Here is a 142,718-nt window from a genome sequence, read left to right on the forward strand (position 1 = left end):
CGTTGAGTTTGGTCTCGTCTGTCCACAGCGTTGAGTTTGGTCTCGTCTGTCCACAGCGAGTTTGGTCTCGTCTGTCCACAGCGAGTTTGGTCTCGTCTGTCCACAGCGAGTTTGGTCTCGTCTGTCCACAGCGAGTTTGGTCTCGCCTGTCCACAGCGAGTTTGGTCTCGTCTGTCCACAGCGAGTTTGGTCTCGCCTGTCCACAGCGTTGAGTTTGGTCTCGTCTGTCCACAGCGTTGAGTTTGGTCTCGTCTGTCCACAGCGTTGAGTTTGGTCTCGTCTGTCTACAGCGTTGAGTTTGGTCTCATCTGTCCACAGCGTTGAGTTTGGTCTCGTCTGTCCACAGCGTTGAGTTTTTTGTCTCGTCTGTTTGGTCTCGTCCGTCCACAGCGTTGAGTTCTGTCTCGTCTGCCTCTCCACAGGGCTCCGGAGATCATCCTGGGGTTGGCCTTTTGCGAAGCCATAGACATGTGGTCCCTGGGCTGCGTCATCGCCGAGCTGTTCCTGGGATGGCCGCTCTACCCCGGCGCGCTGGAGTACGATCAGGTAACGGGTCTGCTTCGCCTGGGGCTCCGATACCTGCGGCCTGCCGATGGGGCGCTCCTCCACGGCCTTCCTGCGACTGCACACTCGCCGCCGGGTTACCCTCGACAGCTGCTCGGCCGTGCGATTAGTTCTGCCTGCCCGCTGCCGATGTGTCCACGAGACTGTCTGTCCGTCTTGCGTTGCGTTCACCCCCTCACACAGCAGAACCTGACCCTGTTCAGTTTAAGCCGGTGAACTGTCATACCCCACGCTGTCGTACCCACCACGCCGTCACAGTCCCCATGATGCACTCTGATTTGGAATCTGCCCCCCCCGTCCCTCCGCTCACAGAACGTGCCGGCTTCCCCTCCTTTCCCTGAGGCGTCCTTTATTTTTGAAGGGAGATGGCAGTCCATCTACACCCCTCCCTCCCTCCCTTCGTTTCTCTTCTTTTTTTAGGCAGTTTTAGGGTGTGTGCCCCCCATCCTGCCAGGCCCACGCTTTGGTGGTGGGGGCCTTGATGAGATTACAGCTGCGGTTACTGGAGGCAGGGAGGGAGGTCCTGGGGGCGGGGGAAGCTGGATGAAAGGGTGTGTGGGGGGTGGTGGAGGGGCATGCGGTGTTGGGTTACACCCCCAGTGCTGCAGTCGCAGGACCATGCTGCAGATTGAGCAATTTCGGGCTGATCTAAAGCTACGCACTCTTGGGGACTGGTGCTCGCTCCTGCCCCCAGCCCTACACCACAACCCTGTATCAGTTTCACAAGCGCTGCCGTCGGTTCAAAAGTAGTCTTTCATATTTATGTTTAGTTTTTTTTTTTTTTTTAACAGCTCGCATGACTCCCCAAGCTCCGGATCATGTTTTTGCCCCGGGGAAAGAGAGAGAACCCATTTACAGACGCTTAATACGGGCCGAGGCCCATCTCGAGGGCAGGGGAGGATGGGCCGTGGCACTAGGAGACAGTAGTCTGGTGGTGTGGGAGGGCACTCGGTGTGCTGACGCAGGGGGACCCGCACGCTGATTAGCTCTGTGCGCAGTATGAGATTAGCCCAGGTTCGGCCCTGCAGGAGCTGCATGCCTGTCTGGCCCGAGCATTAGCATTAGCATTAGCTGTGCTCTCTGCATTAGCATTAGCTGTGTGCTTGCATTAGCATTAGCCGTGCTCTCTGCATTAGCATTAGCTTTGCTGTGTGCATTAGCATTAGCTCTGCACTCTGCATTAGCATTTGCTGTGCTCTCTGCATTAGCATTAGTTGAGTGCTCTGCGTTAGTATTAGCTGTGCTATGTGCATTAACATTATCGGTGCTGTATCCATTAGTATTAGCTGTGCTGTATCCATTAGCATTAGCAGTGCTGTATGCGTTAGGTGTGCACTCTGAATTAGCATTAGCTGCGCTGTATGCATTAGCATTAGCTGTGCTGTATGCATTAGCTGTGTGCTCTGAATTAGCATTAGCTGTGCTGTATGCATTAGCTGTGCTGTCTGAATTAGCATTAACTGTGCGGTATGCTTTAGCTGTGCACACTGCATTAGCATTAGCTGTGTGCCCTGCATTAGCATTAGCTGTGCACACTGCATTAGCATTAGCTCTGCACTCTGAATTAGCATTAGCTGTGCTGTGTGCATTAGCATTAGCTCTGCACTCTGCATTAGCATTAGCTGTGCTCTCTGCATTAGCATTAGCTGTGCACTCTGCATTAGCATTAGCTGTGTGCTTGCATTAGCCATGCGCTCTGCATTAGCATTAGCTGTGCTCTCTGCATTAGCATTAGCTGTGTGCTTGCATTAGCATTAGCTGTGCTCTCTGCATTAGCATTAGCTCTGCACTCTGTATTAGCATTAGCTGTACTCTGTGCATTAGCATTAGCTGTGTGCTTGCAATAGCATTAGCTGTGCTCTCTGCATTAGCATTAGCTGTGCACTTGCATTAGCATTTGCCGTGCGCTCTGCATTAGCTGTGCTGTGTGCATTAGCATTAGCTGTGCACTCTGCATTAGCATTAGCTGTGTGCTTGCATTAGCATTTGCTGTGCTCTCTGCATTAGCATTAGTCATGCGCTCTCTGCATTAGCATTAGTCATGCGCTCTGCATTAGCATTAGCTGTGCTGTGTGCTTTAGCATTAGCTCTGCACTCTGCATTAGCATTAGCTGTGTGCTTGCATTAGCATTAGCTGTGCTCTCTGCATTAGCATTAGCAGTGCTCTCTGAAAAGGCTGTGTTGGCAAACGAGTGCCCCGTTTGAAAGGTGAAATGCAGTGAGTTATTACGACTGTTCCTCAGCTCTGTCCATTTGAACATTTCAGCAGAGCTTTAGAGGAGGCCTCAGGAGAGCGGGGCGTGGCGTGGCGTGTCACCCCGGGGCCGAGTGGAGTCCTCGAGCCAGGCGGGGTGACCAGCACTTTGCTGACCGCTCCGGCCCTGGGCCCTGTTCCGCGTCCCGCAGCACAGTGTGTTTATAACTCCCACACTGGGAGCACCCGAAGATCTCGCTACGCAGCCACAGCACCTCAGCAGGGCCGCTTTACCCGCCTAGAACCCCTGGAGCTCGGGACGGCACGTTCCTTTGAGTTCTTCCCCCCCTTGTACCTCTCATTGGTCGACGATCCCCCCCATCCCCCACCCGCATGTTGGATCTTGCGTCAGCCCTGTCGCTTCGAGGCGTTTGGCTCCGGGATCGTTCGAGGGCGGGGTTATCACGTCGCCCCGAGCGACCGGCGGTCGGCGGTTACTGACGGCGCGCTCTCGCGCGCGTACGCTAACTCGGTCGTCGCCCTTCGCTTTCGTCATTTCACGATTGCTTCGCAATAGTTTTTTTAAAATATTTTGTCTGTGTGTATATGAATGTATATGCGTTACGCATTAAAGTTATCACTGAGGTGATGGGGTGGATGAATGAAGTAGTGAACCGATAAAGAACCGATAAAAAAAATAAGAGAGAGAGAGAGAGGGCGAGTTAAGCTCGTGGCCCGGCCCGCTCGGACTCCCTCGTGAGCTCTGTCACCCGGGGGCGGGACCCGCGGGGAACGCACCGCGTGAGCGGCGAAGAACGTCAGTCGCACGCCGAAGCTGGCCCGTCACCGGCGGTCAGAAATGACTCAGGTTAAAAAAAACCCCGTCCGTCACATTACCTCACATTACATTACATTTATCTGGCAGACGCTGTTATCCAAAGCGACATACAGTAAGTGCGTACATTACATTACATTACAGACATTTAGCAGACGCCCTTATCCAGAGCGACTTACAACAAGTGCATCAGTTCAAGGTGCAGAGGTGCAGAAAAAAACACACTAGAGTGAAGTAAAGATCGTAGTGCCAGAAGTGACCACATAGATCAGGACTCCGACCCTGCATACCGTCCAACTGGAATGTTTACCCAAGAAGAGCCTTTCCCGTTTGCTGCTCGGAGCTCCTGTTTATTTCCACCGCGGTATCTCTGAGATTGCCCCCCTCTCCCCCCGTCCGCTCACGCATTCCTACGCAGGCATTTTTATTCCCGGAGTTTTCTTTGCCGTAAAGTCCGGGAAGCTGGAGGCTGGGGGGTCGGCCTCCGCTTAGTCATCCCAAAACTCGTCGCTTTCGACGGCAGGCGGTGCCAAAAAAAAAAAAACCGCTCCCGTGGCTCGCTCTCCTCCGGCTGAGCGACCGTGACCGCCGTCCCCCGCGGTCGCCGTGACCGCGACCGTAGCCGCGGCGGCTGCTGTGGCGTAAAGGGTGACGACGCCCGCCTGTGCGTCTCGCGGCGCGTGCGTGGAGGTCCGCGCGCCTGGGGTGCGAAGCAGGGGGGAGGAGATGCTTAGACGGACGCGCACCGCGGTCACCGGATCGACCAGCAGGGGTCAGTAGAGAGAGGTGAGAGCGGAATCTGGGCTGACTGAAAGCTCCCTGACTCCGGGTGCTGCTGCCGGCGGTTGTCTGCCTCCCCGCGGGGCGAACCGGACGCGCTTGCTCTTGGTGTGGTCGGGGTTCGATCCCAGGCTGTGGGCCCTGTGCATGCACCAGAACGGTGCCTTAAAAGGATGAGCCGCCCCAGCAGCCCTGGATTTTGTGTTATTTTTAACTGAATGTATGTGCTGTAGCTGTCTGCGTTTTGAAGTGTGTGTAGATTTGAATTGTCAGGATGGAGGGGATGCCTGTTGATGTTCGAGGTGCCTGTTATACCGTACATACAAGCAGTAGAACTGTTTCGGTATTGGATATCTCTTGCATTGAGTGCAGCGGTCAAGGGGTGTCTGTTATTCAGTATTCACTGGTCAGTAGTGTCTGTGCTGTACTGTATTCAGGGGTCATTTGTTCTGTGTGGTACAGTGTCCAAGGGTCAGTAGTGCCTGTGTGGTACAGTGTTCAGGGGTCAGTAGTGCCTGTGTGGTACAGTGTTCAGGGGTCAGTAGTGCCTGTGTGGTACGGTGTTCAGGGGTCAGTAGTGCCTGTGTGGTACGGTGTTCAGGGTTCAGTAGTGCCTGTGTGGTACGGTGTTCAGGGGTCAGTAGTGCCTGTGTGGTACAGTGTTCAGGGGTCAGTAGTGCCTGTGTGGTACGGTGTTCAGGGGTCAGTAGTGCCTGTGTGGTAGTGTTCAGGGGTCAGTAGTGCCTGTGTGGTACGGTGTTCAGGGGTCAGTAGTGCCTGTGTGGTAGTGTTCAGGGGTCAGTAGTGCCTGTGTGGTACAGTGTTCAGGGGTCAGTAGTGCCTGTGTGGTACAGTGTTCAGGGGTCAGTAGTGCCTGTGTGGTACAGTGTTCAGGGGTCAGTAGTGCCTGTGTGGTAGTGTTCAGGGGTCAGTAGTGCCTGTGTGGTACAGTGTTCAGGGGTCAGTAGTGCCTGTGTGGTACAGTGTTCAGGGGTCAGTAGTGCCTGTGTGGTACGGTGTAGGGTTCAGTAGGCACTGTGTGGTGCTGTGTTCAGGGGTCAGTAGTGCCTGTGTGGTACAGTGTTCAGGGGTCAGTAGTGCCTGTGTGGTACAGTGTTCAGGGGTCAGTAGTGCCTGTGTGGTAGTGTTCAGGGGTCAGTAGTGCCTGTGTGGTACGTTGTTCAGTAGCACCTGTGTGGTGCCTGTGTTCAGGGGTCAGTAGTGCCTGTGTGGTACGGTATTCAGAGGTCAGTAGTGCCTGTGTGCTACAGTGTTCAGGGGTCAGTAGTGCCTTTGTGGTACGGTGTTCAGGGGTCAGTAGTGCCTGTGTGGTACAGTGTTCAGGGGTCAGTAGTGCCTTTGTGGTACGGTGTTCAGGGGTCAGTAGTGCCTGTGTGGTACAGTGTTCAGGGGTCAGTAGTGCCTTTGTGGTACGGTGTTCAGGGGTCAGTAGTGCCTGTGTGGTACAGTGTTCAGGGGTCAGTAGTGCTTGTGTGGTACGGTGTTCAGGGGTCAGTAGTGCCTGTGTGGTACGGTGTTCAAGGGTCAGTAGTGCCTGTGTGGTACAGTGTTCAGGGGGTCAGTAGTGCCTGTGTGGTGCAGTGTTCAGGGGTCAGTAGTGCCTGTGTGGTACGGTGTTCAGGGGTCAGTAGTGCCTGTGTGGTAGTTTTCAGGGGGTCAGTAGTGCCTGTGTGGTGCAGTGTTCAGGGGTCAGTAGTGCCTGTGTGGTAGTTTTCAGGGGGTCAGTAGTGCCTGTGTGGTATAGTGTTCAGGGGTCAGTAGTGCCTGTGTGGTACAGTGTTCAGGGGGTCAGTAGTGCCTGTGTGGTACGGTGTTCAGGGGGTCAGTAGTGCCTGTGTGGTAGTTTTCAGGGGGTCAGTAGTGCCTGTGTGGTACGGTGTTCAGGGGTCAGTAGTGCCTGTGTGGTAGTTTTCAGGGGGTCAGTAGTGCCTGTGTGGTATAGTGTTCAGGGGTCAGTAGTGCCTGTGTGGTACAGTGTTCAGGGGTCAGTAGTGCCTGTGTGGTACAGTGTTCAGGGGTCAGTAGTGCCTGTGTGTGTGTGTTTGTGTGTGACTGTCGGTCTGTGCAACCTTGTTTGTACGTGTGTCCGTGTCCCTCTTTGTGTGTACGTTCCCTGTTTCTGTGTATAGCCTTGATTGTGTGTGTGTGTGTGTGTGGGTGTGTGGGTGGGTGAGTGAGAGTGTGTGGGGGTGTGTGTGTGTGTGTGTGTGGGTGGGTGAGTGAGTGAGAGTGTGTGGGTGTGTGTATGTGTGCGCGCATGTTGGTATATAGCAACAGGATAAGAAAAGCATCCCTGGTAAATCTCTTTGTCCTTGCCCTGGTTTTTGGATTGAAGTGGTGGGATAGACCCCCCGACCCCCCATCCCCCCGCCGCGTCCCCTGGAGATGGTTTAGATTCCGAAACGCGGAGCTCACCGCCCCAGCCCCAGAATGGCGGGATGGCGCTAATGGGAGCTCCGCTCGACACCCCCGCGTCACCGACGTCACTCCGGGGCCGCTCCGACCGAGCGCGCCCCAAATAAAACCCGGCGCCCGCGAATCTCAGGCCGCCCGCCGCGGCGCGCCCGCCGCTTAGCCTGGCGAGCGCTAACGGGACAGCGCGAAAAAGAGGGGGGGGGCGGATCTGAGGCGGGGCGGCCTGCGATTCGGAGGTTCGCCACCGCGCCGAGTTCCCATCCAGTGCGTGGCGAGAGCGTGTGAATATGACCTCAGCAGAGGAGTGGCGCTTACTCTGTGTGTGTGCGTGTATGCGTGTGTGTGTGTGTGTGTGGGGCGTGTGTGTGTGTGTGTGTGTGTGTGGGGCGTGTGTGTGTGTGTGTGTGCGTGTGTGTGTGTGTGTGTGGGGTGTGCGTGTGTGTGTGTGTGTGGGGCATGTGTGGACCTCAAACTAACTGGTGCAGTAAAAATGTCAGTACACTGGGGAAAGCTGAGATCCGTGAACTTCACCCTGGGTAAAATGGCCTTAATTATAATGGTGCTCTCTCACTCCTTTTCTCTCCCTGTCTTTCTCTCTCTCCCCCCCATCTCTCTCTCACTCTCCCTCTCTCTCCCCTCTCTCTCCATCTCTCTCTCACTCTCTCCTCCCTCTCCTTCCATCGCTTTCTCTCTCTCTCTCCCCCATCTCTCTCTCTCTCCCCCTCTCTCTCTCTCTCTCTCTTCCTCTCCCTCTGACAGATTCGCTACATTTCTCAGACCCAGGGGCTGCCGGGCGAGCAGCTCCTGAACGTGGGGACGAAGACGTCCCGCTTCTTCTGCAGGGAGTCGGACTCCCCGTACGCGGCCTGGAGGCTCAAGGTGGGCCCCCCCCCCCCTTTCCCCATGAGCCGTCCTTCCCCCACACCCCCATGCCCCCCCCCCCCCCCCCCCCGAGAAAGAAATTAAAACCCCCTGTTCTAAACCCACTGTCCTGTTTCGTAACATTTACAGTTCAGTCATTTGTTTGACAAATGTGCAGCGCTAGAGCTGGGAAGATGGGACACTGTTAGGGCGTTTTGCATGTGGGGTGGGGCGGGCGAACGTACCGGTGGCAGTGTAGTATAACGGGTGAGGAACTGGTCTTGTAACCTGAAGGTCACAGGTTCGATTCCGGGGTTGGGCACTGCCGTTGTACCCTTGAGCGAGGTACTTAACCTGCATCGCTTCAGTATGTATCCAGCTGTATAAATGGATGCAGTGCAAATGCTGTGTGTAATGTTGTGTAAGTCGCTCTGGATAAGAGTGTCTGCTAAATGCCTGTAATGTCGTGTGGACTCCTGAGGGGTGTGAATGTCCGGGTTCGAAGGTGGTCGAAACGGGGCCCGTCGCGGGACGTGCTGGCTACGAGAGGGGGTTGGTGGCCCCTTGTCGCGTGCGTGCTGACTCCGCCCCCCCCCCCCCCTTCCTGTTTCCGCAGACGACGGAGGAGCACGAGGCGGAGACGGGGATGAAGTCGAAAGAAGCCAGGAAGTACATCTTCAGCTGTTTGGACGACGTAGCGCACGTGAGTGCCCGAGGGTCGCGGAAGGACCCCAGATTCTCCCCGGGTGTCCCCCGTCTGTGCCTGCGCGGTGTTCAATCCAGCTAACGCAGGAATTCCACTGTTTTTAAAGCATAGTCCATAACGTATTTGCTTCTGCGTACAACATATAAAGCCAAACGGTTTGTCTACGGAAAGAAATTTTAGGCAGGATTTGCCTTCGATTGGGTCATGCCTTCGAGCTAAACTTGACTGATGCTCAGCGTACCCGGTTTAGGACGAACCTTCGAGCTGATGACCGAAACCTAACAGACCGAAACCTAGCAGTGAAACCCGGTCTGCCTGCTGACGTGCAAGCTAGCCTCCATGGACAGCGCTGTCGTGGAACGTTAACGGTGCCAAGCTGCCCCCCCACCCCACCCCCGGTCACGTTTCTGGCGTCTGGTTTCTCCCCGACTCTCTCGGCGCAGGTGAACTTGGTGATGAATCTGGAAGGAAGTGACTTGTTGGCGGAGAAGGCGGACCGCAGGGAGTTTGTGTCTCTGCTGAAGACCATGTTGCTGATCGATGCCGAGAAGAGGATCGCCCCGGCTGAGGCTCTGAACCACCCCTTCCTTACCATGCAGCACCTGCTGGACTTCCCCCACAGCAACCAGTATGTACCCCCCTCCTCTCATAGCAACCAGTATGTACCCCCCTCCTCCCACAGCAACCAGTATGTACCCCCCTCCTCCCACAGCAACCAGTATGTACCCCCCTCCTCCTCACCAGCAACCAGTATGCCCTAGCCAGTAGCCCCCTCCTCCCACAGCAACCAGTATGTACCCCCTCCTCCCATAGCAACCAGTATGTACCCCCTCCTCCTCCCACAGCAACCAGTATGTACCCCCTCCTCCCATAGCAACCAGTATGTACCCCCCTCCTCCCACAGCAACCAGTATGTACCGCCCCTCCCCCACAGCAACCAGTATGTACCCCCCTCCCCCACAGAAAGACAGTATGTACCCCCCCTCCCGACAACAGTAGACCCCCCCACAGAAACCAGTATGTACCCCCTCCCCACAGTAACCAGTATGTACCGCCCTCCCCACAGCAAACCCGTAGTATGTACCCCCTACCCCATAGCGACCAGTATGTATGTACCCCCTCCCCCACAGCAACCAGTATGTACCGCCCTCCCCACAGCAACCAGTATGTACCCTCTCCCCCACAGCAACCAGTAGGTACCCCCTCCTCCCACAGCAGCTAGTACATTCTCCCGCCCCACCCCGCATGCAGCGCGCATTCCCTGCGACGCAGCACTGCAACCCTGCAGTGGGCTCCCGCCACTTTTCCCACCCTTCTTCCCAGCCCGTGGGAACCGTCGTCCCACGCATTCAAATGTGGGGACCGTTAGAGACGTTCACACGCTGATCCCCTGTCAGACGAACGTAGCCGAGCTCAAAGCCATAGCCGGGGCGCGCGTGGGTATGAAGCGCATAAATCAGCCTGTCCCCAGCGCTGGCTGAGCTGCGTTTCGGCCCTGCCTCTGAACATGTGTCGCGCGAGGGTGTATTTAACCCAGCAGGGCGCCACCTGCTGGAGGCTGAAAGCTGTCGGGAAAGTTAAGCGGCGGTCGCTTTCTTGGCCGCGGTGAGAAACGCGGGGCAGCTCAGCGCGGCGGCGATGCCTGTGACGAGTCGGCCTCGTGAGAACGAAACAGAAGATTGACGCCAACCTCCTTTCTCTCTTCCTCACCCTTTCCTCTGTTTGTGTTTGTTGCCCCCCTTCCCTTTTCCGCTCACAGTGTCAAATCATGTTTCCACATCATGGACGTGTGCAGATCGCACTCCAGCACCTACGACACCATGAACCGCAATAAGACCCCCTTCATGAGACCGGTCACCTCAACCAACGCTGCAAACCTGACCGTGGCTTTCAATAAGATGGGCCCCGTGCACACTCAGGTAAGCGCTGTTCGCTCGCGCTGTTTGGTTCCAACCGTTTTGTTACCCTTCTCCGTTCCGTTCGGCTTTTTCGTTACGTTGTTCTGTTTCGTTCTACTGTTCTGCTATGGTGTTTTGTTATGCTGTTCTGTTCCTTTCGGCTGTTCCGTTACGTTGTTCTGTTGAGCTGTTCTGTTCCGTTCGGCTGTTCCGTTACATTATTTTGTTGAGCTGTTCTGTTCCGTTCGGCTGTTCCGTTACGTTGTTTTGTTAAGCTGTTCTGTTCCTTTCGGCTGTTCCGTTACACTGTTTTGTTGAGCTGTTCTGTTCCGTTCGGCTGTTCCGTTACACTATTTTGTTGAGCTGTTCCGTTCCTTTCGGCTGTTCCGTTAAGCTGTTCTGTTCCGTTCGGCTGTTCCGTTACATTATTTTGTTGAGCTGTTCTGTTCCGTTCGGCTGGTCCGTTACACTATTTTGTTGAGCTGTTCTGTTCCGTTCGGCTGTTCCGTTGAGCTGTTCTGTTCCGTTCGGCTGTTTCGTTACATTATTTTGTTGAGCTGTTTGGTTTCGTTCGGCTGTTCCGTTGAGCTGTTCTGCACCGTTCGGCTGTTCCGTTACACTGTTCCGTTAAGCTGTTCCGTTTCATTATGCTGTTCCGTTGAAAATGATGGCAGTCTAAATTACCAGAGGCCATTATGCTGAGTGGACGATGGAAAGGAGGTCTGCTGCGTGCCTCATATAGAGGGTACAGGGGAAACACACTCATTTTATCAACACCCTCTGTAACCTGGCGAGTAATCACAGAAGATGGCCGCAGTGCAGACACCGCTTGTCTGTATGTGCAGGAAGCAGGAAGCGCGTGTACGAAGCAGGAAGCGCGCGTATGAAAAGATGAAGCGGCTCACGGACCGGGCCGGCGTGGCATTTGGGCCGAGGTTCTGAAGTCCTGGTGCCGCCTTACCGCTTGGCCAGACGGTGCTTCGACCAAGGGCACCGCTAGACCTGAAGACAGATCCACACCTTCCTGAAAATCCAGTTGAAGTCTGTGTCCAGTATAACAGTGACAGCATCTTTATTACACGCCTGTCTTAACTACTGCTTGTATTTTTTTCCATAGACTGCGTTGTTGCCGTTCTCGTTGTTTAGTGTTAATCAGTTTAACCTTCAGGGTCCAAGTTGAACTATGCGGTTGTTCCCTGCACTTGGACCGGTACTTCTCTCTAGGGGTTTCGTCATACTTGTTCCTGGTTATGGTTATACACTTTGTTGTACGTCGCTCTGGATAAGAGCGTCTGCCAAATGCCTGTAATGTAATGTAATGGTTGACCGTCGCTATTTTGATACTGTTATGTTGTTATATCATACTGTTATATTCGCTACTGGTTGATACTGGTCGCTATTTGGGGGGTGGCTGACGTAACTACATTCTGTAATCACCGCCTAAATTTGCCACACGTGCTTGATACGTTTTTAGACGTGATGCAGAGAGTTTTGACCGGGGCATCGAAAAATATTTTCGGTAAGCGTGGTCTGGCGACGCCCGTGGCTCTGACGGCGGACCCGTTTGCCCGCCGGTGACTCGCACGCCTTCGCTAGGTACCGACGCGGCCCGGCTCCCGCCCCGCGTTTCTAACGCACGCCGCGGTCACGTGACCGCGTCGCGAAAGCCGTCGAGCGGGCGAGCAGCGCTAGGACGCGCCGGCTCGGTGCCGCCCCTCCCCCATAGCAACCACAGACTCATTACTTCCCTCCACAGACTCATTAATTCACAGTATTTTTCGACTTGGCGATCAGACGGAATCTTAGTCTGATCGGTAATTTACGCGCTTTCGGGTTCTCGCGTCGATTCTGGAATTTTTTGCGAGCCGAGCTTTTAACACCGTTTTCCGGTGCCCTAAAAAGGGCGTCTAATGGTTCGGTCGTCGGCGTTACTGTTTATTGTTTCTGTCGTTTTTCGAATCGCGGCGAAGCTCTTTCATTCGCACGTGCTGTTTGAACTGAGCACCCCTGCCGTGCGTGGTTTACATAATTACCTGGTCTGAATGACTTTTTTCACAGCGTTTTCAAAGGCAGAGCGGATTTCCTTTAGTCAACTCTGCTTGTGTCATTTCATAATGGGGAACCTACAGGCAGCCGAAAGCCAATGGCTGCTGTTCGATGATTAGATTAGCCTGTATTGGGACAAGCGAACCCTGACACCCCCCCATCGCACGTGCCTTTCAGTTTGCTGATAATGTATCCCCCCGCGCCTCCCCAGAGTCTGCACTGTGTTTACAATGTCGCCACCTGCAGGGGGTTCGGGGTAGAGCAGCTGTTTTTTTTTTTGTTTGTTTGTTTTCTTTTTTTTTTTGGTCAGGATACTTTAAGGCTTTCCTTCCTGTTTCCCAGTGTGTTATGACACAAACGCCTCGCCGTTTCTGTTCGGCTTTCTCAGACGCGCTCTCTCTCCGTCTCCATCGACAGGCTTTAGCCCCACCCCCTCCCTCCGTGATGCATCCTGGGATGCCGCTGCAGACAGGAAGTGCTCAGTTCGGGTGCAACGATTCCTTTCAGCAAGCGCTAATCCTCTGTCCCCCTCCCCTCCAAGGTACGGCCTCTCTGTTTTTAACCATCAGGGTAACAATAGTAATAATAATGGATTGCATTCATGTGCTGCTTTTTATGATCTCAAAGCACTTTCCGCACCGCTAACGTGTTAGCTCTCGCCTGGCCGTGCAAGGCGGCCATTTTGTGCCAGAACTGCACCGCCCTTCGCGGAGCTCAGACAAGCAGACAGGAAAAGGTCCGGTCCGTGGTTCCGTTTGTGGCTCCGTTTTCCACGGCGCCTCCTTCTGTTCCCCCCGACAGGAATCCCGCCCAACCCGAACAAGCCCGCGGGCTACCCGGTCCGGATGGACAACACTGTGCCGCTGGTGACCCAGGCTCCCGCCATACAGCCCTTACAGATCCGGACAGGGGTCATTACACAGGTGGGGCGTCACTGGTTGCTGTGGGAGGAGGGGGGTACATACTGGTTGCTAGGAGGAGGGGTACATACTGTTGCTACGGAGGAGGGGTACATACTGGTTGCTGTGGGAGGAGACACACGGGCAGACCGTTAACCCTTTGAAGAGTAGGGTTTTTTTTTTAGTTTTTTTTTTTTTAGAATGTTTAAAAAAAATTCGAAAGTCAGTGTTCTAGAACTCCATTGCTTTCAATTACCAGTAGTGATTGTGACATCATCATTGGAATGTTTAGTTAAGGACATTCTAATCACATACAGTAATTATGGTCTTACCACAAGTACTGTATGTGATTAGAATGCCCTTAACCTTAAATGGTTAAACAGGTGACAGACAGACAGACAGAGAGAACCCCACAGCTCATTAAACAGGTTAGTCACAGGAGAAGCTATGAGGGATGTGAGGTATGAAATTGAGCATGAGAGGTCAGCAGACAGGTAATAATTGATGGAAACAAAAAACAAGGTAGAGGTTGGTCAGTGACCATAGAGATGCAAAGCAGGTTAGAGATGAACAGTGTCCTAGCAACCCAAACTGGCTTGAGATCAACATTGCCAATCGAGACATGTTTCTAACAGAGATGATAGAGATTTATACATACAGTCTCTTTGTCTCAAACGTTTTTGAATTCTAAGTTCCAAATTTCTTGTTTGAGGAAAGGATTTTAGACATGTTTGAGACAAATCATCATCATTGAGACTCCAGACGTGTTTGAGCCAGCCAGTAACCATAGAGACTTTAGACGTGTTTGAGCCAGCTAGTGACCATAGAGACTTTAGACGTCTTTGTGCCCGTGACCATAGAGACTTTAGACGTCTTTGAGCCAAAGAAGTGACCAGCTGTGATGTTGGCTTTTATCTGACCCAAGAGAGACTTTAGACAACTTTGAGCCCGTGACCATAGAGACTTTAGATGTGTTAGAGCCAAACAGTGACCATAGATGCTTTCGACATGTTTGAGGCAGTAACCATAGAGACTTCAGACGTGTTTGAGCCAAGCGGTGATCATGGAGACTTAATATGGATTCATAACGGAGGCTGTCAGAGATGGGCAGTGAGCCAGTGAGCACGTGCGCTAACCGCTAACCGCTAACGGACCCCCTCCCCCCGCCGCAGACGTGGTCCAATCGGGCGCAGCAGATCCTGGTCCCGACCTGGCAGCAGGTGCAGGCGGTGCCGCCCCCGGCGACCACGCTGGCCTCCGAAACTGTGGCGGGCCCACAGAGACTGGGGGACTGGGGGTGAGTGCCAACGCCGCCGTCCGCACTCACAGCGCGCCGTACACCCGCCCGCCCGCTCGGCCGCGTGAGCCCCGCCCCCCCGGTGACGTTGTGAGCTTCGCTGGGGTGTAGCGACTGCACGGTTCCTCTACCAATGGGAAGGCTTTGTCAGGCGCTAACCCAGTCTCAGCTGAATCATGCCTGTTTAATGGTGTTCATGTGTTTTTGCCCTCTCACTGTTTTTATTATTTGTCCCTTTAATATTTTATTGCTGTTTACTTGATTTTATACAAAGTATGCCCTTGTTCTTAATTGTAGTCTTTTGAATCCACTGTTAGGCACCGTGAGCCACTTGGTTCTTAGTATGAAATGTACTCTGTGAGGTTTATTATTATTATTATTATTATTATAAAAATTAAATTAATGCATGTGGACAACAAAACGTGCTACAAAATGAGGCATGTGTCTGTGTCACTCTTTCAGTAGCGAGTGCGTGCCAGTAAGCGACAGCAATGTGTGCGTTTTCAGGAAAGTGCGGCCCCACGGCAACCATTACGGCTCCATGATGCCCCAGCCTCTCCTGACCAACCAAATGGCCGTGTCCGCCCACCAGCCAATAAGCATAGGCATCGCACACATGGTGTGGCCCCAGTCTGCCGCGGCTAACAAGAGAAACAAGCCCTGTGCGAACAGGTGAGACACCGCCTCCGCCTGCCCGTGCAGGCCACACCCTGCCTCGGGGACTGAACGCCTGTCCCGTCCTCTTAGCCGTTAAAACTGGAGGGGGGCGGGGCTCCCGGGTGACTCATCCTGCTGGAGCTGTGACCGTGGGTTTGGCTCCGCCTTCGCTCAGGATTGGCCGGTTTCATACCGGCTGGCCTGACAGCATGGTATTGTGTTTTAGTGTTTCTTTCAGTTCTGTGTAATTTATGTGTGGGATTTCTTCCGAGGATTTCCTCGATAGAATTTCTCATTTCAAATTTGTAATAATTAGTTAAGTAATTTAGAAATCTGTAAATGCACTTTCGGTAATTTTATTTCATTTCTAAATGTCATTTTATGTAGTTAATGTAGTTATGTTTATTGAATTTTTTTGTTTGACGGCTACTTCACCTGAAGTTCCCCCTGGGAAAAATAAAGTTATTCTATTCTATTCTATTCTATTCTATTCTATTCTATTCTATTCTATTCTGTTCTGTTCTGTTCTGTTCTGTTTCATTCTGTGCTGTGCTGTTCTTTTCTATTCTAGTCTATTCTTTTCTGCTCTGCTCTCTTCTGTTATGTTCAATTCTGTTCTATTCTATTCTGTTCTGTTTCGTTCTGTGCTGTTCTGTTCTATTCTTTTCTGCTCTGCTCTGTTCTGCTGTGTTCTGTTTGATTCTGTTCTATTCTATTTTATTCTGTTCTAACCTGTTCTTTCGTTTCTGTCCTGCTCTATTCTTTTCTATATTATATTCTGTTCTATTTTATTTTATTCTATTATGTTCTATTCTATTTTATTCTATTCCGTCTTACCGTGCACAGCTGGACTGTTTTTCTCCTAACTACCGCAAATCAAGCTCGCGCTGCGGCACCCGTGGCGTGTTCGCTGGAGCCCGACTCTCGGCCTGCGGCGGCCTGCGCGGCGCCCTTCAGAGGGGGCAGCGGAGGCCGCGAGGGTTCGGGTTGGGGCCGCACCGTGAGCTCGGTTGGCCGCGGTTAGGAGACAAAGGGGGAAAGACCCCCCCCCCTTTTTGAAGATATTTTAAGAGCTCCAGACAGCGGCTGCAGCTTTGTAGATCAGGACTGACAAGGCTTTTATTTGGCCTGGCTGGGTTTGAATAAATTTGGGTTTCGCCGGGCGCTGGAAGCAGGCGCCCTGCCGTCGGTCGCGCCGATCGATCCGCTTTAACCGCCCGGAGACGACTCCCGACGCGTCCGTCGTCGGGGCGCGTCCCCTCGTCGCCGTGGACTCCGCTCGCTAAGCCGACGCCTCTTTCTCCGTGTTCTCCCGGCAGGAGCAACGGGTACGCGCACAACGCGAACAGCGCCCGGACCTCCGCGCGCCCGTCTCCGACGAGCCGCGGCGTCAGGAAGAGCTCCGAGGAGGAGGAGGAGGAGGAGGGGGAGGACTGCCCGGGGGCGGAGCCGGCGCCGGGCGTTGGGGCGGAGCCCGAGGCGTCCAGCTGCTGCCGGGCGGGGCGGGACCCCGACCAGCCGGCCCTCTCCCACAAGCAGCGGCGGCGGCGACGGCGGCGGGGGGGCAGGGGGGGTCGGCAGCAGCAGCAGCAGCAGCGGCCGGCGGGGCGGCAGGGGGGGGAGGCGGCGATGGCGGACTCGCCCAGCCCCATCGTGAGCGTCATCACCATCAGCAGCGACACGGACGAGGACGAGGCGGCCCAGAGGCACTCGCTGGGGGAGTGAGTATCAGAGTCGCGCGCAACACTCGCTTCCGTTGGCCAGGGCCCGCCCCGTCTCTGCTCCCATTGGCCAGGACCCACCCTGTCAGCGCTCCCATTGGCCAGGGCCCACCCTGTCAACGGTCCCATTGGCCAGGACCCACCCTGTCAACGGTCCCATTGGCCAGTTCCCACCCAGTCACCACTCCCATTGGCCAGTTCCCACCCAGTCACCACTCCCATTGGACAGAGCCCACCCAGCACCCGTTCCCATTGGCCAGGGCCCACCCAGTCACTGCTCCCATTGGCCAGTTCCCACCCAGTCACTACTCCCATTGGACAGAGCCCACCCATCACCCGTTCCCATTGGCCTGGGCCCACCCAGTCACCGCTCCCATTGGCCAGTTCCCACCCAGTCACCACTCCCATTGGACAGAGCCCACCCAGCACCCGTTCCCATTGGCCGGGGCCCACCCAGTCACCGCTCCCATTGACCAGGGCCAACCCAGTCACCGCTCCCACTGGCCAGGGCCTACCCTGTCAATGCTCCCATTGGCCAGGGCCCACCCTGTCAACGCTCCCATTGGCCAGGGCCCACCCTGTCAACGCTCCCATTGGCCGGAGCCCACCCAGCACCCACTCCCATTGGCCAGGGCCTGTCATGCCACCACCCCATAGAACGCAACCCCCCCCCCCCCCCGAGTCCTCTTAAATAAGCCTCTCATTGTGCCGGCCGGGGTTTGGAACGCACAAGGCCACAATGGCTGCCTTTCCTGTCATCTCCACCATGGCCCTGTTTACAGGAAGTTCTATTTGTGTTCGAGTATTTTAATCACCGGGGGCCACATCCTGATGGTGTTTGTGGTGTTTTCTCAGGATTCATAAGTGATTTATTGCATGCAGCTTTTTGTAACCGTGCGACATACCAGTGGGATTTGACCTTGTGCAGTTATAACGCAACTGAACAGGATTGGGTTTTACTGCAAATACAAAACCAGCTGAAGGGGGAGAGATGGTCTTGTTCAGTACAGTAAGGTAGTGTTGCTTATTGCATATTAAATGTTATAGTTCATAGTTATAGTTCTGCTCACTTTGTGTCTCTACATACCTATGACCTTTGACCTTTTGACCACATGTGCAGCCCCCTGAACCCATGCAGACACACTCATGTGCATACAAACATTTCACTATTTCAGATAAATTTTCCAGTCTTGATCTAGATGCCACTAGAGCAGTGGTAACCAACCCTGTTCCTGGAGATCTACCTTCCTGTAGGTTCTCATTTTAACCCCAGTTTGGCACACCTGATTCTGCTAATTAGCAGTTCATCCAGATCTCTAGCTGTTGAATGAGGTGTGGCTTTGTTAGGGTTGGAGTGAAAACCTACAGGACGATAGACCTCCAGAAACAGGGTTTGTTTCCACTGCACTAGATGGAGGTAACAGAAAATCAGTAACGATGGCGACTGCAAATGTTTGAATGGATAGAAGTCGCCTGAACACCCCGAAAGCAGGGGTGAGGATACTTGGTCGCCCGTGGCGCCCCGGTCGAGGGTTTCGGGACGGCGTTTGACCGCGCCCCCTCTCTCTCTCTCTCCGGCAGGTGCAAGAGCGGCCCGGACTGCGAGGCGTGCCGGGGGGCGCTGAACATGGGCCGCGTGTGCTCCCTCAGCAGCCCCGACAGCACCCTGAGCACCAGCTCCTCCACCTCCCCCCGCTCCAGCCCCTCCCCCTGCAAGCGGCCCAACAGGTGACCGACCCGCGCCTCATCACATCACATCACATTACAGGCATTTACCAGACGCCCTAAGCCAGAGTGACTTACATTGGATATATACCGGAGCGATGCAGGTTAAGTACCTCGCTCAAGGGTACAGCGGCAGTGTCCTGGAATCGAACCTGCGACCTTTAGGTAACAAGACCAACTCCTTAGCCATTATACTACACTGCCCCCTCCTTTACTCCAGCGAAGTTTCACTTCAAATCTTCCTCGGACAGTTCCAGTCTAGTTCCTAGTCAATTTTCACTCGGTCCTCCCAACGCTTTGGGCTTGGACAGCATCAGGGGCAAATACGTATTTGTTTTGGATTCAAATCCTTTTCTACCCTTTGCTGATCTTGTCTGTTGTATTGGAACCAATGAAATACTCTCAGAAAGTGCAAACCCCGCCCTTCTGGTCATATTGGCAGGCTCAGTTACGCCAGGAAAGATCAACAGAGCACAGAAAAGTATTTGAATCCGAAACAAGTGCGTAATTTGACCCAGATGTGGACAGCGTGATGAAATCGGTGTGAATCTCTGGCCTTTTTTCCGGAACCTTCCAGCATGACGGACGGCGAGCAGGAGAGCGGCTGCGACACGGTGGACGGCTCGCCGGCCTCGGACTCCTCCGGCCGAAGTGGCAGCCCCTTCGCGCAGAGGCGCTACATCGGCGGCGGCGGGGGCGGCGGCGGGGGGGCGAACCAGAACCGTAAGCCCCGGGACGGGGGCCGCGGGGGTGGGGCCCCGGAGAGGCGGCCCGCCAAGCCCGCCCCGCGCGCCGCGGCGGTCCCGCCCATGCGGACGCGGAACAACAACTCCGTCTCCGTCGGCGACGAACACATGACCAACGCAGGTGACTGACGCCCGGGGAGGTCTTAGAATCTAGACTGAAAACTGAACTGATTTGTTTAATATCTATAATGTAAATCCATAACACGTTGCATTGCATTACAGGCTTTTTAGCAGTCGCTCTTATCCAAAGCGACTTACACAACTCTTACACAGCATTGACTGGCTTTTTTATTGCTTTACGACACGCGTTTCAAACAAAGCAGTAATGGACATAGGTGTCTGAGCTCCTGTTCCCTGAGCTCCTGTTTGCTGAGCTCCTGTTCCCTGAGCTCCTGTTCCCTGAGCTCCTGTTCCCTGAGCTCCTGTTCCCTGTGCTCCTGTTCCCTGTGCTCCTGTTCTCTGAGCTCCTGTTCCCTGTGCTCCTGTTCCTGTGCTCCGTTCCCTGTGCTCCTGTTCCTGTGCTCTGTTCCTCTGTGCTCCTCTGTGTCTGCCTGGCTCCTGTTCCTGGCTCCTGTTCCCTGTGCTCCTGTTCCTGGCTCCTCCTGTGCTCCTGTTCTCTGAGCTCCTGTTCCCTGTGCTCCTGTTCGCTGAGCTCCTGTTCGCTGAGCTCCTGTTCTCTGAGCTCCTGTTCCCTGAGCTCCTGTTCCCTGTGCTGTCTAATGGTCTGAGTGGCGGGCGATACGTGGAGTGCTTTTTGACTGCAGACTCTGTAACGGATACGCCCTTGTATCTCCTTCCCCGTTCCGGCATCCACCCGCCCACAGTGCGCTGCTTCAGCCCCACGGCGGCTATTTTTTACGGAACCGCGGAACTCGCGCCTATAAACAAGTCCGCTTTCATTTGGCTTCAATCGCCGTGATATTCCTGTTTCTTTGTGCTGCCGGGCTGCTCATTTGTTGTCGGTCAGTGGAAGTCAGTCGATGCACTCTTGGCCGCTGGCGGTTTCCACCCATTGGCGGTAAGGCTGGGGGCCACGCCCCTAGCGGAGTGGCAGGTCGGGTCTGACCGCGCGGAGGGGGAACCTTCCGGATTTACTCCGTCCGTACGTGTGCACGGTTGACTTTAGAGCAGTGGGCTTTTATGTGAGCGTAGCTGAGCTCTAACTGTCCATCTCTCTCACTCCCCCTCTCTCTCTGTCTCCCTCCCCCTCCCTCTACTCCTCTCTCTTTCTGTCTCCCTCCCCTCCCTCTCTCTCTCTCTCTCTCTCTCTGTCTCCCTCCCCCTCCCCTCTCTCTCCCTCTCTCTCTGTCTCCCTCCCCCTCCCTCTCTCTCTCTCTCTCTCTCTGTCTCCCTCCCCCTCCCCTCTCTCTCCTCCCCCCTCTCTCTCTGTCTCCCTCCCCCTCCCCTCCCTCTCTCTCTCTCTCCTCTCTGTCTCCCTCTCCCCTCTCTCTCTCTCTCTCTCCCTCCTCCTCCCTCTCTCTCTCCCTCTCTCTCTCTCAGACGCGACGTGTCAGTCAAAGGGTCGTGGTGCGTCCGGCCGGCCCAACCGTAACTCCGCCCCCCTCCTCAACCGCCAGCAGAAGATGACGCCTGCATTCCAGCAGCAGCACCTGGGATTCGCACAGGTCGGTGGCCCCGCCCCTCCGCATCCTGCCCCACCCCTCCATGCCCCGCCCCCCACCCCATCCACACTGCAGCTCTGGTGCATTTGTATTTTAATTGTGCATGGTCCCTGCTAAACAAACAATGAACGTTCTGGTACATTCTTGTACCACTTTTCATCTAGTTGCGTTCTGTCCTCAGGACCCTGAAAAGTCTTTCACATTTGTCTGAATGTTGTCCAGTGTAACTGTGCACTCTGTAAATCAGGGGTCCTCAATCTTATCCAGAAAGGGCTGGCGTGGGCACAGGCATTCGTTCCAACCAATCAGTAGCACACCTGACTCGACTAATCAACCACTGGAGTCTTTGCTAAGGACCTTGGGAGAAGCGCAATGTGTTACTGCCTGGTTGTAAACTGGTGTGTGTGTGGGTGCGGTTTCTGTTGTCTTTGCGTGTGTTGACTCCGCCCCTTCTCGTTGGCCCCGCCCCAGGTCCAGCACTACGGGTCCTGCCACCAGGAGTGGAACGGAAACTACGGTCACCGGCGGCAACAGGCCTTCATCCCGCCCTCCGTCCACGGGCACCCCTTCCCCCTGCCCCACGGCAGCCCCAACCACACCGCGGCGCACCCCCACCCCGCCCTGCTCCCCTACCCGCCCTCCGGGCCCCTGGTGACGGCCGCGCCCGTGGCCCAGATCCTGGCCCCGCCCTGCAGCACGCGCCCGGTCCTGCAGCCGGCCTACGGCATCTCGCACCCGGGCGGCATCATGCGCCAGGTGGCCGTGGGCATCAGCCACCGGCTGCTGCCCTCCCCGACCGTCCAGAGCCAGTTCAAGCCCCTCTTCCCGCCCCACTCCTACATCGCCTCGCCCGCCTACCCCGGCTTCCCCCTCAGCTCCGCCAAACCCAACCAGTACGCCTACATCTGAGCGCCGGGAGGGGCGGGGCCTCAGTGGTAGCTCCGCCCCCTCCACCGGGCCCAACCGCTAAGAACAACGGCAACGAGAACAAGACGGCGGTTTTGCGCGTTGGAAGCCATGGCACAAGAGAAAAGGAGGGGAGGAAAAAAGAGACTATTTTTTTGAATCATGTAGACTTCGGGTGCAATTGAAACTTTGAGCTTTAAAGAGAAGAGAGAGAGAAAGTGGAGAATGAATTAAAGAAACTCACGTTTAATGTGTTTTGCACATTTGATATACCTTCTCATTGGATCTTCTATGGTTAACTCTTCAAAACAGGTTGAAAACCGGGGGCAGAATTCTGGTTTTGTCCCCCCCTTATTTTTCTATAATGCCTTTAACTTGTGCAAGACACATCTACATTTGTAAAGCCATCCCAGTATCTAGTCGTAGGGCAACAGATGCACCTGTGTCCCCAGTGTGGCGTGTACTCGTTTCAGCTGTTTGTTTTTTTTTTTCGGTGTCTTAGTTGTTTCGAGTGTCGAGTCACTTATCGGAAAAAGGTCGTTCTTCACGCTGCATGTCTTCTTGCATGGGCAAAGAAAAAAAAAAACATTTAACGGAGAGATGCGTAGACGTTGCTCTTTTATCGTTCGTGTCCCGAAACTTCGCTGCGTTGTATCTCGTTCCCCACACATAGTGCCTTAAATATTTGAGGTTGTTAATGTTACTACTTGTATGTTAATGTACCGGACTGCAGCACTTGAAATGAAAAAATCTGTCGATGCATTTTGTGTATGTGTATATATTCGCGCGTATATATGCATAGATGCGATGTATCGCGTAGAGCAATGCTTATTCTTGAGTTCAGCGTATGTTCGAGAGGTAGCAGATTTCGTGCTCCTTATTAAGGACAGCATGGTTTGCTGAAGCAAATGGTTGCTGTTTGTTTTCTTGTTTTTGTTTTTCCTCCGAATGAACTAGTGTACAAAGAGCAAGAGTTGAATATTGCTTAATATTTGATAATCAATTTCTATTTAGTATACTTTTATTACTAACAGTATTTATACTGTTTAATGAAACCGCAATACAATCGAAATAGTTGTCGTTTTTGTACTTTTAATTTCCAGTTTGATTTTTATTATTTTAATTTTCCTGAGATATTTAGAAATGTGGTTGGCATGGCTTTGACTAGATAAAGACAAAAATGCAAGTAGCTTTTTGATTCCTTATGGGTTCATATTAGCCTGAGCAGACCATGCAGTATTTGATATTTAAATATGAGTATATATATATATCATAGAGTTAGACTATTTAGTGCTGAAGCTTCACACGGTGTGAGTAATTTGTGTGCAATTTTCTCATTTTATGCATGTGACAGAATTTTACTCCCCTCCCCACCCCCACTCTTACGAAAACCTTTTGTTTTGAGGCTTGTTGGCGTCGACTGCTTACGTTACACATTCCGTCAGGGAGAAAAATACGTATGCTGTGTGCGTTTTTTTCTGTGTGTTTGCTAGTGTGTGTGTAAAGTTTTTTTTTTTTTTTGTTTGTCTACTTTCAAATGAAGTTGCTTTTGCAGCACCAAAGACTGTAATTCATTTCCTAAGCAAGGTAGCTACTCCTCTTGCATAGACCTCAAGTGTACTGTAGTCGTAGAAATGGGGAAAATTTAAATACAAAAAAAAAAAAAAAATGGTTGAGGCTATGTTTAGCTTGTGGGCGAGTAATAAGTTGTATCATTTATCTTGAATGTATCATAGATAAGCTGCTATATTCTGATTGCCACTTCAAATTGCTGTGAAATTAGGTGATTAACTTAGTTCATACTTGGCCTTCTTATTTTGGTATAGGTCTGATTGCCTGAAATAGAAGTGGGTTTTATTGGTTTTAATCATTTGCTTTCATGTTTGGAGTGTCATTGTAACTACTGTATTGCAGAATGATGTAAGTTAGTTGCATTTATCATGTTTTGGGGGTGTGTGTTTTTTTTCTTGCATCAGTATTTTATCTTCATTAACCTTTGGCTCATCGCTGCATAGCCTATACATGGATGTATTGATGTAACTTGAGTTAAGTATGTTTCATATGACATGTTAAGCTGTAGCTTGCAGGATTGATTTAACTTTTTCAGTATGACAGTTATATATTAACGGTGTTCCAAGGCGACGTTATACGCTGACTGTTCGCGGGAGGAAATAATGTGCTTTTTCCCTCTTGGAAATGAAATTGCAGTGTTCAGTGGAGAAGGTCGGTGGACGACATGAATTTTGTGCTTGCATTTTGTTTTAGATCATTTTACAAATAATGTAAACCCTTCATAAATGAAGTAGCCTAGAATGTTTGTATTATCCCAGTTGTTTTCTGCTGATCCCTTTCGAGCGGGAGTCGATGTTAAAGACGGGGAAAGCGAACTCTTATGTTTTGTTTCCCTGACCCTTTCATATCAGAGTGGGCGTTTTCATTGTGATTACCTAACCGTTCCAGCTCTTTGCGGACGACAGTGTACGCAGCACTGTTTGTGCCTTGTTTTGAGTAGCTTCACCCGAAAAAAGGCGTACACGTGTTGTTAAACGTCATTCCGGTGATTGACGTACGATACTTTTAACAGCCTGTTGTCAAATCAGCTTAGGAGCGTTCGTATTGGCTAGCGGTTGCTAAGGATTTATAGATGCAATATCAGGCCCTGACGCCTGTTAACAAAGCCGCTGCGTCAGAGCACGCTTTGGTCGGCATAACATTTACTCTTTCTCATCCGAATTGCACACACGGTATTTTAGTTCATCACATGGCGTCGTTCCGTTGCCAGAATATTATTGGTCATAGCTGTCGCATAGACTAGTTCTCTAAACCTGAGCACATGTCACTGTTCATATGAACGCTCTTAATGCAGCGAGTCGCCCTGTAGTCAAACAAATCAAAATCTTGGACACTAATGCAATTGTTTTCTGCTAAGTCACCATTGTCAGAGAGATGTGTGCACAGTGCTTAACACGGCCAAGTGGGGTGTTTTGAAAGCTTTACTTTGAACACTGAATGTAGGCTACACAAGTGGAAGGAACTGGTTTACGGCATATAAATTCCCTCTCGCATTTTGATCACTATGGAAACCGATTTATTTATTTATTTTATTGCCTTTGTCGCATATTCTTGAATGCTCCGAGAATGCAAGATTCAGTCGATTCAGACGTTCTGGTGGTTTCTGTATCAAACAGGATATGCAGTTATATTCGTAGACAAGACCCCGTACGCACGGGAGGGCCACGGCTACATAAATAGTATCCTGGTCCACCCATTTACCTTAGCTGAACCACCACACCCAATTGTGAACGCCCACCTAGGTACCTGTGTCCTAGTGAGATCTATGCAGACCCAACTATATGAATAGTTCTGGCTAAACTGCTGATATATATATGGTCCAAAGTTGTTGCACATTCGAAGCGCTTAATTTACTGTTTGCTAAAAAAAATACCTTCATTTGTTTCTTCATCTGAAAATTGGATTGTAAGCATTTTCTGTCATTAATATGCATGAACTTGACAATTCACGTGCTTTGTTTTCGGAGGTATATGAAATGTATTTTGGTTCGTGGGTAACTGTATTTACAAGCAAATATGCCTGCACAAAATCACCATGTTAGCCAAAACGGAATGACTAGATGCAATGGAATGGATGCATTTCAGGTTACACGGGCAGTTTATTCAAGTCCGTTTGAAAACTGTCTGTAAAGATTTCGCAAATCCCTTAAATTTTTAAAGTTATTAAGTCAACCAAACACTGCAGTTTTTTATTTCCCATTATTAATATTAAGGTCGCAGACGTTATTTATCTGACTGGTGTTCTTTTCGAAATGCTTATGAAGTTAATTCAGGGTCTTTGGATTATCAAATGTGCTACTGTATTAGTCCTAAGTCCTTACTTTACTTCATATGGTTACTTTTTTTCCGTTTTCGCATTCTCGCCGTTTTTTAATTTTCAAATCGGCTGTGTTCGTAAAAGTTAATTCACGCTGCAAGTAATGGGATCTGTTTTAGATTACACGGCAAATAGACTTGATTGCTAAAAACTGTTACCGTTTTAATATCTGTAGATTTTGTGGCTTTTTTCTTTTAATTAATTTGCTTTTGATTTTATGCTACACTAGTTTGCCATGTAGCAATTGCACTGTGCAATATTTACAATATGAGGACTGGGAAATACATTTCTGGATGTAATGTCTCTTACCGTTTGCGATAGTATTTCTCTCTAGTTCTCAGTGATTTAAATGTGACCAAGACTCCTCTACTTTGTCACAAAAAGCGGGTTTTCTAGGTGATTATTTTGGTGAGTGTCAAAATACGAATTTATGGTGTATTATTGTCAACATTCACTTTGAATTAAAAATATCTATTGCTGCAGCAAACTAATTTTGACGGCCTTTTAATTTGGCTGTGAGTAACTACATGGACGTGAATGTGCACACTGATTTGTTTTATAATTTGAGATTATTTTGTTCATCTATACACCACGGGCTTGTTCTTGGATCTTTGAGTTTGAAATGCACACATTTGATTTTTTCCTGAAGGGCAGAGTGAGTACTTCGCAATATTGATGCAATACTACCACCCCGTGGATGCAACTGTTCAGGGATTCAATCATCAGTTAAGGAAAAAAGTTTGCTTCTTTGACTGGGAATTGATCTCCATTCACTGAGCCAGAGCCTCTCGCAGTTGCAACATTCTACCACCAGAGGGCGAGAATTCAGCATAAGCAGTGCCTGCGCAGTTGGTGTTTGCAATAGGCTTGATTAATCATCAACACCTTAAAGGCAAGGAGGGTTCTTGGACTTCATTCCAACGTTTGCTCTTAATTATTTAATTAGCCCAATCATTTATGTGACCTGACATTTTAACTGTGTTTATTGATTAGCTGATGAATGATAGTTGAAGACTGTTTTTGTGTGCTTATATGAAACATTTAACTGGGCTAATCTAGAAGTGAACTGGCTGTGGTGTATACAATTAGCTAAATGAGCCAGGAATATATAAATGCATTATAAAGTCAAGCATTATAAAATCAATCAATGAATTAAATTGTCCACAATGACAGTTTGCACATACCATTACGAACCAAGATTGAATGTTTACAGGCTTTTTTTAAATTTCAAGTGGCTATCTCAATGGCATTTTAACTATGTGAAAAATGCAATTTCCGTGGGTGCCAATTGAATTCAAATTTGCAGAATGCTGCTGACTTAGAAGCAAGACCAACTGACTGCAACTATAGTCATGTTAACTGCTTTTCCATAAAGCCACTGGCTTTTACATAACAGATTTAAATGTTTATTCATTTACATAACAAATTTTTTTTTTTTTTTTTTTTTAAACAAAGCTTTATTGAACAGGACAGTGTAGCATCGGGAGCCGAAATTCTTTTTGTTTTCACTACAAAATCAACAAGCAATCCAGATTCAAGAAATCAGGCGCGGTGAGTGTAATCAATGGCTTTAATTGAGCATTTATTGCTGCTTAATATCAAAAGCCAGCAGGCCTTGCAGCACTCCAGGACCAGGGATGGGGACCCCAACAGGGAAGCTTAAGCTTCAGATTGCACCCTGGGGTGTCAACCATGCACTCAGTAAGCACTTCAAAGCCAGTCCAACGAGGTGTACTGGGAATGTTAATATATTATCTTATATTATATTATCTAGACCAGTGGTCTCCAACCCTGGTCCTGGAGAGCTACAGACTCTGCTGGTTTTTGTTTTCACCTTAAAATCAGCACCCAATTGAGACCCAAGACACCAGGTGAGTTAACTGTGTAATCAACTGCTCTAATTGATTCATGAAGTGCAGAGTCACTATGAAAACCAGCAGACACTGTAGCTCTCCAGGACCAGGGTTGGAGACCACTGATCTAGACAGAAGGACCATCTATCATTCATAGACTTAATGATTAGAGACCAAAATGGAACCAAACTGCATGCTAAACTAACACGTTTAGATTTACCAGGATTTAACTTCCCCAGCATGTTCAATTTAGCTACTAATAAGTACCTTTTACGAGCAAAAAGTACAAATTAATCTGGCTAGCAATACATAGGTTCCTAAAAGGTACTGCAGTGGCAAACGTTTGTACCTTTTCAAACATTTTTTCCTACATTTTCCTTGAAAGTTTACAATCTATTTGAACCACTGATTATTGACTGAAGCAGTTCAAGATATGTACCTTACTTAAGAGTATAACGGTGGTGCACAACCTGAGAATCTACAATCTTGCGATTATATGCTCAAATATCTCTTGTGCTATACCGCCCGATTTAGTAAAGGGTGTCTGATCTTTTGGTGTTGCTAAATAAAACACGGTCTCCTATTTTGACAGTGATTTTCGTTAAACTGTGTCCTCACTAAATTGCGAACGGAACTTTTTGACAGAGATACTTGTCCACCAGGGGTCGTCGAATTCTACATTGGAAGCTGCGTCGAGTCGAGAGCTTGTTTCACTCATTTCGCAGTGAACCCGAGAGTTAGCTACGTGATTTATTTCCTAATGAAATGACGTCTCTTAATTTCAATAACACCCGAATCCCTCGGAAAGACGGAGAAGCCATCTACCACACTACCCATTTTGGTTAGCGGGCAGTTAAAAAGGAAATGAAATAACCAAGAGTCGGGCGTCATTTCCCAGAAACGGGCAGTCTTTGTGCCGCAGAAATGCAGCGATGAGCGTGCGGCGCGAACCCCGTCGCAGATGTGTCCCTTAAATGTTCAATACCGCCGTTTCTGAGATACATGCAGGACAGACTGGTGGAAGGCTTCGCTCTCGGTCCAGTCACGGATTGATCAAATGTCTTTTTCACGAACGAGACTGCAGTATATCTTTTGGATACGCAAATGGCTTCTAGTTTGAGGGGTGCGCATAACAATCTCTATATTTTGGACAACAGCGAAGGGGACGGTGCTCGCGCGCTTGGCTCGCCGGAATGGATAGGTGTGGGTATCACAGGATGTTATCGGAAAAACTGGAAAACACCTGGCTTGGATGGATTCTTCACTAAGTGTCTAATATCGCTAGGAATGCTGTTCTTTCTTCTCCAGCCAGCGCTCGCGACCGAGGGTAAGAACAAAAGCGGTAGGGTATATTGCAGCTAATTTATTTGCTGAGAACGTATGACCGTTTTCATAACACCAAAAGTAATTTCTTGTTTATGCCGAAGCTGTTTAGGTAAAACATTAGGCTACACCAGTGTGTTTTAGATGCCTACTTCCCGCTGCCTCACATTGTCCCCATTCTCCAGATGTGCGTAAATATCTAGCCTATCCAGGTTCCCCTTAAAGGAACTGAAAATCGATTGGTATACAGATGAACACACATATGCGCTGCAGATGGCGCGTGTGTATACATATGATAAACCAACACAGTGTTTCAGTAAGTTTTATGGGAATGATATCTAGCTTGTAGTGCTAAAATGGCTCTAGCAAACATACACCGGCGGACGTCGGACAGAAGAAAACGCTTGTGAATGCAATTGAATATCTCCAACAGAAGTTAACCGTACTGGCAGGTTTTCTTGTAAAGGTCCCTTTGTTCCAAACTGGGCCCTGAGATGTTGACACGTTAAATTCGCCTTATATTGCTTTTACTCGGTCTGGGTTTACCGCATAATGCTGACAATTAAACGCGTCCTATTGGCATTTTCACCAGAATTTAAAGAACAAACGAGTAACCTGTGACATTGACCGGCCTCGACCTAAATCGGTGTTAAAGTCTATTTCTCGTGCACAGGATCGCGGTGACTTAGGTCGCGTGGGAGTTGGGAGGGTAAAGGAATAATTGAGATTCAGGACTGAGAAATGTTTGTTCCACCGGAGGCTGCTAAACGCAGAATAACCATCAGATATTGAGGTTCAGTCGGTGGCTCCGAGGAGGTGCTGAAATTACGCGTTTTAATACATCAACAAAGTTAAAAAGACACTGCTCATGGGAGAGGCTATGATATGAGATTATTCCTCCGTTAAACAAGAGCGATGCTAACAGGTGTTGAATGGAAGTCTAGCTAATGAAAACACTTCAGCGTTGAGATTATGCAACCTAATGAATACTAAACGAAGATATGTAGCGGTTGGAAATAATTTCCTTAATAATGGGGGAAATGTATTTTATCAGGCCAATAGAGACGCAGCATATGCAGGATTAATAATGCTAGCCTGTAGCACATTACACACTCCATACATACAGGCTATGGGGAACTCTTGTTGTCATGGTTGCAGCTGAAGTATTAGGCTACTCGGTTGAATCACATAGGCTAGTGTTTCTACTTCCTCATTAATTGTATGACAATGACTAGTGAACCTGCAGAGGCTATTTAATGTACTTAGTATTTATTGCAACCAAAATCCTAATGCGTTTGTTTATGCTACCTGGTGCGGGTTCATTTATAGATTGTTTCTGGAACTGTTTGGGGAAAGGTGCTTATTAAACGGGCGATGTCAGGGGTGGGGTCCGCAGGGATAAAAACAGCCCCGTGCATGTTTTAAACGTAGAGAGGCTATTGGAAGGCCACAGTGCAATAAGGTCATGAATGATACCGTGGCACGGTCTCTATGAGTTTCATAAAACCGGGGAAATGTTTAGTGATAATTACCGCGCAATCTCTTCCCCCGCACACTTTTTTTTGTTAGATATTACCATTTTTGTCCTCAAAAGACACTGCGGAGTTTGCCCGTGGTTTTAACTATGATGTTAGCCCAGTACAGACAATATACTCCTAGCGACAGACTTTGCTTGAAGGTGCATTTTCCCGTCTGGATCTCGATGTCCTCGTTAAAGGAAAGGGAACGGTACGTTCGCATTTAAATTGAGTCGGTTTGCAGATCTCTTATCCAGAGCGATGTCCAAAGCTTCCAGGTATCTATAAACCTGGGATATTTATTGTAGCACTTCAGATTAAATACCTTGCTTAAGGCTATGATATTGCCCCACTGAGAATAAACGCCACAACAATATTATGCAAAACCAACCTGTTCTCGGTTCATGACAGGGAACGCCAGGTTAATCTTTATCACATCCGGTCTTATATGCTCGTGGCTCGTGACGACTGGCCTTTCTGTTACCTACCAATTAATTTACCAAAGACGCCCCCCCCAACACCATCCCCCACCGCTCTCCTCTTCTCTTTCACAATTTCTTCAGCTGTAATTCGTGGAGACTGCGCTTCCTGTCCAGCCCTGCTCTGAGCGTCTCCTCCCCAGATCTCGGTGGGCAGACGCGGCTCTGACACGACAACAACGATACCCTCTCTGTGACTTCCTCCAGTCCCTGGAGCCCACGGGGCCCTGTTGCTATGGGAACACGCTGCACTTAAATATGTGTGTTTTTTCGGCAGAGAAAATGACTAGGAGCCGACGGCGTTTTGTTGTGCGGGAACGTAGCGAAAAATAAAACGGCCTACCAGCGGTTTGAACCATCATGGTTTTCCACACAATATTTCTTCAGCCACGTCTGAGCACGTCGCCTGTTCGTTCGCAGTGTTGAGAACTGAGATACATTAGCTCTACATCTGAAGGCTAGAATTCAAAGTTATTTTTTTGTAATTCCAGTCTGTGCTGCCATTACCTCACACCATGTATCTCAGCTTACGCTATTTTATTCTTATTCATGCCGGGAAAGACACTTCCTGGTCCCCATTCCCTGGTGCAATTAGTCATTTTATTCGTGGCTGCTCACCAGAGTGTAACTAAAATTCTGGATAATGTTTTGTCCTTGGATGATTGATGCTATAGTCCTCAGATGTCTGGTGTGAAGAGGCTGTTAATTTGGAACATTTGGTAATTATGATTATGCATTGCGATTTAGCCTACTGCTGGTACGCCAGATAGAAACCTGCAGTATAGTGTAGATGTTGGTGGGGATGAGTCCCCAGCAATAATTTCCTTGAATCTGAAATGTTTGCTCAGTTGTTTTATCTGCACCACAAAGGGTTAAATGTGTTTCCACACCCCCCCATTGCCCCACCCACCATTGTCTATACTTGTCTATACAAAAAATAAATAATTAAGCAAATTTGATTGGTTTAGGCTTGGCACTGGCTCCTTTCGAACGTGTATTCAAAGAATACAACAGTGTGATTTCTGCAATGTGTGTGTATGTGAATGAATAGGCTGAGAGGTATGGAGGCAGCAGAAATCCCCTGAACCACACAGCACATCCCCAGTGTAGAGAATGTGATTTGCCTGAATCCCTGCATGTGCGATTACAGCCTCCCAGGACCAAACTACACACACACAAACGGATTATGTTCATTTCATCTGGACACCAGTCCAGTGGAGCACAGCTGAAATGAATGGGGGTGGAGGAAACTGCACAGGCCAGGGTGAGCTGACAGAGCTAACACAATGGGTGTGGGTGTGTGTGTGTGTGTTCATATGCTTATGCCTGGGGGAGTGGAGGTATTGGTAGCTTGTAGAACAAAGGTTAAATGTCACCCCACTGATGTTAAAATCAAAAGTACTCCCTTGGTGCATACACATGTAACTGGAAAAACGCTCACCATCTGTCAGGAGCCATGATATGCTGCTTGGTCTTAATTGCCGCTGTTTGTTGCAGCGACTTTCTGTGTCTTTCCTGCAATTTCAGTGTGGTAAGTGAGAGTTTCAGTGTGGTAAGTGCAATTTTCAGTCTGGTAAGTGTGATTTCCAGTGTGGTAAGTGATTTTTCAGTGTGGTAAGTGTGATTTTCAGTGCGGCAAGTGTGATTTTCAGTGCGGCAAGTGTGATTTTTCAGTGTGGTAAGTGTGATTTTCAGTGTGGTAAGTGATTTTCAGTGTGGTAAATGTGATTTTTCTGTCTTAAGTGTGATTCTCAGTGCGGTAAGCACAGTTTTCAGTGTGTTAATATTACACCATGGAAGAGCTGTACTAAGCGAGGAGCTACACCATAGCCCCTGGGTCCAAATGATGCCTCTGTATCAGTCCTGTCTGGAGTTCCTCTCCGAAGATGAATTATGCATTCAGAACATTCGGTTGGCGGGAGCCAGCGAACTCGCGCAGTTCCTCGCTCCAATCAGAGATCTTTCCCTTTCCGCCTGAGCGATTAAGCACTTGGTAGGGCTGACTGAACGGGCCTCCGCGTGTCCGTCCTAGCAGAGCCACTCAACACCGCGTGTCTGTCCTAGCAGAGCCACTCAACACCGCGTGTCTGTCCTAGCAGAGCCACTCAACACCGCGTGTCTGTCCTAGCAGAGCCACTCAACACCGCGTGTCTGTCCTAGCAGAGCCACTCAACACCGCGTGTCTGTCCTAGCAGAGCCACTCAACTCCGCGTGTCTGTCCTAGCAGAGCCACTCAACACCGCGTGTCCGTCCTAGCAGAGCCACTCAACACCGCGTGTCTGTCCTAGCAGAGCCACTCAACTCCGCGTGTCTGTCCTAGCAGAGCCACTCAACACCGCGTGTCTGTCCTAGCAGAGCCACTCAACACCGCGTGTCTGTCCTAGCAGAGCCACTCAACACCGCGTGTCTGTCCTAGCAGAGCCACTCAACACCGCGTGTCTGTCCTAGCAGAGCCACTCAACACCGCGTGTCCGTCCTAGCAGAGCCACTCAACACCGCGTGTCGTCCTAGCAGAGCCACTCAACACCGCGTGTCCGTCCTAGCAGAGCCACTCAACACCGCGTGTCTGTCCTAGCAGAGCCACTCAACACCGCGTGTCCGTCCTAGCAGAGCCACTCAACACCGCGTGTCTGTCCTAGCAGAGCCACTCAACACCGCGTGTCCGTCCTAGCAGAGCCACTCAACACCGCGTGTCTGTCCTAGCAGAGCCACTCAACACCGCGTGTCCGTCCTAGCAGAGCCACTCAACACCGCGTGTCCGTCCTAGCAGAGCCACTCAACACCGCGTGTCCGTCCTAGCAGAGCCACTCAACACCGCGTGTCTGTCCTAGCAGAGCCACTCAACACCGCGTGTCCGTCCTAGCAGAGCCACTCAACACCGCGTGTCCGTCCTAGCAGAGCCACTCAACACCGCGTGTCCGTCCTAGCAGAGCCACTCAACACCGCGTGTCCGTCCTAGCAGAGCCACTCAACTCCGCGTGTCCGTCCTAGCAGAGCCACTCAACACCGCGTGTCCGTCCTAGCAGAGCCACTCAACACCGCGTGTCTGTCCTAGCAGAGCCACTCAACACCGCGTGTCCGTCCTAGCAGAGCCACTCAACACCGCGTGGAGCTCTCAGAATATATACAATGTGCATTTCCATTTAGGCACATTACGGAAAGAAAACAGAAAAGATCGTGACTTCACAGAAGATAACCTCAGCTGCGCTGTTGGTTCGAGATCGTCGGACCTGCCACGTTTTATCCTTTTTCGTGAAGTACCCTGTGACGCTGTAATGCTGAAACAGTGAATTGCAATAGATCAGTATATGCGTTGTTGATATTCCGTTTAAGATTCTTGCTGTTCCCAGGGGCGGTGGAGTCGGGTCAGCCTTCCCATCAGTCCATCCCCCCACCCCCCCACAGAGCGGTGGTCTTCCTCCTTCTGCCTCGATCGCGGTCACGCGTCTTACGTCCGACCGAGGCGAGCCGGCTTCCTAATTAGCTTCACGAAACCATCTGTCCTGATTATGGCGGCACGTATAGGCCCGATACAGAATGCTGGCGGTTCGTTGGGCGAGAGGGCGCACAATCTGTGAGACGCGAGCGGGGCGGGGGGGGGCGATCCCAGTTCCCAGCAGCCCACGCGTCACGGTTGCCGGCGATGGACGCGTAGCGTTAGGCGTTAAGTGTTAATTAAAATCCAGTTCATGGGAGTCCATTAGTGCCAGTCGTGCTCTACCGGAGTGAAATGGTGGAGTACCAACCAGTATAGATCTAACATTGAGAAGTTTATGGTCTCGTGACTACAGGGATCCCAGGAGACGTAGTACATGCATGTATGGAGAGACTGTGTCCTTGATTCGAACATCATTTGTCCTTTATTTTCGCTCACAATGAACACCAGTCTTGAGTGTTTTGTTCTCGCCAACACAGTTCAGCAAGCTTGCCAATGTGTGCTACTGAAGATTAGCTGTCACTACTGCTGGGGTTTATTTTAAATCAGACTTGAGTGTTTTGAGGAAACTTCATTGTGATGAATAAGGAATAATAATTCAGCGTAAGTCGACTGAGGTAAACTCACGCGCTCTTTTTGTGGAAAACAAATCTCTGCTTCAGCCGAAATGGCAAAATGATTGACATTCTTCGGTTGTGCCTGGAATAACCGTTACACGGTTGTGTCAGTTAGTGGCTTGAGATTAACGTTGGAAACTAGGCCCAGTAACGTATCCTCTACAGGGATTACATTCGCTCCTGTTCCTTGCTGTAATTGTAAATTGTAAATGAAGATTTTGATTTTTTTGAAGAGTTGCCGAGGAAGCCTGCGGTCCTGTGACGATCCCCAGTGCATTCTGGGATAGACAAGCGTTAAGGCAATGATGAAGGCGAGACCCGTAGGCTTCCTTGTCTGCTGGTGCAGATGGTCTGTGGACCTTCCTCCCACACCCCTACAATTATTAGCATGCAAATGAGATGAAGTGTCACATGACAACATTCTTTTACATTGGTGGATGAACCGTTATAATGATTGGCTCTCTGACTCCATACTGCTAGTGTGCTGGTATATGTCTCCGGTACATACTGCTATTGTGCAGGTATCTGTCTGTGGTACATACTGCTAGTGTGCAGGTATATGTCTGTGGTACATACTGCTAGTGTGCAGCTATATGTCTCTGGTACATACTGTTAGTCGCAGGTATATGTCTCTGGTACATACTGTTAGTCGCAGGTATATGTCTGTGGTACATACTGCTATTGCGCAGGTATATGTCTGTGGTACATACTGCTAGTGTGCAGGTATATGTCTCCGGTACATACTGCTAGTGTGCAGGTATATGTCTGTGGTACATACTCCTAGTGTGCAGGTATATGTCTGTGGTACATATTCCTAGTGTGCAGGTATCTGTCTCTGACTCCATACTCCATACTAGTGTGCAATAATGGTAGTTCTAGTCGATCAATAATTTATTTCTCATACCTTTTTAATGTGAAACTGCTACACAGCGCTCTCATCTTGTGTGTTACTCTCGTGTCCCGACGTCACCTTTCTTTACAAAAAAAAAGAGGGAGATTAAAACGGGAAAACACAATTAGCACTCTTCCTCGAATCTCTTCCTCACCCCATCTCCGGCTGAGGGGTTGGCTGGCAAGTCGTCGGCCCGCTATTTCGCGGTGGAATTTTTTTGGTCCCGACGGCAGCGCTTCCGCTAAAAAGCGACTCCGGCGCCGTTTGTCACTTTTTGCGAAACCCGTTAAAAAATTTTTTTTTAAAAAAACGGCGGGTCGGCTCACGCGCCGAACGCCTTCTCGCAGGCCCTCCCCCTTTTAAGATTCGCCGCGGCGGGCAGAGTCGGTGCGAACCGTTTTCCCGAAAAGTGCGTTTGCCCGACGTCGAGGTCGGGGGGTCGGGCGGGGCAGCGTCGAACCCGGGCCCGCTCGCCAACACGACCGCCAACCCAAAGCAAATGGCATCACACCATTTTTTTTTTTTTTTTTTTTTTTTTACTGCAGGTGTGACTGCAGCTGCACAGAACACTAATCTAACAAAGCCCCCCCCCCCGCTTCAGTAACCCCCCCCCCTCCCATTACAGCTTAGTGCCAGGAGTTGGGTGGCGGTTACGCGCAGTGGTTTTGGCTCATCGGATTGTGTTAATCGCATAATAAACCCTCAGACCGAAGGCCCGGCTCGTCTGGGGCGATTAAGCCCAACTCGATTGGACGATAAACCAAATTCATTTCCTGATTGGCTCTCGTTAAGGACCGAAGTGGTGCCTGAGATTGCACCGGTTTTCGGGGGATCCTTTCGCGGCGAGCGCGAGTCCATTTTGACATTTCGCGTTACCCGGAACACCTCGCGCGGCTTGCCTCCCTCACGTTTTTTCTGAAAAAAGGAGGTGGTGATATGTTCTGCGCTGCTCAAGGCTCCGGTGGAAGTGCCTCCTCCTTGTTGTGTTGAACTTGCAACCTCCGGGTCACAATCCCGTTTCCCTAATGGCGGTTCCGCGCCGTCACCCGGTCTCGAAACGGAAGACGTCAGTCGCTTCGGTCGGTCATGGCACTTCAGGTCACGATTCCCTCCCCCCCCCCCCCCGTCGGTCCTAAATCCCCATTTGTCGAGGGGATAGCGGGCGACACGTCCGCGGGGGGGGCGGAGTCCATCGCCAGCGATCGCCGTTCGTCCGATCCAATCGTTTTGGAACGCGGGACGGGCAGACGGGGGCCTGTCGTCCTGGCGCTTTTCGCGGTGAAACCGAGGGGCGGTGTCGGCGGTGAACGGGGGGAGGGGGGGAGGGCCGTGTCGCGAACGCGTTTCCCGAGCAGGGGACCGGAAGGGAGAGGGCGACGGCCAACGCCCGTCAGTTTCCGCGGTTGCGATCGATGGTCGCCGAGCGGCGCTGCCTCCACGCCGGCACGCTCCCCAGATCGCTCGCGAATTTACAGAACGAGGCTTTGCCGCCCCCCCCCCCCCAGGAAACGGGTGACGGAATGGAGAGAGATGGATTTCCGGCTCCGGGACGGGGGGGGGATGTGACTTTGAGTGATGGTGACATTTGCGCTTCTCGGAAAATTGCGGCGGGGTGGGGGGGAAAGGGAAGCGCCGATCGGCGGGGTTACGTGAGGAGCCCGCGGCGAATGTCGTCACCGCGCTGCTGGGGTCGATAAAGTTTTCGCGGCCCAATACCGCCGGAGCTCGGTCTGTTACACTGAGAGAGGTGACCGAGCCTTTCTCTGGGGGGGGGGCGACATAGCTCAGGAGGTAAGAGCAGTTGTCTGGCAGTCGGAGGGTTGCCGGTTCGATCCCCGCCCTGGGGCGTGTCGAAGTGTCCCTGAGCAAGACGCCTAACCCCTAACTGCTCTGGTGAATGAGAGGCATCAGTTGTAAAGCGCTTTTGGATAAAAGCGCTATATAAATGCAGTCCATTTACCATCTTTGTGATCACAGTCACATTTCGCACCCAACCTGTCTGAGATGGAATCAGGAGTGACTGATATCCAGAAGGCCTGCATTTGTGTCTCTGTTTTAGCTACACAGCGGACGTTTTTATCCAAAGAAACTCACTAAAAGGTACGTTTAACATGGTTTCAAAACCAACACAGGTGGGAAAATACAGGTTCGGAATGTAAGTCCTGCCCCGTATTTTGTCTACCAATCGCCTGGATTTGCTAAATTTGCACAATTCTTCAGCCCGGAGGCAGAACTAATTAGTGAAATTGGCTGGCTGAGTTCATGGGTGGAAGAAAAACATGGCAGGACTTTTACTTTCTGAACCCCTGGACTTTCCACCTCTGAAAACCACCTTTAGGGCTGAGTAAAACTTCAACTGTATTTTTCCAAATACGAGACATTTGACATTGAACATTCATGCTGCCGTATCCCCAATATCAGGAAGTCGGAGGGTAAATGTCATAAATGTCCAAGTAATTTAAGACTTCAGTAGTCATGTGACAGGACCTGCAGTTTTACGGGAGAGCACACATTCAGCTGTTAGCTCTGTCAGTTCACCCTGGCCTGTGCAGTTTCCTCCACCCCCATTAATTTCAGCTGTGCTCCACTGGACTGGTGTCCTGATGAAATGAACATTAATCCGTTTGTGTGTGTGTAGTTTGGTCCTGGGAGGCTGTAATCGCACATGCAGGGATTCAGGCAAATCACATTCTCTACACTGGGGATGTGCTGTGTGGTTCAGGGGATTTCTGCTGCCTCCATACCTCTTAACCAAATCATTTACACGCACTCACATATACACAAACACACAGACTCACAAACACACACACACACACACACACGCACTCACATATACACAAACTCACAGACACACACACACACACTCACATATACACCAAACCACACAACTCACAGCCCACACACACACACATCTCACTGCTCACAAACACACAGACACACACCAAATCCACACACAACCACCACCAGCGCGCACACACACACACGATCTCACTCGCTCACACACACGCAGACACACACTCACAAATGCTCACACAGACACACACACATGCTCATACATACACACACATACAGGCACATACACACTCACACACATGCTCACACACACACACTGACACACACACACACACACACACACACACACACACACACACTCACACTCACACTCACACACACACACACCTCAGGCATGGGGGGCAGGATCAGATGGGGGCTGAGGGGGTGGTTTAGGGTGTTCGGTGACAATAAGATCCTGCACATACAGTGCACAGAACGTCCCCTTCTCACAGAGACGTTTTAATGCCTTGATAAATGACTCTTTTTGTATTCGTACTCTCTTCCCTGTTAAAATAAGATTTACTATAGTTCAGGTTTTCCGTCGAATTAATATTACTTCCCTAACAAAGTGGGCAGAGTAACTAATTGGATTTTTTTTAATTTAGGTCATCATAGCACTGGAGCGGTTTTTTGTGTGTGGTGTGGACCTAACGCTCCTCTTTAAAACCACTTTCACACCACGGATAATTCCCCTCCTATTTCACTCAGTTTCCTTCGACCGCATGTACTTTCCCTGAAGGACAAGACACAGGAAAAATCGGTTCCCTCTGTGCAGAAATATCTCCCCTTTTGCGTAACAGTCTGTGTAGCATGTCCCTCGTGTCCCCGGGGGTATTTTATTGGTCGCCCACACCCCCCCCCCCACCCCCACCCCCCCACCTGGGGTGAAAATCTGTGTGAAATTTCTCGCGTGAGCCCAGTTACTGCTAAATTAACTGCTGTCTGATTGTGTCGCGAAAATGCGGAGAGGACTCCTGCGGAGGTGCTTGTTAAAGGATGGCGGCGTCCGTAAGCGCAGTTTACGTTCAGTGATCTGGAGAACGGCGGGTCGGTATGTGGTGTAACGTTGGCCTTGAGCTGCGTGTGCGTTACGCCCCTCATGTCAGCACAGCGGCCTGTGAGATTCGGCGCTGGGTGCTGCTTGTGTAGCGTCCTTTTTCAAGGACACTGCAAAGGTCAATGAAGAGAATGTAATACAGTGATCTCACACAGGCACACACACGCACGCAGACACACACGCAGACACACACAAACACACACATACACACAAACACGCACATACACACACAATAAATGTCTCTTACTGGTAAATATGAATACATAATCCATTAATGGATGTGTATCTTATAATAGCAACCAAACTAAAAAGGATCAAATTAATTGTGTTAAATTACCGTAAGCCAGCACAACAAAAACCAACCTGTGTAAGCAATATTCGTCTTATGTCGGCAAAATCTTACAAACGAGAAATGCTGTAAGCTTTGTGCCGCCATGTCACACGATTAGACATCGTACAAAGGAAGAGAACAGGTTAACATTGGCAGGAAGAGACTGTGAAGACAGGACTGCATGCTCAGCAGTCAGGTTTTACTGTACGGCAACACTCTTTTCTCATTAAAAAAATTATATATTTTTTAATTAATTTGTTCCCAACATGGCACTGCATATGTCCAATTCTCCCCCTAATTTGTAACGTCCACTTGTCCACTTATCTGCGAGGAGCCTCACTGGCGATTCCGGAGTTTGGAGTTTGGATTTCTCCTTTCTCCGCTACTATTTAACCCTGTAGGCTACAGCTCAGCTCACACAGAGTAGGGTCAGAGGAAGACCTGTTGTGTGATATGCAGTCTGCGGATTCCAGAGAGCAATGAAACGCGGACCCCGGCTCAATTTAAACCTCTCGTACAGGGGGTAACGCTATTGCCAATTGCACGTCACCCTACGGAGCTAGCAGCAGAAGCTACTGGCACGGACCAGATTCAATGCAAAGCATTCACGCAGCACAGCGTGAGCTAGGCTGCTTATTGAGGTTACGCTCAGCAGAATGCTTGTCACAAAATGCCGCGAGACAGAGCTACACTTGCTATTGCAAATGTGCCGTCAGCCTCATCCGAGCTGATCGGAGATGAATCTAATTGGATCAAAATATGTAATGTAAAAATACACTCATGTCCAAGAGCTTCAGTATCCAAGCAACAGCTGATTCATGTATCACAGGAACATTAATTAGGATAGAAATGATAAAAGCAAAGTGTTTAATTTCAAATCAAACTGCATTTTAAATGATGTTTTGTGTTTGTCCTTTTGATACACGCGGTTAGGAAACACTGATGTATTCGGGGTGTCAAAGTAATTGTTTCCCTAAATGAAGGTTGTTTACGTGGTCGAACCTCTGGCTGATGGCTGGGTTTTTGTCCTGTCGTATGTTTGGCAAGTGATTAATGCAGTGTGGTGTACGTGAAAGCAGACAGAAAGCTGAACTTTCTCGAAGGTGTCTTCCTTTCAACGGTAAACTTGATGATGATGATGATGTCATTAGCATGTGGTTGGAACCTCGGGGTCTAGTGAAGGCTTCAGACTTCGACCATTTCGGTCCCCGTGTTCCGATCAGCGGGCGATGGGCTCCCCCGTTCTTGAGTTTGGTACCTCCCATGGTTTCTTCCTATATAGCATTACATGTGACGCCCGGTGATTTTTGTCTGATGTTTGCATTGGAACACTCCATATGTATTTATAAGAGGAGACCAGATACCATTCACATGTCTTAAGTTTGTAATTCTACAAAACTGTGTTTGTCAGGATTACTCGTTCCTGATACTATGTGGTGGATAATGTTGCATATGAGAAATGCGTCGACTTATTACTAATAATATTTATTTTGAAAGATTTTGTAATATTTTAAAATATTTATTTTGAATTGTCTAATTTACTTGGGACTAAGGAACGGGTGTCCGGTCTTATCCGTAAAGGACCGGTGTGTGTGTGGTTTTTTGTTTTAACCCAGGACTATAACACCTAAATAGAAGACTTTAGTGGTCTGTCTTTATCAGTTAAATCGTGCTATTCTGTCTGCAACATTTTCGTAGCTAACTGTAAAACAGGGCCGAACTTGTAAAAATCAATTTAGATAAGAGGCCCTCTCCCAATTAAGACATAACAATGGCACACAGTGTCATTGATGCAAAGCACCACTCTTATGTAGCACCCCCCCAATTTCAGCCACTTGCCTGCTAATAGCTCCCTCCTGTGTAGAGTCTTCAGCCTGTGTGTGTGTGTGTGAGAGTGTGAGTGAGTGAGTGTGTGCGTGTGTGTGTGTGTGTGTGAGTGCGTGAGTGAGAGTGTGAGTGTGTGAGTGAGTGAGAGTGTGTGTGTGTGAGTGCATGTGTGAGTGAGTGAGTGTGTATGTGTGAGTGCATGCGTGAGTGAGTGTGTGTGTGAGTGAGTGTGTGTGTGTGTGTGTGCGTGCGTGGTGTGTGTGTGGTGAGTGAGTGTGTGTGCGTGCATGAGTGTGTGTGTGTGCGTGTGAGTGAGTGTGTGTGTGTGTGCGTGCGTGCGTGTGAGTGAGTGTGTGCATGTGTGTGTATGTGAGTGAGTGCATGAGTGTGTGTGTGTGTGAGAGTGTGAGTGAGTGAGTGTGTGCGTGTGTGTGTGTGTGTGAGTGCATGTGTGAGTGAGTGTGTGAGTGAGTGTGAGTGTGTGTGTGTGTGTGATGTGTGAGTGCTGAGTGTGGTAGTGAGTGTGAGTGTGTGGTAGTGAGTGAGTGTGAGTGTGAGTGAGTGTGTGGTGAGTGTGAGTGTGTGTGTGTGTGTGTGTGGTGTGAGTGTGGTGTGAGTGAGTGTGGATGTGTGGTAGTGTGAGTGTGAGTGTGTGGTGTGGTGAGTGGTGAGGTGAGTGTGAGTGTGAGTGTGAGTGTAGTGTGGTGAGTGTGCATGTGTGAGTGGTGAGTATCGTGTGATGTGAGTGTGTGTGTGTGTGTGTGTGTGTGTGTATATGTACGAGTTACAAGCCAGGTCCATGAAGTGCTTCGCATCTAAAAAAGGTTCATAATTTCAATGTGTAAAAGAACCGTGGCTTTTAAATAGTCACAGATTGAGCTTTCATGCAGTCTTAACATAATTATGCCATTTCAGTGATCTGGACAGTGTGCCGAAATAATTTCTGAACATGTCTTTCTAAAGCACATCTGAATGCTGTTTTTGACAGTGTGCCTCTGTTTTAATCTGTGAGCGTGTTGAAAAACGCCTGTGCGAAATCCGAGATGTCACCGCGGTCCCTGAAATGGCAGTTTGAAACAACCTTTTTATTATGCCTCGGAAGATTAAGGGTCGGGCAAGACCACTTTCAGGGCTGATGTAAATGTAGAAATTGTGACACCCCCCCATGCCGTGTTTCGGGGGGGGGGGGGTGGGGGTAGCAGAGCTCTGGCTGTGGCCTTCATGGCTTCCTGCCAAAAAACAGTGTGAGAATTCGCAGTACCACGGAGCGACTCCTCCCCTAACTAAACACCCCCCCCCACACCCCACACCCCCAGCCCCCCTGGAACCGCCACACAACCCCCAAAAACTGTGATCAAGGCCTATAAAGAGACTTCTGCGCGTCCATCAACTGTCAGAAACAGTACACTTTCCCATGATCCTCTCCTCATCGCGCCTGTGGGTTTTTAGAGCTTTACTCTGCAGGTCTGGGGAAGCAAAAGGGACTTCCTTCGTAGATTAGTGTCTTTCCTTTGATCGTCACGGTCACCCGTTCGCCGGTAGCGATTCCGAACGGCGTGCGGAGATTGAGGAGTAGCCCCTCCCCCCATCGTCCGCCATTTTGTTTCACATTCAGAAGTCAGAATCCGAAGCCTTTTCAACATACGCCTCTCGTCGCGGTGCCTTTTCAAAGGTGGGCATCAAAGGGGTCCCCGTTTCATCTGCTTACTGCCTGTACTAATCTTAATTCAGAAGGCGCTCAAGGTTTAAGGAGTCCTAGTTCTCGTTCGATAAACATGGTCTTGAGATTCTTGCAGGCAATTCAGAAAGTCATTTAGTGCTCAGTGTTCATCAGACAGTCGTTGTATGTGTTTATGTTCAGATGTATAACGGAAGATTCTGGACGTGGACGGCTGCTTCATGGACGTTTTAATGGAATCCTCGATCCTGTGGAATCTCTCAGCAAATGGCCATGAATTAGCTCTCTCTGTCTAATGTCCTGCTTTGAGTTTGGAAATTAATGAGTCGTCTCTGGGTAGGCCGGACAAAGTTCAGAGATGACTCGCTTCTTTTTGAGGAGAGAATCAAAGAAATCTCCTTTGATATGGAGCCAGTCAAATCAAATCATCACAATTTTATTTGTATGGTAGAAAAAGAGCAAAAATCAGGACTGAACCCCCAAATAGCAAGCACTATGAGGTAAAAATAAAAAATAACAATTCCCAATTGGGGAGATAAAACCTCAACCGGTGGAGAGGATTAACTCCCCAATGGGAAGAAATCTCACGAGGAATCCAGCTCCACTGGCCGAGCTAGTGTGAAGTAGCACCAGTGTACTGATGCAGACTGTGGAATGTTTTTCAAATCACAAAATGATTAATTAATATGTTCATAAAATATCTCTCTTTGCAAAATATCATCTTCAACATCATCAGAGGAGCAAAAAAAAAAAGATTCTCCAGAGCAGAATTGCATGTACTCCTCTTCATAAAGTTTGCATGGATTTAAAAAAAAAAAACATCTGCGAAACATGACTTGCGCGCACATCTTGGCTCAAACTGAGAGAGAGCGAGCCTCTTGAGGTTTTCCTCCTAGTTGTTAGTTCAGGCTCGGAGACGCCGTCTGCGTTTGGGACCAGAAGTCAGCCCTTTGAACGCTCTCTTTGGAGAGAAGGTTTTTTTTAGAATGTTCTTTTTTCAAAATTCCAAGTCAGCATTCTAGAACCCCGTTGCATTCAATAACCAGTAGCGACTGTTACATCAGCGGTAGAATGTTCAGTTAAGGGCATTCTAATCGAATATTTGTGACCTCACACCTTAACGGGTTAATGGGGCTGTGATTGGCTGCGGCACTACGGCTGGCAAAGTCAAGGGCATCAAAGGTTTTCTCAGGACCTGCCTGCTGAAGAATTCTCTCTGTTTAACTAACACGCAGCGCACAATGAGTGAAAATGAACTGCCCGTCCTGCTTTGTGGTATAATAACAAGAGAATGTAGTTCCCTTCCTCAATAATGCCAGTAATGTTGTTAATAGTTAATGACTACTGTAAAATATATGATGCAAATCCAGAAGAGCTTGTGCACTTATCTATTGTCAAATCATTATTATTATTAGTAGTAGTAGTAGTAACAGTAGTATTGTTGTTGTTATTATTATTATTATTATTATTATTGATTTTATCTTAACAAATAAACATATTTTTTCCTGTTTCTCCCCCCCCCCATTGGAGTTCTTTGCACCCCATCTGTGACTTAACCTCCTCGAAACCTGAATCTGAGTTCAGCTGCGCAGTCCGAGACCTGAGACAGTGATCTGATCAGCTGCGCAGTCACGGACCTGAGACAGTGATCTGAGTTCAGCTGCGCGTCAGCAGACCCGAGAGTATCTGATCAGCGCGCATCCGCGACTGAGACAGTGACTGAGTTCAGCTGCGCAGTCAAGACCTGAGCATCTGAGTCAGCTGCGCAGTCACGCAGACCTGAGACAGTGATCTGAGTTCAGCTGCGCAGTCACGCAGACCTGAGACAGTGATCTGAGTTCAGCTGCGCAGTCACGCAGACCTGAGACAGTGATCTGAGTTCAGCTGCGCAGTCACGCGACCTGAGACGTGATCGATTCAGCTGGCAGTCACGCAGACCTGAGCGTGACTAGCAGCTGCGCAGTCACGCAGACTGACAGTGATTGAGTTACGCGTGAACCTGAGACAGTGATCTGAGTTCAGCTGCGCAGTCAGACTGCGCCTGATGCTGCACGTGACTGTGCTGAGAAGGCTGAACGTCACGCTGTCCTCTGATTGGACGCTTTAAATGGTGCTGCTTGATTACACAGCTGTCATGTAGACCAGCTGCTGGCTACAAGACATCGGGCAGAGATGCTAATGTGTGGCATTAAGCAGATTTTACGGCGATTTCTTGTGATGATGCTGGCAAGAATCCCGCTTTTATGTAAATTCGCAGACAGGACTTTACCCAAAGGGTCAAAGGGCAACGATTGCAGCTATTTATTCACTCCCCGTTTTTGAGAACATTGGCTGAGCAGCTATCACAGTTCTCATTTTAATTTGTCTTTGTGTCCTAAGTGGCATAGGGAATGTTTAGCCATTAGCTGCTTGTAGTTTCCAGAATGTGGTGGAATTGGTTTGTTTACATGACTTTTGTCACCAATAGGGTCGGAATTTACAACTAAGAATCATGATGCATATCTGTGAATGATGATATTTTGCACAATCAGATAAAGTTATTACTACATTAATAAAATACTAGTTTTCAGATAACCATTTTATTTGGTTTTGAAACTTTTATGGTTGGATGCACTTTCCCCTAGGCTTTTCTCCTTCCTCTTGTTTGTTGTCACCGTTCATTTTCAATTTCAAAGTTTGACTTAAATCTCACTATAAAATATGCTGTGCTGTTGTGAATATTCAAAGCATGTCAAACTGATGCCTCTGTTGCATCCACTGAACTATTTGAAAGAACTTAAATTGTTCAAAAATAGATCTTCTCGTTTTTTCATGTCAAGGATGCCATAAAATGATCTTTATCACTCGGAAGCATTTCGTTTTCTCTTAAAATCGAAGCTCTCTGTAGAGAGTAGACTTGAGAAAGTCTGCCATGCCAGTTAGCCATGAATGACTGTGTTCTGGAGCCGCCTCCCATGACCCTACATGTAGAACCTTGATTGGCCAATTAGCGAGCAGCTGATTACCAGTGAGCCAATCATGGTGGGAGAGAGCTGCTTGCAGAATGTTCGAGTTTCCTTGTAGAGTCAGCAAAACGGCGGAAAATGTACAGACAGCACCCTCTAGAACAGGGGTGCCAAACTCCAGTCTCAGTGTCTGCTAGTTTTCGGTGTGTTTCAGCATCGGTGATTAATGCAAGTCATCGATTGGATAGAGTCCACACACCTTGTTCTCAAGGCCTTAATTGGCTTCTGATTGAAAGGAAAGCACAAGTACCTGCCCACACGATGGGCCTCCAGGACTTTCATCAACCCTGCTCTAGAACAAAATGGGAGCTGTCCTTGAAGGCAAATTTGCGGAGCTTACACATAAAGGCTTAAGTATAAACAGGGATATGTGGCTACGCTCATGCGTCTGAATAGTAATATTGAATATTCCGTCTACTCCAGCTATTTTCAGCATTTATAAAGATCTCCACTAGTACTTCCCTATTGCACCCATTAAATTATAATTACATATGTCTTTTATGGAGAGCAAAGTGTGGACAGAGCTTGACCTAAACATGTCTTTTTACCCTGGACTGTCCGATCGAAGCTTCTCTGCCTTCCGGACAGTTCCGTCTATGCACATTCGGAGCGAAAGATGGCTAGGCTCGTGTGTCTTAGGCTGGTAGCAATTCGCATACCACGAACACCGGCAATAACTGGCAAGTGGAGTAGTTGCTAGCTCTGGTTAGCTGGGGGTCATTTGGGTTGCCATCTGCAGAGTGTACAGTTTAGCCTACTTCCCTGCTTGGCAAGCTGTTTTTGCTCTTGGGTGCCAACTACTATGAGGAAAACATTTGTTCTGACAAAAGCTTTTCAGCTCTGAACATTTTCTGGACAGCTGCTCCTAGTCCAGTAAGATCTTTAATTAGAAAAGAATTTGTCAGGAGTTAAGAGACTCGCTAAAAGGAATGCTGTATGGAAACATAGTACATTTTGGCATTGGTGCTGATAGGCATGCTAACAGTGTGTCTTCCTTCGCAAAGGTTTCGCTTATCGTGGAACGCTGAATGCACAGTGTTCTAACCACTTATGCCAGCAACTGGTATCCATCTGTGAGAAGGAACAATGGACCCCCATTGGTTCGTGACAGCGGCCTGTGACGCGGTTGTGTTTTTAGCGGAGCCGTTCCTGCTAATTTTCCCCCGCGAAGCCGCGCGCCTCCTGCGACGCGCGGTCCGCCGGCCCGTGATTAGCCTGCGCGCTGTCGCGCTGCCCTCGCGTCTGACTGCGCGTTGCCTGGCAACCTTGTCGTTTGAGAGCACGTGACGGCTTTGGGAGCAGGAAGCGGGCATTGCGGCGCCAAGCAGCTTAAATGTTTTAGTCTTTTTTTTCTTTTTCTTTTTTTTTTATAAACGGTGAAAATGGCTGAGAGAATCCTCAAAACTTGGATTTGTAAAAACAAAACAGGACAAAAATCCCCCCCCCCTTCCCGACACCATGTGATGGACTTTAAGGTAACATCTCCCATCTGTTCTGGCCCCCCATTGGAGGAATGAGCTTCCCACTGCAGTCAGAACAGCAGAAACCCTGCCCATCTTCCCACTGCAGTCAGAACAGCAGAAACCCTGCCCATCTTCTCACTGCAGTCAGAACAGCAGAAACCCTGCCCATCTTCCACTGCAGTCAGAACAGCAGAAACCCTGCCCATCTTCTCACTGCAGTCAGAACAGCAGAAACCCTGCCCATCTTCTCACTGCAGACAGAGCAGCAGAAACCCTGCCCATCTTCCACTGCAGACAGAGCAGCAGAAACCCTGCCCATCTTCCACTGCAGACAGAACAGCAGAAACCCTGCCCATCTTCCACTGCAGTCAGAACAGAAGAAACCCTGCCCATCCTCCATTGCAGTCAGAACAGCAGAAACCTTGCTCATCTTCCACTGCAGTCAGAACAGCAGAAACCCTTCCCATCTTCCCACTGTAGTCAGAACAGCAGAAACCCTGCCCATCTTCTCACTGCAGTCAGAACAGCAGAAACCCTGCCCATCTTCCACTGCAGTCAGAACAGCAGAAACCCTGCCCATCTTCCCACTGCAGTCAGAACAGCAGAAACCCTGCCCATCTTCCCACTGCAGTCAGAACAGCAGAAACCCTGCCCATCTTCCCACTGCAGTCAGAACAGCAGAAACCCTGCCCATCTTCCCACTGCAGTCAGAACAGCAGAAACCCTGCCCATCTTCCAGCACAGACTGAAGACTCTGCGCTTCAGATTGCACCATGGCTCCCCTGACCCCCTTCAGACGTCCTTTCTTTCTGTGGCTTTCCTTTTGGTTAATGTTACAGGCATAGCTGTGCCTGTCTGGTTGTACCTTCTTTTGTTACAACACAAATGGTTGTTTTTGATGGTTTAGATTACACTTATTGATTATAAAAGGCCCCTGTGCTTTCTTGGTGCTGCTATATTTTTGGATTCCTGAGATTAACACAGACGTTCTACGCTACTCCATGTTGCTCTGCTATATGATTGATTGTAATGTAATACCCTTCCAGTCAGAGTGAAAATGAGCTATTTAAATTGGCACAAGAAAATGCACTTTTTGTTATGACATAATAACCAAAGTGGATCATTGTTGCGTTGTTTTAATAACATAAACATGGATAGTGTGTCATGTAAAATATAACACAAAAAAATGGGTGAATAGTGAAAACAGAAGATAGTCACACACAACAGTCTGTGTTTACAGTAATATTTATTAATGTACTATACGTTGTAAAATTGTAAATTTTTGTATCAGAGGATGTGACGTAACTTATTTTTAATTGTGCTCACAAGTTGGGGGATTTAATAATAAAAGTTTTCATTCAAACATGAAACATAACTCAGACATATTGTGAGCCTTCACATTTCCTCGCATAAAGTGCATGTTGTTATAGTCTTTGCTTTGTCCTACACCCCCTACAGGCCTGGAGAAACATTTCAGTGACTTTCTCTTTTGAGCAGTGACAGCGGTTGGCTGTGTCTGTTCAGTGTTTTTCTGGCTCAAAATCAGGCAAAGGTGGTATCTGAAGCAAAATGGTGCCAGGGTTATACACCAATGCACTGTCTGAATCTTCGCTGATTCCTATACGAGACATTTGGTGGAACCCAGTTAACTTTAGTTTTACTGAGTTGGACTCCTTTGCCTTCACAGGAGAGCGACATTTGTGATGCCCTATATGCAAATTAGGGTGGATGTGCAGGGGTTACACCCCAGTCACAAATCCAAGGGTGCATGTGTAGTCTGAAACTCATTCAACTCATTTCATTCATTTAACTCATTTAACCCATTTAACTCTAGTTTTTCTTAGTTAGAATCCTTTGCCTTCTCAGAAGAGCAGAATTTGGGATGGTATTTAAACCCCAGCCACAATTGCTAGGCTGCATACAGGTTCCCTCTGGAAGGTAAACATTGTGCTATGTGCTAGATCAGCAACCAACCAGAAAACCTTGCCACAACTGAAACACAGTCAGAAGGATGGAATACAAGAATATTAAGTTTTCACCTCCATTTTGCACTTCGAAAATACACAGGGGCGACATAACTTCAGGAGGTAAGACCGATTGTCTGGCAGTCGGAGGGTTGCCGGTTCAAACCCCGCCCTGGGCATGTCGAAGTGTCCTTGAGCAAGACACCTAACCCCTAACTGCTCTGGCGAATGAGAGGCATCAATTGTAAAGCGCTTTGGATAAAAGCGCTATATAAATACAGTCCATTTACCATTTACACATTTGAACTCAGCTGAAATGTAAACGCCCTTTTTTGGCTCACTTTTGGGAAGGCACCTTTTGTTTCAGGTCTGATGTCTGAGCTGCAAGTCACTGGCAGGGAAAAGGAAACGGAATGAATTTGTTTTCTTCCTCCCGGGGCCGAAATCGTTTTCTGGCCGCTGCTCACCTTGGCGCTAACGCGCTGGCACCACCTTTGGAGCCTCTGCCCGCCGCGCCGCCAACCTTTAGAATTTTTGAACTTTGATTAACCGCAAAGCGTCACGTCCCTCCTGCCTACACTGCCGATGCCCTTTCTAGAATGTTCCGAACGGAACTTTCTTCCTTCCTTCCCACCCCTTGTGAATGTGTTGCGCCATCACCTCAGTCAGCCCTGTCACCTTCTGCTTCCTGTTCCAGGAAGAGACGTGATCTCCACGAAGGTGATAAATTGACGTTGAGCCACCTCGACAGCGTGGGAATAGCTCAGCGTTTCACGACTTGCTTTTCAGGCGGCCTTGCACTGAGCGCGCTCAGTCAGCGCGCTTTGGTTCTGCTCCTGAGAGCAGAGATCCAGGCTCGTTAACTCTTATGGTAGTCCTTGTTGTATCTTGCACTTCTGTGTCATGTTCGTGGTGGAGGGACAGGAGGAAAGACGCTACTGGGGAATGCCAGCTGCACATGATGCTTCCCTCAGGTATTCCTAGGTAGGGTTTTGCGTAATGGTCCAATTGCTGTAAATGATTGATGATGAAGAAATGTACTGTTTCCCCTGGTCTTGAATGTCCAATCATGCTGAAGCTGCAAGACTCATCGTCATCTCCATTGTCCGTCCAGGAGAACACACGTTGTCCTCCAAAGCATGTGATGTCACCGCCGGTCATTTTAACACCGCGGCCGACGAGTCGGACTTGCGGAGACAGAGGGCGCTTCATGTGGGGGTGGGCACAGGGGGCCACCGGTGTGCAGTGGGACAGGCATGAGCCTGATTTGAGTTATGCTTCAGTTTTTCAGTTGGAAGAAAGGAAACCTTTAAAAGATACCAGTCTGGGGGGCCCATCCATGCACTAGAACAGTGCCTTAACAGATAGCAGACTGGGGGCCCATCCATGCACTAGAACAGTGCCATAACAGATACCAGACTGTAAGGCCTATCCACACGCTAGGACAGTGCCTCAGCCCAGCAGATGTGAAAATGAGGCCTTTGATAGGTAGACTAGAAGCTCAAAGACATAATGAAGGTCTTGGATAGAAATGATGTGTTGTCCTGAGCAAAAGTACAGTAACCTTTGACCTTGTGAGTACTCTTTCATTTCCATGGAAACAATGTCCCTGATTTAAGTAGGAAACTCGTCTCACCCGGGCCCGAGCTTTCGAATATTAAAACCTAGCAGAGCGAAAGTCTTTATCTTAGATTTACGTGAGATTTAACGTGCATTCAGTAATTGAAAAGCAGCTTAGTCGCCTTTGATGAAAGGATATCAGAAATCGGAGCGCGGGACGCAGGATCCCGCCGTGCTAATCCGCCAGGTTCCTCCAGGTAACGGCGCGCTAAACGTCCCCCGAAACCGGGAGGGAAACCGCGAACGAGGCCCTCAGGAGGCCCGCGGGAATCAATCGGGGATTCTTCCCGGGCGGCGTAAATTGTATTAAAATGCTCGTATGTGAGGAAAAAGGTGTGGGGGCGGGGGGGTGTGGGGCTTGGCGTTAAGCACACGGTGTTCCGCTCCCCGCCGTCCGCGCCGCGGCTGCTCTCGCCGCCGCTCACCGCTCAGTCGTCCGCAGCTTCGAGCGCGCTCTCCATGGCGACGGCCCTCAGTCAGGTTTCCGGCAGCTGGCGCTGAATTAATGCGCCCGTGGCTGCAGCCCTGAGCTGAGCCCTTTTTGTCTCTCGCTGATTAAAAGAAGGCTCAGAGAGAGATGCATTGTGGGAGCGCATGTGCAGATCAGCGGGTCTCGCGGGCGGGCAGATGGAGACACAGGAAGAGAAAAAACGCCGCCCTGGCGTGAAACCATGGAAACGATTCCGCCGACCCTCGAATGTTTCGCACGCGCTGGGGGGGGCTGGGGGGGTGGGGGGAGTTGGTTGATACTCATTCCCCCCATCCCGGCCACCTGGACCTCTGATGGCAGCGGTCCCATCATGCTCCATTCCCGTCGATCTGTTTTATGAGCATTCAGTAAACCCCACCCTCCCACCTCCTCCGGAACTTGACCCGCTCGCCTTTTCCTTTTCCGGGGGTGTCCCATATGCTCACCCCCCCCTCCCCCCCTCCCCCACCTCCAGGTGGATAGCTGCAGGAAGGCTGGCCGCCGTCCGTGGGGCGCGACTCTGGGCTTCTGGTCCGGCGCAGAAGGCCGCGTGCGGCGCGGAGAAGGCAAACAGGGGCGTCCCGCTTTGGGGGATTTCGGGGGCGATATATTTTTTTTTTCCGCCGGCGCACGCTGCGGAGAAGAGAATGACGGGGAAACGCGCCAGCGCCGTTCTTTGGAAGCCGGGGCGCCGAACGCGTCGCTTGGCTCGTTTCTGATCGGGGACCGATCCGGCTCTGGCTCGCCAGTTTGGCGTTCCGCAGCGGGCCTTCCGAGGAGAGCGGCTTTTCGCGGGAAAAAAAAAAAGAACAAAAAACAAAAAACCGTTCGGTGCCTCGGTAACGTCTTGCGCGTCTAAAAAAAGGAACCGCGGATACTGTTATCGCTGAGCTAACACCAGAGACCGTAAAAAAAAAAAGGCTAATACGCAGTCATGCTAATCTGAGACGTTCCGGGGTGGGGGGGGGGGTGGGGGGGGGTGGGGGGGGGGGGGGGGGAGCAAATACCTGGCAGCCGAACGGCAGAGATATTTTTTCCTCGGGCGGAATTCGCAGGAAGCCTTCCCTTGCTGTGTTCCTGTAATTGAAAAAGAGTCGCTGGGGTTTCGTTATGTAAAACAGGGGCTTTTTTTGTGCCGTCGCGGGAAGCGAGCTTCGCGGTCCTCGGAACGGAAACACGTGCGACGGGCTCGCGAACCGTTTTGTAGCCGATGATATAATTCCCTGACGGACGCGTCGGGAACGTCGGCCGGTACGAGCCGGGAATGGCGAAGCACGCTCCTGTTTTGGGGCGCGGCGGCCAGCGCGTCGTCAGCTCTTTCTGCGAAACCCGTTAGACGTTCGACCCAGAAACGCGATACGCGAAACGTTTCCCCCCTTTTTCCCGTGCTGAAAGGTGACTTTGCTGCTTTCTGCAGGAGGAGAGGATTGCTGCCATGGCCGTTCCTTCTTAACTGCGGCCATTTGCTTTTTTACGGCCGCCGTGTTTTTAAGATCTGTGCGTCTTGCACTGCAAAAATAATAAATAAGTCATTTGCGATAAATAATTTGCAGTGTTTGCGTTTTTAAAAAAATGTATCTGCTTGTGTTCATCTCTCTCTGCCAGGTTTTTTTTTTGTATTAGCCAAGTATCTGAGGCCCTCTCATGGGCTTGCATGGCTTCCTGTTTGAAGCCTGCGGTGCGGGACTCTTTAAAAATGTTTTCTGCGGTTCTACACTTCATGTTTGTGTTTGCAAGTCTGTGATGCTCATGCGGAGTGACTGGAAAACACTTTCATTACTAGGCGCTACGAAACACCGTGTTTAACACTGAGGGGATTTCATGGATCAGAGTCGATTAAGAAAAGATCGGAAGGAGGATTTCTGTAATTCGTTCAGAGTGGGTAAAGTAGCATTTCTCATTGTTGTTCTCTAGATGTTGACTAATATCAACTCAGGTTTGAATTCTCTTGGCTTTTTTCTTCACAGCTTTTATCGGTGCAAACTGCATTTGCTAGCGGTCACGCAGGTTGGTCTGAGACAAACAGCCCTTCAGCTGATAGGGCCCAATTACACGATCTCTTAGTTCAGTTTATGAAGCGCTAATCCCGTTAAGCCGCGCCTCGTTTCGGGCTGAGACGGACGGCGGCGGAGCCGCGGTTAACGCCGGTGCGGAGCTGCGGCTAACGCCGGTGCGGAGCTGCCGCTAACGCCGGTGCGGAGCTGCGGCTAACGCCGGTGCGGAGCTGCCGCTAACGCCGGTGCGGAGCCGCGGCTAACGCCGGTACGGAGCCTGGGCTAACGCCGGTGCGTAGCCGAGGCTAACGCCGGTGCGGAGCTGCGGCTAACGCCGGTGCGGAGCTGCCGCTAACGCCGGTGCGGAGCCGCGGCTAACGCCGGTACGGAGCCTGGGCTAACGCCGGTGCGTAGCCGAGGCTAACGCCGGTGCGGAGCTGCGCTAACGCCGGTGCGGCTCACTGCCCCGTTAACTCGACTCTCTCTCCGCTCGTTTCCAGATGACGGGAGCTACGAGTCGTCCGGGTTTTCGCCTCCTCCCCAGGACCCGGCGGCCTCGGCGGCCCCCGCCCGCCCCCCTGCCGGAGCGCTGCCGGAGGGGGAGCCCTTCCCCGCCCACCGCGCGGAGCCACCGGGGGCAGCGGAGAGCGCCAGGCGGCAGCCCGCCTTCTCCTCCATACTGACTATCCTGGCCAGCACTGCCAGAAGCCCTGAGACGTTAGTCCAGTCCCGCGTTTCCCCGGCGACGTCCGGCAGCGGCAACCAAACGAACCAATGGCCTTCGGAGGACGCGGGGAGAGGAGAGGACCCTTCGTCTTCAGCACCGGACACTACCCTCACCCTCTCTTCCAGCACAGGTTTGACTCCCAGCATGCATCAGAGCCCATTTCCACCCCTGGTCCAAAGGTCCAAACCCTCAGCACCATTACTGTCTGCATTCTTCGATACTTCCTCATCTCCAAGAGACTTTGCTTCCCAAATATTTTCACCATCATCATCATCATCATCATCATCATTGCCGTCACATTCGTCACCAGAAGCTCCACCGCCATATTCGTTGGTGGCAGCGACACCATTCCACAATCGTCTGAACTCATCCAACTCCATCCAAAGCTCAAAACGTACAGCTCCGCCAGTTTTCGCCAAAAACAAACACTTCCAAAAGAACACTCTTTCATCACCCGTGGAGCCTCTGGTACAATCACATTTTTTTGGACCCTCTCATTTTACAAATAAATTGGCAAGTGCTGTTTCACCCACATCTGGATTTGCCCAAGATATTGTTGTCATTTCAAAACGTGCAACTCAAGGTTTTGATTCCAGATACAAGGCCTCCCAAGACTATTTTAGCCCTTCCAAAGGCAACAAAGGATACGCTTCAATGGTGTGGTCAACAGCAAAGCAACATAGTTATTTAAAATCTGATGAAATTGCTACTTCTAATGTTACTGACAATATTATTGCAACTACCCCTCCTGCTACTGCTAATACTACACCTGCTACTACTATTGCCAATACTGCTACCCCTACTACTATTGCTACTACTAGTCCTGCTACTACTACTATTGATAATACTGCTACCCCTACTACTACAAGTACTGTTACTACTGCTATTGCTATTAATACTACCACTGCTACTACTACTGCTAATACTGCTCCTGCTAATGTTATGACGCCTGCTACTACTACCCCTACTACTACTGCTAATAAAGCTACTGCTAGTACCGCCACTACTACTATTGCTGATACTGCTACCCCTGATACTACTGCTGCCCCTGATACTACTGATGCTAATACTATTACTACCCCTGCTACTACTGCTACTACTACTCCTGCTACTACTGCTACTACTACTACTGCTGCTACTACTGCTACTGCTGCTAATACTACTGCTACTACTGCTAATACTACTACTACCCCTGCTACTACTGCTGCTACTACTACTGCTAATGCTACTACTGCTACTACTGCTACTACTACTGCTGCTACTACTGCTACCCCTGCAAATACTACTACTACCCCTGCTACTACTACTGCTAATACTATTACTACCCCTGCTACTCCTGCTACTACTGCTGCTACTACTACTACTACTACTACTTCTGCTAATACTACTACTACTACTGCTACTGCTAATACTACTACTACCCCTGTTACTACTGCTACTACTAGTCCTGCTACTACTACTAATACTACTACTACCCCTGCTAATACTGGTGCTACTGCTATTACTGCTAATACTACTACTACCCCTGCTACTACTGCTATTGCTAGTCCTGCTACTACTACTACAATTGATAATACTTCTACCCCTAATACAAGTACTGCTACTACTACTATTGATATTACTACTGCCACTTCTACTTCCGCTGCTAATACTGCGCCTGCTAATGTTATGACTACACCTGCTACTACTACCACTGCTACTGCTAGTACTGCCACTACTACTATTGCTAATACTGCTACCCCTGATACTGCTGCTGCTAATACTATTACTACCCCTGCTACTACTGCTGCTACTACTGCTACTACTACTGCTACTGCTGCTAATACTACTACTACCCCTGCTACTACTACTACTGCTAATATGACTACTACCCCTGCTACTACTGCTACTACTAGTCCTGCTACTACTGCTGCTGCTAATACTACTACTACTACCCCTGCTACTACTGCTGCTGCTAATACTACTACCCCTGCTACTAATACTACTACTACCCCTGCTACTAATACTACTACTACCCCTGCTACTACTGCTAATACTGCCACCCCTGCTTCTACTGGTACTACTACTACTATTGCTAATACTGCTACTGCTAATCCTACTTCATCTGCTGCTACTACTACAGCCCTTGACACTACTACTGCTACTACCACTGCTGATACTACTACTACTACTCCTGCTACTACTGCTGCTAATACTACTGCTTATGGTACCCCTGCTACTACTCAGATTCCCTTCCCAGCATACCTTTTCACTTTATCTAGAGATTCGGCGTCGACGAGGCGGCTTTTCGCTGAGTCGCTGCCGGTACCTGAGAGCCCCGGCAGCGAGACCCTGATCGTTAAACTGACCGCGAGCAGCGATGCGTCCTCCTCCCCTTTGGCGTCTGCCAGTCAGGCGCGTTCGAGAGCAGTTCCAGGGATAGTCCGGCACAGCACCAAATCAGCGCAACTCATAAACCCAACATCAGGGGATTCTTTGACTCAGGCTGCACACACTCGCGTTCTGGGATATCAGGAAGCACTGGCTGTGCTTGCCAGTTCTATACGACCTACACAGTTGCCAACAAACGTGTCTGCCAAATTACTACAAACAGCAAATAAGGCAGCAACCGGGGACTCGGCCCTCATTACACAAGCCTCTGATGAGGCGTCCGGGTGCTCCTCTGCCAGGCCAAAGGAGCTGAATGCCACCCTGTCCCGTGGTTACACGGGGGTTTCGAGTGGAGAGTATGCCTCAGTAACAGCAAGCCAGCCAGCCAATAGGGCGAGTGGGCGGGAAGCGGCGCCGTCTATCGCTGTTCGCGCCCGCCTCGCTTCCGTCTTCCCGTCTGAGGGTTATTACACCGCGGCCGCCAATCGGGCGATTACATCACCGGCGACGCCGCCCGGGAGCGCGAAAGACGTGCGGCTGTCGAGATATCCGAGAAATATCGTCCGCTCGGTCGCCCCCGGGGACACGCCGCTGGCGCTTAGCTCGGCGGCTGACCCTCTCGGCGCGGCGACGGCGTCGTCTGCTAAAGAGACGCCTGCGGTCGCATCGTCGGTTACCGCCGGCGGTGTGCGTGTGTCCTCTGTGTTAAACACTCCCTCTTCCCAAACGGGGTTACGTTCGCCAGGCGTGGCATCGAAAGAACCGTACGCTAAATCTGCGTATGGGTTGCCGGAACATTCCGGCACCGCTTCGACAGAGGCAGCTGTCTTAGGAATGCCGAGCAGTGTTGTTACAGTTATGCCAGCAACGGAGCCCAGGCCCGCTGTTGAGGAGTCAGTGTTTCAGCCGCGCCCAGATGAGAGAGAGACCTCTCTGCCTAATGTTCACAGTGTTCATCCGTCAGCAGCGGCAGGGCTGGCCTCTTCCGAGACGAGCACTGGAGGTGGTAGTGAAACCGACGTAACCTCAGTAGCAGATATCAAAGCACAAGACAATGTCTATTCGGCCACACGGCGTCCGCCGGACAGAAGAGCAGGGTCCACACCAGGGAATGAGAACGGACACCTCCCTGCGGACGCAAACCCATACCGTTCCACCGTCGCCAGCGACGTTGGCGTCACCCCTCCTTCGCAAGTGCCGGTGTCTGTTTCCAGAGCAACAGAGCCGGCCGCATTCACTCCTCTGTCTTCTGTGCATCAGCAGCTCGGGCATCTCGGCTTAAGAACACCGTCACCTGCTCTAGAACCCAATTTTGCTTTGACCCTGCCGTCTACCTCATCGTCCGTCCAGACGCAGACCAGCTGGCCAACATCCAACCCCGTTGTGTCTTCCCAAACTATGTCTCCCCCCTCAGCACCCTCTGGTGTGACATCATATGCTTCCATATCACCTTTGCGTGTGATGGCTGCCTCCATACCTTCTGCTGTGACATCATCCACAACCTCCGTACCTTCTGCTGTGACATCATTCACGACCTCCATACCTTCTGCTGTGATATCATTCACGACCTCCATACCTTCTGCTGTGACATCATTCACGACCTCCATACCTTCTGCTGTGACATCATCCACAACCTCCATAGCTTCTGCTGTGACATCATTCACAACCTCCATACCTTCTGTTCTGACATCACTCACTACCTCCATACCTTCTGTTGTGACATCAACATCTGCTTCCTCGATGTCGTCTGTTCCAACTGCAACCAGTTTTGATTCTGTTGTCACAGAGGAAATAATGACAAACGACTCGTCAACAGACCCACCCTCTCTCCTGTCGGCGTCCAGAGAAGCAGGCGCTTACTCCACAAAGAATGCCACTAGTTTACCCGCCACCCGCGTGGGAAACGCTACCGTACTCGTACAGGCTGACAACTCGTCCGCACCTGTGGTATCCACAACCGTAACAAGTACTACTCAGGAGACTCTGACAAACGCCACCCTTCAGCTCACAACGGTAACCACGTCGACTGTGGCTTCGACGACGGAGGTTGCTAGGACCACCACCACAACCGCCGCCGCCACCACGACCGTGCGGCCGACCGCCGCCGCGCAGACGACGGTGACCGCGGCCGCGACGGAGGCGACGACCGCAGACAGAACCACCGCGGCCGCTCCCGGAACTTCGGCGAGCCCGCCGACCTCCGCCGCCAGCGCCTCCGCCCCGAGCCCCAGGGTCACTGCGCCCACGTCTGGCCTCCACGCCACCGAGGGCGCCCCTCTGCAGTGCAACATCACCGAGAAGCTCTGGGTGAAAACAGGTACGGCTTTTTAATCTCGCGTCCTCCGCCGACCGTCTGTCCTGCGCCGCCAGACGTAATCACGCGAGCGCGGCGTTAAGAACGGAGACGGCGACCTTTCGGAGTCCGGGGCGTTAATGCCATCGGCCATTAAAACTAGTCTGCTGCAGACGCAGACGTGATTAATACCACACTGTGCACGATCCTGCATTTGAGGCCTCGAAGGCACGCGGTAGAGCATCCTGTGCTAAATCACGGACGGAGTGTGGCACAGTGGGTAAGGAACTGCGCTTGTAACTGAAAGGTCGCAGGTTCGATTCCCGGGTAAGGACACTGCCGTTGTACCCTTGAGCAAGGTACTTAACCTGCATCGCTTCAGTATATATCCAGCTGTATAAATGGATGCAGTGTAAAAGTTGTGTAAGTCGCTCTGGATAAGAGCGTCTGCTAAATGCCTGTAATGTAATGTAATGTAAATCAGCGGTAGAGCGTCCTGTGTTAAATCAGCTCTTGAGTGCATTTTACTCGCGAAAGAATTAATCTGATTCTCCTTCGAGCCGAATTGAACCCGGAGGATTTCTGCTGTGTGTGGGGGAGGGGGGGGGGGGCTGTCTGCGTGTGCTCAGGCGCTCTCTGCCTTGTCTCCTCCCGCAGTTCTGTCCGTGCCTGCGAGGAGGAGCCGGCTCGACGGAGACGCGCTGAAACTGAACCTCCCGAAGGGCCTCACGCGGGCGCTGCAGCGGGCCTTCAACGACAGCGACGTTCACGCCAAGGTCAGCGAGCTCCCCGCCGGCTGCCCGGACCGCGCTGCGCCACGGGGGCGTAACCGCGGCGGAAAAAAAAAAAATGCGTTTTTAGCCGCTCCCACCCCTCCCTCTGTGGCGGCACCGCCGCCGTCCTCAGCTGGAGTTTAAACCTCGGGTTCAGATCCCTCTGACCGCAGAGCTGCGCTGCGGCTGGAGTGGCTATCCCGACCTGCGAAATGGGGGGTTAGCCGTTCCAGGTGTGATACAGTTCTGTGGTCTTCTAGAGATTTAAACACGAGGTTCAAACTCCAGCTGAGGAAACCGCGCTCGACCCTCCCGTGTCCACAGCTCATTTTGGGCGCAACGATTCTGTTGTTTTATTCTTATAACTGTTGTTGTTTCAAATGCCAGATATTGTGTGCAGACAGGAAAAATGCATTGGGATGCTTTTAGTCTGAAAGCCTTCAGAATTACTATTTAAATTTAAGCCTTGCTTTTTTTGTCCCCATTGCAATGCACTCCTTGCTTTTGCTCAGCCCTTCCCAGGCGTTGCCGATTGTAAGGCGCGCCTTTGGCGTAGTAGTTTCGAGGGAAAGGTCAGTTCCACTCGACTGATGATTTATGAAAATTGGAGCCTTTTGAATCGAAAATGAGGGCCGCATGAAGGGGGGCGGGCGATTTCCGAACGGAACGAGAGGCGGCTCGATCTCGGCGTCGGAGACGACGCGCTGAGAGCCCGCCGGCGGCTCGGCCGAGGATCGGGGCGGTCAGCGCAAGCGGGAGCCCCCCCCCCCGTCTCGTTTCTTACTCCGCGAAGCTGGACCTATTGATCCGAAGGTCAAACGGACCGTAAAGCCGTCGGCTGCTGTTTGAAGACCTGTGCATTCAAGATGGAGGGTGCTCCATTTCAGGTTTGGGCTGTGGAAAGGCAGTAGATCACGCAGAAAAATGGGGTGTGTTTTATTCGTTGGACAGAGGCAGTTTTTCAGTGGAAATATACATATTTGTTGTGTATTAAGTTATGACAATTGTCCAGTCTAGGACCCCATTGAAAACGAGCCAGTTATTGCTGGCTTAATGGGTAATCCTTGCACTCAGTACTTTACAAATTGTTTCTCATTTTAACATCTCACTTTTTACAATAGTCCTCCTTGTATTGTTTTAAGTAAGGGTATTTGTTCTATTTTTTATTTTTATATGATGAGTGCAAATAAATCAAATCAAATCAAATGCAGGAATCCTTACGGTTGAGCATTTCAGTAGCTTGTCTAAAAGTGTGGGGTTTTCTTTTTCGTGAAGGAGCAGGCTGGAAAGCTACATTTTAACGCGCAGTAACCTTTCTAGTAGCATTATTTTTCAGGGGTGCTATTTTCACTCCCAAGAGCGAATGAAACACCATCTCTGAATGGCGCATTCATGTGGAAGGGGCGATAGCCGTCACAATAAAAGCCCCGTCGACTCCTCTCGCAACAGGACCCCTTTGTGAATCACCGCTGCTGAATCACGCTGAGTTCCTGGTCCGGCCTCTTGCTGAGATAAAAGACAGAATGAAGAAGATTTCATCAGAAATGCCGCCATTCTTCATGTAGGCCATTGTGTCGGTTTGTGCCAAATGCCAGGTGCATTAATTGGCCTTTTAACTTATTTTTTACTAGATAATATATTTTGTAATATCAGAATGGAGTTTGCTTTTGAAGCTTTCTTTTTTTAAAGAAGTATTTCAATTGTATTTTGAGTGTGCAGCCTGCCTGTGGTTTACCTGATGATTTTCTGTCGGTTCAGTCCCATTGCTTCAAGGGAGGTAAGCGAGCATAAGCCCTGATTAGATACAGTGGTTTATCGAGGGAAAGTCAGTCACCCCTCAGTAAGAGGTTGAGAGGCTTCATCAGTCAGTCAGTCACCCCTCAGTAGGAGGTTGAGAGGCTTCATCAGTCAGTCAGTCACCCCTCAGTAAGAGGTTGATAGAGGTTCATCAGTCAAGCAGTCACCCCTCAGTAAGAGGTTGATGAGGCTTCATCAGTCGCAGTCACCCTCAGTAGAGGTTGATAGAGGCTCATCAGTCAGTCACCCCTCAGTAAGAGGTTGATAGAGGCTTCATCAGTCAGTCACCCCTCAGTAAGAGGTTGAGAGTCTTCATCAGTCAGTCAGTCACCCCTCAGTAAGAGGTTGAGAGGCTTCATCAGTCAGTCAGTCACCCCTCAGTAAGAGGTTGAGAGGCTTCATCAGTCAGTCACCCCTCAGTAAGAGGTTGAGAGGCTTCATCAGTCAGTCAGTCACCCCTCAGTAAGAGGTTGATAGAGGCTGCATCAGTCAGTCACCCCTCAGTAAGAGGTTGAGAGGCTTCATCAGTCAGTCACCCCTCAGTAAGAGGTTGAGAGGCTCATCCAGTCAGTCACCCTCAGTAAGAGGTTGATAGAGGTTTGCATCAGTCAGTCACCCCTCAGTAAGAGGTTGAAAGGCTCATCAGTCGTCACCCTCAGTAGAGTTGATAGGCTTCATCAGTCAGGCAGTCACCCCTCAGTAAGAGGTTGATAGAGGCTGCATCAGTCAGTCACCCCTCAGTAAGAGGTTGAGAGGCTTCATCAGTCAGTCACCCCTCAGTAAGAGGTTGAGAGGCTTCATCAGTCAGTCACCCCTCAGTAAGAGGTTGAGAGGCTTCATCAGTCAGTCAGTCACCCCTCAGTAAGAGGTTGATAGAGGCTGCATCAGTCAGTCACCCCTCAGTAAGAGGTTGATAGAGGCTGCATCAGTCAGTCAGTCACCCCTCAGTAAGAGGTTGATAGAGGCTTCATCAGTCAGTCAGTCACCCCTCAGTAAGAGGTTGATAGAGACTTCATCAGTCAGGCACCCCTCAGTAAGAGGTTGATAGAGGCTTCATCAGTCAGTCAGTCACCCCTCAGTAAGAGGTTGAGAGGCTTCATCAGTCAGTCACCCCTCAGTAAGAGGTTGATAGAGGCTTCATCAGTCAGTCACCCCTCAGTAAGAGGTTGATAGAGGCTGCATCAGTCAGTCACCCCTCAGTAAGAGGTTGATAGAGGCTGCATCAGTCAGTCACCCCTCAGTAAGAGGTTGATAGAGGCTGCATCAGTCAGTCAGTCACCCCTCAGTAAGAGGTTGATAGAGGCTTCATCAGTCAGGCAGTCACCCCTCAGTAAGAGGTTGATGGAAGCTTCATCAGTCAGTCAGTCACCCCTCAGTAAGAGGTTGATAGGCTTCATCAGTCAGTCACCCCTCAGTAAGAGGTTGAGAGTCTTCATCAGTCAGTCAGTCACCCCTCAGTAAGAGGTTGATAGAGGCTTCATCAGTCAGTCAGTCACCCCTCAGTAAGAGGTTGATAGAGGCTGCATCAGTCAGTCACCCCTCAGTAAGAGATTGATAGAGGCTCATCAGTCAGTCACCTCAGTAGAGGTTGATAGAGCTCATCAGTCAGTCACCCTCAGTAAGAGGTTGATAGAGGCTTCATCAGTCAGTCACCCCTCAGTAAGAGGTTGATAGAGGCTTCATCAGTCAGTCAGTCACTCCTCAGTAAGAGGTTGAGAGGCTTCATCAGTCAGTCAGTCACCCCTCAGTAAGAGGTTGATAGAGGCTTCATCAGTCAGGCAGTCACCCCTCAGTAAGAGGTTGAGAGGCTTCATCAGTCAGGCAGTCACCCCTCAGTAAGAGGTTGAGAGGCTTCATCAGTCAGTCACCCCTCAGTAAGAGGTTGATAGAGGCTTCATCAGTCAGTCAGTCACCCCTCAGTAAGAGGTTGATAGAGGCTTCATCAGTCAGTCAGTCACCCCTCAGTAAGAGGTTGATAGAGGCTTCATCAGTCAGTCAGTCACCCCTCAGTAAGAGGTTGATAGAGGCTTCATCAGTCAGGCAGTCATCGCATCCCGCCGTAACCTTTATTATCGGCCCTGTTTAAGCGCAGCACAGCCGATGACTGACACCAGCGTTCCCACAATGCAGCATTTTAGTGTGCAGAACCACAAACAGAGGCGGAACGGTTTACACATAAATTATTTACACAATAAATTATATTCTTTTGGAGGACGTGCCGTCAATGTCTCAGCAACTTCTCTGCATGTTTTGGTACGATGGGTATTTATAAATATGACTGCATCGCCTGCTGTGTGTGTGCTGAACCAGTGTTTTATGTTCATTTTTCAGTCGTTGGCCCTTATTGCATGCTTGATGTACTGTGATCTGCTTGTTCACAGACCAGTGGATTTTTTCAACCAGGCTTGCCATGTTCCACAAAATAACTTGAGTGGTGCCCTTGAACCCTTGTTGTGCAACAGCTCTGGTCGTACTATTCTGTATGACGTCCATTTCCAAGTCCTCAAATCTGGAGTGGAAAAGGAAGTACTGGGAACGGTACGTTCCAGTGGAATACCAACTGCCCCGACTCACTTTGAATGGTTTTACAATCAAGTCTGCCTTGCTCTCATTGCACTCCTCAGAAGCGCTGTGTAGCACATCTTGGACAACACTTGAAAATCTTTTACAACCGCACCGACTAATTTGTCAACCTTCGGGAAATCGCTACCTTAAATACCGCTCGTGAGTGCCACGATGTGAGCATTACAAATTAAACGAACTGCATTTGGCCTCAAGCCTTTGAGCGTTTCATTTTTGTCAAATGCGGACTTGTTCAAAGGGCATTATTTGACGCTCTTCGTAGCCGAGCTGTAATTTACGGCATCTTGTTTGCTGCCGAAGTGGTTTTGGCACCTCAGTGTCGTTACTATTCCGGTCTGCGCTTGTTCTGAAGTGCGTAATACCGGGTCCCGAATCCATCTTTTGCGGGTGCCGTATATATATAATAAAAATGGAAAAGCTCTTAGAGCTAGTCCGGGCGTGGTAAACAATGTTTGTGTAACAGCCCTAAGTGACCCCGGCGAAGAGATTAATGTGCGCGTGGGAGTAGCACATCAGACAGGGAGAGAGCAGGAGCGCACCTAAGGGATTCGGACACGCGGCTCTAGCTGCGAGACAGAGAGGTAAGATTAGAGTCAACCCTCATCTTGTCTTCATATTATGCATGCGCCCGGTGTCCACTGGGCCAACAATGACCCCTTGTGATAAAGCCTCTTCATTGAATCGTAAACCCTAAATCGGTATTTTTCATGTTGAAACAACCTGTCACTTATCAGTAAATCGGCGAATAATCGTTTTCCAACTTCACAGACCAGTGAGACAATTTCTTCAGTCTGCACCACTCGTTTTTGCTACAAAACACACATCAAAATTGATTTTTTGCTGTAATAGGTATGTGGCCTCCTGAGCCAGTCTCTTTTTTCACTTCGTTCAACAGATGTGGCACTTAACTTTGATTATGATTTCTGATTTCATAACTGCATGGTTAAAAAGAGACTCATAAGACAATTTTTAAACCCTGACAGTGCACCACTTTTAATAACAATATAAAAAGGGGCAATTCTTAACTTTTTCTAACTGTAGGGTAACTCCTGGAAAAGTAATTAAATTTCATTCTGAAAAAAAAATTACATTTTGGGGGTTGTCACTGCTTGTTAAACTCAGAACAGGGTCATTTTTGACCGCGAGGAGAACGGCGGGGGGTTAAAGGTCTCCTGCTAGCAGAACTAATCACACTAATTGCCTCATCAGGGATTATCTCACAGTCTGTAGCGGATGTTCACGCGCTGGCTCGCGTCTCTGCTACACACGAAACGGTACAGAACAGCTCGAGGACAGGCGAGTAGAATACGAAATCGTTTGGGCATGAATGTGAGCGTATGTCTCTCTTAGTAGATTTAGCTCTCTGCGTGCTTTCAAAAATCCACTTCTATTCAGTTCTTTAAAAAATAAATAATCCCCTGGCTGTTATCCGCAGATAGAGTTCATTTTCCACAAAGCCTCTGTATAAGATTTGACACTGTTATCCCGTTTCGGCGGCGCGGATAAGAAAGCATCTTGAGAAAAACGGACCCCAGCTGCTGACAGCTGACCGGGTACAAAGGCGCTGATTCCACGCTGAGCGACCGGGACTCGGCGACCTGTTAGGCAGTCAGTGGCAGCGCGCGAGTTCTGCCCCCGAGGCAAACCCGCCGAGAACATCTCGCGGACGACGCGGCGCGAGCGTCCGGGAGAGCAGAACGTTTTGACAGGAGCAGAAAAGAGCCCTGTCATCTCGGCTGGGTTATGCGCAACAAGCAGCTGCGCGAAATCTGGGCTGAGGGTGTCGGCTTTGGTTGTGCTGCTGGCTGTTAAGCGCCAAAAAATCCAGCCGCGTGAAGGAACAATATGTACTAATGCATTCTAACTGACTGGTATAGGAGGGTGTTTTGTTTATTTTTTACGGATATCGTTTTGGATTTTAATGGATGGGAATGCTACCATAATATGACAAATTGCTGCAGAATGAGTTTCATTATTATTATTATTTATTTATTTATTTTTGCAAATGAGATTGATATTGATTGTCTGTCGGCTGCTTTTCATCGTTGTGAGCGTGACCTCGTGAAACGCCGCCGCGCTGGTCTTACCGCCATGGTAAATGGTAAATGGACTGCATTTATATAGCGCTTTTATCCAAAGCGCTTTACAATTGATGCCTCTCATTCGCCAGAGCAGTTAGGGGTTAGGTGTCTTGCTCAAGGACACTTCGACACGCCCAGGGTGGGGTTTGAACCGGCAACCCTCTGACTGCCAGACAATCGGTCTTACCTCCTGAGCTATGCCGCCCCCGCCATCGTAACCCCCCCTGCCCTCTCCTCCCCTCACCTTCCCTTCCAGGTGCAGAGCCTGACCAGCGACTCCAACGTGACCGTGGGCTACTACGTGGTGAGCAGCAGTGCCGTTTACGTGCCCTCTGCGGTAGTGGAGGCCCTCGGAGCCTACGGCGTGGACAATCTCTCGGCCGACATCCGACAGTTCGCGCCGACGGTTCAGTCCGTCTCTGTGGCAGTGGCCCCCTGGGTGTCCAGCCCTGCCGCCTCCCTGCAGCTCAAAACCGGTGAGGCCCCCCCTGCCCCCTGTGTGCCGCCACCTCCGCCATATGCCAACCTGGCAATGCAAAGGACGAAGAGCAGGGTTGTAAAAAAAAAAAAAAAAAAAAAAGACAAAAAAAACCCTTTGAAGAGTAGGGTTTTTGGAATGTTTCTTCAAAATTCTTAGCCAGTGTTCTAGAACTCCGTTGCTTTCAGTTGTTACATCTGCATTAGAATGTTAAGTACATTATAATAACGTATTTGCAATCTTACACCTTAAAGGGTTAATACAGCTAGCTGCTAAAGTGACGATTTTGTCGGAACACTGACCTTTGCAAGTCCAATGTCCTTAAATTTTCCTCTTTTATTAGTTTCGTTGTTTTTTTTTTTTTTTTAGGTTGATGTCTGGCCGTAGTGATGTAATTAAAAGGTTATTGGAATTGAATTCAGTATAATGGCCGACGCCGCGTAACTAATGGAATATTAATAGAAAATACATTACAGCCCGGAGAGTCCGGTAAAGGATTTTTTTTTGAATGCGTTTCCACAGCAACCACAGTCTGATGTAAAGATTTTCTGATTTGCAGTCACAATGTCTATTTAAACATTTACAATTTATCATTCCGGGCTGACAGGTTCGGAAATATAATGTAATTAAGTTTCCAATGTGTGCACTGAAAGTCCCTCAGTTCTAGCGACTGTGCCGGTCTGTTGTGTTGCTTTTCTGGGCTTGGACCTCATTTGTGCGAGTCCAGGAGAGGGCGTAATCTATTGCGTGATTTAGTACGCAATTAGAATCTCTCTTTAAGCTGATGCTTCTTGTTTATTGACTAATTTCCCGGTGACAGATTAGAGCAGTAAGAAGAAGAATTACGACCGCGCTTAAAATACCAATAAGAAGTCGAGCGTGCGTTGTGCGAGTAAACTTGGCTCAGCAGGGACGTCCACGCTAACAATTTCTCATGCATGACTGTTCAAATCTTTTTCTTCTTTTTTTTTGGTGCGGTTTGAACAATAGATTTTTTAAAAACGTTTTTTTTTTTTTTTTTAATGGGTAGGTGACTTAGTTAATGCACGTGTCTTAACTACTGCTTGTATTTTTGCATAGACTGCGTTGTTGCTGTTCTCGTTTGTGTTTGTGTCAACCAGTTTAACCTTCAGGGTCCAAGTTGCACTATGCGGTTGTTCCCTGCACTTGGAACGGTACTTCTCTCTAGGGTTTTCGACATACTTGTTCCTGGTTATGGTTATACACTTTTGTTGTACGTCGCTCTGGATAAGAGCGTCTGCCAAATGCCTGCAATGTCATGTAATGTTAATGGGGAGCTAGCCAGCTGTGTCACCTGGAAGTGGAGTTAAGTTAAGAAGGAGGGATAAAATGTGTGACGAATGGAATCCAAAACAGAGGTTCTAAAGCTGGGGTCTACAAAAGACGATCCGGGGGTTGAAAAATATTTTCCCTTCCCTTCCCTGAATATTTTGCTTCTTTTTCCATATTTCTTATAAGACGTATTCGTATTTGAGACTCTCGGGGGGAAATAAACAGTCTTTTACACATCTTCAGTATTATTAATGGCATTTGCTTTCATTGTGTATTCATATTCTGATAAATACATGTTCGATTTATTTCCATAATGTGTGAACCCATTTTAGAGATACACACGTTTACAGTTATTGCAGTTATGCTCTCCCTTATACCACCGCTCTCTCCTACCACAAGTCAAGTCCTCCTGTACAAACATCCTCCCATAGGAAGCCATTGTGTTTCTACCAGACTGTATTGGCTCCCCATTACCCAGCATCCACCAGCTTTCTGAACAGATCAGATGTTTGCAAATGGCTTATTTAAGCCTCAATATATTGCCAGTGCCAAACAAAATAAATAAGGGGAAATGGCAACCAGCCCACGCATACATCTATCACAAACGGAAAAGAAATAAATGTGCTCAAAGGGAGTTCTAATATGTGAGAGATAAGTTGCTTAACTTGACCGAAAGAATAAGCATCTTCAAAGGCATTCCAATATGGGGAATTGTTTATGTGCTTCTCTATAGTTATCTACAAAGTTTTTTAAAGAGGAGGTTATAAATTTCCCCGTTGACTTGTGAGTAGACAAGAAGTTGAGATGTTTTACTCTGTATAGTTTACTGGCCACACAGGTGTGTTTCTTTTTGGGGGGGGGGGGGATGCTGGCACAACAATACGAGTATATTTATGTAATGTTAACATATCATGAACTACACCGTCAAGAAGTAATGATGCTTTTGTTGTTAAGTTGTGAATCATCATTATTTACACATGTAAGTGGTTTTTCTCCCACCCTCATTAAATGTACAGCTTTAGCTTTAACCGGGCTTTAGCCGGTGTGTGTTAATGCTAACGTTAATGCTAACGTGCTGCAGCCTGTCGGTCGGTGTTGGTCAGTCGCTAAACGTTTCTTTGGAAGTGGTCGTTCTCACACAGATTTCCCTTTCAGGGGGTTTTAAATGAGACAGTTTGGAAACCCTTGAAACAAAGTGTTACGTAGTGCACTGGTTCTAAAATTATTTAAATACTGAGAACCAATTTAGAAATTTAGTGCCTTTTGGGGACTCGTCAAATACACACATTAGCATAGCCTAGTGCACTACGTACCCATTCCAGGACTCGCCTCATAGTACACTAAAATGGTTTAAGAACAAACACTGTCGTGGTCTTTGAATGAGGGATTGGGGCAGCTGTGAGGCAGTGTACTGTAGCGTAGCAGCTGTGTTTAGTCTAACCTGGTTCTTGGGGGCGGGATGGGGTGGGGGTGTTGTGCTCAGTCCTCAGGTTTGTGTCCCCGGGGGACGACGTTAAAACCTGCAGCTTCGTGCAGAGGATGGAGAAGAGGCTGGAGGACGCCTTCGCTGAGGCCGAGGCCAAGGCCCTCAACTCCGACAGCGGGCTCTCCGTTCAGGTGCGTCCGTCAAGCCGCCGCGGTCGACGGGCCGGGGGACCGCAACGCGGACTTCCTTAATTACGCCGGGACATCGTTCTCGCGTAGACCTCCAGGAAGGAAAGGCTTGCGCAACCAGCAAAGAACAAGCGACTTTCGTCCTCGCCACCAATTTCGATCAACAGCATTTCATTTATGTAGGGCATTTCACTAAGAATTTATAACAACAGCGCTTCTCAGTTTACCCACGGCTGAAGTCCCCACAAAGAAAGCCAGAGGCAGAACTCCCAGGGTTGCACGTAAGGAAGAAACCTTGGGAGGGAATCAGCAGTGCTGGCCGCTGGCATAAAGACTCTGTGGAGATGTTTAGGGCCACAACCATCCCTAGGCCACACAATTCCAGTCATTTTTCTTTATGTTGGAGCACTCTGGGGCCATGATAATATTCTGGTTCAAGGCCTCCAGAACCCTAGGGCTGGCTCTGGGATCCGGACACCACCCCCCGTCCTCCTTTGGTTGGCTCAGGGTGTGGGTTTATAGAGACGGGACGTGGCCAGGAGACACGGTCAGGTCAGTTATCGGTCCCTCTGATTGGTTCAGGACTGGACGCATGAAGCATCCAGAGGTGGTGGTCCTGGGGTGGGGTGGGGCGAGTTGGGGGCATGGAGTGGAGAACGAGAGGAGTAAATTGGGAAACGGAAAGTTTAACCTTCACCGCTCTTGTTCTTTTGGGTTGTGTAAAGTCCTTTTCTTTTTGGAAGTCTCGTTGACCGTCATCTGGCACTTTTCTGCCTTGCATTGTTCAAATGTGCGGTAGTTGTGGCTGTTTTTCGATCACATTGAGCTGTCCCCTCCATTTTGTTCACCAAACAGCATTACCTTCTGCGGCTAACGTTGTCGGCCTCAGCTCACCGCAGTCCTGTCCGGTTGAGGTTTGCTGTGGACGCTGATGCGTCTCCACGCTTGCTGATGTCACTGCCTCTCTCTCTCTCTGTCAGATTCTGAGCTCTTTCAAGTCGCCGGGTTCCCCGTCGGTGTCCCTGACCTACGTGGTGCGTAACGGGAGTGCCGCCTTGAACGGCACCGTCTCCAGCAACCTCCTGAACCGACTCACCACCGAGCTGGTGGGCTACTTCCTCTTTTTCCCCCCTCTCGTCATCGCTGAGCGTAAGTGCAGCAATGCATCGTGGGAACTGTAGTTTTCACCCTTCCCCGGGTAATAATGGGGTTCAAGATCTGTCACTTCTTGCACAGGTATGAGTACTAATGGCCGAGCTTTGGCGTCTAAGTCCCCGAAATATGTGGTGGCGCAGTATAGAATGGATTTCATGTATTATTCACGTTTTATAGGTTTACACAATGAGTGTAGCGCCCCTTCTTGATCAAAAAGCAGCGTCTTCTCACAATTAAAAAAATAAGAAATGACAGGATGAAGTCAACCACTGCACAGCTGTAGTCTTGTATTTCATTTAAGAGGGAGAGTGGTCCTACTTTGGGATCCAGAGGCTACATGCAGAACTTAGTAGGCCTTAGTAGGCCTGTCACGGGACATGAGTGCTACCCGCCCCCCCTACTGCGGCCTACACCCGGGCCACCGCTGATCCAAACCGCCCAATCGGAAGATAAACATTTCCCACCGCCATGCGAGGGACACGGCAGTTTTAGTCCATGTGTCCAGGCTGCAGGGAGGAGAGCCCTGCTTTCTCTCTCGCTCGTTTATGAGGAAACTAAACTGTGTTTCTTTGTGCCAGTTTCATTTTTCCCCGTCGGGCTATTTTGAAAGGAACCGGGCTGTAAAAATAGCTACCTGCTTGTCCTCCTGTTGCTCGCCGGATGCCAGCGTTCACAGAACAACGCTTCTTGGTTTTGTTGGCAGCGGATGGTTTGCGTATCAAAGCCAATTAACGGAGTAAATAATTAACAGTGACGGAAGCGGGTGGGGTGGGGTGGGGGATGTGGGGGGGGGGGGGATGTGGGGGGGTGGGGTGAGGCTGTTCCAAAAGCGTTGAGTCCAAGAATTTCATGGCACAGTTCAAACAGTTGGAGATGTTCACCGGGGGAAACTCTTAAATATATCCATTATTTAATTAATAAAAATAAAAAAAGCATTTGTAAAGTTGGAAGACTGCTGTTTATCCTGTTCTTTGTCTCGCCCCTGGGTGTGTTCGGTTTTGTTTTTCGGATTCATATTTACAGATATTCATTTGCACCAAGCCGTTTTTATCTTCTCTTCAAAACTAATTTTCCTCATAGGATCCGTGTGAAATAATCATTCCGGAAGCATTGTTCGGAACCGGCTCGCACGCGGGCTGTGTTTCTAGCAAAGAAGTTCTTGAGCTGGGGGGGGGGGAGGAAGTTGAGGGTTTTGTTTCTTGCTAATGAGACCGAAAGGAAGTGCTTTCCGTTTGACGCAATGTTGTTGTTTTTTCGTTCGAGCGGTAGAACTGTGAAACGGCAAGCACTTAAAAGTTCACTGCCAGCGAGTCGCAATGAGTCTCTTATCTGTCTAGGCCTCCTCTCACACAGTGCATACTTAACAGTGCACTTCATTCTGCAGCCTGCTCTTACTCCCTCAGTCGCTCTTCTTTAGGGCCAGTGGTGTCCTATGAGGGGTGGGGGGGGGTGTGGGGGGGGGGATTAGGACGATTTTATGGGCCCCCATGGACAAGGCCACCCCAAATTTAAATTTAATAATATTTAAATATTAAGAATGTAGGATTAATGACATTCTACTCATCGCTTACTGAAATTGAAGTTGTGAGAATATTTTATTTTTGATGTACCCACAAAGCTAACGGTTTCTTTTTCGTTTTCTTGGGCTGGCCAGGGGTGGCGGGGCCCAGTGCGAGATGCTTTCATGGGGCCCGAAATCCATGGCGGCGCCCCTTGCTTGGGGGCAGAAAATACGTAGCCAGACTTCATAGCGAGTGCCTGGTTTGCGCACAGTAAAATGTTCACCGTTTAGTCAACCTTCGTCGTGTGGCTAGACTCATATGTACCGTTAGCGCGGAATTAACGCTGGACCATAATACTGCGCAGGGGAAACAATCGCCTCTGTGACACACCTTTCCTCCTCCTTTCATTCCAGCCTTGGAATACCACAACCTCAACACCTCGGCCGCGACCAGAGGGTACTGGGTGATCACAGGTAGGCGACGGATCGATTGTTTAATTAGCACGTTAGCTAGCTGGGGAACGAGCGCTCGAGTGCGCGGGGCAGCCACGCCCCAGCTCAGGGCACAGTCCCTGGGAGCCGGTGTGCGAGGCGGTGTCCTTCAAAGGCCGAATTCTCTGGTACGGTGTCTCCTCCGGTGCGATGGAGTCGGGTTCCGGCTCTGGGGTCCTCTGTACAGGGAGTGCTTATCTCCTGGATCGCAGTCCTCCCCGCCTTCTCCCCCGAACGGATGGAAGACCAAGGTCACCCCAGATGTGAGGGAATGCATTAGTGCAGTGAAAGATGCATAATCTTACCTCTTGTGCCTGTTCCTCTCTCCCTCTCTTTTCTCCTCTCTCTTGCTATCTCTTCTTTCATCTCTCCTTTCTTTCTCCCTTTCTTCCCCCTCTCTTAATCCCCCTTTCTCTATCTTTCCCTCTTAATCTCTTTCCCTTTCTCTCTCTCTCTCTTAATCTCTTTTGGTGTCTCTCTTTCACTCCCTCTTTTTCTCTCTTCTCTCCCCTGCCTCTCTTTTTCTCCTCCCTCTCTCTCTTTCCTCTCCGCCCCCCCTCTTTCTCTTCTTCCTCTCTTTCTCTCCCTCTCCCTCTTTCTCTCTCTTGGTCCTCTTCTCCCTTCTTCTCCCTCTTTCTCTCTCTTGCTCCTCCTCTCCCTCTCTCTTGTTATCCCTCTCCTTCTCTTCCTCTCTTTGCTCCTCTCCCCCTCTTTCTCTCCTTCCCTCCTTCTCGCCTCCTCTCTCTCTCTCTCCCCCTCCCCTCCCTCCCGCCCCCTCTCTGCTCTGTGCCCTGGCCGCTCGGTCTCTCTGCAGTGATACAGGACGTGGATAACTCCTCTCTGGAGGGGAGCTATCAGAGCTTTGCCAGTTTAATGGAGCAGCGTCTGGCTGAGCTCTTCATGGTCGCCCACCAGGAGGGGCGACGGTTCAGGAGGGCCGCCACGGTCGGGAGCTACACCGTCCAGGTAAGAGGGGTCGGGGCGCCCGCTCCCACGCACCCGCCACGCCCGTACACAGCCTCAGGTGAGCCCTGGTAATACTTGGGGCACCCCCTTAAAACCACTGGGGTGCCTTTATGAAGGGTCTCTCTCCAAGGGAGCGCCCCGTTACCAGTGCCAGTCCTCACTGCTTTCACTGAACCAGTTCAGCCTCTCCTCCAAATGATCTACAGCAGAGATGGCCATCCGTGGTCCTGGAGAGCCGCAGGGTCTGCTGGTTTTTCTTTTTACTTGGGACTGAATTGATCAATTAAAGCAGGTGATTTACACGGTTAACTCACCTCACCTGGTTTCTTTGGTCTAAGGCAGCGGTCTCCAACCCTGGTCCTGGAGAGCTACAGGGTCTGCTGGTTTTCATAGTGACTCTGCACTTCATGGATCAATTAGAGCAGTTGATTACCCAGTTAACTCAACTCACCTGGTGTCTTGGGTCTCAATTGGGTGCTGATTTTATGGTGAAAACAAAAAACCAGCAGACCCTGTAACTCTCCAGGACCAGGGTTGGAGACCACTGGTCTAAGGGGTTGTTGTATTTAAGCTGAAAATAAAAACCAGCAGACCCTGTGGCTCCACAGGACCAAAACTGGCCAGCCCTGATCTACAGAGTGATGGGTGACCTTCGATGAACCATCGAAAGGCCAGGATTAGGCAATCCATTGTTAAGCGTTTGGTACACATTTTCAGTCATCTACATTGAGCGTATGCACACCTTTCAATCCCTAAATGTTTGTAAAAACCTTGAAATGACCTTGGGGTGGTGCTACTGAACTCTAAATTGGTAAATCGTTAAATGGGTGGCTCCATCCATCATAATATTGCAATCTCATTTGACATTTTCACAATACTGGCCTCTAAAAATGCTTATCTGCAGTATCGACCACTTAGAGTGAATAGAAATGAGAAGTAAAGTACTGTGTTGCTCTTGTTGTTGTGTTTGGGTAATTTTAAGCTAGCTAATGAGCTGGATTCTGTTCGATGTAGATGGTCACCATCAGACGTGTCCCCGGTCCCAAGAGCCCAGCCGAAATGACCTACTACGTCCAGCTGAACGGCGTCCCCTTCTCTGGGACATCCGCCGCCAAGACCCTCACCACGGTGGACTCCCAGACCATGGCCCTCACCCTAGGATATTTCGTCCAGGTTCAAGCCGAACGTAGGTCCTTTGTCTCCTCAACCGCCTCGTGCAGTTCGCATTCATTTTGTCTAAACTAGGTTATGGGATCTCTTTCTGGATTTGGCGCCTAGTTCTGCTCTTAATTATTTAATTAGCCCAATCTTTTTTGTAATTGATATTTCGGTCGCATTTCTTGGATAGGTTCATGAATGACGGGTGTCTCAAAATAAAACATCTTATTGTGGTCTAATCTGTAGTTAAAGCAGTCTAAGTGTATTCAGCTAATTAGCTCATCAGGCCAGTGTAATTGCTGAGAGCGAAAACCTGCATACACACAGAGCCCGCAAGAGTGGAATTTAACTACCTTGGTCATAAGTTTGGATGGGAAAGTTAAATAGTTTTGCCACAAACAGCTGCCAGGGGAGACGTGTTACAACCTGGTCTCATGCCTGAGTGGATTTAAGGGTTGTAGGTAATGTCCCCTAATGTTTTCCTAACACTTATAAGATCTACGTAATTCCTCCATATCGTTTGCATAAACTTATGTAAACTAATGGATAATTTCAGTGGGTGTGTGATGTCACCATCTACATTGTATATATAAAATATCGAGGTGCTCTGATTTGATATGATATAGGATTGTAAAGATGTCATGTATTTGAGATGCATGGTGATGTAGCGCACCCTCTTTGCCTTGTGTTTCTGAATGTTTATGTAGCATGTGAATGTAGTTCATGTGAATGTGCTCTGCAGGTATTTTGTTGCATTTTGTCTATGTCAATTGGTATGACTGTTTATGTAGTTCCTATGAATATGTTTTTGCATTGTTACCAATTTCCCATTGTGGATCCTTCAAAACAAAGCTGCAGTATTATCTCGAATTGTAATTGCATCCTAATCGAAACACTACTGATTCCAGTTGTGGTTTCATATGTATTGTTCAGTGGTTTGATCTTGAGTGTTTCACGAGCTCAGACATGGTTGTACCAGCACCGCCTCTGTGGTAGAGTAGTGGCAGGTTGATCAAGCCTGGGGCCTGCAAACAAAGTGTGGTCCCCAGTCAGGCCCTCATTTGCAGGACCCCCAACCTGCTTTCGACTCCCGGCCCCAACATCTTGCTCCCCTGACCACTTTCATCCATACAGCGGGGGGCGGGGGCCACCTGGCCCAATCCAAAAACACGGCCCCTTTTACGACTCCCCAGTGGACGCTGGCGACCCACTGGGCTAAGGGCAAAACGCCTCGCATATCGGGTCAAGCCCAAATGCTCATAGTCTTTTAACACAAAATCAGTACGCCTAACCAAAATACAGAAAGGCTAACCCAAAAGTAGATCGCTTAGCCCAAATGCACACAGTCTATCCCAGAAGCACGTAGTCTACCCCAGATGCACATAGTCTGACCCAAACGCAGATCGTCTTGCCCAAATGCAGGTAGCCTACTACGAAAGTGGATAGCTTTGGAAAAACTCAAAAGGTCTACCCCGAAAAAGAGAGCCTAGCTAAAAAGCCCGAAGGTCTAGCCCAAAGTAAGATAGCCAAGCTAAAGAGCAGAAGGTCTATCCCACAATAAGATAGCCAAACTAAAGAGTAGAAGGTAGCTGAGCAGAAACAAAAGGGACGTAGAGTCTCTGCTGCCATGGAGACACGGTGCTGTTTCGGCTGCAGTCTTCCTCTCCTGTTGAGTTTAAAATCACCCAGTGCACGCATTTGGTGTAAGTGTCTTGGAGCGTTAGAGCGTAGACCACTGTAGAGCGTTTTAAACGGTGGCGGATAGTCAGCATGAGCCGTGTCTCCTTCCCCCCGACAGCGGTGGTGAAGGACCCGCCCAGCAACCTGTGGATCATCGCCGCCGTGCTGGTGCCCATCGGCGTGGTGACGGTCGCCATCATCATCATCGCCGCCGTTCTGTGCAGGAGGAACAAGGGCGACTTCAAGACCGACGCCTTGGGGAACATCAACTCCCGCGCCAAGGTAAGACAAAATCTCCGCCCAAGAACAGCCTCCCCCAACCCCACCCCACCCCACCCACCCCACCCAGTCTGTGGACATTGGCTACAGTCCCTGCCAGAGCACACTGTCTGTCTCTGTCGCTTTTACAGGCACCTTAACATTTGAGCCTTTAAGGCTCTGCTCCAGTCTATTTATGTCATGGAAAGACAGTCCATTGTCACTCTGAACAGTGTTAGTTTGTTCGTATGTATTTGCGTCATGTGACTTTAATTGTTTCCCCATTTAGACCGCGTATCGGAGGGAGGCCAGTTATTACCACCAGGTACTGACTGATTGAATTACTTATGAATGATGGATTGATGTGGTTCTGGTTAGGGTGGCGCACATGCACCGTGCTAACGGTATCCGGGAACCGTCAACGGATTTATTTTGGGTCCTAATTATCAACAGGGCTCTAAGCTCAGGTGAGAAAAGATCAAAGCTGAAGGTGCTAACATCTGTTTATCTCTGAGAAGCTTTATCGGAAAATGTACGTTCGTGGAAGCACAGTTTACCAGTGGAGCAGCAGTGTCAGAAATACTTCTTGTTGTTGGGCCTGCACAGAACTTGATTGGCCAGAACTACCGAGGTGGGTGTTCATAATTTGGTGTGGTGGTTCAGCAAAGGTAAATGGGTGTACCAGGATGCTATTTAATTGGCCATGGCCCAGCCAGTCCAACCCATGCCTAGCCTATTGAGGGATAACTATTATTTGAGAGCACTTTCATCACTGAGTGTAGAGGATCAGTATCCTCTTAAGAATATTTTGGTTTTGCTAGGTTATAAGGCACATCATGAAAGATACGTGAAATAAAAAAACAAACGCAATTGAATGCTCCTATAATATTAATGACTGATGCAGTGATTGTAATGTGCAGCGATGCTCTAAGAACACATTAGGGGTTATTCATACAAGTTAGCAGCGGTGGCAAATTTTTTTCATTGTCTTTGTCTTGCTTTACAGTCAGGCCAGTTAATGCGTCCTCGATGCATCGTAGGAGAATAAGAAACCAATAATGCTCTAATACCTTTATGAGTAGCTGAAAACTATTGTCGCATGGATTTGCGAGACTCTGAAAATCCTGCCGGTGACTTGTATGCATAACCGAGATTTCATATTGGCGTTGGACTTGACACCAAGCTGCTGTTTTATCCCATTGAGCCCATCGACCATTGAGCACTGCACATTTGTTTTTGTTGTAGTGAAAGGGGCATGTCATGTTTAGTAGGCACAAGGTCAGACATGTTCTGAAGCACAGAGGAAAATAGGTTAGCGGGACTGCACCTGACAGGGAAATATTAGGACAGTGTAATCAGTTCCTTCTGTGTGTCGTAGACGTCAGTGTACTGAGCACTGGGTGTACATAGAGTACATGTAACTGCCAAAATGACGGAAACAGCAACGATAGTATCTCGCTCTGTAAAGTTCTTGACGGGGTGTTTTTTTATTAAATTGCCCACTCATGCCCTAGATTCATATTCAGTCAGGAGAACTCACATATTCAGATTAAATATTGAAATGAATACATTAATATGTAAGTACATTTTTTGGTATGGCACTGAATGGATCTGCTTCAGGTACTACAGTGCATGCACCAGTGTGCACTATTCTATCTAACAGGAAGCCTGATCTACCCTATTAAACAGGTGGAATACCAGAACCCCCCCCCCCCAGGACCTAGATGCAAACAGCAGTTGGTAGCTGGGGTGGAGGAGGGTGATGCAGAGTCACTTGCCTGTTTCACCCTGCGTCTCCAACCAATGCGTGGACATCATGGTCGAGGTGTATGTGCTTTCGACCGCGGTTGCCCCTGGTTTATGAGGTCTTTCCTTCACGCTTCCATGGCGACATCACCTTAGTCATTGAGCCTTGTGAAACATCGGCAAGTTCAGCAGTCACTGAAGCTTCTGCTGGACATGTCCCAACAACCACCCACTCTTGGACACTGGGATGTCTCTTTCTAGCCGTGGTAGCCAAAATAATGTCCAACTGGGGGCCTGCCCATCAAGTTTATATACCCTGAGCATGCTGGAATGTTAATTACTTACTTCATCAGCTCAGGGACCACAACTGTGTGTGGAAGCACCTGCTTTCAGTGTACTTTCTGCTTCTCTGTTACGCTCCTTTGCTTTCCTGTCCATTGTGTCCCGGGTTATGACAGCTCGGGTTGACCTTTGGGATGTAACACCCTAGTTTACCACAGTATTCCCTGGTGGAAATTCCAGGTAGCAGACTAAGATGGAATCTAGATGGCAACAGCTTCTGCTCCAGCTGGATAGCATCTGGAATTTGGTGATGGTCTGTTGGACAGTGGTCTTGGAAGCATGGTTGCTATCTCAAGTTGCCAGCTTGACCAACTCCAAACCAGCTGCACCAGTGTAAAATTAGGCTGGCACCATGCTGGAATTTCCTTTATTTTGGCAGTTACATCTATGTCCGTGTGTAACAAAAGGATTTTGCAGACCACGTTCTTTTGGGTTCAGTATATCAGTAAGGGGGAGAACATAGCTTATATCTCAGTTCCACGTTCTCCCAGTTGAAGGTTTACTCGTGGGCATAGACCGACTCCTAGTTTGCGGCACTTTGGTAATAAAAATTTTTTTTTTTTAAATCATCTTGCTTGACATTTTGTGCCTGCATGCTTTTTTTATGTCTTGCAGCTGTTTGTCTGTGAATGTGGTGTGAAATGTTTTTTTTTATGTTAGAGCCGCGTTTAATGTGTCACGCTTTTCGGTGCATGTGCGCAGATTGCGGTGTGAGTGTGTCTGTGGGCCTGCGGAGCGTGCACGTGTGTCGTTTCCGTGACTGGCATGCGGATTTCAGCATTTAAACTGATTATTTCGTTCAAATGCACAGATTCCGTATGAATTTATATGAGCCCTCGTCTAACGTGACTTCCAAGGCGACATGTATGATTTCTTTGATCTAAACCAATACTGATTGCATTCAGACCACCTTCGATACAGTGTATATCCTACCCATCTCTTCAGCGTTCTGCTGAATTTATGAATTCTCTCAGTAAGTTAATTATCCTGCAAAAATTCAATTTTCGGAGATTCGGTTATTCTTGTGTAGTTTATATAACGTGCTAGAATTTTCCTAGAGGATGCACCCCAGGGTCCAGATGCATGCTGGGTAATGGATTGGTCTCCTTAACATGTTCAATATGAATAACAAGCAGACCAAAGGCCATTAGGGAGAGAGGACTACAGTAACTACCAGTGTGTTGCATATGATTATCGAACTGAGGTAGAGTCCTACATCAGTGGATTCTGTCTGCAAGTGTATCAGCAGATCGCCTGTCAGTGTCTGTCTTCCCTCCACTCCCTCTGTCTGTCTGTCTGTCTATCGTCCCTCCCCTCCCTCTGTCTGCCTCTGTCTATCTTCCCGCCCCTCCCCCTGTCTGTCTGTCTGTCTATCATCCCACCCCTCCCTCTGTCTGTCTGTCTATCTTCCCTCCACTCCCCCTGTCTGTCTGTCTGTCTCTGTCTGTCTATCTTCCCTCCAGTGCTCCTGTCTGTCTGTCTGTCTATCTTCCCTCCCCTCCCCCTGTCTGTCTGTCTGTCTGTCTGTCTATCTTCCCTCCCCTCCCCCTGTCTGTCTGTCTCTCTGTCTGTCTATCGTCCCCCCCCTCCCCCTGTCTGTGTCTCTTTGCCTGTTTGTCTGTCTGTCTTCTCTCCTCTCCCCCTGTCTGTCCCTCTTCTCTGCTCTCCCCTGTCTGTCTGTCTTGTCTCCACTCACCCTGTCTGTCTGTCTTGTCTCCACTCACCCTTGTCTGTCTGTCTGTCTATCTTTGCTCTATTCGCCCTGTCTCTGTCTATCTTGCTAAGCATCAGTGCATCAGTTTGTTTGGACTGAGATTAGGCTGAGCAAACACAGAGAACATGCGGGATCTCCAGCCAAAGTGAATAAGAAATTCCCATGGGGTTATACTCAGAAGATATACACAGGGGTCATACTGAGGAGATATACACAGGGGTCATACTCAGGGGTCGCACTCAGGAGATTTACACAGGGGTCATATTCAGGAGATATACACAGGCATCATACTCAGGGGTCACACTCAGGAGAGATATTCAAGGGTCATACTCAGCAGATATACGCAGGGGTCATACTCAGCAGATATACTCAGGGGTCATACTGAGGAGATATACACAAGGGTCATACTCAGGGGTCATACTCAGGAGATATACACAAGGGTCATACTCAGGGGTCACACTCAGGAGATATACACAGGGGTCATACTCAGGAGATATACTGAGGGGTCATACTCAGGGGAGATATTCAGGGGTCACACTCAGGAAAGATATTCAGTGGTCATACTCAGGAGATATACTGAGGGGTCATACTCAGGGGAGATATTCAGGGGTCACACTCAGGAGAGATATTCAGGGGTTATACTCAGGAGATATACTGAGGGGTCACACTCAGGGGAGATATTCAGGGGTCATACTCAGGGGAGATATTCAGGGGTCACACTCAGGGGAGATATTCAGGGGTCACACTCAGGAGAGATATTCAGTGGTCATACTCAGGAGATATACTGAGGGGTCATACTCAGGGGAGATATTCAGGGGTCATACTCAGGAGAGATATTCAGGGGTCACACTCAGGAGAGATATTCAGGGGTCACACTCAGGAGATATACTGAGGGGTCACACTCAGGGGAGATATTCAGGGGTCATACTCAGGGGAGATATTCAGGGGTCATACTCAGGAGAGATATTCAGGGGTCATACTCAGGGGAGATATTCAGGGGTCATACTCAGGAGAGATATTCAGGGGTTATACTCAGGAGATATACTGAGGGGTCACACTCGGGAGATATTCAGGGGTCATACTCAGGGGAGATATTCAGGGGTCACACTCAGGGGAGATATTCAGGGGTCACACTCAGGGGAGATATTCAGGGGTCATACTCAGGAGAGATATTCAGGGGTCATACTCAGGGGAGATATTCAGGGGTCATACTCAGGAGAGATATTCAGGGGTCATACGCAGGAGATACACAGCGGGAGGAGATACTCCACACTCAGGGCACACAGGCATCATTTTTATTTCGGCGACCGGCCCGGATCACGGCATCAACCTCGCCGAACGGAATACCGAGCAGCCCGCCGCCGGGAGGGGAGGGGCGGGGGGGGCGAGACGCATCCGGATACGCGGCGGAATTCTAACCGCCGCCCCGCAACCGCCGCTGCGTTCGCCCTAAGAATTCTAAGCGCGGCGGGAAAAAGGTGGCGCCCGATTTGGAGGTCGGTCCATCCTTTTGCCGGACTAAATTTCAGAGCGGGAATGAACATTTTTGCGGTCGCGGCTGAACACTACATGAGTCCTAATCCAGGACTACATTGCTGCAATGACGAAGGGATGTAGCAGGAAAGTCTATGTATGATTCCACCCCCCCCCACCAACTTTCCCGCCAACCAACTCTGCTCCGAAGCAGCGCCCGCATGTGACTGACAGTTAACGGCGCCGGACAGAGCTCTTGAATCATTTAGACGGTGTGCTTTCTGCCTCCTGGGGCCCACGTGTTAGAAATACAAGCTCACAGGCGGCTGCTTTGCGGGGAAAAGAAAACTGAAGGACTGCTTTGAAGCTCTTCTAGAAGGGTCTTTCTGTTGCTATGAAGCCCTGCTAGAAAGGCATTTCTGTTGCTATGAAGCTCTGCTAGAAGGGCCTTTCTGTTGCTATGAAGCCCTTGCTAGAAGGGTCCATTCAGATTTTTTTGTTTACAGCACGCGCTGCAGTGCATCACATTTACTCCACACCTCCCAGGAATTATCGATTAAGCGCAAACTTTGCAACAGTGACCCAGCGCTGCTTCGGAGAGCCCAGAATGGCGTTTTATTTGCTAATAGCCCGGCGGCAACCATTCATTTGGCAGAAGTCCTCCTCCATTACTTGTCAGTTCTTAGAAAGCTGGTGGTGAAGGATAACGATCTGTGGTTCTTGTGGCGATCCGCAGCCTGTGCAAGGGTTTGACTACGCCAAGCAGCACCTTGGCCAGCAGGGCGGCGACGAGGAGGCCCTCCCCGTCACCCAGGAGACGATGATACTGCCCCTCCCCATCCGGGACGCCCCCCTGACGCAGGACAGGGGGATATACCAGGACGGGAGCACATCCAAAAAGATACTGTCCGGCGAGATCCGCAAGAGGTGAGAGTTTCTACGGGGAACCGACCCGATCATGCGTATGACTGAAGGGGGGGACTTGGGTCAGGGAATTTACTGATTCTGCTAGCAGCCCAGCTGAGACGTGTCATTTCTCAGCGCTAGGTCAGTGGCCCACGGGCACAATCCTGATTACTTCAGTCAAGCACAGACATAAAAAACGCTTCTCATTCCAACGGGTTACTTAACAGCCAGGTACCCTTCCAGCAAGCCAGGACTGCTGACATCAGCGGCGAAGGCCAGGCACTCTGGAAAATTCCAACCACTCTCATTAAGATTCCGTGTGTTAGAGTGATGGCAAAGGGGTGGGGCCAACACCTGAGATTTGGCTGAGGTGGCGGGTGGGCGGGGCATAGAATCGAGACCCCGGACTGAGACGGAACTCGAAAAGCCGTTCCTACTTAGTGTGGCGTCACAGACAATCTGTGCTTTCTGAGGAGGGTACGGAGGCTCAATCTCAGGAAGTGACGCACTTGCGTGTTTTACTTACAGATGGTAAATGGTAAATGGACTGCATTTATATAGCGCTTTACAATTGATGCCTCTCATTCGCCAGAGCAGTTAGGGGTTAGGGGTTAGGTGTCTTGCTCAAGGACACTTCGGCACGCCCAGGGCGGGGTTTGAACCGGCAACCCTCCGACTGCCAGACAATCGGTCTTAACTCCTGGGCTACGTCGCCCCTATCATGATTCAGGAATCCTAGTTGTTTGGTGTATTAACAAATGCTGGACATTTTATAGTTTATTTCTCATGGTCCTGGGTCAGATGTCTCACAGTAGATATTTCTATCCATTATTCATGCGTTTTTTTTCTACCTGGCACTGGTTTATGTTGTAGTGAAGAAGAGGGTCCCTTTTCATTTCATGTCTACAGCATCTTATCAAATTCCTCAGATTAACTGACACCTTTTGCTTATTTTTAACTTTTACTTATTGTTGTACTTTTTCCTTTTTTTCTCATTCTTATTTCGACCAGCATCATTTGGCAGTGCCAAGGCTGATTTGAATATTGCACCATGTTGATGTCTACATTTAATTCTGCTGTTTGCATATTTTAGTCTAGTTCATTGTGCTGCTACTGTACTGTTGAGTCCCACACTTAAGAATTTCACTCACCTTTATGATTGTGTTAGTTGTGAAGTGACAATTAACTTGACCTTGAACTAACGTTAAATGGTCAGCATATAACTGGCTTGTAATAAGCCAGAACTGTCCATCTGGACTAATGGTATGGCATTATGGGTAAAGTAAAGCAGAAAGCTAAAAGGCGCTGAAATTGGCCAAAGTGTAGTGGGAAGAGAGATGAAATGTTTGAGCATAATGGATTAGGCCAGGAGTTGCTGGTGTATGAAGGACTGATTGTGTTTAAGCAATTGGGGCCTTTGCTTTGCTTTGAGAAACTTCTCCAGTGACCATGAAGCCAAGGATTTATTTTCTCCCACCTTGAGAACTTCCTCAATACAGCCTCGCCTCTGAGAGAGCCCCCTCTTATTTTGTCTGCCTTGTCTTATTTTGTGTTGTGTTGACTTTCCCAGTAACATTATCCATCACACTTCCTTATTCCAGAGTTCTTTATCACTCTATCACTTTGCACTGTAGTCTATTCCAGTGTGGGTAAGAACCTTGTACGTCAATACAAATATAGGATTCCACCCTGTGAACCCCAGGCCTAGAATTCAGTCTTTTAATCTGAAACATCACAACATCAGCATAGGATTGTAGGCCAACTGAGTAAACTTTCTCTGAGTGCGGTATGTCTTCGTTTTTTCTTGTTGTTTGAAACTCTTGTGCGGCTGTACACAAAATGAATTATTTATGGGGGAAAAAAGATCTCCTCATCAGTTTGAAAGAATGAAGTTTGAGGACTGAAAGGTAATTAGTCTTTGTCAACAGCAGCAGGATAGAAAAACATCCCAGAATAGTTTACATCCGTAGACGTGGCAACACATTTGTCGCATTGTTTTGCTACACAAGAACACAATTTTGCCACAAGAGTTTTGCCTTAAAAACTTTTTTACGACCACAAACAATAAATGATCTTGTCCTATTATTATTGATCAAGGTAAAAAAAAGATTAGAGACATGTAAATATATTTAGCTGCACAAAAACTACACGTCCCAGAGGAAAATAGCCTTCTAAGAAACAACTCTATTGCTCATTATTATTGTGGGTCAGGATGGGAATTTGTCCGAACTAATGGAGTGAAACTGATCTCCTTGGTTACTAAACAAATAGCTTCCTGGTGTTCTGCCGGCTCAAAGATCACCCTTTCCTCGGAGACAAGAGCCCATAAACGTGCTAATTGAACAATCGAGAAATAAATTAACGTGCCTCAAAATGCTCGATTTTTAATTGCCTGCCACAAAACTGCCTCCACGCCAGTTCCGGAGGATCGCCGTCGAATGCCAGTCGGCGCCTTATAGACCGCGATAATGAACGTGTCAGTTTTCCCGGCCTTCGTTAGCCTTCCGTTGGCGCTGTCGCGATTGTCTGTTAAATCCTCCTGAGACGCGGCCAAAATTTTTTGAAATTACTTTTATTTCTTTAGACGATATACAAGTGCAGGGCCGCCGTCATGGAGGGGGGGGGGGACAATTGCCAGGTACTGGATTGCGGGGGGGGGGGGGGGCAGTGGTCTGTGAATGGTAAATACCATTGCCCTGGATGGGGGGAATATTTTCAAAAATATTCTTTAATTTTCTTCTGAATGTCCCTCGTAGTGTAGGTTTCAGCGTAGTAGAATTTATGTATATGGGGCTTTTAATTTAAGACCAGAGACTTGCGTCCCCTACAGGGGACAAACATGAGTAACCGGGTCTCAGGAGGATATAGGCATACTGTAATAGCACTGAATAAAGATTCACCTCAAATTTACTCTGGAGTTGCTGGTTCGACTCTATTATTATGACAGGTGAGCAAGCCTTCGATAGTGCACTTTGCAGTGTTGTATTCAAGACTGCCTAAAGCAAGACCAGCTGAAGTCCAGAGCTAACTGAGTCTGAGGAAAGTCTGAGATCAGGGCAAAATCAAGACCAAGACCAAAGAAGTGCGAGTCCATGCAAGACCATGCCTGGAAATCTAAGATAATGCAACGATTAAGAGAACTAAAAATATACTGTGTTCAGGTATTTCAAAAGAAAATATGGATTCTTAAGCATTCAAAATTCAAAATGATTTAGGGAATTACTATAAAACAGATGGCAACTGGAAATCAGTTCATCTTTGGCCTGGCAGCTGGTGTTGCACTTTTTTTTCCATTTAAAATTAATTGGTTAATATGTTTTATGATACAAGTTTGTATTCATTGGTTGATGTTGTATGGGCACTACCTAGTATGACAGAGCATATTATCCCAGAGATTTTTGGGACTGATTATTTTTATACATTTTTTTGCCATTTTCTCCCCAATTTAGTCGTTATCCCAATTCCCCCTGTGTATCACTGTCCTGGTCGATGCGCTATCCTGTCGGACTGGGGAGGGTGTAGACTGCCACATGTCTCCTCCGCTATATGTGGAGTCGCCAGCCGCTTCTTTTCACCTGACCGCGAGGAGTTTCACTGGGAGAGCGTAACGTGCGCGGAGGTTCACGCTATCTCCCCCAGATCCCCTCCCTGCTGAACAGGCGCCCCGACCAACCAGTAGGAGTCGCTAATGCAACGATCAGGACTCATACCCTCACCGGCTTCCCACCCGCGAACGCTGCCAAACGTGTTCGTAGGAACGTCTGACCAAGCCGGAAGTACCGCTGTCGGGGATTGAACCCGGGTCTCTGCGGTGGTAGGCGAGCGCTTATACCTCTACACTACCCAGACGGCCCGGGACTGATTTTTTTAAAGATCTTCGCGGTCTCGGAAAAAAAAACGAGTCTGATGTCCAAGTCCGAGTCTAGACCCAATAACAACACACAGAAGACCGAGACAAGACGTTCTGCCTCGAGACCGATCTTGGATGGCACAAATGTTGCTCTTTGTTTACAGAAGCCGTGTGTGCCAAGGTCGCTCATTCCTCACTATTATGTTGATACAGTCCCTTCAAGCTCGCGAGTTTGATCATTTAAAAAAAAAAAAAAACCTAACCTAAGAGGTGAGGATTACAATTGTGAAAACAATCGGCAATAAACGTACGGTAGCGGCAGCCCGGTGTTTGCCTTGATTGTTGGGCCGGGGACGTGTTTAGCACCCGTGGCTGGTTCGCGCTGTGGATGTGACGCGGTTGGATGGCTGCAGCTGAACGGGCGAGAGGCGGTCCCAGTCTGTAAAATGCTCGCGCGCAGGTCGCATGACGAAGGAAAAGCTGAGAATGGGGCTACAGACGTCGTTTGGATCCGTCGGTTGAGGGGATGCAGCGCGTCCTTCTGCTCGTCTGACCAATTTACGTTCGCTTTTCTCGAACCCCTTACCGGTCATCGCTCTTGTACGTACGCTTATAAAGGTTTTATTTGCGTGCCGTCCGTCCAGCGCACTCATAATAAAACACGTCCGTTGAAGCAGATTTGCTGTCGAACTTACTGCGTGATGTCAGAGAGAAGTATGCGTGTCCATGTGACTTCTATAAGGAACTTAACTACTTAACTACTATTTGTATTTTTTCCATAGACTGCGTTGTTGCCGTTCTCGTTGTAAGTGTTAATCAGTTTAACCTTCAGGGTCCAAGTTGAACTATGCGGTTGTTCCCTGCACTTGGACCGGTACTTCTCTCTAAGGGTTTTCGTCATACTTATTCCTGGTTATGGTTATACACTTTTGTTGTAAGTCGCTCTGGATAAGAGCGTCTGCCAAATGCCTGTAGTGTGATAATGTAATGTAACTGTATGTGCGAACGCATGCTAATTTAGCCGTTCCCATTAGAGAGTCTTTGTGATAAGCCAGTGCAGCGCTAGCTGTGCGCGTGGAAGCGCTTTCCGCGCAGGCGCCGCTGTCGGCGCGGGTGAGGAAACCGCGGCAACAAGGGCCCCGGTGACGTCACCGGGCCTGCCGGGGGGGGGGGCGCGTATCCACGGAACTCACCGCCGCTCTTGTTGCTATGGTTACTCGCAGCAGGTTGCCTAGCGAGGACGGCTCCGTCATCAGCAACGAATCAGGGAAGCTCAACTCCGGCAGGGGATCGCTGGTGCAGAAGGTCCCGCCGCCGCTGAAGATGACAAAGGAGGAGGCGCGCAAGAGGACCGGTGAGAATTTCGGCGACCGGTAGACCCCTCCCCTCCCCTCGCCTCAAACCCCTCCCCTCCCCTCCCCTTCCCTTCCCCGCAAGAGGCTGTGGGCTGCACAGCTTGGGTCATCGTGACCTATCCCTGCTTGTGAGCAGCAGTTTGCCCCTCCCACTTCCCCAAACGTATGTATGGCAAGTGCTGCAGTTCACCCCAAATGACACATTCAAATTGAAGGTCGCCATGGAAGCAGCCCAGCTGTGTGCTGACTTAGTTCCCTTGTGAAGTAGAAAGATCCAGTATATTAGCTTTAGATTTGTCATTCTTTGTGACTTTTGAAGGTTGTTCTAATAATAAGTTCAGTGTAACCTCGTGGGTACTGATGATGTCAATACTGCGATATTCTGTGCTGTTTCACATTTATGAAATGTGGAAACTTAATTGAAATGTATTGGAATTCAAACTTAAAAACATGTCGAATAATAATAACATTGAAATATTTAGAAAAATATTCTGGCCAGTGCTTTGGTCTCAGTAATATCTGTATCTGAGTATAACCAAGGGAAATAAAAGGCAAAATGGCATGCACTGGAAATATATTTGGGGTGCTTCCATGCATTCCAATGTTTCATTAAATTTATCGCTGTATAAATTTCAGTATCTGTGAATATATTTGTGTGGCTCAGGGTTTGGCTCTCTGTGCCTTTTCATAGCCGGGAAGCTGCCCGTTCAGCAGGGAAGGGGGAGACAGGGCCTCATGAATATGCATGGGGCAGACTCTGCACTAATGTGGTGGAGCGTGTCCCCGGGGGCCTCCAGTCTGGGGCGCGAGGTGCTTTTAGGTGGCAGGCCCGCACTGCCCCCCCTCACCCCGAGACAGACAGCCTCCTCGCGCTTCTCTCTCACGCAGAACTTTGTGGGGTTTTTTTGGTTTCACCACACATGATATGTTCTCGCATTTATTTTTCATGTATTCAGTTTAGAAATAGAAATTAAATCGGTAGGATTTTGAGTCCATATACTTGTCCAAACTTAATCCAGACCCTCTTTAGACAGTGTTCCTCTTATGTTGTTTTCAGACTTCTTGATTGTGCTGTTTTTACATTACATTACATTTATTTATCAGACGCTTTTATCCAAGGCGACGTACAAAGAGTTTTTAACACTAAACCCTGTAAATGAAGCTTCAGTGGGTCTTTATTTACCTTTTGATGCACGTACTGTAGTGTTTCAATTAGCTTTCTTAAGTAGAGGCGTAGTAGCGTTCCAATAAATCAGCTTTAGTCATTTGACTGCTTCTCCCTGACATCTTTCATTCAGGATCGTTATATTTCTCTGAGATGCAGTTACTGAGACCAGGGCTGTGTTGTCACACAGAAATGAGGAGAAAAGGCTTTGTCCTTCCCCACCAGTGTCATCTACGCTCCGCAATGCTTTTAGCGTACGATTAGCTGTGATAGAGTGCTTCCAGCTCCACACAAGGTACATGGTCTCAACTTCCATACGAACTGAGCTGAATTAACTTTGACATTTTTGTGTGCGCGTGGCCGGACCCTGGTAGAATGAGCCAGGCCTGCTGCGTCGCTTGTAGTTTCTCTGTGGTGCAGCAGAGGGCGCCAGTCTTAACCTTTGACGGAAGGTCTCGGTTTTTTTTTCGGCAGACCCCTACGACACGTCGTCCGGCTCCCTGCAGCTCATCTCCATCAAGCCCATGGCGGCCCCGCCCAGCTACTCGCACCCCGCATCCTCCGACCGCAGCCAGGACTCCGCCATCCTCAACGGAGAGGTGCGCTCTGGGAAATCGGCCCCGTCTTCAACCTCGCGTTTCGTTCTGTCGACTCTAACCTTTGAAAGGAACTCTTGACTCGCGAGTAAACGCGAGCGTTAAAGTTTGTTTTTGCGAACTCGGTTCGTCGAGTTAATTTTAGGGAACGTTGGACTCGCCGAATTGCCATTTGTGAGAGGGATAAAAATAACAGTTCTCGCTTTTAATTGTTGGTCCGATTTAAGGCCGATGTTGATCGAATCCCAGCCAGTGTGCATAGTGTGTCTGGTGACAAAGTGACTATATTGTTTCTATCAGCAATCTGTATCACTGCCTTTTGTTGTAAGGAGCATGTTAAAGGAAAGATTCAGAGGAGTTGAATCTGTATATTATTCTTACTGTGATAGTCATCTATGCCCAAAATAGCTTTATTTAAGGTTAGAGATTGAATCTTTTCAGAATTCTGTTATGCTTGGCAAAACCAGTCTTGACATTCAAATAGCTACAATTCCCAATAAATGTTTCAGCACCATCTCAAAGGTGTCATAGGTAATGACTTTGCAGTGAAGTATGGGAGCTTGAGGCAAGAGAAACATGGAACTGGTTGCCTACATTGTCCTTCTAGATAAAGTTATAGAAGATGAAAGAACCAACTGCTTATAGTAATCATACAAACTTAGCTAACCCCTATATAAAACAATCTACTCATATGGCTCAGTCTCTTTTAATCCTTTAAGGTGTAGGATCACAAATGCGTATGTGATTAGAATGTTCGCGACCCAGCATTCTAATGCTGATGTAACAATCACTACTAGGTAATTGAAAAGCGATGGAGTTCTAGAACACTTAGAGTTAAAAAAAAAATTCTGAAAAGCCCACTCTTCGAAGGGATGAGGAATCAGGGGTCATAACGGGCATGTCCTGCGGTATCGCAGATGGGGATTTGGAGCCTACGTGCAGGGTGCGGTTCGGTTCCGGGCTTCTGAAACTCTGCTCCCGGCTCCCCGCAGGTGAGCATGGCCCTGAAGCAGAAGTCCGACATCGAGCACTACAGGAACAAGCTGCGGCTGAAAGCCAAGCGCAAGGGCTACTACGACTTCCCCGCCGTGGACGGCAGCGGCGGCGGCGGCGGCGGCGGCGGGGGCGGGGGCGGGGGCGGCGGCGGGGGCAAGTCCTACGCCCTGCGGCAGATGCACGGGCACCACAGCGTCCAGCTGGACATCGGCAGGACCCCGGATCCCGAGGAGGAGCGCGCGTCCACCTACGTCAAGTCCAGGAGGAGGTGAGGAGCGCGGCGTGGCGGAGGTGCCTCCAGGGGGCGACGTGACGTCCCCTGTGCCGAGCGCGCGATGTAACAGCCTCAGAAACGCGCGCTCTCTGAGTGATGTAAGCGCGGTTATGATGTGATGCGCACGCGGCCTTTGCGGCGTCGGTGTCATTTTGGCGTGACGCGTACACGGCTTTTTGCGGTGTCGGTGTAACTTTGGTGTAACGTGCGTACATCCTCAGCGTCGTCGGCGTGAATTTCGGTTCTGGGGAAAGTCCACACTTGCTGACGTGAACGGTTTGACAGCGGTGAGGAACCCCAGGAAGTGGGTGAATTTCTCTAAATTTTGTCTAAACTGGCTGGGCGTTTTATATTCGCTGCCTGGCTGTTTGCAGTAAGCCGCTGCCCTCTGCCAACTGCAGTAGTGCTTTCAGCGGTCCGCAAAAAAAATGAAAGCAAAATGGCTGCTTTTGTCAGCTTGGCACTCATCTGGACAAACGTGCAATAATTACCACAATTTAATCATGTTATTATCACATTATGTCATTCTCAGAATTATATTGTAGACGCTAGGGCACACTGCAGCCTGTCCTGTAGACTGTAGAATGTTCTAGACCCAGCCCCCCCCCCCCACTCCTTCCCGACACAATGTCTGGATAGATTTGAGTCAGATCGCACCGCCGCTGTCGTTTCTCGCTCTCCCATAGCAACAAGCAGTCTCGCGCGCGAGCGGGCTCTTTGTTCAGGTAAGGCTTCCGCCGTCAGCTTTGTGTTGGCGGGAGGGCTCGGTTTCTAAATCAACTGTCCTCTTTTTCTCCGAGCCGTTTTCCCCTGTTTTTTTTTTCTTTTCTTTTTTTTTGTCTCTCCTCCGCGTGATCGTTTCTTACTTTTTCCTGAAGGGAAAAAACGCGCTGCTTCAAAAAAAAGCGCTGTTGCCTTATAACCTCCTTCTTTTTTGCGAAGGAGCCGCAACCGCGCCGACTATAAGTCCCGCGGCCTGTCCTCCCCGTTGGCCTTAACGAGACGGTCGTTTTGAGCGGGGCAGCGCGCGTGCAGGGTCGGATTTGTTTTGTCGGGCCGGTCCTGTCGTTCCTCTCTTATAGTTTTTGCAGCGTCAGAAGACGTTCCGTGGAGACTAGCCCTCGCAGCTCGAGGGGGGGCGGGGGGGGGGGGGGGGAGTCTTCCCCTCGCTCCCAGCCGGGTCGCACGCGGCGAGAACAGACGCACGCGAAAGCTGAGGAAGGGTGTTTTCATCTTCTCTCCCTGCAGTCCACCGCGGGACCCTCCGGGGGGGTTTTTTTTTTTTTTTTTTAACGATCGCACGTTCGCGGCTCGTTCCTCTTGATTTACCGCGGCGGGCTCGGGAGGAGCAGGAAACGGCGGCGTGGAAAACAGGAAGCCACCTGCGGGACGGGCGGGAACAGCGCGAGACTTCGGGAACATGGCGGGGGTGGGGGGGTGGGGAGGGGGTGTACCGACGCAAACTCACCAAGCTTCTTCTCTGAACGTCTGCTCTCTGTCTTCTGCACAAGCACTGCCGCGCACTACAATGGGGGGTTTGTTTCCCAGGCGACCGTAACCAGGGCGATCTTCTCTGATAGGGCTGTCCTGGTTTATTGCCCCTCTGCTGCCCACTTGGAGGCTTATTTAGAGATTTTGTGCACCATTGCGATTCTGGAGCTGCTTCTCTGGAGCAGAGAAGAAGGGGAACAAGTTAAATATACAGCAGTGGCAACCTACCCTGTTCCTGGAGATCTACCCTCCTGCAGGCTTCCGTTTCAACCCTAGTTTGGCACACCTGAGTCTACTAATTAGCAGCTCAACATGATCTCTAGCTGTTGAATGAGGTGTGCCTTTGTTAGGGTTGGAGTGAAAGCCTACAGGATGGCAGATCTCCAGGAACAGGGCTGGGAACCACTGATTTTCAGGATTCAGCTCTGCACAGGATCAGGTGAAGTACGAGATGATGATAATGATGATGATGGTGGGTATGATGAAGCGGTGATGATGGTGACTTTAACCCCCCAAAATTGACATTACGGTGATGATGAAGATGAAGAAGATGATGATATTAATAGCAAGGATATTAATAGCAATGGTGATGATCATGGTGACCTGACTATCACGGTCTTGACATTATGTTGAGGACAGTGACGATGATGGTGATGACTATGATGGCAGTGATGATTATGGTGATGTCAGTTATGACGATGACTTGATCGCCTGGACTTCATGTAATGGTGTGGACAATGGCAAAGATGGTTATGACAACGCTGACGACGATGTTGACGATGGTGATGATGATGGCATTTATTGAGATGATGATGATTGTGATGATGATGATGATGATGAAGACTGCTTGATTGCAGACTCACAGTTGGGGTGATGATGATGGTGATAGTAATGATTGAGGTGATGATGATGATTGTGATGATGATGATGATGAAGAGTGCTCGATTGCAGACACATGCAGATGGAGTGATGATGGTGATAGTAATGATTGAGGTGATGATGATGGTGGTGATGGTGATGATGATGATGATGATGATGATGAAGACTGCTCGATTGCAGACACAGATGGAGTGATGATGGTGATAGTAATGATTGAGGTGATGATGATTATTGTGATGATGATGATGATGATGATGATGAAGACTGCTCGATTGCAGACACTCGCAGATGGAGTGATGATGGTGATATTAATGATTGAGGTGATGATGGTGATGGTTATGATGATGATGGTGATGAAGACTGCTCGATTGCAGACACTCGCAGATGGAGTGATGATGGTGATAGTAATGATTGAGGTGATGATGATGATGGTGATGGTGATGATGATGATGGTGATGAAGACTGCTCGATTGCAGACACTCGCAGATGGAGTGATGATGGTGATAGTAATGATTGAGGTGATGATGATTATTGTGGTGATGATGATGAAGACTGCTCGATTGCAGACACTCGCAGATGGAGTGATGATGGTGATATTAATGATTGAGGTGATGATGGTGATGATGATGATGATGATGATGATGATGATGATGATGATGATGAAGACTGCTCGATTGCAGACACTCGCAGATGGGGTGATGATGGTGATAGTAATGATTGAGGTGTTGATGATGATTGTGATGATGGTGATGATGATGATGATGATGATGAAGACTGCTCGATTGCAGACACAGATGGAGTGATGATGGTGATAGTAATGATTGAGGTGATGATGATGATTGTGATGATGGTGATGAAGACTGCTCGATTGCAGACACTCACAGATGGGGTGATGATGGTGATAGTAATGATTGAGGTGATGATGATGATTGTGATGATGATGATGGTGATGATGATGAAGACTGCTCGATTGCAGATACTCACAGATGGAGTGATGATGGTGATAGTAATGATTGAGGTGATGATTGTTGATGATGGTGATGATGATGATGATGATGAAGGCTGCTCGATTGCAGACACTCGCAGATGGGCGCCCCGGCGTATCGGAGCCGGCAGTCGCTGAGCAGCCCGGGTCCGAACGCCACGGAGATGGACCTGCTGGTGATGAGGGAGCGGAGCCGGAGGGGCGTGCGGAACAGCGGCTACGACGTGAGTCCCAAACCCCCCCTACCTCCCCCCCGTACCCGCCAGTGCGTTGTTTCATCTGAAAAGGTCAAAGGTCACCTGGGGGGCAGCGCTGGGCAGGCTTGCTTCCGCTTGCACACTGCAGAGCTGCAGTTTAATCACCTGCAGCTCAAGCAAGGATGCGCTGAAGGCACGAGCGTGAATTATTGAAATCTGAATATTCATTTGGAGTTGTTAAAAATGTATCATGCTTTTTGGTGCATTTTTTCCTCTGGAAAAACAGCCAAAATTCTGTTCTTGTAATTCATTATGACAGCCTGATGGCCTGCCGTGTGGAGTGGGGGGGCAGGAGGGTAAATCGGTGGGGTAGTTTTACTGAAGACCTCTGCGAGGGGCAGGTTTTGGCTTCTGACACTGACAGCAGCGCGAACCGAGCCCCCGCGTGGCGGTTGTGGCGGTCGATGCGGCGGCCTTGCGGTTGGGGCGGCAGCGGCAGCTGGCGGAAGGGATGAGCGCCGGCGTGGACTGCGGCCCGGGGGGCGAGACCGCTGCGGATCCTCGTCTCCCACTGCCGCTGCGGCGGGGGGGACTGATTAATGTGGCGCACTGCGCTCCGCCTCCAGGGGCTCCCCTCTTCTCACACAGGAGGAAGAGCGCCAACAGCTCTTAGCAATTTATCATGGAGAGAGAGAGAGAGAGAGGGAGGGAGGGAGGGTGAGGGGGGAGAGAGAGAGGGAGGGAAGGAGAGAGGGAGGTAGATTCAGGAAAGGAGAGAGGGAGAGGCAGGGATGGAGAGAGGAAGAAGGAGGGAGGATGTGAGACAGAAAGATGAACAGAGAGGTGAGAGAGGGAAAGAGGGGATGAGAAATGCTGAGTGAGTGAGCGAAGAGCAAGATAGAGAAAGAGAGTGAGCGTAAAGCCAAGAGTGGGGACACCATAGACTCACTTCTCCTCTCCTTCAGCAGTTTGCTGCAGTGCTTTATTACTTCTCTCTCATTTTCTGGATCGTTCTCCTGAGCACTTAATCCGGGGCAACTGACAAATAAGCAAAAACTCAGGCGCAAAACTGTCTCCCCCAGTATGAAACCAGAGGAGACCCGGCCACGCCCTCCACCAATCAGATCTGCCTCTCGTGCCCCCGGCCTCCTCCTGCTGAGGTCACGGGATCTGAGTCTCGCTCTCCGCCGTGAAGGGGCGCTCCGATCGCCCCACCCGGGGCGCTGCCCGGCAGAACGACTGTAAATCACGGCAGTCCCGAGGCAGAGGGCTCCTGGCGTCGCGGTGGGCGAAAGCGCTTGGGTTTATGGGATACGGGCCCCCCCAAGGGTTGGCCGTAAAAACGCGCCCGTGAAACCCATCAGCTCGCCCCGTCCCGAAATGGCTCTGTGGTGAACCCGGAAACATTGGCAACCGAACCGTTTAACACCAGGGCGCTTGGGGCGAGCCTCGCCTCTTAAAGGGTCGGCTCACAAGCTGTACAAACTGCTTTTACTGCGGTTACTCGAAGTGCTTCCTCTTGCTGTTGACTATGAGCCTTCGACAATGTCCCTCAACCTCTGTATTGTTGTGAAGCCGGCAGATCACCAGAAACTCCGGCAAATATCTAAAATATCTTTCAATGCACAATGTAAATCACACACGAAAATAAATCACCCAAAAAGTGTACTATGCCTTTAGTGGCTCCACCGTGTATATTGGGGCTACTGAACTCCGGGTCCTGCGTGCTGCCGTGTCTGCAGGTATTTGCATTTTCATTGAAAAGGATCTACAATATAGCAGAATGTGTGCGTGTGCATGTGTTTGGGTATGTTTATATGTGTGTGTGCATGTGTTTGGGTATATGTATATGCATGTGTGCATGTGTGTGTGTGTGTGAGCTTGTGTTTGGGTATGTATACATGTGTGTGTGCATGTGCGTGTGTGTGTGAGCTTGTGTTTGGGTATGTGTATATGTGTGTGTGCATGTGCGTGTGTGTGTGAGCTTGTGTTTGGGTATGTGTATATGTGTGTGTGCATGTGCGTGTGTGTGTGAGCTTTGTGCCTGGACGTGTGTGTCAGACAGACGCAGAGCTGATTGAGGAGACTGACATGGATGGTCTCATGAGCACCGGAGGCTATGGCAACGGCAGTGGAGAATGGCAGGTCAAAGGTCACTCGGGACACGTCCGGACCGGAGCGTCTTCAGCCACGCAGCTTGCCCGTTTCACTAAACAAACGGACGTGGTTGCTTCCCAAACAGTAGACCGCCTGTTTGCGTATGATGCGGGATGCTTTTTGTGCAGATGCGATGTAGCTGAGCAAGCGCATGCTCATTCGGCACTGAGCTCCTGGTCTCATGTGAACATCGTGCTAATGTTAGCACGTTAGCACTCACGTAACAGAAAGCGTTTGAAACCAATTCAAGCGAATCGCAGAGCGAGAGAACACATCCTCTGACTGTTTGTTTCGGAGGAACAATGTGTGAAAGTGTATGCCCTTTTGAACCGATCGTTATTATACCCTTGTATATTACAGTGGTTCCAGAGGTCTGCGCTGATAATTCAGTTTTGGTTTTCTCCCAACAATGAAACAAAGCTGTTTTCTCAGTGCCAGCAGGTAGACGTTGAAGTAATGATGTATGACAACACAATAATTTCCATTGGAAACGCGGCTACACCATGCTCCTGGCCAGCCTGCTGTCGTACCTTGCGTTCGCTGATGTTTTGTTGACCCCGTTTCTTGCTGAATCAAACCTGAAGCATTGCTGGCCTACCGCTAAGGCAGGTTGGTGTTAATGCCGCCACGGACCACTGTCCCGGGGGTGCTTAGTCTAACCACCAGGTGGGAAAATTCTCGTTGTAACCTTCGAGCAAAACCATTTAACTTCAACCACAGTGTTGGGGGGGGGGGGGGATTAAGGACTTTATGAACAGATTGTGGAATGTGTGAAAAAAGGGGAAAAAAAGAATATGCCCTGTAAGACTTCTTGGATACGTGCGTCTGCTAAGCAAATAAATGAGAATAATGTAAAGTCGGACTCGTTTTGTGTCTTAATAGAGGTTTTTGAAAGGCTGTCTCACGTGTGAATCACCTTCGCCCTCTGGCTGTTGTGGTGAAGCTATGGTTCAGTTGGATTTTAACTGGATGGGCTAAGTTGTGTTGAATGGTGTCTTTGTGTGTTTGCTTGTGCACCTTTAGGCCTTTAGATTCGCTCAGCTCCCTGAAATGACCATGGGATCACCACCTCCGCCTATACCCCCAAGAACAGGACCCCCTCTCGTGACCTCTCTGAGACGGTAGGACCTCCTCTGATTCACTGTCCCCAGTGAATTTGGTGCTTCCATGAAGTCCCAACACAAACAGAAACTCACCATGATGTTCCCAAAGTAATATGAATCTTTTTTTGTCTGAACTGATGATGTGTTATATGTCTTAGCATTTAGCTTAAACATGAAGATCAGTGGCCTTCACTTGTTTGTTTTGTTCTTCCGGTGCCTTGCGTATTTTGCAGTGCTCCGCTTTGCTTTTTTACGTGGGTTGCTGCTGCCACCCGGTGGCTGCAGGTGTGTAATGCAATGCTGGAGACTTGTGATTTTCCCCTTCCCCAGCTCCTCCTCTGACATTGGGCCCAAGTCCAGGACCTCTGAGTGTTCTGTCCCTGAGATGTCGAGCACGCTCGACAGCGACCCCTATGGGCCGCTCAGCAGAGTGCCCCTCCCAGCCATCACTGCTGATCAGTCCCTGTCACACTACTCAGGTAAGAGTTCGCCCCTGTGTGAGCAGTCTTACCCACCCCCTTCCAGACAGCATTAAGACTAGGGTCTCCTTCCAGTCGCTTATTTTACCTCTATGCATCCATTGCTCGCATCCTTTGCTTGTTTCCTTAGCTCCAACTAAGGGGAACGCAAGCAAAAAATGCGAGGAAAGGACATCAGGACTAGGGAATTAAGGAAACATGTTTTTGGCAAATTGAACATCCTTGTTCAGTCAAGCGTCAGTTTGAAGCCACGTCAGTTACAGACATGGCAGATGGGAAGAGGTGGATCCACAGGTTGATCATTTCCACATTGCGTGTTCCAAAAGGATACTTCCACAAAGGATGTACTCGTGTATCTTCACTGAAGCATCCTGCGGGTGCCACCTGGCGCCTCACTCCTCCAAGGAGCATTTAATGTATTGGAATGTTCTTAAAGATGGCGGACCTTGATTGATTTCTGGGTCTGCCCATGTCCGCGTAGACCAGGACGGATAAAATAAGCGCTCGGAAGGAGCCCTAGGAGTCCAGGTCTGGTAGCGTTTCTCCCATTCCCAGACAATGACTCATGATGACATCAGCTTTTCATGAGTGTTGCAGGACAAGGTGGGTGTGTGGGTTCTTTAGCCAATCAATGGCCTGAATTAATCGCTTGTGTTGAAACACACCGTGAACCAGCAGCCCTCCAGGACGGGAGTTTGACAGCCCTGGGCTAAATGCTAATCGGGAGGCAATGGGGAATGTATCAAAGCAAATATTCATTGTGGTTGGGCAGATGATTGCCCAGGTTGCTATTATAGCCCAAACGGCTGCGTCTTGTGTGTTTAAAGCCAAAAAGCACACAATCTGACCTGAGAAAGACACAGTGATGTTGAAACACTGACTGCTACCTCCACCCAGTTCCATTAAACTACAAGTATTTGCAGTGTTGCCCTGTAAACAGGCTTTCTAAGGTTTTCCCAGTTTTAGTGTTTTTGATGGTTCTCTGGAAAGTACGTGTTTTAGATGGGTTACCTATAAGCATGGGACTCATACACATTTTTAATGAGTGAGTGTGGTCCACACTGAGGGAGACCAGATGGGAGGCTGAGGGAAAGGTAGCTGATTGGCTGGTCACGTTGTCGATCTGCGCAGGAAACCCAATCACGGCAGTGTACGCCATACCAGCCAGCCGGGCCGGCTACACGGGCTACTTCGCCCCGACGCCGCCCTCCTCGTACCGCAGTCCGTCCTGGATGTCTTACCCGCCCGAGCCGGAGGACCTCACCCAGCAGTGGACCGACCTCGTAAGACCGCGCCCCAATTCTGCATGCGCTCACTTTTCAAACTGTTTTCTTTAAATGACAAGGTGGGGGGGCGGACCATTCCTTCAAAACGGGCCACCTTGCCCCGCCCCCCCTTTGACCTGTCCTCTGCTCTTGGCCTCCTTGTTTGATTGGAATGTTCTTTTCCTGTTTGTTTGCTTGTTTCAACCAAATGCCTTCATGCAGTGTCTTTTTGCAGAACCAGTGTCATTTAGAAACCATTTGCTGAACTGAATTTATCGGTGGCGTTGAGTGGACACAGCAAAACACCAGGGTAGTTGAGCACATTTCTTAAATGACCATAATGCCTTTCTTTCTTTCTTTCTTTCTTTTTTGAGTCTGTTATTTGTAACTGTTAGCAAATCACTCACATCTCATACTCGGATGAAAAATAAGCCATTGCAAAAGCTCCAAGCTTTTTGTTTGACTTTAGACTCCATTTTCTGATCGTGAAATGATTTCTTTTTATTTATTTTTCGTTTATTGTGAATTCTGTTGTGTGTAAAAGTATTTATCATTCATTTTTGTGTATGAAATACCAGTGTGAGAAAAAAAAAAAAACAGTTACCCCAAATATGAGATGATACAATAATTATTATAGTGGTTAAAGAAAGCATATGTGTTTGTGTAGTAATTTATCTTTGGCTATTCAGTGCGATTCAGTAGTGACGCTTGCATCAATGTCTCCAATCAATGTTGTAGGTACCCCTGCCGGGGTACACAGAGGCTTTCCCACACCCTCGATACCCCCAGAGCAGCCCGGTCAGGCTGGGGTCGTCTGCACGCGGTGTCCCGGACCCGCCCCCCACGCCCTTCACCGCGGCCTCTCGACAGAGCCCGACGGACCCCGCGGACGCCCCCGGCGCCTCCCTCGCCAGCATCTCCACCGTCGTCCTGGTCAAAGCCATCCGCGAGGAGGTGGCCAAGCTGGCCAAGAAGCAGACGGACATGTTCGAGTTCCAGGTCTAGCGCCCCCGGGGACCCGGAGGCCGAATGACATGTATTTCTAACATACTCTTGAGTCGAGGCCAGGACTCCAAGTGGGACAAAAGCCACAAACTTTTTTTTTTTTTTTTGAAGTTCTTCACTGAAAATTTATCTGTCCTCTTTTTGTCGTTCTTGGAAAAAGATGACTGGGTGGGGGTTTCTTTACACTTTTACTTATTTTAAGAGAGGCAGATGTTCATCACAAGCGATCTTGGTTTCTGAGTGTGTTTTGTTGTCGTCCTGTAACACTGTAGATTTCTTGTTGAGAAGCTCAATCTGACAAACTGTGTTTCTTTTGATTTTGCCGGTTAATCAAGGCAAGAGTCCTGTAAAGGCAAAAGCATAAACAAAATCTGAATAAGAATACACAGGAAAATTCTATGGGAAAGATACATTACCTGTGCTTTTTTAACCTGAGCATATTCATTTAGAAACACCCTGGCATTTTGAATTTTGCCGAGTGGTTGTTAAAAACAAAACAAAAAAAACAGAAAAAGGCACACATTATGCATCAGCTGTTTAAACTAGACTTTGTACATTATTTGTAAATTACAAAAAAATGAAAAGACCAAAAATTTTGATGATTAAAAAGAGTATAATTAATGTACAGTAGAGTGTATGAGAAATTAAGACATGGACATGCACCTGAATGAAAGGTATTGTTGATTATCCAGAAGATGCAGTGTTGAAGCCCACATTGTTGATTTTAACTGATTATGTTGACCTCCACAGTATAAAAAATACTATGAACTATGCAATGATTAGAGTGGTCTCACTCTACGTTGCTTTGTTTCATCTGGTCTGCTGCATGAGAAAAGTGTCAGACTTGCTACACAGTATACCGCATCTGTCTTGTGCGTCATTAAATAAGATCAATCCATTTGAAATAGTTTCTCGATTAGAGAACGGATTTCAGATGCACGCGGAGGGGGATGGGCTTCTGTGAGAAAATAAACAACCACTGGCAAAGTGTTTGGTGAATGTATCAAGCATTCACAAATCAGACCTGTGAGAGCCGGTGAGTTGGTGTGTTGTGTTCAACTGTCCAGCCATTCAAATCAAATGTCCAACTGTTTCCTGGATTTCGTTAAATATTCCAAGACTTTTTTTGTCCGGAAACACACAAATTGAGTTTTAATTGCATATGCGTGTTACGTGACATGCGCGACATAAACTGCTAGTAAAACTTCAAAAAATAACAGCTCTCGGTGAAAACTCCCTGTCATTGTTCGTGCTGGAAATTCCTCCTGTTCCACTGACAGCTTCGATTGTTATTGATCGCAAAACAAATGGTATGAAGAAGCTACTGGTGCTGAATGTCTGATGTTGCTGGAAACGACTTCGCTACGAAAGATCATTTGTTGTTAGTCTAATGGTATCTATCACAGTAATATTCTATGGTTTCTTTGGGCTGTTGCCGTTTCCGCCTGGCGCGCACATACACGTACACGCACACGCAATTTACAGTACGTGTACATCCGAGTGCGCAGGAGAAATGTGATTAAAGTTACCGTGGACGACTGAATTCAATCTCATTCCAACAGTCCGCTACATTTATGATGTAGGTGATTTATGATGTAGGTTATTTCTATGTAAATGCAGTGCGGCTTTATTTTGTGTGTTTAACGTTCAGCTGATTCAGGTGACTGAAGGTATTTGATGTGCTAACACAAGCTTTAGTAGATGCTTGGTAGCAATGAAAATCTAGAGTCTTGTAGGACCAGGATGCATATTTTTGGTTCTGGTTGTGAAGCAGAAAACAGAAACCTAAGACTCAAATTCCAAATTGTTCTCTCTTTGTAAATTTATTTGGTGTGTTGCAGCTGGATGAAAGACTATGGGGAAAATAAATCACAACTAAAATACTGAAAATTTTAAATGTAGTTTTCTCCTGCTACCAAGTTTTCTGATGTATTGCTTTGTCTGATTTTTGTTATACATTTATCAAAGTTATGTCAAATTGTCATTATTACATTTATGAATATACTATGTGCATTATTACATTTATGAATAAACTATGTGCAGATAAACATTTCATTTGACAGATGAGTAAAAGAGGAATATTTTTTAAACCAAACTCTAGTTTGGACTGAAATTTCAGAAATTGAATTATTGCCAGCATTCATAATTTCTCATGTCACTCTGCTACTGTGAAGTGATTTGTTTCAAATTGTGAGATACAATTGCAGTTATTTTTTAAATATGGAATCCCTGACAAAAAAGTGTACTCCTATATTCATCTGGTTATAAAAATATTAAACCATGCCTCTGTGTGCATCATGCTATGGAGTGCTGTCTGTCCTTAAATACCTATTGGCACGTATTTTAGAAATTATTTTTTTGATGCATGCAGCCCTGGGCAAAAAAAGGGTTTTCACAAAAGCTTTTGACAAAAAGACTTTTGTACGTGTGGTATTTTTGACAGTCTGAAACATCCATAGTTCAAGCATTAAGGTTGACAGCGAATACGTCATAAGAAATTGTGAATGTCCTTCGTAGCATATTGTTTTCATGTAAGTGATTGTACTCTTGTTCGTACGTCAGCCAGCTGAAATGCACTTTATCTTCGATTCATAATTATTTAGGTTGACAGTCAGACCAGGTGGACTGTATCATTGTACAGAGTGTCTTACTATACTGATCATGGGAGTTGGAGTTTGGGGGACAGTGTCTTGTATTCTGAAACAAACTGGTGGGAAATTGTCTGAGAGAGCACACCACTGGACATGCATTATCAATGCAAAGGTGAAATAATAATTTCACAATATGAAATATTTATATAAGACCACAGCTGCTTGCATCAGTGCAATTTACATATCAGTCTCTATGATCAAGTTACCATGTCTGTAAAATACATAAGCATTCTGTATACCTTACACATTTGCCAGAACCCCTCCATTATAGAAACGAAATGTATTCTTTGTTTGGGATTCAGATTACATCTTCTCTTAGGACCCGTCATGGCAAATGGACCGTTTGGTGGCTGTTCCTGGTCACGGTTTCCCATCGGACATTTCCTTTGATCTGTCAGTTTAAATTATTTCCACTGATTTAAATTGTTTTTTTTTTGGGGGTGGGAACCGTATTAAGATACTTGAGACATCCAGGTTAAACGTTAGCTTTAAAGCCTGGGCTTTTCATCCTCGACTACAACGTCTCACAAGGAAGAACTAGATCTAATATGTAGCCTGTTGTGAAAAACTGAGTCATCAAGAGTACTGTACTTATAAACCAGCCAAAGTGTGCCACTGGTTCCTGAGTTATGTTACCTTTTCATTCAATTTTGTTTTTATTCTCTATTAACTTTTAAAAATCACTTTCATTCTCAGTACATCGTTCACACACTGACCATATGAAAATGAATACTCTACCCAGACAATTATAAACTAGTGTATATATGAAAAGTATTATCTAATTGAAATCAAGTGTTACAAAACATGTTGGTGGCTTCCAGGTTTTGTTTGCTGATTGATTGAAATCTTGGTTAATGACATACATTTGCCACCCTAATGATGGTTGACGCTATCTGCATATGTATAGTAAAAAGAAAAGTCTTCTATTTGGTAATAAATGTGGACAGACTTAATTTGTATAAAGGAACACCTTATTCTAGTGTTGGGTTATAATTACATTTATGATGTCATTTAAAATCCAGATTACATTTGGTTTGAATCAATAATAATTGAGCCCAATAAAAGTGTTCACATAAGTTGATGTGATGACTCATTTGTTTGTTGAATGCCCTATTGCAGATCTAAGAACAGATTAAGATAGAGCAGAACTCTAGATATGGCAAAAACATGCATTTCTGAAGAAAGTTTAATTAGGCCTACTTTTTAAATAACATGTAGTTAGGCTAACAAAATGCATGCATTATATACAGATAATCTATGTGTGAACGTCCTTTGGAGAGACCCCAAGATCATATCTGGGTCTAGTAGTTTAGAGCCCGCCCTCTGTTAAGATACTGGAACAATGCCACTTTTGGTATTCAACACCGGGGGCCTTTGAGTCCACGCACAGAACGTGCAACTTCAGATAGATGGAGATTATTAAGTCTCGTGTTATGACAGGCAGCCATATATCAGAAAGGGTTTTTATGGTAAAAGCTCTGTGACCTCATGTCTTTCGTTTTCGAAATAAAGTTCAATTTAATATAATTTTACTAAACTGAGAACCATGACAACCGTTCGGCGGTCGTGATTGTGAAAGCTTAAACGTTAGGTACACGGGGTTCAGTTGTCAATAGCAACCGAAGGAGAGAAACACTCGAAGTAAAATATTTTCACTTTATATATATATACGATATATATATATAGTTGTTTCCTCTGATCTTCCTGGTTAGAGGAAATTTGACTGCAGCTTGATGCGCCTTTTCACTTCTTTTTCAAAGCTTCACTGTTGTCGCGCCTTAATATTACACGCTGAGACAATCTGCAGAGAGAAATAATTTTGTTCAGCTCAACATTTAAGGCTAACTTCAGGCATCAGGAATAATTTCACTTCTATTAACGTTAACACGATTGCATCATAAAATGTTTTCTTTTAACTGAGCAGATTTATTCCGTTGCTGTAAATTAATTAATTTACTAAGAATCAAGTTCTTAAATTTTTTTTTATTTTTTTTTTACCGGAAACACAACAGATTGGCTATGGGTCTAAATAACATTGCTAGCCCGCGAGTATGCCTAATTACCAATTAATGTTCACTGCTAATAATGACAACACCAGGTGCTAATTACATCATCTGCCGTCAAAGCCTCTCCCATCAGAGTAAGTAACTCAATCTCCTTCAGTCGGATGCCCAGTTCACATATGTCGTCCCCTTCGCTCCAGGAGACCGTGGGCCCGATCGTTGGGCAGTAGAATTCCAAGGGCTGGTATTTAGCCACCGTTAAGATGCCTGTGTTGGGCCAGGCATCCTCGTCCGCATTGATCTTAGGATCTACACGCCCGTGTCTGGACAGCATCATGGTCCAGATATCCTCGCTGGCCGGGGACGGGTCGTACAAGGAGGGGAAATACGCTAATTTTTTAGCACTCATTGCGCTGTGAATGTTGTTCTGATAGTGGGATTCATGTTTTTATTTGAAAAAGAATTGTAGGCTACTTAGAGATTTTAGAACACCACAAGGGCGCAGCACGAGATCGCATTATCCAACTCGATTTTCAGATGATTGGGCCTATTATATTTTGGTGGACCAGAAATACACGATTTAGCCTCCTAGGCTGGCTGCATGCTATTACATTACGTTAAAACACACTCTCTCTTACCAGTAAGAAAAAGCTTAAAAAGGGCATGTCTTAAGTTTCATAACTAAAAAGTAGCCTAACGTTATATTGTAACCCTTCAAATAAGTGACACACAATTCTGTCTCCAGCGCATATTTACTTAGCCTAATTGTTTCAGTATGAGATGTCACAATAAAGAGAAACGGAACAACAACAAGAAGAAAAAACTTATCGTATCAATACTAATGAGTATAGAGCACACATGGATACAGACGCTATAGGTGGTTAGCTGGATACCTTCTTGGAAACCAGTGATGTCCTCTGCGCCAGAGTTTCAAACAGGCTTCCGCTCGCTGGGGACATCTCCCTGCCATGTGGCAAGGGAGAGAGTTACCAAGACACCATAACTCTTACAGACTGTCAGCTCTGCGGGAACGGTAAGAAATGCATATAATGTTAGCCACATAGTTTTTTAAACACGTTGTTGAGCTATGATATTTGCATTACAATAAACATCGCAGGGATGCTACTGCTAATCAAACCTAAGGCAAATTAACCTTGTAGACAATAATAATTGAACAGCTGTCCTAAAATGTAGGCTACATATCAGGCAGACTAAGGCTTGACTTGCTTCTGTAAAAACTTGTCATTTATTCTGTCTCAATGCCTATGTTATATGGTCGATCTTCACAAGTAACGGTAAGCAAGCCTATTTTATCCTATAGGATGCGTGGCTTCTAGCACAAGTTAAGACTGCCTCTGGTTTCACGAGGACGCTGCTTCGTTTCCATGGAAACGGGAAAGCAAGGAAAATGCTGAAGGTTCTTGTTTTGTGTCTGCTGAACTCCAGTGTTCCTATACCGTGTACAAAGCAGGGTAAACTCCCCGTTCTGCTTCCTTCTCTTTTGGACTGATGTTGAATTTATGTAAAATAGCTTTAATGAGTTCTAACACCATACAGTTCACTTACAGCCGACAGATAGCATACAGCTTACTTAGTCTCAGTGTTAGCTGAGTTAACATCACAGGTTCAACAAAGTAAATACTGATTTAACAGCTTTTATGTTAGAGGTGAATGCACATGCATAGAACAGGTTATTATTCATCCTTTATTTGAAGTATGAATCTTCTGGCAACTCTATATTTGAATAATAAATGGGTCAATGTATATATGTAGACACTAGGAAATAAATAAGGCTACTAGGTACTTTCAAAATTAGATGTTAAATTTTCTGAATTCTGTGTTTACAGGGCTTTGGTCCAAATTAAGAGGTGTTCTCTTGGACAACAGTAGTGACATTTATCAAACAAAGAATGTATCCTTCACATACTGCCTGTGTAATCACAAGGATGTCTGCAAAATGGATGCTTCACAGGTAGGCGTGAAGTTGCCTTATCCTTTATCTTTAAAATCACACTGACGCATGCAGCATGTCTACACAGTATTGATATATCAAACTATAACAGGCTGACAACTCGTGGCATTTTAATAGGCTTTGCGGTGTGTTGCAGGAGCGCCAAACTTTGTAGATGATTCTGCATGGCCAGAATTGAAAGTACATCCTGTTCTGTCTCTATATCCGTGAGAACTGTAGGTTTTCTGGTTGTCAATAAAATTCAATTTATTATCATATCTTTCAGCAAATTAATTTTAGACCACTGTGCCCCTGCTGGCGATATGACCATAATCAATCTTGGCCATATTTCCAGCTTCAGGAAGCAAATAAAGGTACTGTATTGATGTCTGTCGTGTTAGACTTTGCAAGTGGAAATGTATGGTACTCTTTATAGTACACTTAGTGGCCATTTTATTAGGTACACCTATCTAGTACTGGGTAGGACACCCTTTTGCCTCCAGATCATTATGAATTCTTCGCGGCTTGGATTCAATCAAATGCTGCAAACGTTCCTTGGGGATTTTTGGTCCATTCTGATTCGACAGCATCACACAATTCCTGCAGATTCTTCGGCCATGCGTGCATGATGCAAACCTGCTGTTTCATCACATCCCAAAGGTGCACAATTGGATTGAGATCTGGGGACTGTGCAGGCCATTGGAGTAAACTGCAGTCACGGTCATGTTTGTGAAATCAGCTTGAGATGATGCATGCTTTGTGATATGGTGCACATTATCCTGCTGGAAGTACCCATTTGAAAAAGGGTAGACTGGCCATAAAGGGATGCACATGGTAAGCAGTGATGTTTAGGTATACAATGGCATTCAAATGATGCCCAGTTCATATTAATGGACCTGGGGACTAATCTGTGCCAGATTACACACACCACCACCACCACCACCAGCCTAAACCGTTGATAGGATGGGTCCATGGATTCATGCTGTGTATGCCAAATTCTGACCATACCTTCTGCATGTTGCTGCAGAAATTAAGATTTTTCAGGCCAGGCAACATTTTTCCAGTCTTTGCTCGTCCAGGTCTGGTGATCACGTGCTCACTGTAGCCTCATCTTCCTGTTCTTAGCTGACAGGAGTGGAACCTGGGGTAGTCTTCTGCTACTGTAGGCAGACCTGCTTCAAGGTTCAACATGCTATGTGTTCAGAGATGGCCTTCTGCACAACACTATTGTAAACAGTTGTCATCTCAGCATTTGTGGCCTTTCTGATTGCTGGAACGAGGCTGCGCATTCTCCTGGCCTCTCTCATTTAACAAGGCGTTTTTGCTGACAGAATCGGTGCTCACTGGATATCTTTTACTTATTCTATCCTTTTCTGTAAACTCTAGAAACGACAGTGTGTGATAACCCCAGCAGTTTCTGAGATGCTGGAACCACCATGTCTGGCACCAACAATCATACCACATTCAAAATAGGTCACACAACTTGCCCATTCTAATGTTTGGCAAAACAATAAATAAACCTCTTCACCGTGTCTGAATGTTTTGTATGTTGAGTTACAGCCACACGATTCGCTGGTTGGACGAGCAGGCTATTTGTGTTGACGAGTAGGTGTATCTAATCAAGTGGCCACTAAGTGTATATTCAGAGTGCAGTAGGTAATTGCGATTAAACATGGTGATTAACACTGGAGAGAACTGCAGCTGGTCGTCTGCAACGTTAATTTGGTTCATTGTTCACACCAGATAACGCCGAATCAAAGGGTGTGATTACGGTGCACTTTTACCCATGTGACACGAGGAAGGCCGCTTCGCGCGGCCTCACAGTCACTCCGCTGCAGCAAGTTAGCGGCTGTCCTCGGACACGCTTCCACGTTCTACGGGGCCTCTCGCTGGTAAGTCCGCTCGGTTTTCAGTAGAGTGGATCGCTTCCCTGCTAAAAAAAAAAAAAAAGTTAAAAAAAAAAGAATAATTTATGGCCGCCCTTTTAGAGGGAGGGGAGGGTCGGGTCATTTAAGTGCAGATCAGGATACAGTTCCTCGGGCAAAATGAAATAGAAAGTTCATACACTGTTTCTGAACAGCAGTGCAGCGCTCGGTTAGCGACTGCTAATGAGAGACTTCCAATTCCCCGTCCCGACGCTTAGTGTTTACCCTCGTAGAAGACTATTCGTAATGTTTGTCCCCGTGGGCAGACTTTATAATTAACACTGTGACACAACAACTGCGATGCCTTTACTTCATTTTAATGCCGATATTTCAGTTAATGTTTTATGAAGCGCGGAGCAATGGCAGTAAATGGTGTAATGGCTTGTTTGACCTTTCAAATGCGGTCTGAAATTGTTTTTCAACAGAGGGAAAAACAACGGCTGTGCACATGGACTGAGAGGAGGCTGACGACTTGGCAATTAGTTCCTAAAAAAGGTCAAGCGGAAACACTAGAGAATTTTTGTAGTTACTCAGTAGTAGTTGCAGTGGTTTAAATATATATTTTCTAATATGCCATTTCAAGCAAGTCTTGATTTAGACTTATTCTCTGTGTATCAGTTAGTAAGAATCCACACAGTAAAGTCATCAGTGTTAAATGCACTACAGCCAGAGTGGACTCGTATAAACTCTGTTTAGAACTAACACTGGACATTTTACTGTGCAGGATTACATTTCAAAATGTTAAATTATCTATATCCCAGCAGAAAAGATGTGTCTTGACAATGTTACAGTGAAAATATTTTTAAAGATATCATTTATTTAATTTTTATTGAATGTCATTTGTAGTGTACACGGTGAAATGTTCAGTGTTCAATCAACTCTTAAAGTACATATGATCTCTTGGCCTCCTATGTACACTGTGAGACTTATCACCGGATATTTTACTGTCTAACTTATTCAGCATAGTAGAATATATGGTTGTTCGGATTAAGACTGGAGACTCATGTCCCCTACAAAAAACAAAAACTGAATTTCTGGGTCTCAGGAGGATATAACACATGTAGTATTGTGTAATACTTATTTGAGACTGCATTAAACAGAGTTCGGGGAATTGGGAATTGATTTTTTCCCCCTCTGCTATTTGCTCAAGATGATGCCAGGAAGAGTGGAGGAAGAAGATTTCGCAGAGATGTTCCCACTCCCCTCTCACCGCCGATGACTCTAGCCACAAGCACTCTTACAGATACCCAGAGCTGGACGGGCACTTCAAGCAGTACGCTGGCCTCGAGTGATGTCACAATGTCACTGTCAACATTCTACCAATCAGACTCAGCTACAGGCGGAGCCAGCTTCACTCAGGACTCCGTAGTGAAATTAATGTCCATATATGGAACTCCCGTTAGTGTGGAAAGGTCCTCTGGCTTCCATTTGTCAACTGATCTTGCAATCACAGAAGATTATAACCGGCAGCTTTCGGATGCACTTCAAAAGACACCACTGACAGAGGAGTCCCACCAGACCTCTCCAACGCCATCATTCCAGCATGCCGGCAGCTATGGACTTAGTAGCGAAACGTACGCTAATTCTGACTCAGAAATTCCCTGGAATAAGTTGTACAGTGATAGTGAAATGTCTTTGAACATTTCCCTTGCAACCTCTGATGCTAGCTTTATTGATGATGTGGCGAGTGTTGAACCAACGGCATTTAAAGAGAGCCTAGATTACTGGCATCAAACATCATTTCTGGTTGCGAGCCCTACTAGTAGGATGACATCGTTACGGGTCTCTGATGGGATGACGGTCAGCCCCTCTCTGTCAGATGAAGAAATGAGACAGGCTTCTGGGAGAATGTCTCTAAATATCTTAAACGGTCCCAGTGATGTTTCAGATCTCAGCCCCACGTTCCGAGAGAGCATCGTTGAGTCGGCAGGTTCTGAAGCAATGGAAACCGGTGACACGCTGATTCTGCAGTCTTCGACCGGAGGCCCGCCTCACTCTGCTCCTGCTGCTGGCGCCGGTGCTTCTGATGAGTCCTTTGAGCCCAGTGCCCCCGCTACAGCCGAACAGTTCCCCCTGTCCTCTGTGCATACAGTGCCGCACCATCAGTCGTATGAATCATCTCCAAGCGACTGGAGTTCTTCAGTCTACGGTGCCGGTACATCAGAAGCATCGGATCCCTCATTAACAGATACACTTGAGGCTCCTTCCTCTATGCAGCCCACCCCAGCGCTTGAAGACTCTAAATTACCAGTTGAATCTAGTGACTCAGTGACACCAAGCGATTCGGATTCATTTGAATACACAGTTCTATTTCCCTCAGTTTACTCCCCTAGTCTGTACGAGTACATTGGAAGTCATTGGCCCCTCAGAACCTATAGTGACCACATCATAGATGTTTCAGCACATACTCCTGTGTTAGTCAGTTCCAAGGGGGTTGGATTAAATGAACCTTTGACCTCCTCACAAGAAAGCATATGGCTCAATTCATCCACAAAGTATCAGCTGAGCACTTCGCCTGGACTGGAGACCCTGTCAGAGTTTTCCACAGCGAGTTCTTTGCGTGATAGTCAAGGAGTTACGACGGAACAGCACCCTCCAGACAGTTTGCAGCCCGCATCGTTTTCTGGACTTAGCGGCTCTCAGTACCCCGTTTCTGTCTCCTCGGCAGAGAATGTGATGTCCAATGTACTTGGACCAGTAATGGAAACCAGAGTGAGTCTAAGCGACAGCGAGATTGTTATTGACGGGCTCCAGACTGAGGCATTATCTCCAACAGCCACAACTCGTTTGGCGGTCGTGACGGGATCGATTTTTGATTCAGCGGGTAATGGACTCTACACGGAGCTCGAGAGCGTGGGCCCCAGTTCTCCCCACGTGTCCTCCGATGCGCCATCATCCACCGCCCTTTCCAAGGGTCCTCTCATTCATAGCCAGTTGGAGGCGCCGTCTATTTCCCATTATTACGGCGAAGGCTTGGAGAGCTCTTCAAATATTGACTTCCGCTATTCCGCGTCCCCCCTCCCTTCCCCGCTGAGCAGGCCTGGCTCTGCGTCGTCCGCCTCTGACGACGGCAAGGTCGAAGTCAAGGAGACCGTTTTGCAGACGGGGGGCTTTTTTTCTTCTGCCTCTCTGAAAGAAACGCCGATTTTCAGTTTGGAAAGTTTCGGGGCGGGAGCTCTCGAAACTCTCTCAGTGTCGCATGAAAATGTGGACGGGGCAACTTTAGAAAAATCTGCTTCTTTGTCCTTGCCAGTAGAATCTGCTGAGACATCTGTGTTTACATCCCTCAAAGATTTATATCAATCTCAGAGTGTAACCGTCTCAACTGAAATGCTCGAGGACACTGCAGGATTTGACAGACAACCGGATAACACTGTTTTTGCACCAATATCATCTGTCAGTGTTCAGCAAACTTTGCAGCCTGATTATTCTAGTCGCGTGGACCCTGAAAGCTCAGGGCAATTTCTTTGGGACACTCAAAGTGTGAGTCACCTTATTCAACCAGTACCCGGGTCGTCCATGCATTTCAGTACAGAAGGAAACGAATATACGCTCCATCCTTCTTTTGGTGTTAGTTCCATCTTACATCACATCAGCAGCACATTTAAAACGGTACCTGTAGAACTCGTACGATCAACTGCCTCTGTGACAGAAATGATCGATTTTGAAACGCGCACCTCAGCACAAATATCAGAAAAGACATTTCTGCTTGAAGGTACAGAGCAATTGTCTAAAAGTGAAATTAAATCGCTTATCTCCTTGTCATCAGCAGAAAAGCCATATTCAGAAGGCATGACCCCCTCTTCATCGATTCTGGCATTACATCCGTCTTATCTGATGACATCGGTCACCCTTTCGTCGTCTGTCTCTGATGCCCTGCCGAATTCAGCGAGCAGCGCAGACGGCGCGTCCGTAGGGGACGCCTCGGATCTCTTATCGCCCGGCTTTTCCACTTCCTCGTTTCCCGGCTCGTCGTGCGTAGGGGTGAACTCTGACACCCTCTGTGCGGCGCCTGTCTGGCTGTCAGCTGGTAGTTCCGCCTCCTCGCCAGCAGGGGTCAGTGCTGAACCTCGTTCCTCTTCGGCCTCTCGGTTCAGCCTCTCCCCCACCATTGTCGGGACGTCTGCGGGATTTAAGACAGATTTGCCGGAGGGGATATCTACGGTAACGTCCGTCCATTTTGGCTCGTACGGGCCGAGGACCGACATCTGGCCCACAACCTCATTCGGTCCCCCTGCTCCGCCCCTCAGCATGGAGCCCACTCAGATTTACAGAGGCACGTCGGTGCCCTCCTCTCCCCCATCCCAGAGCAGGACTTTACTGGCTCCCCTGACTGGGCTGACAGCAGCCATCACTCCGTCTCTGGTTCTCCCCTCTGTGACAAAAACAGTCCCCTCGTTTGCGGCAGAGTCCACCGTGGGAATAACGGCCGCGTCCTCGTCGCTTTCGCCCATCTCCTCACCCCTCCCCCTGACACAGTTCACACCGCCATTGCAGTCATCGTCTGCTACAACCACCAGCTCCTCCATGACAGGAAAATACTATTATTCTTCCAGTATTCCAGCCACTAAGGCACCGTCAATAAATACAGAGCCGGGACCTACATCTCAGCCAATTACTGCGCCACAACTTACATCTCAGCCAATTACACAGCTGCGGCCACCTCTGAGTACCAGCGTGCTGGCGAGTGCCCCATCTCTCTCTCTGGCTAATAGCACTGTGTTAAATGTGATTGGCTCCTACTCAACACTGCCACTCCTCTCTCTGGCCTCATTCCCAACCACCATACCAACGCCTCTTCTCCCCACCTCCAAGGCCTCAGGCCTGGTAACGAGCGTGACCTCGTCGTCAGACGCGGCGTCGTCAAAGCCGGCGTCGCTGTCGTCCTCGACGTCCTCCCCTTCTCCTGTCAGCACGCCCAGGAGCCAGGGAGCGGAGACGAGCGGCTGGACGTCGGCGTCGCAGGCCGTCTCCCCGCCCGGCCCGGTCCGGCCCAACGGCACCTCGGCGCCCACCACCGCCGCCCCCGCCATCCTGCAGGAGCATCTGCTGGAGATCGCCCTGCAGGTCAATGGCACCGTCGACGTCTTCGCCGAGGGCTTCCGTACCGCGGTGGCCGACGGGCTCCTGCTCACCTTCCTGCAGGCGTCCCGGCTGAACCAGACCAGAGCGAGGAGAGCTGCCGACCCCCTCGTCACGGTACGTACATCATCCAGACCCCCCCCCTCCCTCGGTCAACGGCTATTTATGTTGCCTAACGGAAGGAACGTCCTTACGGCACCTCGTCAGCTCCTCAGTCAGGGACAGGCCAGGATTTAGTGGACTTCCTAGCAGTACGCTACTAGAAAGCGATGCAGATCTAGCGACTGTCACCTGCAGGATTTCGAACCTGTGTCAACGTATTACTGTCCTGAGGATCGCATGTGCACTGTCACTCAGCATGACCCAGGATTTAGAGGGCAGTGATGCAGAATCTGTCTCTGAGCGCATGTACCTGCAGGAATGATGGATCAGAGGGCGAGTGAGGATGATGCAGAATCTGTCTGAGCGCATGTACCTCAGATTTGAGGGCAGTGATGCGAATCTGATCTGAGCGCATGTACCTGCATGATTTAGAGGGCAGTGATGCAGAATCTGCATCTGAGCGCATGTACCTCTAGGATTTAGAGGGCAGTGATGCAGAATCTGTATCTGAGCGCATGTACCTGCAGGATTTCGAGGGCAGTGATGCAGAATCTGCATCTGAGCGCATGTACCTGCAGGATTTAGAGGGCAGTGATGCAGAATCTGTATCTGAGCGCATGTACCTGCAGGATTTAGAGGGCAGTGATGCAGAATCTGTATCTGAGCGCATGTACCTGCAGGATTTGGCGGCCACGACCAGCCGGAAGTAGCCAAGAGACGTGTCTGCCCAGGTACCAGAGCTCCCAGGTGCCAGAGCTCTGTACGCTCCGCCTGGCCCCTGGCGTGAGAACCCCGGCCACCGAGCAAACTGAACTCTGCCCGCACTCTGATCTCCCCTCTTCCCCCGGGTGATTGGGCCCCAATCACCGACAGCGTTCAGTGGCGTCTTAAAAGAGCCGGTCGCTGTGTTCGGGTGGGATGTTGGGGGATGGCGGAGTGGAGGAGGGAGGAAAGGGGGAATCTGATTACATTACAGGAATTTACACAACTTTTTACGCAGCATTTACACTGCATCCATTTATACAGCTGGACGTATACTGAAGCAATGCAGGTTAAGTACCCAGGAATCGAACCCGTGACCTTTCAGTTACAAGCCCAGTTCCTTACCCACTATGCTACACTGCCGCCCCAGGCGTGGCTTGAAAAATAAGTGCGCTCCGCTGTTATTTAGGATTACTCAGGGCTGCTCTCTCTCTCTCTCGTTCTCTCACTCTTACTTCAGGTGGAGATCTACTCGGTCAGCAGGACCGCCGGCGACAGCGTCCTCGTGCAGTTCGTCGTGCTCCAGGACGGAAAGCCCATGAGCGCGGCAGACGTTTTAACGATTCTTAACAGGCTTCCAGACCTCCTGGGCACCCTGAATGACAACCTGCCTTTCCCGGTATTTTTTTTTATTTCTACATGTGTACGATATCCTCCTGAGACCCGACAATTAATCCCTGTCCCCTGTAGGGGATGAGAGTCTCTGGTCTTAATCTGGAGAGCAATATATTCTACTGAAACAAGGGCCATTCAATAAAAATAAAATAATGTTCTTGACAGCGTTTTCAACATTGTTTTGTCATCCAAGATACCCGCGTTATATCAAAAAATATAAAATATGCTGTATGTATTTTTCCAGGTCCCAGGAGGATAAGTTGTGTGTGAGTGTGTACGTGTGCTTGTTTGTGTTTGGTGTCTGTGGTGTCTGTGTGTGTCTGTGTGTTTGTCTGTGTGTACGTGCGCTTGTTTGTTTTTGGTGTCTGTGGTGTTTGTGTGTGTGTCTGTGTGTATGTGTGCTTGTTTGTTTTTGGTGTCTGTGGTGTTTGTGTGTGTGTCTGTGTGTACGTGTGCTTGTTTGTTTTTGGTGTCTGTGGTGTGTCTGTGTGTACGTGTGCTTGTTTGTGTTTGGTGTCTGTGGTGTTTGTGTGTGTGTCTGTGTGTGTCTGTCTGTACGTGTGCTTGTTTGTGTTTGGTGTCTGTGGTGTTTGTGTGTGTCTGTGTGTACGTGTGCTTGTTTGTTTTTGGTGTCTGTGGTGTGTCTGTGTGTACGTGTGCTTGTTTGTTTTTGGTGTCTGTGGTGTGTCTGTGTGTGTCTGTGTGTACGTGCGCTTGTTTGTTTTTGGTGTCTGTGGTGTGTCTGTGTGTGTGCACCTCAATCCTGAGCCGCCATTCCGGCTCTTTAGCTGCGGTTTCCAGCTCAGCGCTGCGCTCTGTGTGGAATAGCGAAGCTGCGGTTGAGCAGCTGAGTGACGGTGGCTCTGAACGGGCTCCTCCGCAGGTGACCCAGGTTCCGTCTGCGGTGGCGGTGTCCCCGCTGGCTCAGTTTGCCGGCTGGCTGGCGGCGGTGGTGGTGCTGGCCGCCGTCTGCGTGCTCCTGGCCGCCCTCCTCGGCGTCTTCGCGAAGAAGTCCCAGGCGAGAGGGAGAGAGGCGCAAAGCGTCCAGAAGAGGGCGCTCACCCCGTTCAAAAAGGTGAGGCCGATCGGGATTCGCTAATCCGCGATGCACGCCCTCCGGTGCAAAGCATTGATTGGTGCAATTATCTGAAGCCGTTGGATCGGAAATCACAAAACTGTACGCATAGAAAAGGTGCGCATGCAGTGCCGTAATTTTAATTTCAAAGGTGGGGGGGACACAGGGGTGTTGTGAGTACAGGTGGTTGGGAGGCGGGGGGGCGGGGGGGAGGGTAGGGGCAATGGTGGGGTTGATGGTCCTCCCCCCAGAAAAATTTTGCTATTAAGGAAGTCGGTCCTGCATTTCACTGGCTTCTGAGAGGCTGGGTGACTAGATTAGAACAGATAAAATAAGATATAGGCTAATTTATATCTTACACCAGCCACATATTTGTTAAGCCAAACTTTCACCTTTTCTCCCTTATCTGACCCTTCTGTTAAAATTACGCCTGTGTGTGTGAGCACATAAGAAGAGGTGAGAGTGTATGTCTTACATAAGTGCAGATGGCAGATCACGTTGAAGCAAGCAGCGCCCTGTCACATGACAGAGGCCTTTGAGCACAATTGTAAGAACAGCGGTAAGGAGCGAGTTGCTGCTGGGTTCTGGTTATCCCTTTATTGAATGTTCTGGAAGGGTAACGGAGGAGAGCGCTGGGTTGCCTTTCTCGTACCGTGTCCTCCTGAGACCCCGCAGAAAAGTTTCGGTATTTAAATTTTTTTTGACATAACAAAAGTGTCTTGGACAACAAAAACATACTGCAGTAGAAATATTTATAACAAATGTTATACGTTTTATTTTTATTGAATGTCCCTCACTTTCGGGCATAAGAGAATATACAGTTGAGGCCAAAGGTTTACATAAACCCAGGCTAAACATATTCAAACTCAGAGTTTGTAAACCTACCTGGTTTATGTCTTCATGTTACCATACATTTCTTTTGGCAAGTCAATTAGGGTATCTACTTTGTTCGCGTCAGAGGTCATTTTAAAACAATCGATAGGAGACAGTTGACTGTCTCTTTAAACAGCCTGGAAGATTCCAGAAATCGATGTAATGGCTTTTTAGAAGCTTCTGATTGGCCGATTCTTCATAATTGGGAGTTGATTGGGAGTTAATTGGCACCTGTGGCTGTATTTAAGGGGCAATGAATTGCTGGAGGTTACTGAAGCTTTTAATGATGTTTCTAATGCTTGAAACAGTGATATATATGCAGTTCTGCTGGAACACGTGCGTGGGCCTTAGATTGGTCGATTCAGAAGTACGGGGAACGAGGTAACGATGCGATCTGTAATCCGCGCGTGTTTGTTCGCCAAGCGCGTGAGGCAGCTGCAACCCTCAGCTCGACCGAACGCCCTGACCTACGTCAAGTCATGATCCCGTTTCTCCAACAATATTCAAATGACGTCACATGACCGGGTGCGCAAGTGCGCAAACGTGCAGCGTAAATGTGGATTTAACAACGCATACTGTACAACTGTCTATTTAATTTCCATGTAAGCTCATCCCTTCAAAGTGGAAATGGGGGAATTTCCTAGTGTCTGGATGCCCTGTGGGAAAACTGCAACTGCGCTCTTGAGGAAGTTGCTTAGTAGGTGTAAGACCACAAAATACGTGATTAGAACGTTCTTAATGGAACATTTTAATGCTGATGTCACAATTGATACAGGCAACTGAAAGCAAAGGAGTTCTCGAACACCGACTCTCACCTGCTCTTCAGAGGGTTAACCTTAAAACGCTTTCGTAAGTATCCAGCTGCATAAATTGACTGTATGTCAAAAAAAAAAAAAACAACAAAAAAAAACACAAGGTGTAGAAGTTTTCTGGCTGAGAAAGTCTGCTAAAGCGTATATATTTGCGTCTGTGGAGCGCGAGAGAGGGCTCGCAGAGTTCTGCGCAGGCGACGAATCCGCGCGCCCCCCTCCGAACCCCCCGTTTCTCCCCCCCGGCGGGACGCCTGTGGCTCGGATCGGCGTGTGAGCTGCTCTGATTCCGTGTGGCCATGGCCGCTCGCCACCCCCCCCCCCACCCCCACCGGAGCAGTCCTCAGCGCACAGCACCGTTACCTCAAGTAACCTTCCCGCCACATTTTGCAAGCGAATATATCAATGTATAAAACTTGTAAGATTATACAGATATCCCCCATTACTCACTAATATTATGCTATAATGGGTTAATTGTGGCTAATGAAAGTGAAATTTCTTCTGTGAGTTCCACCTTTCAGAAATCTTCGGGCTGCATTTATCCAAATTAGATAATCACTCCGAAATTGGCTCTAATTGTGGCAAAAGAGCAGATAATGCACGAACGAACTACGTCAGTAGGCTTCGTACTATTAGCATGAAAGCGACGCGCGCTTATTAGCCACGTTCTCGTCGGCGATCTTTTGGGTCGGCCGAAATAGCACAGCGGGGCAAGGGTTCGGCAGCCTGGCTACGGCGTCCTGACGCGGCCCCGCGCTAGCTCTGTTAACCCTTACTCGCGCGCAGCGCTAGAATTTTATGTAAATGGACTGCATTTATATAGCGCTTTTATCCAAAGCGCTTTACAATTGATGCCTCTCATTCGCCAGAGCAGTTAGGGGTTAGGTGTCTCGCTCAAGGACACTTCGACACGCCCAGGGCGAGGTTTCGGTCAGACAATCGGTCTTACCTCTTGAGCTATGTCGCCCTTATGTCGCAGACACTGTCATACTTTGGCACGCGATGTGATTGACAGTTTTCAAATATAAACAAATGGTGAGGAGTCTGGTGTCTAGTTAGCACAGAGACCACATAACAGTCCACGCAGGCCTTTGCTAAAGCCTTAAAAGCCTAACACATTACATTACAGGCATTTAGCAGACGCTTATCCAGAGCGACTTACACAACTTTTACATAGCATTTTACATTGTATCCATTTATACAGCTGGATATATACTGAAGCAATGCAGGTTAAGTACCTTGCTCAAGGGTACAACGGCTGTGTCCTTACCCGGGAATCGAACCTGCGACCTTTCGGTTACAAGCCCAGTTCCTTACCCACTGTGCTACACTCCGTCCGCAATCCTCACACATCCCCCCTCGTGCGTTCTCCTCGGCGCGGAGAATCGGCTAGACCGCGGGTTAACTGCGCAACGAGGCCTACGCAGAAACGAGCGCGTAAGTCCGGGGAAAAAGACGGCGCGTTTAGCGTTAGCGGAGCAGCGAGACGCTGTCCTGCACGCGCGCGGAGGCAGCGTCGGACCGGCCTTCTCTCCCCGGGCTGCGTTCCGATAAGAGGACGCCTTCGTTGCGATAACGAACGCGGCTGCGTTGTTGTCCGCCTCGGCGTCCGGCGCGTCCTGGGGGGCTGCCGATGCGAGAGAGCTCTCAGTAAGCCCTTTTTACGCTGACCCGCTCCTGCCCTGTCGTTAACGTTGAGCCGTGTCAAACGCACCGCTCGCAATGCTATCTGCCGTTCGCAGTCCATTAACGCCTCTGTACGTTCCACACCACATTAATCACTAATGAACATTACATTTACATTACATTCATTTGGCAGACGCTTTTATCCAAAGCGACGTACAAAAGTGCATTTTCATGATCGTAGACAACTGCTGAACACGGGTTCAGTAAGGTACAATTACTTATTTTGAAGCCTTTACCTTTCTATGAAATGCTCGGACGTAATTAATACAAAAGTTCAAAGGAGATCTAACGATGGAAAAAAAAAAGCTTTAATTGAAGAAAAAAAAATGTATGAAGTGTCATGCTGTGGACTTCATCAGAGCATCGTCATGAGCCCCTGTTATCATCATGGAAGCTACCGGCTAGAGGCTTTATATTTCTATCTGAAATAAAGTAGCTTTCTAGTAAGGTGTCGCGCAACTTATTTTATGCAATTATTTGAAGCAGCTCCTGAAGTGTACTTTGTTCAAGCGCTAATTATGGGGCGTAGAATAGAAGACCAAATGAAAGCATGAAAATTGGTGTCAGTGCCTCTTTGCGGCAGTATTTCTGCTATAATCGCAGCCAGAAACTGCCCGGTAAATTTGGCAGGGTCTCTGGGTGTGTGGGATGGGGTGGGTGTGATAAATTGGGTAGGGTCTCTGGGTGTGTGGGATGGGGTGGGTGTGATAAATTTGGCAGGGTCTCTGAGTGTGTGGGATGGGGTGGGTGTGATAGATTGGGTAGGGTCTCTGAGTGTGTGGGATGGGGTGGGTGTGATAGATTGGGTAGGGTCTCTGAGTGTGGGGATGGGGTGGGTGTGATAGATTGGGTAGGGTCTCTGAGTGGTGGGGATGGGGTGGGTGTGATAGATGGGGTGGGTGTGATAGATTGGTAGGGTCTCTGAGTGTGTGGGATGGGGTGGGTGTGATAGATTGGGCAGGGTCTCTGAGTGTGTGGGATGGGGTGGGTGTGATAGATTGGGCAGGGTCTCTGATGTGTGGGATGGGGTGGGTGTGATAGATTGGGTAGGGTCTCTGAGTGTGTGGGATGGGGTGGGTGTGATAGATTGGGTAGGGTCTCTGAGTGTGTGGGATGGGGTGGGTGTGATAGATTGGGTAGGGTCTCTGAGTGTGTGGGATGGGGTGGGTGTGATAGATTGGGTAGGGTCTCTGAGTGTGTGGGATGGGGTGGGTGTGATAGATGGGGTGGGTGTGATAGATTGGGTAGGGTCTCTGAGTGTGTGGGATGGGGTGGGTGTGATAGATTGGGTAGGGTCTCTGAGTGTGGGGATGGGGTGGGTGTGATAGATTGGGTAGGGTCTCTGAGTGTGTGGGATGGGGTGGGTGTGATAAATTGGGCAGGGTCTCTGAGTGTGTGGGATGGGGTGGGTGTGATAAATTGGGCAGGGTCTCTGAGTGTGTGGGATGGGGTGGGTGTGATAAATTGGGCAGGGTCTCTGAGTGTGTGGGATGGGGTGGGTGTGATAAATTGGGCAGGGTCTTTGAGTGTGCGGGATGGGGTGGGTGTGATAAATTGGGCAGGGTCTCTGAGTGTGTGGATGGGGTGGGTGTGATAAATTGGGCAGGGTCTCTGAGTGGTGGGATGGGGTGGGTGTGATAGATTGGGCAGGGTCTCTGAGTGTGTGGGATGGGGTGGGTGTGATAATTGGGCAGGGTCTCTGAGTGTGTGGGATGGGGGGTGTGGTAAATTGGGCAGGGTCTCTGAGTGTGTGGGATGGGTGTGGTGTGGTAAATTGGGCAGGGTCTCTGAGTGTGTGGGAGTGGGGTGGGTGATAAATTGGGCAGGGTCTCTGAGTGTGGCAGGAATGCCGGGGGTGTGATAAATTGGGCAGGGTCTCTGAGTGTGCAGGATGGGGTGGGTGTGATAAATTGGGCAGGGTCTCTGAGGTGTGGGATGGGGTGGGTGTGATAAATTGGGCAGGGTCTCTGAGTGTGGGGATGGGGTGGGTGTGATAATTGGGCAGGGTCTCTGAGTGTGTGGGATGGGGTGGTGTGGAAAATTGGGCAGGGTCTCTGAGTGTGTGGGATGGGTGGTGTGATAAATTGGGTAGGGTCTCTGATGTGTGGGATGGGTGGGTGTGATAGATTGGGCAGGGTCTCTGGGTGTGCGGGATGGGGTGGGTGTGATAAATTGGGCAGGGTCTCTGAGTGTGTGGGATGGGGTGGGTGTGGTAAATTGGGCAGGGTCTCTGAGTGTGTGGGATGGGGTGGGTGTGATAAATTGGGCAGGGTCTCTGAGTGTGTGGGATGGGGTGGGTGTGATAAATTGGGCAGGGTCTCTGAGTGTGCGGGATGGGGTGGGTGTGATAAATTGGGCAGGGTCTCTGAGTGTGTGGGATGAGGTGGGTGTGGTAAATTGGGCAGGGTCTCTGAGTGTGTGGGATGGGGTGGGTGTGATAAATTGGGCAGGGTCTCTGAGTGTGTGGGATGGGGTATTGGCTGTAGGATTATAATTAGCATCGTTGGCCCTCACCCTGCTCCTCAGCCCCACCCCTCCCAGCCCCGCCCTGCCTCACCACGTATTCACTCTCTCTCTCTCTCTCTCTCTCAGGGCCGCCTGCACATGTCCGTGGAGCCCGCCAGCGAGGCCGGGCCCTGGGACACTGAGGAGGGTGGGGCCTGGGAGGAAGGGCCGAGCGTGGCCACGCCCACCGCAGGCCCCGCCCCCCGCAGTCCCGAGTGGGCCGCCGCCCCCTCGCCGCCCCGCGAAACCCCGCCCAGAGGAAAGAGGTACGCTCACCTTCGCCCTTGCGAAACCTCGCCGTCGTGCCTTCCCCTGTCAGAAAAGTCCCTTTAAGCCGGGCCGCTGTACCGCATTAATGAGTGTGAAATACGCGCGGGCGGGCGGGCGGGGGGGGGGCACCTTGTTCCGGCAGAATTAATTACCTTTCGTCTCCTTCCGAGGGCCCCCGTTGTCAAAGCCTTATCTGCTAATGGGAATTTGTGAATGTAATTGCCGGGTTGGATGTAGCCGGCAGCGGCTCGGCCTTTATTGTAATGAAGTAAGCGTGTACCGGGAGAGTCAGGGGGGGAAATGCCAGTCAGGCAGCCCCGTGGCAAACTTAGATAAGCAGGGTAGGACTCTGAGCTCGAGAAAGGGCCGGGCCTATGGGCTGGCGTTCTGCCGCCGAAGGCGGCCATTTTGTTTGACGCTGATGCGGATCAGACCAAGTCTGTTCCTTGCGGCGGAAGCAGAAGAGACGCGGCTTTGCACCGCGCTCTGACCCACAACCAGCCACCCTTGGCGTCCCTCTTAACCCTTCAAGGTGTGAGATCACAAAAAATGTGATTAGAACATTATAATGCTGATGTAACAATCACTACTGGCAACTGACAGCAATGGAGTTCTACAACACTGACTTAGAATTTTGAAAAACATTCCAAAGAAACCTACTCTTTAAAGGGTTCATTAGCTGCCCGAAGCGCCTGCTTATGGCAGCCTAGTAGGCCCTTGTTCCAGGCCACAGATAAACTCAGTTAAAAGACACATCGTTCCAGTCTAAAGACGTGTCAGGTGTTCCACCTGCAGTCAACGTACACTGCAGAGAAAGTCTTCAAGTCTTTCACAAGTGACTCAGTCTGTGACTAATGCTGCTTGCTGTTTGTTCTTTTTTCTGATTGTATCCGGGCCTTAAAATATGGTATCTGAATATCTCCTCAAAGCTCTCACTGTCCAGCGACGTCAACTGAAGTAATCAGGACAAAAGGTAATTCCCAGCGTGCTAAATCAAAAGCACTTTAGTCGGTAACTCAATAGGCACGCGCAAGCCGCTAGACTGAAATTACCCGCACTTGAGCAAATCGGCGGCCATTTACCTGTGGGCGGCATCTTTTTGGATATGTGGCTCGCGACGTGGGAGGTAATCAGCAATCAGCTTCAAAAAAGCGGTTGAGTTCTCGTTCCCGTTCGTTTGGCGAGATTCCTTCCAAGAACGCGGTGTTTCACAGAGACGATGGCAGTCACGTTTTCTTTCAGCGTCTCTCTCTCTCCTACGACGTGCCACTTATCTGGGACGTAACTGAAACCGAAGACGCCATTGTTATGCGATCAGAACAGAAAGAGGTAATTTATGACTGCAGTGCCGACGTTTTTTTTTTTTTAAATATTTTTTTACTTACTATTTTATTAAATGCAAATTAGCAAAGTGGGAAAAAAAGAAGTTGGGGTTAGAAAACGCAGGCAAACTTAGGCCTGTATTTTATCAACATTTGTCCTTAACTTTGCGTAATGAGAAAAGGGAAGTGCTATACTTCACCGACTCAGTTTGGCGACTACGTTTTAGAGATCGCTCAACAAAATTTCTTGCTTTTAACCCTTCAAGGCATAAGACCGCAAATATGTGATTAGAATGTTTTTAATTGAATATTCTAAACGGGAATGTAACAATCACTACTGGTAACTCAAAGCAATTGAGTTCCAAACTGACTTAAAATTTTGAAGGAAAAAAAAATTTCAAAAACCTACTCTTCCCAAGGGCTTAATTGGTTTTTCAGTTAAGGACAAAATGTTGATTGAATACGGGCCTTAATCTGTCGGGGCTCTATCAGCGCAGCAGCAGCAATAGAGCTGTGTATACGGTTCCCTGCTAAAGCGTCTATGATGCTGCTGTAGCAGCAACTACAGCTGTGGGGATGGAGAACCTGCTTTCCCCAAAAGAGTGAGAACAGCCGAACCAACCTCTTGCTTTTCTCCGACTGTCTCGTTTCGACACCCAACTTATCCCAAGAGCTCGTTCCCTCGTCTTCGGCTCCGTTTTTGTTCTTGCCTTAGTAGGCTATAGCTTCTGTTTCCTAGAAACTCATTTCACTTTTTATGACGTTTGGGGACAGCGGCCGCTCCTGCGAATTGAAATCACAACGGTAGGCTACATCGTTACAAAACAAAAGCAGGAACAGGAAAAATGACATTTTTGCATATAAACCGTGCGCAGTAAGGTTCAGGGACCACGTTGTTTGCGTTTGGAAGAAAGCCGGGAGCGTGTTCTATTAGCCTACTGATACAAAACAACGAACCGAAGGACTTCCTTCCTGTTGCACGAAGTCTGTCAAATGGCTCCTTATTAAATTAAGTTTAATTGCAAGGCTTGTTTGTGTTTACTTCTGTACTGTTCTTTGTGCTCTGTAGTTTCCTTAACATTAGAAGCATTATTGGCGGATTAGTCTGTTTCCTAAGTGGCTGTGCAACAGTTCCCAGCCTCGTTCCTGAATCACTCTTTATGGTAAAGAATGGCATGGCATTCGGGTTTTTAGCAAGATGTGAAAGTTCATCGTATTTTATATTGTCGTATCATTATGTTCATGTGGTTATTTCTCGCTTGTTGAGGGCGAGGTTGATCTTTACCAAGCAGCTAGCGTCACGCACTTCGGCGTATTATTTCACAAATAGCCGCCGCTACCGTCACCTTGTACCGTCCAATCTACCCGCCGACCGGATGACGAGGCACGCGGAACTTCACTGCGACGGTGTAAAAGTCCTTTCTACACCAGGGCCCGCTTTCACGAAGCAGGATTACTGAGATAGGTGGATAACTGCACTGAGTAAAACCAAGAACCCCCAAATCTATTACAGAAGCTATTCCGTGCTTTACTCGAAACACCCCCCCCACCCCCCGCTCTGTGAAATACCCCGTGATTTGCAGAACATGACGAGGAGCCTTCCGGAGACCGTGTTCCTGAAAGCTGTCGTTGCCTCGTACCGCCAGTAGGTGGAGCTGTACGTCAGCGGCTGCACCGCGCACACGCTGCTCGTCCTCAGAGGCTGGATGCGAGAGAGAAACTGCCAGACTCTGGGACCGGTGGGGATCCGGTCCAGAACTGCTACATTAAATGTCATTGTTTTTTTTTTTGAGCATTAAGCGAGAGCAAGAGTCTCTTCTGTTTGCGATTCCCGCCCGTTGCCATCGTTCACCTGGGCCTTCGGAAATCCGACCAGGGCGTTGTTTAGTCCCTGGAGAGCCCCCCCCCCCAGTGGGTGCACGGAGAACAGTAGAGGCCTGTTTCTCCTCCTTTCTCTTCTGTTCATCCGTGCCAATGGGGGGGGGGGGGGGTGTCGTGCCGCTGAGTTCTGCTGTGTTGTGTGCCCCCCGCCCACCCCCCCCCCTCTGTGCAGGCTGTTTAAGCTGTGGAGAAAGGGGATTTAAACAGAGCGCTTTGAGTCCATTGAAACCCCCCCCCCCCCCCCTGACACGCCTGTCACCCCCCTGTTGGAGGTGTGCCCTGTGGCCGGCCCACACACAGGGATATCTCCCTCTCCCTCACTCTCTCTGCCTCTTTCTCTCTCTCATCTGCCTCTTTATTCCTCTGCTTCTCCCTCTCTTCCTCTGTTTCTCTCTCTCTCTCTGACTTCCTATGCCTCCATTTCTTTACCTGCCTCTCTCTCTGCCTCTATCGCTTCCTCGCTCTCTGCCTGTTCCTTCCTCTCCCTCTCTGCCTCTCTCTTCATCTGCATCTCCCGCTGTCTCCCTCTCTCTGCCTGTCTCTTCCTCTCCCTCTCTGCCTCTCTCTTCATCTGCATCTCCCGCTGTCTCTCTCCTCTCTGCCTGTCTCTTCCTCTCCCTCGCAGCCCCTATCTCTTCATCTGCATCTCCCTTCCTCTCCCTCTCTCTCTCTCTCTCTCCATCTGCCTCTCTCCTGCTCAATTCCAGCCATACTTTATTGGCGCGTCAAGAGAGATTCTAAATTTACCAAAGCAATGTAGCATTGATAATGGTGATGAACGGAAGAGCACGGTAATGCTCACTATGTATGTTACAATCCGTATGAGCAAATATAAAAAGGTAGAAAAAAGATGACACAGAAATGCACAGAAGCCATGCAAGCGTGTGGATGATACAAAAGCAATTGAGTAGTTCATATGTTTTCTCTCAGTTCATGTAATTTATAACTAATTGTGCAACTAGGTTTGTTGCATTTGTTTGTTCCCCAAATGTTTTTTTTTAATCATTTGTGTATCTGATAGAATAGGAAAGGTGGGAATTCTAACAGTCAGCTTTGGTAGACATAGTTTTTGAACCTCTCTCTCTCTCTCTCTCTCTCACACACACACACACACACACACACACACACACACTCAAATTGAAATTAATAGGCTATATTGGAATGACCACATGTCAGCATACTATTGCTGTATGCAGCATTGCCAAAGCAGTTGTTTACAAAGAATGCAATAAGAAATTCTCACACTACCTCTCGCTGCTGTGTGTCACAAATTCAGTTCACATACACATTATGGTAGCTTTATTGGCAGAAAATGATTAATATGGCCAAAACCTATGTAACTCAATTCAAATATTAATACTGATGGATAACAACATGTGTATAATAATACTGAAGTAGTGTACATTCACAGCAACAGAAAACGTCTTTATGCAGTTCTTTATAATTTGAGCAATGTGGAGATATATTGTCGTGTAACCTATGTCTCTCAGTGTTTATCTTCCGCTCTCTCCATCACTCACTCGCCCCCATCCCTCCATCAGACACGTCCTCTCCCACTTCCTCTCTCACTCCCCGTTCCTCGACATCTCACTCCCACTCCATCTCTCGCCCCCTCTCCCTCGCTTTCTCATTCTCTCGCTCCCCCCCTCTCTTTTCTTCCTTTCTCCATATATCTGTCTCCCACTACGCCTCTGTGTCTCCATTTGTCTCTCTCTCTCTCTCTCACTCCCTCCCTTTCCCTTTGCAGTTCCCACACACCTCAGCATGACTGCCCCAACCCCCCCAAACCCCACCCCCCCCCGGCCGTGTTGTTCTACCAGCCCTGCCGCTCTGGGCTATTTCTGTCCCTTCTGTGTGCCCCCCCCCCCCCCCCCCCGCGCCCTCCCTCCCACCACAGAGCTGTCAGAGAATTCTTCCCAAAACGTCAGGCAGTGAACAGGACGGCCCGCCCTCCTCCTCCTCCCTTCAGGACCCCGGGCTCCTGCGTTCCGGAAGGCTCGGGCTCTCCTTGTCAAACCGCTTATCGCACCATTTGAATAGCGCTGCTATGGCAACGCGAGCCCCGCGCTCGCCCATTGATTTAAATGGCTGTGCTGCGCTAGCCCGAGCCCTAGCGCGCGGGCTCATGGATTCGAATGACGTCCTCGCGCCGCGTTAGCGCGCGCTAACTCAGGCTGGCGTTGAAGCGGCGCGAGCCTTTGCGGAAAGGACGCCGCTGCGCTATCGTGAGCCTTTGAGCGTGGCCTGTTGTTTAAACGTGGCCGGGGTGATTTATAAATCTGTTAAACGGGGACTCGTAACGACCGTTTCGCGTGTAGTCCACACGCCGGGTGCATGGCTGCGGCTCTGACCGCGTGCTGGGAGGGCGGGGGGAGGGGAGGGGGGGGGCGTGAGCGAATCGCGACGCCGTCCAGCAGCCCCTCCCACCTGACGGCCCTTCTGCAAGCTCTTATAAAGTCAGGCCACGGCAGCGGCGTTGCCAGATTTGAAAACGGTAAACCCGCCCCAAAGCCATTTCCCTCCCCCCCCGCGCAATGGCATATAAAAAGCAGCCCAACTGGATGGGAATCTGGCCAATCTGGCAACACACTGGGCCACAGCCGTCTCATCCAGGCGTGCTTCGCCTCGCAAGTTCCCTCCAGGTCGCTCTCTGTTTGTTTGCTCCTGTTTGGTGCGCACCCCCCCCCCCACTCCCCCTCCCAACCCCTCCCAACCCCTCCTCCCTCCTCCTTCGGTGCATTTTGAGTTTCGCTCCTCGCTAGGCTCTCCACCGACAGGAGTTCAATCAGTTTCACAGACGTGTTTTTCATTAGTCTGGGTAAATAAAGGGAGGTAATGGAAGCAAGGAATCACGGGGAAAAGTAATCAAAGGACCAGCAGACCCCCCCCCCCCCCGCCCCCGACGCTACCCGCTGGCGGAGAGAGCTACTCCTACTCAAAATTTAACCGCTCCGGCCGTCTTGTGCCAAATCTCCTCGGTGACGCAGCGTATCCCGTCTGCTTTAATGCAGACGGCGTTCGGCGAGGCGAAACGGCCCGAGGAGCTAAGCTAGTACGAACGCCGCGACGGCGTCGAGTGAGAAAACGCGGTATTAAAGCGGCCGCAAGTAGAAACGGAAGAAGAAAGAAAGAAAAACTCCACTCGCAACGAGGGATTTGGTATCCTCGTCGAACCCGTCCGGATTGTTCGTGGGGGGCGTGGCCTAATTACGTCACTCCTAGGCTTAGGCCAGGGGCGACATAGCTCAGGAGGTAAGACCGATTGTCTGGCAGTCGGAGGGTTGCCGGTTCAAACCCCGCCCTGGGCATGTCGAAGTGTCCTTGAGCAAGACACCTAACCCCTAACTGCTCTGGCGAATGAGAGGCATCAATTGTAAAGCGCTTTGGATAAAAGCTATATAAATGCAGTCCATTTACCATTTACTCCTCTTTGACGTTCACGAATCCCGGTCGAACGCGGACGCCGAGTCCGCCCCGGGCTGCGCGGCGTCTCGAAGTCGGGCGCTGCCGCAGCCCGGCGGCCGGCGTCGCGGTCACGTCACCGTGTGACGGGGACACTGTGCTGTAGGAGGTGCCGTCTTTCGGATGAGACGTTAAAACCGAGGTCCTGACTCTCTGTGGTCACTAAAGATCCCGTGACACTTATCGCTAAGAGTTAGGGGGTTCTCCCCGGTGTCCTGGCCAAAATCCCAGATCTGGCTCTCGCAAAAACTTGCCACTAAAAAATCATCCCCAGATTTAATTGGCTAAATAAATGTCTCTCTCCCTCTCCACCTTCGCTAATGTGTGGTGAGCGTTCTGGGCTGCCGTGCATCGCCCAGGTGGGTGCTACACGTCGGTGGTGGGTGAGGTGAGTTCCCCTTTACTGTAAAAGCACTTTGAGCATTTGGAAAAAAGTGCTATATAAATGTAATTAATAATGGCTCCCGCCCTCGTTAAGGGAAACGATGGCGGTAATGCGCAATGAGCCGCGCGTTCACGGACGCTAGGCGGTCAGTAGCTGAGCGATACGTGCGCAGGGGTGAGTCTGGCGAAGATAGGTGACTTAGGTGCATTAACTGTCTTAACTACTGCTTGTATTTTTTCCATAGACTGCGTTGTTGCCGTTCTCGTTGTGTTAGTGTTAACCAGTTTAACCTTCAGGGTCCAAGTTGAACTATGCGGTTGTTCCCTGCACTTGGACCGGTACTTCTCTCTAGGGGGTTTCGTCATACTTGTTCCTGGTTATGGTTATACACTTTTGTTGTACGTCGCTCTGGATAAGAGCGTCTGCCAAATGCCTGCAATGTCATGTAATGTAAAGGTTCCCGATTTAGCGCTCTGCGACCGCGGGATTGCGCCGCTGTTCTCAGATCAGTCCCGGGCGAGGCTTCGCCTGAAGCGAAGGACGTTGCCGCGGCGCTTCGCGGTAGGCCGCGGTACGCGCGGGTTTCTGGTTGCTTAACAGCAGCGCGGCGTACGGCGAGAACGTATTCGGGCCACAGGGAGCCGAGCGTCGGATGAGAAGGTGAACGTTTTCGAGCCACGACGCGAGCGGCGGCTTCGTTTATGGGAAACCGCTTTTCAATCTCGGAATTCGGTGGCGTTTCGTACATACAGCAAAATGTTATTATTTAAAAAAAGAAATCTATTTTAAATTAACGGTTGGTCTAAATTTAGCATGGCAGTCTAGCTGTCTGCGTGTAGGCTAAAGGTGACGGGAACGAATTTAAGATTGCCTAAAAAAAACCCCTGGGCCGCGATAAAGCGGTCCCGCCTGCGATTCGCGCCTGCCACTGCAGACCCCCCCCTTTTCTTGCTGACGGCTCAGGTAACGAGACCGACACCGTCTTACGCACCCGCTGCGTCCCGAAAAGCCCCGCCCCGAAGACGCCGCGTACAGTAGCAAGAGGCTCGTTCACACATCAACTATTAATACCCACAGTGTACTCGCCTGTGTACTCGCCTGTGTTACCCCTGTGTGTCCCCCTGTGTATCCCCCTGTGTATCGCCTGTGTATCCCCTTACCCTCAATGACTATAACATTATTGTAGTAAATTACCCACCTTATTGCTTCCTTCAGGCTTGTGCGAAGGGGGGGGGTGGGGGGGGGGGGGGGCGGGGTTGTTCCCGCTGCCCGAGCACCTCCCCCCCCCCCCCCCCCCGAGCGCTCGACATTTGACTCGAAAGAAAAAAAACATCGCGCCGCTACTGTTCGCTCTCGGTAATTTCACCTCGTTACCGCCGTGCTGCTTTTAGCCCCCGCGTGAAACGCGTCAAGCTGAAAATGTTTGTGCTTTTTTTTTTTGCTGCGAGTTCTTCTCAACGAAAAAAATTCACCCAGTCAGCCAGCTTACGGTCCTTGGTTTTTTTTTTTTTTTTTTTAAAGCGGCTCCAGGTCCGAAGGGGGGGTCTGAATTTTTGCTGACGGGAGCAGGCGGGACGGCGTACGGGGGGGGCGTGTAAATTCGGTTTAGCGGGTAATGGGCCAATTAGGAAGAGTGAGCGGGGAGAAAACATCATGTTCCGGCAGAAGAAAATTGCCGTTGTTCTTCCGGCACCCGTTTTCAGTCCACCCGCCGCCATTGGAGCGGTGAGCGTGAGGGACTGTGGCTGGATATCGTTATTTCGGGTTGGGGGGCGGGGGCTACCTGACGCGCGGGACCCCCTTTGTTTGAAATCGCCGGACCTCCTCCTGGAGCAGAGGTCTCCGCGCTCTCGCCACGCCTCGAACCGAGGCCGGGCCAACCGGGCTGACCGTCTTTTCCGAGCCGCCGCCGACTTCCTCTTCCGCTTGAAGCCGAGAGGGCTGGCGAACGAGAGCGCTAGTCAGGACTCTCTGAGACTCGGCCTGCTCCCCCATAGTCAGGACTCTCTGAGACTCGGCCTGCTCCCCCATAGTCAGGACTCGCTGAGACTCGGCCTGCTCCCCCATAGTCAGGACTCTCTAAGACTCGGCCGGCTCCCCCGCAGTCAGGACTCGCTGAGACTCGGCCTGCTCCCCCATAGTCAGGACTCGCTGAGACTCGGCCTGCTCCCCCATAGTCAGGACTCGCTGAGACTCGGGGCCGGCTCCCCCATAGTCAGGACTCGCTGAGACTCGGCCTGCTCCCCCATAGTCAGGACTCTCTAAGACTCGGCCGGCTCCCCGCAGTCAGGACTCTCTAAGAGGCACGGAGTGGACCCCGGGTTCCTCTAATTGAATTAAAGCTCCTGTTGCAGAAAAGGGCTTTTCAGTCTGGTCGCCGGTTAGCTGTAGGCTAACCCGACCCGAGCTCCCCTCCATCTCTCTCTCCATCTCTCTCTCTCCCTCCCTCCCTCTCCCTCCCTCTCTCTCTCTCCCTCCCTCTCTCCCTCAGGTCCGGAGTCTCTCCAGGCTGATTAGCGTGGGACTCAGAACGCCGTATTTCCGGAAGGCGTTCCTCCTCGCAGCGCCTCAGTAATCGCCCGCGAGCTGAAACCCGGCTCCCTATTTTTCGTTTACGGAGACGCTCAGAAGCCTCTCCCTTCCCCCCCCCCCCCCCCCGGAGTCAGACTGCCGCTGTCAGGATCTCTAAATGTATTTTATTTTATTTTTTAAAAGAGCTAGCTCCTCTAGTTCTGGTGATCGGTTTCAGAAAGTCAGAAGAAGAGTTGTCGTCCGGTCTCGTCAGAGAAACTTTGACGCCCACCCCCCCCCTTCACTCCCCACCCCAATTCATAAATCGCAGTTCTGGAATTCATTCTTTGAACATTTTAATTGGCCATTTTGAAACGGGATTAAAAGTGGAACTGGAACGCAGCTCCGATTCACGGTTCCTTAATTTACGCCTGCGATCCATTCCCCTTATTTCTGACGTATCCCAGCTTCCGTACATTGGCTCGGCTCTAGAGGAACATTCTGGAACACGTCTATTTCCAGTGCCGCGATAGATGGTTTGTAGCTATTGCAGTTAATAATTGCCTTAACAAATAGAGTTTAAACTGTATAGGAAAACATCACCAGAACCCTGTGTTTATCGGCAGTGGTGAGCTAAATTCCATTTCGTAAGTGTGAGGAATCGACTACTCCAAATTCAACTCGGGTTTAAAATATCTTAAGTTTCGATTGCAAAGGATCGAGACATTCACAGTTTTCGGGTTCGTTTCAAGTTCAAAGAATTCGAATACGAATTCAAAACGTGAAATCCTCTTCGTTCCGAGGCGTTTTTCGCCGCCGTTAAATCTGCTTCCTTGTGTAAAAGGTAAAACAAATAGCCCGTGGTGGGGTGGCTTTTATCGTGTTCAGTCGGTCTTAATTTTATTCGTACCGCCAGTTTGCACGCGCGCCCCACGCTCGCGGGCGGTTCTCGTCGGTCGAATTTCAGCAGCCTCTCTGAAAACTATCTCCGTCGGTTTTTAAAATTTTTTAAATATATTTAGAGCGCTGCTTGGTCGTCGCTGCCGGCTCCTGTCACCGGGAACGAAGGAGCGAAGCGGAGGGAAAATGCACCGGCCGCCGTTACTGAACGCGCGAATCGCCTGGCGTCACTGCCGTCCCGCTCCGAGCGGATCTCTGCTGCCACTTTTTAATGGGGACGCGCTGAGCGGGATGCGCCGATGTGTCAACCCCCCCCCCCCGACCCCCCCCGCTGTGCGCTCCTCCGCTTTCCCGCCTCTTTGCCCGCCCAGCCACTAGAGGCCTGGCTGGCTCTGCCGCAGCAACACAAACCATCACTCACTCACTCACTCACGCACTCACTCACTCACTCACGCACTCACTCACTCACTCACTCACTCATTCATTCACTCACTCACTCACGCACTCATTCATTCATTCACTCACTCACTCACTCACTCACTCACTGACACACTCACTCACTCACTCACTCACTCACTCTAATAGAACTGCACATCATCAGGCATTATGCTGCTCTCTCTCTCCCTCTCTCACTCTCTTCGTCTCTCCCTCTCTCTGTCTGTCTGTCAGTCAGGTCTCTCTCTGTCTGTCTCTCTCCTCTCTCTCCCCTTCCCTCCCCCTCTCTCTTGCTTGCTGTCTCTCTCGCTCCCTCCCTCTCTCTCTCTCTTCCCTCTCTCTCCCCTTCCCTCCCCCTCTCTCTCGCTTGCTGTCTCTCTCTCGCTCCCTCCCTCTCTCTGTCTCTCTCCTCTCCCTCTCCCTCCCCCCCCCTCTCTGCCTCTCTCTCTCTCTCTCTCTCTACACTGCGCTGCCACACACAGTGTAAGGGTTGAGGCCGGGTCGAGGAGCTCCGCTCTGTCCTAGACGCCGAGCCGCGGGCGGCTTTGTGTTCGTGCAGCCGGCGTTAATGACCGGCTCGGGGCCGGAGAGTCTGTCCTCCTGGGTGGACGTGTCTAATCAGGAGCCGGAGCTTCTGGGGACGGCCTGGCAGCTTCAGTCCGGGCTGCTGCTGCTGCTGACAGGAGTAAATACACTCTGGAAAGTGTAATGTTTGTAAGAGCGTAATGTACTCTATGGTTATAAAGCATAATGTACTCTATGGTTGTAAGAGCGTAATGCACTCTATGGTTATAAGAGTATAATGTACTCTATGGTTTAAGAGTGTAACGTGCTTTGTAGTTGTTAAATGATGAATTTTGTGGAGTGTGCTCATTCACTGAGTACGCTCTTCTCTTGAGATATTTTTGATGGGGAATAGGAATGTGACGGGCACGCGGGCGCCTCTCATTGGCCGACAGAGCCGACGCTGGCGCACAGTGGGCGCGGACGGTGGCGAAGTGCCCTCGAGACGCCGTCGCTGCCTTAGAGAGGCTCGTCCGTTAACGGGGCGCCTGCCGCTCCACCCGCGGGGGGGGGGGCGTCGGCGTTAAGCCGGCTAACGGCGGCTAATCGGAGCGCCCGGCGGCGGCACCACCACCACGCGTCTCCGCCGTCTGTCTCTGTACGCGCCCCCCCCCCCCCCCCCCGCCGCGGACAGAACGGGCTTCAGAAGTGTTTTTTAGAAAACCGGGACGGGGAACCCCGAGAAAGCGGTCATCTCGGTAGCAAAACAAATGAGTCACCCTGCCCACCGCGGGCGAGAGACCGACAGAGCGTGTTGGACGGGTAGGCAGGTAACGCGCAGGTGGATGCCCCGCTGCGGCCCACAGACACAGAGATTTTCTTCAGGTGTGTCGTGATTTATGCCCGCCTGGGTGGCGGTAGAGCCAGGTGCCAGGTGTCGTGGTCTGTGATGCACCAGGGCCGTCACTACCACTGAGGAGACCGAGGTCGTGTCATCTGTGTTTTGTTCCGTGTCCATTTCCGAAGCCTATATTTTATTTTGTTCTTTGAAGTGAGAACATCAGGGATGGTAGCGTATAATGGTAAAGGAGCTGGTCTTGTTACCTAAAGGTCGCCGGTTCGATTCCTGGGGGAGGACACTGCCGTTGTACCCTTGAGCAAGGTGCTTAACCTGCCTTGCTTCATTATATACCCAGCTGTATTAATGGATGCAGTGTAAATGCTGTGTATTAAGTTGTGTAAGGTGCTCTGGGTAAGAGTGTCAGCCTGTAATGCGATGCAAAATTGCAGCGCACTTCAGTATCTTCTCAAATTTAAGCCTAATCTTGAGGCGTCTGTAGGTTGTTTACACTGCGAAGGCGTCCTCGAAAGTGAACAAATTGAAGGAGGGGGGGAAAAAAACAAACCCTTGCCATTTATTACATTTTTAGTAATTAGTCATTTCGCGGTGTGACAGATGTACGTGACAGTTTTTTTTATTTGTAGCGAGAAGCAAAGACACGTTGTTTACAGTAGATTCCGCTGCACTGTAATTTATGCAGATTAGTTAAAGAACAGACAGAGGAAAACTCGTCCGACGGCTGGAAATCATACACAAAGTAATTAAACCCCGGCTTCGCAGATCCCTTTTAATTGTTGATCTTTTTTTTCCTTTTTTTTTTGCGCTCTCTGACTGAGCGATGGAATGTCTGGAGGGAAGAAGGCAAAGCACACAGTAATAAACTGTGTTTGCGAGGCTCTGTTTCACTTGGCTCAGCCGTTCGGGCTAATGATAATCCTTCCGGAACACTTGGCGGGCTGTCTTTTTCTAGAAAGATCTCTGTAGCCTCTCATGATTAAACAAAAAAGGGGGTGGTGGGGAGGGGGGGGGTGGGTGGGTGGGAAGGGGATGTTTATCTAGAAAATACAGAGAAAAATAGTGTTTGGCTTCGCTTGTAATGCGGTGTGAGTTTTGAGTGAGTAACATTCCAGAAGTTTCCGCGGTTTGTCAGCGGCTCTTAGCTCCATAAGCACTCCGCACACAGGGTTACAGCATCTTAGCTCCATAAGCACTCCGCACACAGGTTTACAGCATCTTAGCTCCATAAGCACTCCGCACACAGGGTTACAGCATCTTAGCTCCATAAGCACTCCGCACACAGGTTTACAGCATCTTAGCTCCATAAGCACTCCGCACACAGGGTTACAGCATCTTGGCTCCATAAGCTCTCCGCACACAGGGTTACAGCATCTTAGCTCCATACGCACTCCGCACACAGGGTTACAGCATCTTAGCTCCATAAACACTCTGCACACAGGGTTACAGCATCTTAGCTCCATAAGCACTCTGCACACAGGGTTACAGCATCTTAGCTCCATAAGCACTCTGCACACAGGTTTACAGCATCTTAGCTCCATAAGCACTCTGCACACAGGGTTACAGCATCTTAGCTCCATAAGCACTCCGCACACAGGGTTACAGCATCTTAGCTCCATAAGCACTCCGCACACAGGGTTACAGCACCTTAGCTCCATAAGCACTCTGCACACAGGTTTACAGCACCCCCACAGCCGCCATAAACCAGTCATGGCATTAGCGACCTTGCATGTGCAGTAGCTTTTTTTATTTTAATTAAAATTTTTTTTTTTTTACCACCAACTAAAGCCGATTGGCTTTCCTCTGAAAAACAGCAGTTCGGGGGGCCGTGTCTTGATTTGCCAGATTAGGTTTGTAGCAGTGGCAACTTTTCATTTCTGCACATGTCTTGGTTTTTAAACTTTCAACGTTTTTTTTCTTTTCTTTCAGCTGAGGATACACTCGCAATTCCATAAAGTTCACAGCCTGACTTGTACTTTTACGTCATTTTTTTTCCTTTAAGGTGTCTCTCGATGCTTAGAAAACTCCTGCAACGGTAGTTTTCTCCTCCGCTCTCCTGTTCGGTTTTCTTTTCTTTTCATCTGCTCATTCTGGACACAGATGAGTGCTTCGCCACAGTAACTTGTCGTTTATTGGTTTTGAACATTCTTACATGTTAAAAGCGTAATCAACTCGAAAGTCCTCGTACAAAAACATAAAAATCAGAAAATAGCGAAACCATGGTAACGGTTCAAATCAGTTTATAAATGTCAAAGACAAAATGAAGATCTAAACCTGTGCCGGGTTCGTCAGTTAATGGTGGATGTGTCCTCGGGGTCCCTCTAGGGGGTGGACTAAATGCTTAGTCCTTTCCAATGATCCACCCCCCCCCCCCATTTCTCTCTCGGCACGTTTTTGTTCTTTCTGAGGTAAATGGTAAATGGATGGTAAATGGACAGCATTTATATAGCGCTTTTATCCAAAGCGCTTTACAATTGATGCCTCTCATTCACCCATTCACTCACACACCAATGGTGAAAGGCTGCCATGCAAGGTACCAATCAACTGGTCCGCCACGGCGCCGCCCTGGAGGAGATTCGCCGCGGTAGCGCGCTAAACATTTTTAGCCTGCGTTTCCTGCGTTGCAGCCATTATCACGGGCCGGGCTGTTCTCGGGTTCCCTAGCCCCCCCGCTCTCTCAGCTCCAGGGTTTCCTGCGCTAGCGGTGTAAGCTAACGCTCGGCTAATGGAGTCGGTGCGGACAGTGACAAACGCTAATTAACTTACATGGAAAATAAGTGAGAGGGAAAAGCGTGAATGTAGCCTGTGCTTCGCGCCCGTTAGCTAAACCGTATTAGCTTATTAGATTAGCCTCGTACTGACAAAGCGAGGGGGTGCCGTGCGAAGCTAACGAGAGGCGCCGCTGTGATTGGACCGTGTCTCCAGTATGGGTTGTTGTTATGTGGGGGCGTATTGGTCAGGAGTCCGCTGTGCTTAGGTACCAGTGCTGCGATTGGTCAGTGGTCTCGGTGGCCAACGTGAACTCCGCCTCATAACCTTTTTGTCTCTCTCAGCCCAACACGGCTTCCGTGACCTGGCCCGACTGACTGAACTTTGACTGAGCTGCCTTGGGAACTTAGCCATGGATCATTACATTACATTACATTATATTACATTACAGGCATTTAGCAGACACTCTTATCCAGAGCGACTTACACAACTTTTTACATAGCATTTTTACATTGTATCCATTTTATCGAACCTGCGACCTTTCGGTTACAAGCCCAGTTCCTTACCCACTGTGCTACACTTGCTTGATTGGGCGAGCAGTTTTACTTATCTAACACCTGGTTTTACATCCCTGCGCAGGCAGAGATTAGTTATTGTTGAAACCTGCTTTGGGCACATACTTTGGGCCCATATACTGCCTTGGCTGTAGGGGTTTCCTTTTAACAACATCAGAACCTGTGCTGTGTGAACTTGGACAGCTGCAGAAGCTGCAGGGGCCAATAGGGAGGCAGCAAACTCTGCTCATTAGTCCTAACTATAGTCCTAACCACGTAATCATCTGGTCTATAAAAATGAGTCACGCCATGCATTCTCAATCTTACACGCATGATAGCTCAATTAGTTTAATTCATGGCTTTCGTTCTCTTCCTTTCACGGGAAGGAGAAGCGGAGGGCTGCTGACATTCTTACAGAATTTCTAGAACTTTTCAAATGCGCACGAATCGAGTGCTGTGCCTGTTTCAGTGTCAAATCAAATCAAATTTTATTTGTGTAGCGTATTTTACAACAGTTGTCACAATAATAACGCTTTACAGACAACCCTAGCCTAAACCCCCACAGGAGCAAGCCTAAGGCAACAGTGGCAAGGAAAAACTCCCTGTGGCAGATGGGGAGAAACCTTGGAAGGAACCAGGCTCAAGGGGGAAACCCATCCTCCTCTGGTCGGCTCAGGGTGCCGACCGGTGACCAGCATGTCAGCCAGTTCATGCACAAGATATGATATGTGATGTGGCTCAGATGATGGGTGGGGCCGGGTGGCAGTGTACATCCATCCATTGTCTGTACCCGCTTGTTTCTGGTCAGGCTCCCGGGGGTTGCTGGTGCTGGGTGCTATCCCAGCGTGCATTGGGCGAGAGGCAGGAATACACCCTGGACAGGCCGCCAATCTATTGCAGGACACACACACACACACACACACACACACACCATTCCCTCACACACTCGTACGGGGGAGACTCCAATTAGCCTAACCTGCACGTCTTTGGACTGTGGGACTGGAGTACCCGGAGGAAACCCACGCGGACACGGGGAGAACAGGCACGCTCCACACAGAAAGGCCCCAAGCTGGGATTCAAACCCAGGACCACCTTCTTGCCGTGAGGCGACAGCGCTACATATTTGTACATGTAGTACACAGTAAAATGCCCCAGTGTTAATTCAACTCTTAACAGATGACATTTGGTTTCGCTCTGAAACGTGAGACCAGACATTATCCATTAGGAGCTGAATCAACACTGGGCATTTTACTGTGCACATATAGCAACTGTGCAGGCAATGCAAGGGAATACGTAGCAGCTATGTGATGTACCGAAGAGACTCGGCACTCATCAGTAGTTGCATACAGCGATGCATAAAAATAGAAAATGTCTGTTTTAGACACCTCCTTAAAGTACGAGTATTAAAAGGCCACATTCTCAGACCCATCGTTCTCGCATTTATGAAAAATTCACTTGAAGGACAGGGAAGAGAGTGTGTGCCTTCATCATGTGATCGTGAAAAGACAAAGAACAAAAAGATTCTTCTCGGCAGTGTGCGACAGCAAGGAGCGCATGTCTGTTTACTTACTATTATTATGATTATTCATTTTTTTATGAAACACATTTGTACTCAGCCGGCTGAATCTGTGGAACATCTTGTTTCGTTTATACGTTGTACGTTTGCGGCAGTTATCTTTATCGCGGTCGATAAAGTCGCGCTCTTCGCGCGTTTAGCTACCGAACCGCGGCGGCGGCGGCGTCACGCTGAACCGCTTCGAGGTGGCGGGCGCACCTCCCTTTTTTTTTTTTTTTTTTTTTTTTTCTTTTTTTTTTTTTTCACCTGTCCGTCTATTTAGATGTCAGTTCTTTGTCGTCGTCATGGCGACCGGCCCTTCCTAAGGACGACCGTCGCCCGCCCGTGCACCACCACCTCCTGAGAGCGACGGGCCCAGGACGGGGACTATATTTGTGCAACGCGCGCTTCTCATAACCGGTGCGTGTCATTGTCAATCTGCGGGCTCTGGAGTCAGCTCGGGCTGCTCATTGGCCGAAGCGACACGGATAGGAGAATTTTTTTTAAACTCCCACGGTCTGGAATCTATTAGGAATTCCCGGCCGCCTGGAGTATCTGAACGGTTAGGTTTTTCTGTTTTTTTTTTTTTTTTTTTTTTTTTTGCGTGGCCATTTTGTGCAGGAGGAGGAGGATAATTGCTGGGTTGTGCGACTGGGAGGCTGAAGAACCGATTCGAGACTGTCTGGGCTGTCAACCTGAATTTCGTTTATCCTCCAGGAGTCCCCTGTAGGCACCCCTGAATTTGGCAGTCATCTGCCAATAAGCAAGGACATTTGAATTTATATTTTATCTATTTAAATGTATTTATTTGTATTCATCTTCTCAGCTCAAACTTGCATAGGCTATGATATATTCCGTGATATGTTTTTCACTATCGATATTTTTGGCTGTGTCGTACAAAAAAAAACTCTAAAATCCACCCCCTGAATATCACAAATACAGGAATCTAAACAAATATCTGAATATAACGAATGAATATATGAATGCAAATGAATTTAGCTCAAAGGCAGCTCAGAACCCCCTCCGTACACCCCCTGGACCGAGCTGTGAAATTATCTACGCGGTAGCAGAGGGCACCATTATGAATCTGCCGAACGACTAGAGAAAAGCATTTCTGCTTTCGAGATACTGCTGCTGACCTGTGTGTAACACGTAAAGCAGGTCGTGTGGAAAAGCCTCTGTGAGCCTTCTCTCTGGAATACATTACATTACATTTACATTACAGGCATTTAGCAGACGCTCTTATCCAGAGCGACTTACACAACTTTTACATAGCTTTTTACATTGTATCCATTTATACAGCTGGATATATACTGAAGCAATGCAGGTTAAGTACCTTGCTCAAGGGTACAACGGCAGTGTCCTTACCCGGGAATCGAACCTGCGACCTTTCGGTTACAAGCCCAGTTCCTTACCCACTGTGCTACACTTCGTCCTTGCCTACATCGCGTTTATCTTTCGATATCAACGGAGAGCGCTCGCGCGGTCGTACCCGATCGTCCCTCGGCTGACCCGTTCGGTCGGGCGAACGCGGGTCGCGGGTTCGAGAGCCGGGGTCGACCGCGGCGGAACGTTTCACTGTTAGCGTTTTTTTTTGTTTGTTGTTGCTCTAGTACAGGTCTCCAGGAACAGTGAGTTTTTTGTTTGTTTGTTTTTGTTACCTGGCTGCAGGAGATCATGCAACACTGCTGGCTGCACCGTGGAGGGTTCATTGTAAAATTTTGCCTAAATTTCTCCCTGAATATTTAATGGCCGTTAAATTGGCACTTGGTTATTCTCATGAGTTGGATTTACCACAAGGTTTCAGCAGGTAGCCAGCTACAGTTAGGGAAAAAACGGCTAGACTGTACAGGTGCTGACGTTCAGTTTCATAGTATTAAATCTGGGATTCAGTCAACTTTGACTGACAGTTAAAAGCAAGAATTATATTTTGCCTTCACAAGCACGGTTTGGTGAGTTCAGAGATCACCGAAACTAACTTGCCGAACTGAGTTTGT

At 49.0% G+C, this 142,718-nt stretch overlaps 3 protein-coding genes across 20 annotated transcripts in view; all 3 read left to right on the forward strand.

Annotated features, from left to right (window-relative positions):
* Positions 1-22,041, forward strand: part of LOC135241751 (homeodomain-interacting protein kinase 3-like) — a 56,295-nt gene extending 34,254 nt beyond the window's left edge. For both annotated transcript variants that reach the window (XM_064312402.1, XM_064312403.1), the window contains 14 exons: positions 423-546; positions 7,569-7,688; positions 8,287-8,373; positions 8,820-9,004; positions 10,136-10,295; positions 12,738-12,861; positions 13,122-13,243; positions 14,392-14,516; positions 15,024-15,188; positions 16,493-16,894; positions 18,476-18,622; positions 19,197-19,486; positions 20,866-20,990; positions 21,459-22,041. In XM_064312402.1, coding sequence (XP_064168472.1) covers positions 423-546; positions 7,569-7,688; positions 8,287-8,373; positions 8,820-9,004; positions 10,136-10,295; positions 12,738-12,861; positions 13,122-13,243; positions 14,392-14,516; positions 15,024-15,188; positions 16,493-16,894; positions 18,476-18,622; positions 19,197-19,486; positions 20,866-20,990; positions 21,459-21,896 — 2,614 coding nt within the window. In that variant the 3' untranslated portion in view covers positions 21,897-22,041. The remainder of the gene's footprint in view (positions 1-422; positions 547-7,568; positions 7,689-8,286; positions 8,374-8,819; positions 9,005-10,135; positions 10,296-12,737; positions 12,862-13,121; positions 13,244-14,391; positions 14,517-15,023; positions 15,189-16,492; positions 16,895-18,475; positions 18,623-19,196; positions 19,487-20,865; positions 20,991-21,458) is intronic.
* A 5,303-nt stretch (positions 22,042-27,344) lies between these two features.
* LOC135241745 (UPF0606 protein KIAA1549L-like) lies at positions 27,345-101,852 on the forward strand. 9 transcript variants are annotated; one of them, XM_064312381.1, is made up of 21 exons: positions 27,981-28,961; positions 54,642-59,555; positions 60,189-60,307; positions 67,022-67,241; positions 70,020-70,153; positions 71,131-71,299; positions 73,221-73,280; positions 74,113-74,264; positions 75,279-75,450; positions 77,221-77,384; positions 77,650-77,685; positions 83,372-83,562; positions 88,615-88,745; positions 90,386-90,510; positions 91,500-91,771; positions 95,224-95,356; positions 98,510-98,607; positions 98,920-99,068; positions 100,200-100,351; positions 100,569-100,643; positions 101,072-101,210. In XM_064312381.1, the coding sequence occupies exons 1-20, from the start codon at positions 28,739-28,741 to the stop codon at positions 100,596-100,598; spliced, it is 7,644 nt and encodes a 2,547-aa protein (XP_064168451.1). In that variant the 5' UTR covers positions 27,981-28,738; the 3' UTR covers positions 100,599-100,643; positions 101,072-101,210. The 9 variants fall into 9 exon arrangements, with proteins under 9 accessions (XP_064168450.1, XP_064168452.1, XP_064168453.1 ...); XM_064312384.1 differs by lacking the exon at positions 100,569-100,643 and having other exon boundaries at positions 27,993-28,961; positions 54,642-54,998; positions 59,025-59,555; positions 101,072-101,852; XM_064312385.1 differs by lacking the exon at positions 100,569-100,643 and having other exon boundaries at positions 27,993-28,961; positions 54,642-54,998; positions 59,055-59,555; positions 101,072-101,852.
* A 5,479-nt stretch (positions 101,853-107,331) lies between these two features.
* Positions 107,332-142,718, forward strand: part of LOC135241747 (serine-rich adhesin for platelets-like) — a 133,717-nt gene continuing 98,330 nt past the window's right edge. For 8 of the 9 annotated variants that reach the window (XR_010326102.1, XR_010326103.1, XR_010326105.1 and 5 more), the window contains exons 1-9: positions 107,332-107,464; positions 107,840-107,964; positions 108,230-108,317; positions 109,687-109,835; positions 110,294-110,363; positions 111,019-115,067; positions 116,275-116,433; positions 117,313-117,504; positions 123,465-123,643. Coding sequence is in view for 5 of the 9 variants with exons in the window: in XM_064312386.1 (XP_064168456.1) it covers positions 107,401-107,464; positions 107,840-107,964; positions 108,230-108,317; positions 109,687-109,835; positions 110,294-110,363; positions 111,019-115,067; positions 116,275-116,433; positions 117,313-117,504; positions 123,465-123,643 (5,075 nt within the window). In the remaining 4 variants the exon portion in view is untranslated. Of the gene's footprint in view, positions 107,465-107,839; positions 107,965-108,229; positions 108,318-109,686; positions 109,836-110,293; positions 110,364-111,018; positions 115,068-116,274; positions 116,434-117,312; positions 117,505-123,464; positions 123,644-125,465; positions 125,572-142,718 lie in introns of those variants that run through there. The other variant, XM_064312391.1, reaches the window with a different exon arrangement.

The sequence above is a fragment of the Anguilla rostrata genome, chromosome 16 (genome assembly GCF_018555375.3).
Source record: "Anguilla rostrata isolate EN2019 chromosome 16, ASM1855537v3, whole genome shotgun sequence".
Taxonomy (NCBI): domain Eukaryota; kingdom Metazoa; phylum Chordata; class Actinopteri; order Anguilliformes; family Anguillidae; genus Anguilla; species Anguilla rostrata.

Coding starts and splice junctions, on each gene's coding strand:
- LOC135241745 (XM_064312377.1), top strand. CDS start 28,739: ATGGCTTCTAGTTTGAGGGGTGCGCATAACAATCTCTATATTTTGGAC. Junction 77,686..83,371: donor AGGCCAGTTATTACCACCAG/GTACTGACTGAT, acceptor GGCGATCCGCAG/CCTGTGCAAGGGTTTGACTA. Junction 91,772..95,223: donor TACGTCAAGTCCAGGAGGAG/GTGAGGAGCGCG, acceptor GCTCGATTGCAG/ACACTCGCAGATGGGCGCCC.